We start from the raw sequence: 126,968 nt of genomic DNA, 5'->3' as shown, positions 1-126,968 counted from the left end.
ACCCAGGTAAGTGTGGACAGGATTGTACCCACACACAGGCATACCCCACGCGCGGCTCCTGCCTTCCCCTCCAGCTCTCCCGCGCACCAACACGCTCTCTCCACGTGGAAGGGGAAAACAGCAGACCAAAGCAGAGGGAGCAGCCCCTGCCCCGTTCGGGAGGCAAAACTCCCGCATTCCTCGCCATTCCTTTCCAGCAGTTGCGATCCAGGAGCTCGCTCGCTCGCTCTCTCACACGCACAGACATTCACTCACACACACACACACTCACAGAGACCCTCAAACTCTCGCCTATCACCCCTCGCCAGCGCCCAGCTACGCAGTCTCCATCCCGCGTTGCGCCTCTCACGCTCACGTTGGGGTTCGAGGAGGAAGAGCGCACGCAGCCACGTTTCTCCGAGTCACCTACACGCCAGGCTGCCTCTTCACACGCGCACAAACGCCGACAGTCGCCTCTGCTACCCGTTCCTTCTCCTCCTCCTCCACCACCTCTCTCTCTCTCTCTCTCTCTCTCTGTCGCTCCAGTCTGTCGAGCAAGAAGGGCGCGCTGTCCCGAGGCCTCCCCCTTCCCCGTCCCCGGGCCATTTGGCCCTGTATCCGTCACTGGCCAAGCCCTCCCGGCCTGCGAGGGGCCCGGCTTCCTCTCCAGCTCTCGTCTCAGGTCCACTTTCTCCAGAGGGAGACCTGCTCTTTTGCTCTCCTGCAGCCAAGTGGCCACACAGGGTTCCTCACCAAAGCTCCCTCCCCTGCCACTCTCTCTCTCTCTCTCTCTCTCTCTTACACACACAAAACCTCTTCTCTCACTCACTCACACAAACACACACACCTGCTCTCACTCACACACACAAAACCTATTCTCTCTCTCATTCACACACACACACACACAACAAAACCTGCTCGCTCTCTCTCCCACAGAGACACACACACACACCCCAGCTTCCTCGTGCCCGCTGTTCCTCAGCCCGCCGGCCTCGCACGCCCAGAGGCAGCCCTTGCTCTTCTGCGCCCTCACGCTCTTCGCACCCAGCGAAGCACAGCCTGGCCGGCCCCCCTGGCGCCGCCCACGCCTGGCCTCTCCACGACTCCGCGGGAAACTCCTCGCGTTCGCCCGCCCACGCTGCCCGGCCGGCCGGCCGGCTGGCTGCTGCCGTCATTCCCGCCCTCCCGCCTGCACACGCGCAGACCCGGGAGAGGGCAGGAGCGCGTGGAAGCCACCCCGGCCGCCGCCCCAGCGCACGGCAGCTCCGCCCAGGCGGCCACCGCGGGCCGCGCTCCAGCCCACAGGCATGACGTTTCTCTCGCCGACGAAGCGTGGGACGAGCCGGGGACTCTCCGACCGGCTGCCTCGCCCTGCGCGCTCCCCCAGACGACAACAGCTCCCGGCACCTGCCCACGCGCGAGCTGGAGACGCCGAGGCGCTTCTGCTCGGCCAGAGACACAAACATGGTCGCGGTGCCTCCTCTGGAAACCGAAACGGGGCTGGCTCCCGAGCAGGCAGGGCCTCCCCACCGGAGTCCGCCGACGGGCGCTGCTGCCAGTGTGAGGCGCCCCAGCACCCACGACCCACATGCTGCCTGCCTGCCTGCCCCACGCGTGGCTTGTGCGTGATGGGGCGCCTCACACTGGAAGCAGTGCTCGTCGAAGGACTCGGTGGGGAGGCTCTGCCTCACCTGCCTCCTTCCCACCGCACGTCCCTGCTCCCAAGTCGGTGTGCCTGGGCTGGGAGCCCTGATTTCCACCCGTGGCTCTGGAAGTGGCGGACTCCAAACGAGGCCACCATCACTGATGGGGAGAAGCAGAACCCAGGCTGCAGGTTCGCTGGACACCTCGTGGCACTGGGTGTGGGCGTTGTTTCTGAGCAAACGCGCCCTGGGTCTGGCGGAGGCAGGGAAATCCGAAGCGTGTTTACTCAGAAGTAAGCCCCATCAAAGCCAACGGGACCTCCCTGATCAGCATGCATGGGACTGCAGTGCGCCAGGCCTTACACAGGGAGAGACACCTTATTGAAACTGGTGGGACTCACTGCCACTGGAAAAGCTACTGAGGTAATGCAGGAGATGAACTTAGGTGGGAATGGAGGCAGAACTAATTCGCCACAGCAGGTGAGCAGAGGGAGATTTTTCTCCCACACACACCCTCGTAAGTGGGCATGAAGGATCTTATTGCAGAAGCAAGCCAAGCATCTTCAGTGGGTGCATCTGTGCTTTGAACACCACCCTCAAGCACACATCTATGGTTAAGGACCAGTGGCAGGTCTGAAGGCATAGGCACCCCAACACCAAGGGGGCATATTATCCATCTGTGGAACCACAAAGCTAAATGCTATAAATACAACAGCACTATGCTTGAGGAAAACTCCTAGAGTGCCTAGTATCCAACAGAGAAGAGGGACTAGAGAGAGGGCTTTGGGGCACCTTAACCTGGGAAGAAAGGAGACGGTTTTCCTATAGGCCTGCAGTCAAATAAATGTATCAGGCATCGATTACAAGTGTGCTGTGGTTGAAGCTTAAAAGTGAATACAGTATGTACGATATTAAACTATAGGTTAAGGAAAGTCATTCACTGCCCTGGAAGAAATAGGTGATAGTAATAGACACACATCCATTATTAAAGGAGACAGACAGGATTGTAACTGCACTGGAGTCTATTCACCCCTGTTGGTCTTCTCCTTTCCTTCCTCTCTTATTCCCCCAACCTGAAGATTGTAAGCACTTGGGGGGCAGACATCTCCCTTTTGCTTATCTTACAGAAATCTGGGTAGATCTTCCTTTCCACATGTGTCCTAGTTCAGGTTATTCTCCAGCATCTTTCTCCACATTTTATTTTCCTAGAGAACTGGGGGTGGTGTTGCTGTGTTGAGTTCCCTTGATCAATTTAACAAGATGCTGGAGAGGACCTAAATCTGCATTTCCTTTCTTCCACTTGTCTCACAGAAGAGATCCCATTTCTGCCTGACAAAAACTTTTGGTAGTCAGCAGCAGGGTCCACTGGAAAGGAAAATCTCCCTTCAACTTGATCCTGACAGCCCAACTGACTCAAGAGTCTCTAATCTAAATGGATCTGGTCCCACTTGAATGCCAGGGCTGCCACTTCGCTGGAGCTGCAGATTTGTCCACCACCCAGGGTGCTTCTTTGGAGCAGACTTGGCCATGTACACAGCCCTGCACATTGATGAGCCTTCTCACTGGCACATTGCCTACCTATGGCATTTACCCTGCAGGTTTAAGAAGATCAAAAGAGCCCTGCTGGATCAGGAGAATGGCCACTCTCTCTTGTACAGCATCCTGGATGTGAAGGCCTCTCCCTGGTCTCCAGCACTGGTAGCCTGTGTGGACCTAGAGTGAAAGTTTACAGCTTCTGAAGGGAGAGGCTCTGCTATCACAGCTATCAACTGGGACTTTGTGTAATCCGCCTTTCAAGCCATCCATTTTGTGATGATGGCCACTGGTTTAGATTCATGTGAAGGTGGTTTCTGGACATCTCCAAGGGATGAAAAGTGATCAGGCTGGACCCAAGCACTGCATGGCCAACTTCAACAGGAAACTTAGATACAAAGTCCTCAAACTCCTTCCTTTTAGAGTGGATCCCATTTAAGACCATGAGAGGACTCCAGAAATAAGTAAGGAGTTGGGGTCCAGTTCTATCCACCTTTCCAGCTCCATTGTGGCCACAATGCAACCCCATGGTAAGGGAACACATGTTCCCATATCTTAAGAAAGCCCCAGTGACTGCCCCCCCCCACAGGATACAATGCACACACCACTGGCACAACTGCACCAGTACTGGAAAATTGGATAGGATTGGGCCCTTAGACGATTCCTACCTACCTTCACTGCTGTTAGGATTGGCCTTGTGGGTTGCAAGCTCCCAGCTTTCCCCTGGTGGGTTAGTAGAGGTCCAAGTGGAGGGCTATTCTAATCACCTGAAGAGATCAAGAGAAATAAAGTTATTAAAAATACTGCAGTTAATGCTTCTGCTAATCTCCAGAAGAACACCAGGGCTGAAGAACACCTTCCATTCTCATGGCCCTCAAATGCCAATGACATTCTGGAGGCATCTCATCAGCCTCCCATGCTTGTGATGGGGGGGGGGGGCGTCACTCCACAGAGGTGACATCTGTTGCCGGCAGCAGAAGCCAGGAAGGGTCTTCTTGCCCCTCAAAGACTCACTGCTTCATGGCCAGAGCACCTGACCACACAGGCTCTATGGCAGGATCATCTGTGAGTCTTGAAAGGCACTCCTTGTCGGATTTGCAGGTCGACAGTGGCTGTCCAGGAAGACTGAGCAGCCTCATCAAAGCAAGTGACTTTGAAGACTCAAATTCAAACGCAGTTATTTACCCCAGTCTGAGCACTGTCTGGTCCAATGTGGGCAGCGATCCAATGCACACTTATTTGGTCCCATGAAACTCAGTGGGATTTACTTCCAAGTAAACATGCATGATAAGAGGGGCTGTTCTCTTGGTCCCAGGGACAGGCTCTATGGAGCTACAGAGTCATGACATTGACTCCACTGCTCGGCCATAGGGTGGGGAATGGGGTGCAAATTTCCAACTGCGCAGAACTTTTCAGGAAGGAAATAGTTCTGAGCCATCTGAAAACTTGTGCCTTTGCCAACTCAGGGCCCAATCCTATCCAATTTTTCAATGCCAGTGTAGCTGTGCCAAAGGGGCATGCACTGCATCCTGTGGTAGGGAAGCAGTCACAGAGGCCTCCTTAAGGTATGGAAGCACTTGTTCCTTTACCTTGGGGCTGGAAAATTGGATAGGACTGGGCCCTCACTTGTCTCCCTGAAAAGTGACCTTCGAATGGTGCATTTCTAAGCATGGTTGTTGCACGAAGTGACTTCTACTGCTTCCATGAGGCTTAAAGTTGCCGCTTGATCTTATGCGCTCCTGGAAATAAACTGCTCTGTTACGTTTGCTAGCAATGCGCAGGATCGCAGCCTTAAGAATCAGTGGCATACCTGGAGGGCAAGGGGGACAAATGCCCCTGGCGCCACTGATAAGAATGGATCTGGCTTGGGTGGGTGAGGCTTGTAGGGGTTTAGGGAGGGAGGGAAGACGTAGATCTTGGCAGAACGGGCCTCTCACAGTGCAGCACTTCAACGCAGGAAGCCCAAGACTGAGCTAAAGCTTATGGGATCGCGCAGGGGGTGACCAGCAAAGAACGAGGCTCGCGGTCTGCCCCCCAAACTAAGCAGCAAACTTCCCCTGCTGAGATGCCGAGGCGAGTGCTCCCCTTGCAGGCTTCGACGTTGCAGGAACCAGGGCAGACCTTTCATCCCACGAGCTGCGCCCATCAGTCCAGCTCGCAGCAGAAACCAAAAAGAGGAAAAGGGTACCGAGAGTGGCCTTTCTAGACATCCTTCCTCTTCTTTCCCCCCCCCCGCCCCGCCCCGCAAGGCCAGCCAGGATCGGCCGGGTTCCCCAGATCACTCAGCCACATGACTCTGGGCTGCTGCCCCAGCCCAGCCCTCCTCTCTCCGCGCAACGCGATCTCGCTGAAGCATGAACGAAGAACTCCATTCATAAAAGGAGCCCTTACTCCTTCCTTACTACGAGCAGAGGAAGGTGGAAGCTCAGCACGCTCCTCTGGGGGGGGGGGGGCACTCAGGCTGCAATCCTACGCACACTTTCCTGGGAGCAAGCCCTGCTGAACTCAGTGGGACTTACTTCTGAGTAGACATGCCTACGATGGAGCTGGCACGCAACCTGTTGGTAGCAGCTCTTTCCGCAGGAGGATTCAGCAGCCCGTTAAGCCGAGCTGCTGCTGAACCCCACTGGTTTACACCAAGTTGAAATCAACGGAACACATTCCTTGGTCAAGCGTGTCCAGCACTATGGCTTGCTTGTCTCCACCATACAGCGCCTGGCACGCTGTGGCGGAAAACACTAGCCATGGCATCATGGGATCGGATCCTGCTCTTTCTCCCTCACCTAGATGCTCATCCCATTTGATGAGGCCCCGAGAGTGACTTGCCCAGGGGAGGCTAGTTCGCTCTAACCATTGCACCCGACTGCCTCTCCTGCGCTGCAATCGCGGGGGCCCCGTTAGCGCCCTCCAAGACGCTCCAACAGTGGCAAATCCACAGGGTCTTCCCTGGCTCTCTGACGCGCAGCTCAGATCCAGAGCACGAAAGGCTGCGTTACTTTGCGCCACGTGGTCTAGAGAGCCTGACTCTTCCCCCAGCTCTGGAGTGGATCTCCTACGCAAAATCCCAGACTGATCCCAGCCCAAGGCTGCAATTCTAGCCACACTTCCCCGGGAGTAAGACCTATAGAGCACCAAGGGACTTACTTCCGAGTAGACATACCCAGGACTGCAGCCCAAGCTCCCCAGCCTTAGCCATCCTATCCCCTCCCCTGCAGAAGCTCGCTTGGGAAAGGAGATGCCCCCTTGGCTCCCCAGCGACCTGGCACGAGAACGAGAAACGTTTGCCTGCATCCCCTCCCCGCCCGAGTCCTCCTCCCCAAAGGGCGAGCTGCTGTGCCCGCCACCCTCTCCCTCCCGCCTGATGCTGGGGCAGGCGGAGGGAGGGCCAAGCAGCCACTCACCTTCCTCTCTCGCTGCTCCAGGGAGGAGGAATACGAGCCCCGCGCCGTTTTCTCCAGAGGAGCGTGGAGAGAAAACAATTCGGATTGGCAACGGCAATAATCACCAAGCGAGAAAGGGGAACTTTCTTTTATGACCCAAGCCGAGAGCCTCCGAGGGGGTGGGGCGCGGGGCGGAGCTTCATCCTCTGGGTTTGGGTGGCCCGGGACAGCGGGCGAGCAATGAGGGTTGGCTGCTGGCTTAAGAGCCCAAGCCAATGCCTGTCTACTCAGAAGTAAGTCCCATTATAGCCAATGGGGCTTACTCCCAGGAAAGTGTGGATAGGATTGCAGCCTAAGAGCACAATCCTATGCCTGTCTACTCAGAAGTAAATCCCATTAGAGTCAATGGGGCTTACTCCCAGGAAGTGTGGGTAGGATTGCAGCCTCAGTGGCCTGGAGAAGACTTGCCCTGAACTTGCCCTAACCAGAGAGACCCCATTCACAAAAGAAAATCCCTGGTCCAGCCGGAATCCCATACGCGGCTCATGTCACCATGCACCGGAGCGCGGATCTCTTGGGTGGGTCTACGAAGCTTCTTCCCCAAGGAGATCATCTCACACACACACACCCCTGCACAAAACGCGCGGTCCAAACGATCAGGTTGTTGGGGGGTGGAGGTTGGGGTGGGGTTCGCAATTTAGGGAGGGTCACAGCATCCGAGGACCCCGGGGGCCAAGCGAAGTCACTTCTCTCACCCACCTCAGGAACGAGAGGTGCCGGGAATGTTCAGTGTGTCTACCCTGGAAGCCCGATCCTCTGCAACCCAGGTGGCTGGTACACACGTGTTTGTTCAACACTCAGTGACAGCGCAATCCCTTATTACCATAAGTGACCGAAACTTCGATTTCCCAAGGATGGGTTCAAACAGAATGACACTCGTCAGTGGAATCCATTCACACGTTCAGCGTCCACCCATCGAAGCTTGCAGTCATCATGCCGTGTAAAGAAATCGTACGATATACACGCACGTGTGAGCCAGCCAGCCCCACTTCGTGTTCACTCAGCAGCAGTGAAAGAAAAGACACGCTATGGCTCTCTGTTCCTGGCTATGACTTTCTATCTTCCAGGACTGAACCCTGACGCTGAGACGACTCTAGGGAAGCCCTATCTTCTTGCCTCCTTGTAAGACTCGTAGTAGGACCGTCTGTGGGCTACTAGTTCCACGTTTCCGGATGAGTTTAGCAGGAAGAAGCCTTTTAGCTCAGGCTGCATCATAATTTTTTCTCTCCTGGTTCGGAATCCCGATTCTTAGTTCCCAGAAATGTACACGATTGAAAGAGCGATGACCTTTCGTGCTTAGGCGCTGCCCGATCACCAACAACGGTTAAAACGGTGCTAGGAAGTTTCGCAGCGGTGTTCAGCGGAGTCTGCAGCGCAGGGTGGGGAGAGAGCCCAGGATTACCCACCCTCCTTCCCCAAGACACGATCCTTCACGTCTGACAAACGGATGAACGTAATCCCACAAGTGTGTCTCGGAAGCGGGAGCAAATCTTCCCAAAAATCAGGCAGCTCCAGAAAGACCGCTCAAGCAAGTTAGCCAAGCTGGAAAAGGCAGCCTTTCCCTTCCACCAGAGGTCACTGCCCCGTTTCACCCGAGCACCTTCTTTTCTAGCCCTGGTGATCAAGCCACAGTCAAACACTCCATCGTTCCCATTGATTCCAGCTCTTCATTCTCGCACTCAAATCTAGCCCGATCCTGTCCAGACCCCCGGCCCGAGCGTCGTGGTCCAAATCCTGATCGGGGCCCCTGGCGGTGCTATTTACGTTTAAAAAGAAAGGGGGACATTAAAAAAATAAAATAAAAGACGGTGGGTGAAACTACTTTTAACGTTACGTGTGCTTTGTCCCAAATTATGGAATGCCCAACTCAACCTAGGAGTGGGCTGTTAGAATAGTTAAACACGGTCCTGTCCAGAGAGGTTAGTTAGAGCACAAGCCTAGGCTGGTCTACTCAGAAGTGGGTTCCGCTGTCTTCAGTGGGGCTTACTCTGAGGAAAAGGTGCATTCGATTGCAGCCTGAGAGTCCAAGTCTATGCCTGTCTACTCAGAAGTAAGTCCCATTATAGTCAGTGGGGCTTACTTCCAGGAAAGTGTGGATAGGGTAGTAGCCTTAAATCCACTCCAGTTTGTCCATGAGATTTGATCTTCAAGGGAGAAGCGCGTTATAGGTCTGGTTTTCATTAAGGGGCAAAAGTATTCTCCAATAACTTGAAATCCTTGGCGCCGCCATAGGTTCTCACCTAGTAGGGGAAGTAGGGGAAGGTGAAGACAAAAATTTTCCCCCTCCCCCCATACTGTCCTCCTCTGCTAACTCGGTGCTTTTTCACAAAGTGCCTTTTTTAACCCATTCAGAGCCCAATCCTATGCCTGTCTACCCGGAAGTAAGTCCCATTATAGTCCATGGAGCTTACTCCCAGGAAAGTGTGGCTAGCTAGGAGGACTGCACTTTGTAACCCCACATTTTTCTCCTGCACTGCCTGGCATCGGTGGCCAAACGCTCCTCTTTCATTTCAACAGAGGGCTTGGGAATACCCCTCGAGCCCACCAAGTCCTTAAAAAGCTGATCAACTGGATTAAGAACAGCTCTTCCCCCCCCCCTCCCTTGCTTGGGTTCCACTTTCTGCTTGCTCCACCTTCGACCAGACTGGACTTCGCGATACCTATCAATGGGGGGGGGGGCTTCCCCCCTCCTTTTAATGATCTCTGCTTCTTATACCCCCAGGGCTTTCTGGGGAGGAACGAGTCAGTCCGTCGCCTGGTCATCTGCATGTATGCAAAATCAGACCCCGCGGTTGACTAGGATTCTTTTTAAGCCAGCCAAACCAACTTTCCCAAAGAGGTCCCAGACATCTGAACTGGCTCTGCAAAAAAGGAGGAGGGAGACACAGGGCAGCGATGCTGACCCATGGCAAGGTCAAGCAACGTGTGTACACACACCCGGGTCTGGGGTCTTGTTTCCAGGACTCCTTAGCTCCACAATTTGTTTTCTAGCACCAAGGTCCACTCCTGGGAGGCCCACAGTGTTAAACTGAGTTTTCTAGAATATGTACAGGGCTAAAAACCTGAGCATAAGCATGTTTACTCATTATAATCAATGGGGCTTACTTCCAAGTAAGTGGGCATTGGATTGTAACCTAATTCCCTTGTCCTTGAGTGGCCACAAGCAGAAACATAGGACCCTGCTTTATGAATCAAGCCATTGGTCCATGCAGCTCAGTGCTCTCTGTCCTGGTTGGTTCTCTTCTAGAGAGATCTCTCCCATCCTTTTAGCTGGAGACACTGGTGGTTGAACCTGGGGCTTTTCATATGCAAAACATGTGCCCTATGCACCCCCCCCCCCACAGTGTCACCTCTGAGAGATGGTTCACTAGTTGCACAAAGCTCACATCCAATGCTTTCTAGGGGAGTCAGTCACAGAAAACACAGATGATATTTTAGCGTTTTAATCTTGGATAAAATTAATGTTTTAATGCAGGGGTGCCCAAACCCCAGCCCTGGGGCCACTTGTGGCCCTCGAGGCCTCTCAATGCAGTCCTCAGTGAGCCCCCAGTCTCCAATGAGCCTCTGGTCATTTGTTGGAGACCACACTGGCCCAACACAACTGCTCTCAGTGTGAGGGCAACTGTTTGACCTTTCATGTGAGCTGTGGGATGAGGGCTCCCTCCACTTTTTGCTGTTTCACATCTGTGATGCAGTAGCAGCAGCAAAGGAAAGGCCAGCCTTGCTTTGTGCAAGGCCTTTTATAGGCCTTGAGCTATTGCAAGACCTTCATTCATTCATTCATTCATTCATTCATATAAGTTCATCTTTAATATATTCATTTATGTAAACTTATGTAAATTAATTCAAATTTTAAATGTAAATTAATTATTTTTCCCCCTGGCCCCCTACACAGTGTCAGAGAGAGGATGTGGCCCTCCTGCCAAAAACTTTGCACACTCCTGTTTTAATGCCTTGTTCTGATCCCCCCCCCCCCTTAATTGTTGGGTTGCATTGTACATTTACTATGGAGCTTTGTAAGCCACCTTGGGCATTTGCTTCAGCATGGGAAAGGGGGGATATAAATTTTTCAAACAATAAATAAACAACAGCTGAATCCTATCCACACATTCCTGGGAGTAAGCCCCATTGACTCGAATGGAACTTACTTCTGAGTAGTTACTTACTTCTGAGTAGTAAGTAGAACTTACTTCTTTTGGGCTGTAAATCTCCAGTCCATCAATTTTATAACTGGATATTTTATTTTCATCCTACCTTTCTTTGCAAATCTCACAGTGGTGCATGTAGGAATTCCCACAGAGTCCTGGTATTGACCCCTGTGAATAGATCCCGATCGGCTTCAACATAACTGATGTCTTGTACCTTTGGTTCAGACCCGGCTACTGGAAAAACCAAAGCATTATTGAATATAATGGGACTTACTTCAGAGTAGACATGCAGAGGATTGGGCTTTGAGTCATGCCATCTGACAGCAGCTACTGCAGCCTGATGCTATCAGCCAGTGCCTGGGAAAATAAGCATTTACTATGATGCCTGCAGTAACAGCTGTGCTAATATGTAGAATCACAACTTGTCCTGTGGCACAGACTTCACAATCTAATCCAGGATTTTGAGCTGGTGCAATTAGTATGAGACAGGGTAGGAATGCTGCTCAAATACTACAAAAGCTACATTCCTATCCACACTTTGCTGGAAATCAGTCCCATGTGACTTACTTCTGAGTTGACAAGCATAGGATTGGGCTCAAAGACTACTTTGGCCTAGCACTGTGCTGTAAGAAACACAAATTCTCTAGGCCAGTTCACTCACCTATACTTATTTATTAGAGGTTGTAGCATCCAGGAAAGACTTGCATCTGGAGATGAATAATCACAGATCAATCCCCACAGACAGAGCCTCCATATCACCTAACATTAATTCAAATGTTGTACTTGCCAGCTTGCCAACAGAAGGGACCTTGTCATAGTATTTGCCCCTAGAAAGGAACAGGTCACACATTCAGGAGAAAGTCATCAGGTGCTGAGAAATCAAATGTTGGGAGATCTAGTGATGTACATGCATGTGCAAATCACCCCTGCACTGTAACTGATTTCAGGGTTTGCACTGGGCAGGTATAACAAACATGCTTGGAATGTTCCGTTATCCCCATTTGAACCCTTTGCAATCTGTTCTCCATCAATTATGTTCTTCCACCTGAACCTACATGAGTTCTAAGATCCTTAGGAAGCTGTTTTTCTTTGAGGTTCCCTGCATTCTCAGGTGAGGTGACCTTGGAAAGGGCCTTCTCTGTTGTGCTGCCCTTAGATGTTCAGCCTTCGATTTATTTCTATGTTAGGGTTTTCATTTGTTTCTATTGAGATCCTACTGGTGGTTTTGCTTTTAGAATTCTTAATAGGGGTGCATAGTACATTCATTTTCAGAATGAATGAAACTTGAACAAATTGAGACCCAATTGGTTTGGGTTCCATTCATCCTGAAATGAACCCTTATTGCAGATGAATAGGTATGAATGGGTATGAACTGGGTTTCCCCCTGCCCAGAAGCCCTTTCATGATCCATTTCCAGCTTTTTGGGTAAAAGCAAAGGTCTATCTTGAACTTGCTTTTCACTCAATGGAGATCCACTATACAGCTGCCACCTGGGGCAGTTATGGGTATTGTATTCAGTTGGTGCCCACACGGAGGCAGCTGTGAATTGCAGCTTCTGGCCTCATTTGTCCTTGTGGTGGCAAAGGAAGAAATACTTTTCTTTTTCCTTTTACTTGGGAAAAAAATTCCTGTGTTCCTTTGCATGGGGATACAAAAGGAATTGTGACCCTCCTAATGGGTCAGAATGCTAATGGTGAAGGGCCCAAATGGGACTAAAACAAATGGCATTGGAACCCATGTTCCCCAAGAACATGCACACACCCCTAATTACGAGCACTGTTATATATGCCTTTAATGAAGTGATTCCCAAACTTTGGGACAGCACTGGGAGCCACTTTTTAAAATTACACCCTATCAGGACCCACCTAGGTATTTCAGACTTTAAAAAAGAAAGAACTAGAAATATGTATTTGTTTGGTTATTTGTAAGTAATAATAACCAGAAAAAAACACCCTCAAACTTTATCTCTCTATAGTTACACAAACTTGCAAGGAGCTGACCTCCTATAGTTTGCTGGACAGTCAGCAGCTAAGCTCTTTGCAGGGTAATTCACAGCTGCAGTATCTGATTTTTCAATAGCCTCAGGGCTTGAGGCAATTAGTTATCTGATCTTTCCATCACCCTTTGGCGACCCACCCAAAATCAGGTTGGGACCCACCAGTGGGTCCCAACCCACAGTTTGGGAACCACTGCTTTAAAGGGTACACTGCTCTGAAAGTATTTGGGCTGCAGAGCATATTATAAATATTCATAACAAATAAAGAAATAAATTTCTATTAGAAATATTTTACTATTCACTTAGACCAGAGGTGGGCAAACATTTTGGCAGGAAGCCCACATCATCTCTCTGATACTGTGTTGGGGGCAGGGAAAGAAAGAATTAATTTACATTTCAAATTTACATGAATGAATATATTAGAGATGGAACTGATATGAATGAATGAATTTTACTGAGCTTATTTATAATACACAGGAGAACTGTAATACAGGCATCTAGAACCACATGAGAGCAATGAACTGTTTGCCACATGCCTCTTGCACAGTGAAAACATACAGACCAAGCCAGAAACACATGGAGACATAAGTTGTTCAGAGGCAATGGGGAGGGGGGGTTAAAATAATGCCCAGGGCAAAGCAGAAAATACATGGAGAGGCCTTGCTCTAAGTCAGCCCACAGCTCACTTCTGGTGGTCCTGATCAGCAGTTGCAGGCCAGTGCGGGCTCCAATAGTCTTTGATGGGCCAGAGGCTCATTGGAGACTGGGGGCTCCCTTGGGCCGGATGGGGGGTCCCCAAGGGCTGCAAATGGCCCCATGGGCCAGGGTTTGCCCACTCCTGACTTAGACAGTGGTGCACGTTGATACTGCCCCATATGAAAGGTAATTGTTCTAAGCAGCTGTCTTAATTGCCATTTATGGGAAATGACAAGCGTTTGCTATCTGGTGCAGACAAACTATCCTGTGTAAGCTCAGCAGTAAAAGTGATGTGCACTAAATAACTAAAGAGCCTACAACTTCTGGACTTTCTGAAAAAAAAAATGTCAAAAACCTCATTGGCTTTAGTAGGAGTGCAGGAAAGCACTTACTACTGCCTTGTAACCACTGTTAACCACTAGCTGTTTATGAGTTGAAGGTCACTCTGAGAGCTTGCCAGGAAAAGTGTTGTTTCTTTTAAACCCAAGTTCTCACGCACGGGGAACTGCTCGTGGAGTTGTGTGTGTAAGACTTCCCCCAGACCTTTTTTCTTAACAAGACTTTTAACCACTGTGCCACAGACCAGAATTCAACAGGTAGAGCTTTTCCTAGTACTACATGTGGAAACCACCCCCATTGAATTGCCAACTGTCAAGGGCATAGCAGTCCTAACAGGAACAGTTTTATCTAAATAAGATTTCTATCCCAGTTTTCTCCCAAGAAGTCCAAGGTGGCCTGTCTGATTCTTCCTCTACTCTCATTGTGATTACCTCACATCAGTGGCATTGCTAGGGAGGTGTGGGCCGCACCAGGTGACGTGCCGGGGGGTGACGCGCCCTGGGGGAGTAATGTGCTAAAATCATGGCTTTAGGAGCTATCCATCATGCCATAAACCGTTGGATGCGGAATTCCCAGCAGAGTGCAATGCAAAAAACAGAATTGAAATAACTCCTTTCCTTCAAAAGTTATGGCCAAAAAACCGGAAAGAAAAAATGCATGGAGCCCTATGGAAAGTGAAAGTGAGCCGTATCGCGCGTTTACTCGTGAGTAGGCATACTTGCCATAGTCCGTGGGAAAGGGCAGGCTGAGAAGAATCCAACGACACCAGAATGGTCCTGATCCAATGAATGCAGCCCTCCAAAAACACCCGAGAAGGTCTCTCCCTCCCAGTTGCGAGTCTATTGAGACAGAAACGGAGCCACGTGGCGGGGTTTACTCGTGAGCAGGCAAACTTGCCTTAGTCCATCTGAAAGGCCAGGCTGACATGACTCCAAGGACACCAGAATGGTCCTGATCCACTGAATGCAGTCTCCAAAAACACAAAAGGGAGGAGGTCCCTCCCTCCCTCTCAGTTGCAGTCTACTGAGCCCTATGGAAAGCGAAGCAGTCTCCCGGTTGCATTTACTCATGAGTAGGCAGATGTGCCTTGGTTGGTGGTCAGGCCAGGCAAAGGGGAATGTGAGGACACCAGAATGGCCCCGATCCATGGAGCTGGAGTGCAACAAATGCTCCAGAAGGCAACCTTCCTCCCCACTAAAAAGGACAAAAAAGAGTCTTGAACTGATAAGGAGAATGTTTTCTATTTTGCACTAGTAAAGCCAGGTGTGTCTTTATCTTGATATGCCTGAAATAGAAGAACTTTAAACTGGGCAATGGGAAGAGCTGGAAATCTCACTGATTCTTTTTGGGGGGTTGTTATTGCAGGCAGACTACAGAGTAAGCTCCGTTGACCACTATGGGACTTACTTCTGAGTAGACATGCATAGGATTGGGCTCACAGGCTGCAATTCCACCCACACTTTCCTGAGAGTAAGCACCATTGACCACAATAGAACTTACTTCAGAGTAGATTCACTTGGTGCAACAGGACTGGCTCCCCCTTATTTAATTATTTCTTCTATTTTAATTTAATTGTTTATAATTATTTATTTTAATGTGCTTGATGATGTCACTTCTGGCCATGACATCACTTCCAATGGTTCCTGGACAGATTGTCATTCTAAAAAGTGTGTCCCGCTGCTAAAAGTTTGAGAACTGCTGCAGTAAGGTGTTAGTAAGTTGACATAGGTGTGTGTGTGTGTGTGTGTGTGTGTGTGTGTGTGTGTGTGAGAGAGAGAGATTCTACAAGTTTTCAAAATCACTTCAATCAGAATTTGGAGGAATAAGACCATCATGTTATATATCAATCAATGCGTAATTTCATGCAGAATGCAATGAAACAAACCACACTGAAATATCTGTATTCTAACAAAAGGTACAGCCAAAGAACCAGTGGGGGCGGGGCGATGGTGCATCACCACACCCACCACCTGGGCGTCGCCCTGCCCACTGCATGGGGTGACGCGCAGGCCTCCCACACCGGGTGACGCAAATCCTAGTGATGCCATTGCCTCACATGACCCAGTATGGCTTTGAAACTCGTTTTTCCAGGCCTAGTTTAACATTCTAATCCAAACACTGAGCTGGCTCAACTTAGAAGTCTTTTGATGATGATTTAATCTTGATTGGATCAGGACATAATGACTGTACAGTTTCATTTTTTCATTGTCTCAAGTGGGGGTTCCAGAGGCAATTTGAAAACCTTATTTTTTATTTTTGCTTCTCCAAGGCCCTTTTCCTAAGAAAGCAGATGCATGTCTTCTCATGCATTTCCCATTTAGTTCAATGGAGCCTACTCCCAGCTAAGTGCCTATAGGGTTGCAGTCTTATGGCATGCAAGACTTCTGGGCCACAGGAGAAGCTGTGCCAGAAGTGGGACACTGCAGAGCACAGGCAAAGGTTCCACACCCTTGCAGGCAGAAGCGTAATTAACAGCCCTTGACCCCCGGGACATTGTGACATCACTTCTGGGTTTGCCCAGAGAAGGAAGCAGTGCTGGCTACAGATGGCTGAAGCCCCTGTTCATTCTCCTATGGGCCCCCCTTGACCCCACTGCCAGAGCCTCCTCCTTCTCCAGAGAACTCAGAAGCCATGGAGGAGATGACGCTGGTGGAGAAAAATAATTGCACCCTCTTTGGCATAGCGCCTGGGGCAGATGCTCCCCTAGTTACGCCTCTGCTTGCAGAGGTATACACAACCCACCCCACAGATCAGCCCTGTGTCATGGCAGTCATAGAAAATTTAGTCTTGAGTGAATCTAGATTTGTTTCACTCAATGTGCACTGGCACATCTAGCTTTTTAGTTGTTCACAGAGAGTTCCTATGGGATTTTAGGCCACATTCAACAGACTTAGAGCCCAATCCCCTGGAGACTACCTAGAGACCCCTAGAGCCAATTCCCCTGGGGACTGGGGATAAGAATAGGCCCTCAGTTTGGCTGTACTTGTAAGAGGTGACTAAACAGCCACCGGGTAGATGGGACTCCTTAGCCTGGGAAGGCAGCTCATCTGAGAGAAGGAAAACTCTGGTCCCAAACCTCCACTGCCTTGTGGCTACATCCAGTTATGGAAAAGGCTTCAGGAGCCAACCTTGAGGCAAAATCCGGAGCCGGAGTCCCTGAGGCAGTTCATGGCTGAACACAGACACGTTCTGGCAACTCCTGCGATGCGCTGGAACCAACCGTACTGGCTTCTGCCTTTCCATTGGACCATTTCAGCGACGTGGAGAGGGGGGATTTGCTGCATGGGTAACAGTCTATCCTCCATATCTACCTTACCCAGGCTTCGCGCACTGGAGAGGACACTGTTCCGGAACCTCTATTTAGAGCGCGATACCATAGTCTTCCGAGACTGAAGGATGCCAACTAGAGCCCAATCCTATCCACACTTTCCTGGGAGTAAGCCCCATTGACACTAATGGGACTTACTTCTGAGTAGACAAGCATAAGATTGGGCTGTTAGCTCTTCCTGACATTTAGCCCTCGAATATTAGTTTTTCTTATTAAGACTATCAGACACACAAGAACACCACCACAGCCACTGTGTCATGCATTTCAAATAGGAAATACTGCATTTCAGTATTTCATCACTGAATTGGATTAGTTGATCATTAAAAAGACATTATATTATATTGCCTTTTCTTATTCATATAGGAAGATGATCTAAGATCTTATATCTAACATAAGATCTGACATTATGTCTGCTAATACATGCATGTATTATATAAAAATAAAGGAAGTATACATCTTGCTTCAGGCTATTGTTTTTTCCCCCCACATGCAAATTTAATCAATCAAGCACTCAACTAAAACTCATATAATTAAGCAGTTAAATTTTTAACCAAAAGGCCAGCTTTCACTTAAAATCTTGACATGCATTTCTCAGTCATCCTTGCAACAGGTTTGTGAAATAGGCCAGCGTCATTACCCTCGTACTGCAGTTGGAGAGGGCAAGGATGCAAGGTGTTAGCTTGCCTAGAGCCACCCACTGAATTGTGGTCAAGGTGCTGTTTGAACAGAGGACTTCCCAGCTCACATTCTTAGCTTGCTGTAGTGGTTCTCCTCCATTAGATATGTTGTTTCTTGACTATTGCACCTCATTCAGGGGTTCCCCGTCTAATTTCTCCCACCTACAAAATCCCCCAGGGGGCTAATGGCAGAGTTCGTCAGTTGCAGAATAGGAACTAACATACATTTCTTTGTAGAAGGTACTGATATGGGGTTGGTGTGTGCACTTATTTACTCACTGTTTTTCAGGTGGTTTTAATGGATAGATGACCACAGGAAGGGTGGATTCCCCATTACACTTTAATCAACCTTCTTCTGTTTATGGTGTCAGTTATGATCAGATTCACTTTATCCAAAGTACATATTTGATCTTCCACCCATGAATTTTAAAAATTGGGTTGTACAAATTTAGGATGCAAATGGCTCCTCCCCCCACATTTTAAATTCCCCTACCCCCCGCCACACATTTTAACTAAAGAGAAGTGTCTCTTTAGTGAATATAAAAGAAACAGTGCAGATTCCTTGCCCATTTCCTCCTCCTTCGACATGACTGCGGACATTCAGAACAGGGTCACCATTCCTGCCCTGTTCTCAGTTATGGTGTTGTTTTTTTTCCTTGTTTTCATCAAAAGGGCAACATGTACACCAGGATTGGTACAGATATCAAGACTCTAATTACTAAAGTACACTCCCTGCAAGGGAGTAGCTGCAGGGACCAGCACATCCATTAAGCAGTTGGTTCAGGTAGCAGATTGGTGGGCAGCACCCATCTCTATTCTCTTTCCACTGCTTCTCCTCCTCCTTCCTCTCTCTCTGGAAAATGATGAGAGGAACAGAGAGGTAGAAGAAACATGGAAGTGAAGATTGCTGAGCATGGGGGAGTGGGAGGAATAGAGGCTGGCACATCAGTGTGTAAGGAGCATGCATGTGGCATGCTACCTCTGGCATCAGGAGGTCTTGGTCCTGAGAGGCTGGCGATAAGTGCCACCTGCCTAATTGGTCAAAGCTTCTCAGGTAACGGTGACATTGATATGCATTTTCCCAGTGTTATCAGTTTCACCAAAGGGAAATGATAAAGGAAATGGCAATGGAACTAGTAGGCAGGTGTTGTAGAAAACACACAGTCAGGTCTTCACCAGCCCCAACATAATGGAACTGCACCTGTGTCCAAATAGCACTTTCGGTAGGTAAGCAGAAGTATCTTTTTCCACACTACTGAAGGGACAGTTGTGACATTTAAAGCACAAAAAGAGTAACCTGTGAACAGTGGTAACATACATTAACTGAAGCAGGGGAAGACCCTCTATTTTTATCTCACCTTTCTCCCCAAAGGGACCCAAAGCGACCCAAATCATTAAAATGAAATACATATGTGATTTCAAACTAGTGGCTCTTGCTAGAATCCAGTTTGTAATATAATTGTAAAACCTACCTTAGCTACTATCATCATTCACATTAGAAATGCCCTCCTCTGCTTTTTTTTTTTTTACTATGAGCACTGAATCGACTTCCAACAAGTAGTACAAGAAAAACTCAAAAGGCAAATTTTAACCTCATAAAAGGAAATGAAACTTCTTGTCTTGTTGTCTCTCGTTGTCCCTTCTATGCCCAGGTAGAAGGTAGATCTTTGTCCACTGGTGGTGCTTGGGCCAATTTCTGGTAGACCACCTAATCCTGCTGGTTGCTGGGATTCCTGCAAAGAATCCTGGATTATTAGGCAGACTTTGATTTGATCCTGCAGTACAGTATACCAGGACAGGTACAGATATCAAGACTTTAAGCAAGAGTGCATATTCATGATTTCTTCCTTAGGAGGTGTCCTGTCAGTATGCATTATTGCTCAGTAAATTTGAAAGACCTTGGTGGAATCTAGTTTTTTAAAAGCAAGCAATGCAAGACTGGTTGGCAACCTTTAGTCTCAAAAGACTATGGTATACGCCTACAGCACCCGGTATTCCCAAGTGGCCTCCCATCCAAGTACTAACCAGGCCTGACCCTGCTTAGCTTCCAAGATCAGACAAGATCAGGGATGTGCAGGGTAACAGTTGCTGCAATGCAATGCAAGACTGTTGTCAGCCGAACCCTGCTGTACTAGTGGCTAGGGAAAACAATGATAGAGTGGGCATAACATAAAACTAGTGGAATGTGGAGAACCCATGATATAGAACAATCTTAGGGTACAAACTCTATAGAAGGGATAGGGAGGGGCACGTTGAAGGTGGGATGGCCCTCTATGTCAAAGAAGGAGAAGAATCTCGCAGAGAAGAAATGGAAAGGGGCCCAACTCTGCCATAGATTTGCTGTGGGTTAAACTATCAGGCCCAAGGAACGACTGAGAACAAAACAGCCAGTGTTATTATGCCATTGTACAACTGGTAAGACCACATCTGGAGTAGTGTGTCCAGTTCCGGTTGCAACATTGCAAAAAAGGATGCAGTGTTGCTGCAGTGGTGCAAAAGAGAGTGACCAAAATAATTAGTGACTGGGCATTAAGAAAAGGAAGGCTACAGTGCTTGGGACTCTTCAGTCTAGAAAGAAGGCACTTGGAGGAGTGATTGAGACATATAAAATAGTGTGCATGGAATGGATAGAATGAATAGAGGGGTGTTCTTTTTCCTGTCATACAACCACCAGAACTAGGGAACATCCACTAAGTGGATGGAAGTGGCTGGTGGAAGTGTCCGAACAGTCAAAAGGAAATATTTCTTTACCAAGTGTGTAATTACTCTGCAAAACCCCTTGCCACAAGATATGATGGCACCTGGCCTTGATACAGAATTAGACAAATTTATGGAGGAAACGTCCAACACAGTTTACAAATTATGATGATTGTATGCAACATCTGTGAATGCCAGATACAAGGGAGAAGTAACATGATACAGGTATCTTGTTGTCTTGTGTGCTATCAGAGGCATCTGGTCGACACGGCAAGTCTTAGGCCATTGTGGGTAGTGTCTTCACATTGGGTCCTGCACTTTGTGGGGTCCCACTTCAGGGTGGAGAGCAGATCAGCCGCTGCCACAGACAGGATCACCGCGTCCTGGAGGGCTAGCTGAGGGTGAGCGGAGCATTCCTGCATTGTTTGGCCGCCTGCCTTTCTTTCAAAAGGCCCAAAATGGGCCTCCTGGAAGCAGTAAGAAGCAGATGTCATCGCCAACTATTTCTGGATGCCATGTGAATGCCCTTTATTGGGCCCTGCCACTTTGGGGGCAGGCCCTGCTGGTGAGCTACTGTGAAATACAAAAAGCTGGGCAGAAAGGCCTGCCTTGGCCTGATCCAGCAAGGTTCGTCTTAGCTTCTTATTGTATCCTGACAGTCAGAGCTATGGAATGTAACACCACCGACACCATCACCACTACCATGAAAGAAGCAGCAAGAGGCATGAGATAACTAGCAATGCAGAATGTATAGTCTTGAAGAGTGTCCTTGCCATCCTTCACAGTTAAAATGATGCACTTTATTAACTATTTCAACAGCAGTTCCATTTTACTGCACAGCACCTGCACAGTCTCTTTCAAGCATCCTAAAGTAAACAGCGGTCAATTAACCATCACATTACCATTCATCCAGTATGAACAACAGAAAAGCCAAGTCCACTCACTCTATACTAGAGCAGCTGTGAATTACCAGTATGAAGGCAGCTCAGATTGGACCGCCTTGCTCCAGAATCTGAACTTTTGTAACATTTCCAATTTTAGTGAAAGGAGAAGTGCCAGGAGGAAGTATGGGCATCAGGGATCAGCACGGTTAGGCACTAAAAAGGGCTCATGGCCACCAGGGGACCCACCTGAATGGGCTAATCCCTGAATCTTCAGTATTGGCAGCAGTGGTGACACTCAATACACCATTATGTGACAGGTGGGGGCACCGAGGGGGCTCCAGGTCTCTAGTCTTTGCCCTAAGCATGGGCATTGATTAAAATATATGTATGGCATGTATCCATGATTAAAAGAGTATTGCCATGAGACACTTCATGAAGAGATTAACAATACTTCATGAAGAGATTAACAATACTTCCATTATGTAGGATTATTTGCTTAGTGGCTTTATTCCCTTGTTTGAATTTAGTTCTGATCTAGGGTATACTCTCCTGTATTAGTGAGAAAAATGTCTCATGTAGTTGAAAAACAGAAATCAAGCTAGAGTTAATGGCAGTGGGTGGTGCTATATTCAGAAAGAATAACTGCAGAGCATTATTATTTCTGTGAATAAGGAAAGCCGAGTCCACAAGGGACCATGCCCGGGTTCAATATTTTACAGAAAATGGTGAGTCACGTTTCTCAACAGCTATTTGGGAAACTGCACATTCATGCACAAGCTGTGAGCAAAAAGTAGCCATAGTTGTACACGTCTTGTATCATAATGAATGTCAGAAGGTTTTCCCCCTTCTTTTCAATACTTAACATAAGTATGGTTGGTGACAAAAACTGAAATCTATCTTTTTGAAAGACAAAATTGCAACCTTTAATAGGCTTCATGTTGCCTAAATATTTTCATCACCCTCATAGAATGTTGATATTTTAACAAAATGAATTATACTTTAATCTCAAGTGTATCCTTTATCAGGAGGATCAAGCTGTTCAATGGGGTTATGTCATTTTATTCCTCAGCAACCATATAAAGGAGATTCAGTACAGAGATAGTAATTTATCCAAAGACATTCAGTGAGTTTCATGGCTCAGCATGGATTTGAACCTAGGTTTTACCACTCATGCCCAATACACTATCCTCTACTACCATAATTAGAGGTGTTTGTTTCCAGTGAGTGAGAAAGATAGGCTTACATCTCACTGAACACAATGGGCTTACTTCTGAGTAAGGTAAATACTATAAACTATTTTCAAACACCTCTAACCATAACAATAACCACTATTCTTCTCGCATCAGCCATGCTCATGTTGATAGAAATGAGAGAAAGCCTCTAGAGAACCTTTACAATCTAGGGATTGTTTGCCATTGCCAGAAAAGGAGCCTTCATGGCTTCAGTATGGTGACATCACAGTGTGATGTAAAGCAGTGTAACACAGTGGTTATAGTGTTGGATAGGACCAGAGAGAAGAAGCGCAGGATATAAACATGAGTTAATCCTCAGTTGTTCTGTTCTACGATGACAGCAACTGTTACCCTGCACATGCCCAATCTCGTCTGATCTTGGAAGCTAAGCAGGGTCAGGCCTGGTTAGTACTTGGATGGGAGACTGCTTGGGAATACCGGGTGCTGTAGGCTTATACCATAGTCTTTCAAGACTGAAGGTTGCCAACCAACCTGTTCTATGATACCATAGCATGCTTGAACAAAACCACCATGAACATGTGCTACCCATCTTCTTTGAAAATTAGCATGCATATGATGGGGTTGCAGCTTTTATAGAGGAACACAGAAAGTTTTTTACACACACACCAGCAAATCTGGCACCCACATCCCCTTTGTGAGTCCTTTTGAAGTTTAAAAACAGTTGAAAGATTAGCAACCTGTCATGATTTCAGCATTTCTGAAATGGAAAAGTTGGTCCGAACATTTTGTTAATTTTGTCTGACAGTTAAGTTTGACCCACAATTTTTTTTATTTTGACAAGCAGCTGCAACAACTGTTGACAGCTGACAAAATCATGTAACTGCAGCTCATTCACTCCAGCAGTGAATCACCTTTATCTTTTCATGAAGAAAAACACTGCTGAATGCCTGGTTGCTCACCATGAACAGGAAGGATACTCAGAAGGCTAAGCTCTGAGCATGGCTGAGCACCTCTCTGGCTTAAAAAAAAAGAATGTTTATTGCAATTTTTTTATGAAGGGGGCAAGAAAATGAAGCACATGTACAACCAACACATAGTTAAGAAGGGATAGAGAAAAGGTGTACTGAGTCAGACTCACAAACAGCAAAAACACAAAAAATATGAAGCCATCATGAAGCAACACATGCAAAATTGAAATAAAAAAAGGGACATCCAATTTAGGGTACTCATGCTGAAATTTTAAGAATGCTATTTTAAGAGTGTAAACCACCCTCTGTATTTATCAGGTGGTTTAGAAACAAAGTCCGCTTCTTTGGCATAAGTGAAGAAGGGTGCAATGCTGCAAAAATATTTTGACTGATAGCCGGGCTATCAGCCTGTCCATGAGTAATCTGTCCCAAATTGTTTTGTGACAATTCATTATGGAGGAGGGTAGATCATCCTTCCATTTTTTTTGCCATTTCTCCCATAGCAAGGAAAACTACAGGCCAGAACAGAGTGGGGGCCAGTTGGCATGGGCCTATAATTTTGAGGGGGCCTACTCCAAGAGAGTTAAGGGGCATCCTTTAGCTCTAAATATTAAAATTTGAAAGAAGACTAATACAGATAAAATAAATGCAGATAACAGAAACCAACTCTGTGCTAAATTTCAGTGACAGTGCATGGAAAACAAGGGAGTAGAGAGGAATTTTGATGAGATGTTTGGTGTTGAATGTTCGGCGGTTTCTGTCTTTGATTATGTTTATGAACTGCAATGTTGGATGATCAGAAAGTCCTTAGTGTGTGGAGATCCCCACAGTATTAAGATGAGTTTAACTGAGATGAGTTTAATACTGGTTAATCGCTTGTTGAAATATTTAGTAGATAACCTAGTTTCCCATCTGGCCCAGGCCTATACCCAGCTCTACATGGCCATGATAAACTATAGGATCTTTGTGGAACACACCACATGGGTAAATTCTGATAACATTTGACAAAGGAATCTTAGAGGGCCGGGTTTGTATCAAACACCACTAGTATTTCATTTTTGAAGGACTTTCAGCCCAAATCCTTGAACAGATGAGCAAGATCACCACACATGTAATGTAGCTTACCTTTGACAGCCCCTCCAAAAACTGTTTGTGGCCATTATGTAAATAAGCTGCACCATATAGGGATTGTGTCCTATCAGTAACTTTATAAGCCAGTCCTCCTGTGTATGAACCAATAGATTTCACACTAGTAGGCAAGATTCTCTGTCCTAGGCCATTGACACAGGTTTCCCCAGACATATGATACTGAGTAGCAATTTTAAAAACATTTAGGTAGCATCACCTTAAACTTCATGCGGTTGTTCGGGACAAGGTGTCAAGCCTTGTGGGGTTAATGGTAATAAAATGCTGTACCTGTTAAGAGCTGGCACCATTCATCTCTGTTATTTGGCAATGTATTCTGTAACTATTCTAACGAGATACACCTGCCTTCAGGCAACACATCACTTCAACCTGGTGACACTTTAAAAAATCCAGTAATTAAAGTTAGACATGTTTTCATCTCTCATAAAAGGAGGGTGCCAAGCACTTCTCTTTTAAAGGGGAAGTAAACTTTGCACATCACTAATGATGCAAACATACTTTAATGTATTTTTCAGTAAAATGTAATAGAAATATCACAAAATAAGACCTTTGCGCTCTTGAACGTCATAATTGGCTTTATTACATTTCTAGTAGACTAAATAGCGGTGTCCAATCAAATAAACTCTGCCTTCCAATTATTTATGACCTAGACAATGACCTAGAGTAGGGGTGCCAACTGATCAGAAGAATATTGGCCAGGCCTGTGCTTGTGCCCTTAATAGCAATTTGATTTACAGAAGCCAGCAGGTAAAAGGCTTTTTACATCATGGAGATAAATATTAATGACTGCATATGAAACTGCTCTTAGGCACATCTACAGGGCTTGGATGAAAAGTTTGCAGCTCTAATGACCAGGTGCAAAGAAATAAAGTTCCCGTATCTTTGGGAGCTGTGAAAAGAAGGGAGTTTCCTTAGGTACTGCTTTTCTCACCTCTGCATGAGAAGCTGCATATGCCAAAATTCCCATTGTTGCTATTATCATTTCTATTTATTAATTTCTATTCTGCTTTTCTACCAGAAATTAATTTTTTTCCTACCATTTATGGTAGCTTACAATGAAGAGAGAACATACAAAACACAACATGAACACTACATAACAAAGCAGACTAAAACAGAAGATTATAAAACAGCAGCAAGGTTCTCATTAAGATAGCAGTTTTGGGGAAACCCACCTAAATAAAATGATCTGCTAGATTAGAGTCACTATAAAGAACAGAATTAAGATGTTCCTTTAAGAATCGCAAACGTATTTTGGGAAGTTTTATGGCCCAGTTCTAACGGATCCCCTGCTTGCATAACTAATGTTGCACCAGCAGACGCTGCTTTACAGTTGCCACAAAGCAGCCTCCACCAATGCACATTGCTGGCCTACTGGTCAGAGTGGCCTCCTGTGTGCTGGCAGACATATGGAGACCTGCCAGAGTAGATAAACCTGTGCAGGGGGCTAGATGGAGGCAGGGAGGAGGGCTGAACAGGGTAGGGGAGGATGGAATAGGGAGGAGGTGGATGGAGCAGGGTGGTAATGGAGTGAAGGCAGATTTCGCTTGGGAGGAAGGTGGGTTCGGTGGCAGTGAATGGAAGGATAACCTAGGGCAGGGGTGTCAAAGGGCCACATCAAATATCTTTTTTGTCAAAGGGCCACATCAAATATCTTGAACAGTGTGAAGGGCCAGAAAAAAAATTAATAAAATTTAAATACATTAGAGATGGAACTTAGATGAATGAATAAATGAATGGGCTCAATACCCAGAATTTCTCCAAGCACCAACACAGCCCAAGAAATAAAGCACACACTCCCCCATTCCCCCACTTAACAAGCACAACCCTGGTTGCATTTGGTCAACTGGGCCAGAGGCTCTCAGGGGATCAGAGGCTGGCTGTGGGCCGGCCACGGGCCGCATCTGGCCCCCGGGACGGGGATTGGAGACCCTTGACCTAGAGACCCCAAATACTAGACCTAAGTTTTCTATTGGAAGACTTGTTTGGTGAATGCTGTTCTTTACCAAGATCTGATTTTGGTTTTTAATACTGGGAGAAACTTTTGCCCCATGAATAGTCACCTGCAGTCAATGATGTAGTGAGAGACAACAATGATGTAGTGAGATGCCTTCCTCCTTCCTTCTGTGGCATATGGCTCAGTTTGCAGGCATGAAATGGCACTCTGAGCATCTTTCTGCCCTCTGCCTGTGGTGCACTGTGATGGAAACTGGGCTGTAAGCTGCTCTTTCAAGGGTGGATGATCCTGCCTTTGAAGAGGAGGTTGGATAGCAGGTAGATGATGCTAGCATTCTATAATGGACTCCCAGGTCACAGCAACACAATGCATTCAGATTCCCTTTTGAGATACATGAAGGAAGCTGCTCCACTTCAGGATGGCTACATCATTGGTTGTAGGTGGCTATTTCTAATGGGTCTTGCACTTAGCCATATCTCATCAACTGAGCTCTGCTGACCAAGGAGTAAGAGCTATCACTAGAGTAACCAGATGCAAAAGAAGTCAAGGTGCTTGTCTTACTAGTTGCACAGAAGACAGAATTTCAACAAGTACAGCTGTGCTTAACCCTCACAAAGGAATGCATTGAAAGGGTTCTACAGAATTTCAACAAGTACAGCTGTGCTTAACCCTCACAAAGGAATGCATTGAAAGGGTTCTACTGGTGGATTTCCAAGTCACCTGAAGCCATTTGACTCCCAACTATTTAACAACCACAACAACAATTCTGTAGTCCTGCAGACACTTACTTGCCTGATCCATAGGCAAGTATTGTAGCTCAGAGATCCTCAGAGTTCTGCTGCTGAGAAACAGAACATTATGCTTAAGAGTGCTAATGCAGGCTGAAGCTCTCTAAAAGGCAAATAAATAAAAACAAAAACCTGCCATGGTTGGCCTTGTGCTACTCCTTTATCAGACTTACAGTCCAATCCTATGCATATCTACTCAGGAGTAAGTCCTATTAGAGTCAATAGGGCTTGCTCCCAGGAAAGAGTGAATACGATTGGGCTGCCAGTAACCTTTACCTGTAAAATATTGATTGATTAATTGATTGGCTTTGACCAGGCCTTTATGCAGCTTTCTGCAGGCCAGTGTTAGAGTTTTGTATTAGAATCTCTGATGCATAGTAACTCATAGCTAAATTTGTACTTGTATATTGCTTATTTCCATTTGTACCCCGCTTTCTATCAGAACAACCCCAGGTAGCTAACAATCATATGTAAAAAAAATGAAACACAATTTACAATAAAAATGACAAATGCCATCCCAACAACATACAGAAACCAATGAGACAACATACCGTAGCAGTGTCCAATAAATTACAGAGCTTCAGACGAAATAAGTAAGCTTTGAGTGCTCCTTAAAGGGGGAGGCCCTTCCAAAGGCAGGGGGAACTTCCAAATTCAGGGGACATCCACAGAGAAAGCTCTGCCCCCTACTCTTATATGCCTGTCATTCCAGCATATGACTTAAGTGGTGCTGTAAGTACTATAATTGGATTTATTTGGCATGGTTTTGAGATCCTTTTGCATCTGCCTCTGCTCCCCATCACCATTTACCTCCCTTACTGCTTCTTTCCACCCAGCTTCTGTTGTTGGGATTATCATAAAATACAAAGGAGATCTTGCAAGGCTGACCAATGCTGTTATATACAAGTTTATAAAAAAAACAACACACACACACACACACACACACACACACACACACACACACACACACACAAGCCGAACTGCCTTTTCCATCTGGTCACCCAATCTTTCCCACAGTGCAATTTCTCCATGCATTAGGTCTAAGGTTGCAAACTTTTTTACTGATGTCTGCTCCGATACATTTGACAGCAATTTGATCTACAGATATTAGCAGGTGATAATAATATGACATTCTCCCCATGTTGTGCAATTCTTTACTCACTGAGTTCTGCAGGTTACTGTTAAGTCACAAGAACAGGCCAGACTTTTTTTTTCTGGTCAATGGCAACCCTAGTTAGTCAATTTGAACATAATGCAGTCCTGACACACACCAACCCTAAACATATATTTGAAAGCCAATCGTACTGATGACATGAATTGATGCCAAATTAAAGTACATTGAGAAAACTACCTTAATTCTCCAATTGCATAGGATGAATAGTTTTTAAAAAGCCATAAAGAGAATTTTAAAAAATCACCTCTCCCAATGGCCTTGAACTCCATTCTGGAAATTTATATAATCTATGTATTCCTTTTTCATATACAAAAAACTTAAAACATTTATTCTAAATGAAGATCAGCCTGCATATGTAGTGAAATCTTTAAGTTTTATCTTATATATCCCACTCTCAAAGCTGAATGAATTTTTAGTCCAATGCACATTTGCTTGAGTTGCACCAGGGATATCAAACTTCCCATTGCCCTGCCCTTCATACACTGAAACACATTTACACACAGATCTTATTGTTCTCCTGTTGAACCGAGAAAACTCTTGCAAGAAAAAGCTAAAGAGCCACTGGGGGGCCTTCATAAGCTTTCTCTGAAAAGCAGAACTCCTGCGCAATGTTACTTTTGCCGCTTCTGACAGCTTTATTGCAGTAGCATCCTCTGCTCATTCTGCAGTGTTTTTCATTTAATAGCAATTGCAATATCAAAAAGAGACTATTAGCTAGATACATTTTGCTGCATACAGGGCATACCCCCTGACATCCAAAGACCCAAGTGGAGGGAGAATCATATGATGTATAGGCATTTCTAAAAGCAAAGCCATCAAGGGGCAATGGTACTGTATAGGGAATGCACGTAGGCACATAATGCATTCTCATTAGCACAACCTGATCAGATTTGTGTCAATATTCTCTCATAAGCTGGGACAAAAAGGTGTAATGTTTCAAGCCACTCAGACCCATATATTTACTTGTCCTGTTCCACTCTTCCATCTCAGGAATCTTTCTCAAAGCCCTAGCTTCATAACAGTAAAATGCAAAAGACAACTGAAACCATTGATAACCAATAAAACCATAACCGGTACAAATTTATGATTTAATACGACTACTAGTACAACTACAATTCTGCAACTAATAGAATTCCAAGCCTCTGTGCTAAGTATCCCTCCTGACCCTCCAGCACAAAAGCATAGTGGAATCAAATTTTTGCTTTTTACCCACTTTGGGAATGCTGCTAAAGGACTGGTCTTCCAGGGGGATGATGCCACAACTGGAAAAGAACCATATCCCAAAGAAATATCGGTCTCTAACCAGTGAGAGCAGCACAGAGAGCAAGAGTTCTGAAGAGCACTCTGAAAAATAATTAGAAGCAGTAGATTCCAGTCAAAGTTTTTCCATCTTAATAAAATGGAAATTTCTGTCCTGGGGCAAAAGCAGCTATGGGAGCTCTGATTCAGACTGGGATATCAGTAGGGGCAGAGGGCTGAATCACCCATCCCTCACAGTTCCTACTGGGGAACCTCATGCAAACTGCAGGTTGACATACCTAGTTTGGCTTAATAAATAATTATTAAGTACAACTTAATAATTATTACAACTGGAAGAAAAAAAAATTGACATTTTTTTACCTTGTGCTTTCAGTTAACTTAGGCCGGCATGATCCTTATTCATCTTATGGTGTTCAGATATCCCATAGCCTAATCTAAGCCTAAACAACAGAAGCCATTCAACTCACTTTGAACCAACAGCATGAAACCAGACAGAAGTCAAGAGCTATCTTCTTGCTGAGAACTTGCGGGGAAGGTAGTGTGGAATTTTTGAGTGTAGGCTTTCAAGGGGCCAATGACTATGATCTTTCTTTTTCCATCATGTTCTTCAACCTTACCTCCAAACAAGACAACCATGGCCATCTACATATCTTGAATGACTTCTTGTCCCGACTCCTGTCTGAATCATTACGGGTTTTTGTACTTTATCATACAGAAAAATCTTGAAGGGTAGGCGGCCAGGCCTTCTTGTCTGAAGGGAAATGTGGGCTTAGGAGTTCTTCCCGCTCACCGTTAGTTATATACACACAGAGAAGGAGATTCCATACGAGAGCCTACATTTTTACACACACACAGAGTTGCTGCTGCTGTGACCATACATGTTCCATTTCAGAACAGGTGGTCATACAACAGAGATATCATTTGACCAAGAGAGGCAAAAGAACCAAAATGAATTTCCAGACTTCCAGTTTCATATTGAAAGAAGGAGACATCTTTCAAGAAAGTAGCACAACTGCAGACTGAACTAGACCTGTTCTTTGTACTCCTGGCCTCAGCTGCCATCTGCCTGTGCTCTCCTTTCCTTCTCCCTTCATACTTGATCTTCTCCTATCAATCTGGCTTCATATTCTTAGCAACCAGGGAGCAGTGCTTGTAAAGATGGTAGGCCAGAAAACAGTGAAAACAGGAGCACCATGCCCAGTTCAAATGTAGAAGTGCAGAGTTAGCAAGCCTCAAAAACTAAATAGGGAGCTGGCACAATCTTCATGGACAAAGTAATAGTCTGATCACTTTAAAAGATGCCTAAATTTCAGGAATAAAATGACCACCTACTTATTTAAGGCTCATTTAAAAAGAAAACGGTAACCAGAAGTAGACAGAACATAACACAAGAAGCTGCCATGCTGGGTCAGATCCATTGTCCATGTAACTTAGCAATCTGCATTCTCACAGCTTCCAACCAGCTAGCCACTCAGCTGAAAGTTTATGAACATGCTATAGGTACCTATTCCCTTTTGTTATACCCCAGGATTTAGGGATTATCCACTGTAGAGATAGCAAGCTATTTGTAGTTAGGTGTCCAAGTGTATTTTCACACATGAAGCTTATGTTAAAAAAAGAAAAAGAGGATACATATTTGCTATGTGAATGAACATTTCAGTCAACAAAGGTTTTATATTCACATTTTAAATCCAACTAAAGCAAAAGTTAAGGCTTGTGTATGAAACACCCTGAGCAGTGGAATTCCAGTTCAAACCTTGACTCTGCCATGAATTCACTAGCTGACTTTTAGTAAGCTGCTACTTTCAGGCTCAGGGCTCCTTCTCTGTCTGCAGTCTCGACTCACGGGGTAGTTATAAGAAATACTAAGATAACATATGAAAAGTACTTTGATCACATTGTAACATTAGCAGCAACTGACATTCCAAGTATAGGATCTGCAATGTTCTTCAGAAATTTTTGGCCTATTGCTCGGCAAAAGGGGTTTCCCCCACCTCCAGGACTTTATGGAGAACTTTTTGACTGCCATGATGATTCAGAATAATTGATGACACACAGGTCACACACCAGATTGTCTGCTGTGGACTATTTGGTACATCATTATCCAGACTCCATGGTGGACTAAGAAGAAGATTGTATCTGAGCTGATCATGCTATAGGTATAGGGTCACAGAGAATTACAGCTGGTGTCACAACTATTTTTATAAAGAAGAGACAACACAATAACTTTTTAATTTACAAAATATCTGCAGCTTTTATTCAATATATCGCATTAGGAAAGGCAACCAAACATGAAACTTCACCAGGATGCAAACACGGGGAGGCCTCTATCCGCAGATCCCATACCTCCGGATTCACTCATCCATGGATGGAGTCTGCAGGGCCCCTTGAGCATGCTCCCTCCGGAGGTGAGCTCTACTCCCTTTGCCTCCAGAGGGTCCTCTTACCCCAGCAGAGGCTGCTATCAACAGCCTCTGCTGGGTTCAGAATGAGCTTGACAGTAAAAAAAAAAAAAAAAAATACTACTTCCAGTCTCTCTGTGAAACCAGAAGTGACTTTTTAATGCCTTATGAGGCAGTGCTTCCCAAATTCCTGTAAGGGAGTTGACAGCACTGTAAGTTGTTGTGAGGGAGGGAGGGAGGGAGGGAGGAAGGCAGCAACATGAACTTCAGGATTGCCCCACTGTCAGGGATGGAAGAAGGTTGTTGAACTCACCTGCAATCAGTGCTGCAGTCCTGGGGGGGTCTGGAGGATGCAGGAAGCCCTCTGCAGGGCTCCCCATGCCTGCAAAAGTATTTAAAAGAAGAAAAATCCTGGCACTTCCTCTTTTGTTGCAAAAACTGCCGGTTTTTCTCTTCAGAGTATTGCAGGCGTGGGGAGCCCTGTAGAGGGCTCCCCAAACACCCAGACGCTCCAGGACTGCAGCACTGCCTCCAGGTAAGTACAACAACTGCCTTCCCATCCCCAACAGCAGTGCGATCCTGGGGATCGTGTTACTGCTTTGCCCCCCTCCCCACTCCTTAAAGGGGCAGGGACAAGTGCTTTCCTGGCTGGTGGGTTGCAACCCACCAGTTTGGGAACCACTGTTATAAGGCATTAAAAAGTCATTTCTGGTTTGGTGGAGAAACCAAAATAGTTTTTTGTTTTTTTTAATTTTTACTTCTGGGCTCAGAATTTGCCAGTTTCTGTGGTTTCAGTTAACTGCGGGGGGGGGGGGTTCCAGAACAGAACCCCCACAGATATCAGGGAATACCTGTATACAAGAAAGCCTTTTCAGTAGTACAAGGGTAACTTTTAAAACTTTTATAACACAGTAGCCACTGTATGTCTTTAAATATATACATGTGCAATACACTTTCAGATCTTTCTACTCCTCACCTATAAAAATAATTTATGGGAACAACTTCTAAGGCAAAAGTCAGTATAATCAATACTGATGAAATTACCTGAAACACTTTGGTTTCATTCTGGAATATAATTAAAATATACAACTGTGTTAGCATATATTTAAAAGATAGTTGCCCAATAAGTCATTTAAAGAAGGGATACATATGCAGGGGACACCCAGTCACATGACCAGAGATTTGCTTCCTAATTTAGTGGCATTTTTCACTGCTGAAGTGATAAGCTGCTTTTTATACTGCACAACAGTCGTGTCACTGGGGGGGGGGGTGCAAACTGTGCCGGGTGACACATGTGGGGGGTGGTGGTGGTGGTGGTGGTGGTGACACTACTACTAGCCAAAATTGTGAAATCTTGGTATTTTTGAATAATACCATCAGGTTATATTTCATTTGATGTGTGATTTCATGCAGAATGCAATGAAACATATTCTGTTGAAATAATTCTATTCTATCAAAGGTTATAGCCAAGAAACTGACAGATTTGGGGCAATGGTGCATCACCACCGTCTGAGGCGTTGCCCTGCCACTGCATTTAATGTAAAATTTGTTTAATTTAATGCAGAATGTAATGAAACAAACCACACTGAAATATCTGTATTCTATCAAAAGTTATGACCAAATAACCAGAAAAGGAAAACACAACTTTGGTATGTAACAAGAAGTGAATTTTCTCAACTTAAAACTGACCAATGAGACGAATAGTTCTGACAGCCAGTGAAATGTTATTATGACACAGCAGGGAACCAATAAGGTGTTAGTTTGAATCAGCTCTCATTTCCATGTATCAGAGCTAACACTAGAACTCTTACTCTGTTGTGTGAATGCCATCAAGTTAGCCACTGGTTTTTAGTTGTTTACTGATTTGTTGAGTGTTATACATTAAAATAAAAAAAATGAATAAAGTGAATGGGAATTACACCAACCCTAGTGAGGCCACTACATTTAAGTTGTGCATATGATACTGTAATTTATTCTGTATGGTCTGGTACAGGAGGAGATTCATCATGGGGATGATGCAATAAGCTCTTCCATGTGGTGACGCAGACCCTAGTAACACCTCTGCTGCACAACAGCTTGTCGCTTCAGTAGCAGAAATAACCGCAGTGAAAAGAGCAACAGAGCTCCATCAAAGCACAAAGTTACCCTGGCATATAGGTTTTCCTCCTTCGGAGAGATGAAGGCCAAAATTAGATTCAGAAACTTTGCAAAGTGCAGCTGTGCCAAACTTTAGATATATGAACAACCTGAAGACAGAGATAGGTAGAAAACAATTTGGTATCTCTACAATTAGGAAGTGGCATGCTCACTACATATCCATTGGAAAGCTGAGAAAGGAGAATCTGATAAAGAAGAGAAAGTGGATAGTATAACCAATGGCAGTTGTGAGGATGGTATATTTCTGTTGTGCAACCAGACAAAACATTCTGGAGCCCTTGTCTTCCTGCACCAAGAAAACTAAGACCTGGTCTACACAAGCAGAGGCATGAGATAGGAGAACACACCTTATTACTTCAGACTGCAAGTGGAGAGTATCATTTTCAAATGCTCCCCTACATAACAAGCACTTGCATTTTAAAAAGCACATAAAAGGAAAACGTTTCTAATTCAGTGTACTCCCTGTGTGCTAGTTTTCTACTTACAGGAAACTGAGTTCTCTAATATAGTGAGGAACTCAAAAATCTATCACTGCAGTCTGAAGTGGAACCTTCCACTGCACTACCTTATGACTTTACCAATACTTTTTGCTGCTTGTGCAGATCAGGCCTTAAGACCTGATCGTTCAGCTATTACATACAAACATATCTGCATTGTACATGTGCAGAAAGACCTAGAGAGCTAGCTTGCCAAGTGACTGCAAATCAATATTTTTTTTTATTATTTTTCACGGATTGAGCAGTGCATTTGTTTGCTGTTACTGAGGAGCTGTCATTGACAAGGAAGACACTGATGAATAGTTATCACTCCATTGCCTTGGGCCACTGCTTGGCTGGGTCGCTATGTGGGCTTTGTACTTCTGCAGAAGATCCTTGGCTTCTTGTTGGTCTTGCAAAGTGTTTTCACCATACTTTGCCCTGAGCCACTCTCTGAGCTGGAAGGATGAAAAAACAGATACTATGAAAATGGTTTAAGTATAACTGACGCACATATAATTTACATAATGTAAATTGAAACAGCAACCAGAAATTGCTATAATGCATCTGTACACTGATTAAATACATTCTGATGAACTGAAAACAGTGCCCTGAATTAATGAGGTAGCAGATAAAAAACGAACATTAACACATGCAAGATTTGTAATATAAATTTTATCAATTATACTATATTACAGGATCTGGACAGAGCTGTTCAGTCATTTGTTCATATAAATATGCCTCTACAGAATCTGCTTAATCCCCAAATCAGAACTTCTCCAACATAAAACACACATTTTTTATACAAGTGTGCCCCCATATCCACAGGAATTCCATTACATGAAACAATGGATACAGATAAATGCCTTCCCTCACCCTCTGGATGCTAGGAGAGTGTCACTCCCCTCACCTCTGGAGGGTTCTCTGAGCCTAGAAGAGGTTGTGGAAAGACATCCACTGCCTCTGCCAGGCTCTGACTGTTTCACAAAAGAAAAAAAGGCAACCTCCTGTTTCTCTGCGAAACCAGAAGCTATGTTTTTAATGATAAGGCATTAAAAACGTCACTTCCAGTTTCACAGAGAAACTGGGAAGTTGTGTTTTTCCCCCCCACTGAAACGCTCATTCAGAACCTGGTAGAAGCTGTGGATGTCCATCCACAGCCTCTGCTGGGCTCAGAGCTCCCCTCACCTCCAGAAGAGGTGTGGGGGGGGGACGTGAACCAGATCTGCAGATAAGTGAATCCGTGGATACAGGATGCACAGATATGGGGTCCCCCTGTATAAATAAAAGCACTTACATATCCTTGGAAGTCAAATCTGTTCCAAAATTGAATATAGATGCAACAAGAGTGTCCCATATTAGTAAAAAAGGATCAGTTTTCCATGGATACTGATAGGCAAACAAAGATATGGCTCATATTGGGAAAAGTATAGTAATTAGAAATACACTTATTGGTGCTTGACCTTTGATAACACATTATTGGATAAACCGAGCCCTCTGACAATTGAACACTGGAGGAAGGTAGGTATGGCATAGAGCATTAATGCTATGAGGTCACATGATGTTACTTCCAGGTTTTACTGGAAGAGGCGGTGGTGGCGGTTTCACAATTTGCTGCTGTCCCCTTCCTCTTCCTTTGCAGGCTCAACAAGAGCCAACTAGGAAGCCACCAAAACACTAAGAAGCAGTGGCCGCCAACTTGGCTCGGCCTCTCATGGCACCTCCACAAGTGATACTCCAGTATGGTACCTCAAATGTACTGCCCCCTGCCTGCTATGGCACAGATTCCTGCACTTCTTTTCATGAATTAATATTCAACCATATGGTCATAGCCAGTGGTCAATTCCACCATAAATGAAAAGGATTCCTGTTTCTTTTTTACATTTCCAGCAAAGAGGATGATAGTTGCCTGTAATTCCTGTGGGCAGGAGGTCTGGTCTAGAGGGTAGAGCCTCCGTCTGCCTGAAGATAACATCCACAAGGTCGCCAGTTTGAGGCCACCGGCACCGTGCGACCTTGGAGCAGTTGACAAGCTGAAGCCAAGCAATTCCATCTGCTCTGAGCATGGGAGGATGGAGGCCAGAATGTGAAGCCAGATCGGAATGAAACACCTTGAATGTAGTCGTTCTTGAAAGAAAGAACCTTCTTTGAAATTGTAAAAATTCCTATTTAATAGGGATTTATTAAGCCTGCCTATGTAAACCGCCTTGAATAAAGTCTTGAATAAAGACCAAGAAAGGCGGTATATAAATACCTGTTGTTATTATTATTATTATTCTCTGTAGTATTTGAGGATTTACAGTCCATTCTCATTATCAGCTAAGTTAGGTTCCTGAAAAACCTAGTGGATACCAAATTAGTGTATACTGAATCATTGAGCCTATGGGAAAAATGGGAATAGATTCCAAGAAACCTTCTTCACCATACGCTCTAGACCTTTTTGAACCTTGAAGTCTATAGGGGTGGATGATAGCAAGGGCTCATCAGATGTGGGAGATTTTGATATCTCCTCCTCTGTGTTGGCTGTCCCTCAACTTGTTGAAGACTGCAGGCCCAACAGTGAACCTCAGAGTTCAACAGGGGGATGGGGTTGCTTCACCCTTCCTCCTCCTCCTCCTCCTCCACTTGGCCTTTTCTGGACTTGCCCCAGCCCCACAGCAGCCCTCAGGAAGACTTCCAGAGGCCTATCACCACCAGGGTTGTGAAAGTTCAGTTGGAATCCCTGAAATGGTGCCCAAGAAGGTGGGACAAGACTAGAAGTGGACACAAACGTGTCTGATGATTCTTCACAGGTCAATACCAATGCACATTTGATGTGGAAAATAGACTCAACCCATACAACTTTTTTTAAAAACGAGGAGTACAATTGGATGGGCGTGATTACCACAACCCCCTCCTCAGCAGCCATATACTGTGTAGGTCTCTCTTCCTCTGCCCTGCACAGCACTGGGGCTGCCTTCTGTTTGCAAGGAACCCACTGTGTCTTCTCCTCTTCCTCCAGCAACCTCTCTTGCCCCTGCCCATCTGCCTGCTCATAGCTCCACCAAGCCCCTTACCATTCAAAATGCATCCACACAGTATTTGTGGATAACAAGAACAGAGTCACAGATAATGAGAGGTAGGTGGTAATTCTGCCCCTCACAGACTTTTTGTTTACAAAATATCTGCAGCATTTATTCAATATATAGCATTAGGAAAGGCACTAGAGGCTTTGACTTTGCTTCAGTCAAGAAGCAACCTTCAGTGGGCACTTTGCTTCCACCTGATCTGCCTTGCTTTGCTTCTTCTTTCTTTCCCAACACCTATCAAAACCATGGGCATGCTGTTGCCAAGGCACTCTTCTGCTCTTTCTCCCCTTCCAACTGGCCTGGGAGGAAAGAGGCAACAGAATGACTCAGTACCAATGCACACTGATTGGCTGGTACCAGGCAGAAAAATAATAGTCACCGCTCACTCACCCACCCCTCCTGTCTGCTGAGCACTTAAAGATGAGTTCCATGTTGGACACTGGCATTTGAGGTCAAGTTGGACCTAGACCTTGTTGACTAAATTGAAAAGCTTTACACATTCCAAGGGCTGTCCCCTTACTCATAGCCCAGTTATTACTTTACAAAAGTAATTTGGACTACACCCCATTAGGGAATGGGGAAGACACACTGGTAGTGGGACATGCACAATTCCATTCCTAATTGTGCAAACCTAAGAGGAAATTATAGAAAGGAACAATGAATGTGTGTTTCAGCAAAGTAAGTAGAGGCAACACTTAATTCATAGTCTAAGATTTCCATACTAAACCGATTTACTAGGTAGGAAGCTCCCTTTGAACAGTGAGACTGACTCCCATGTAAACACAAATCAGATTAAACTGTACATATATATTACTCACAATTAGACTATAAATTCATAACATTTTAAAGATTATACGGCACTATAAGATGCGAGTAGTGTGATAAAAATTGCCAACTGTTACAGTAGATTAGTGCTGCCGATTCCCTCCTAGAACTAAAAATGCAGGCTGCTGATTCCCTCCTAGAATTACCCTCACATTAGAATATGCAAATCTGCAGCCCAAGAGTTCTTTTGTTGTGAGAAGCAACCATAAGCTTGCTGTAAACCAAACAAACAGGAAATAGTTCCCCCTTGGGAGTTGGGGGAGGAATAGCACACATTCTTTGAAGGCAGGAAAATCCTAGGAAAAAAGTAAATAGTTCTGATATGGTTGAACAGGAAGGAGAATAGCCTTACTCAGAGTATGTACTTTTTTGCTTCTTCAGGGTTCCCTGAGAACCTGTGCAACACAGAAGAGCAGTGCTTACACCAATAAAGTAAGACCACAACAATGTATGAAATGTCAAAAGTTGCAAAAGGGGAAGGTGTAGGAGAGAGAAATAGTGGCGCCAGTAACGTACCATGCAGTTTGCGCTGGGTTCAACCCCTCACAAGGTAGATGCCATGTGAGCTGATGTGTGAGCTGATAGGATGGGGTGGGTTGCTGGCCAGCAGAATGAAAGCTCTGAAGCCAGATTCAACCCTGCCCACCTGTCACCCTTATCAGTGCTTGATTAGCTGTTTGCTCATGGGGGGGGGGGCTGAGTAGGAATTTTCTGCTGGTTTTGGGAGCAAATTGGCAGGTTCTTAGCAGCAAAAATTGGCAGGTTTTTTTCACCTACTCCAGACTGTTACGGCAATGGGTGGTTGTTGTGCAAGGTTTTCTTTTTTAATTGGTCACTTGCAGACTTAGTGCAGGCCAGGCAGGTAAGGAGTAGGGTTACATCATGGGTTACAAGCCATGATGAATATGTGCAACCTCCTGATTTTAGAAATGGGCTTATGTCAGAATGCCAGTTGCAAGGAAGGGCACCAGGATGCAGGTCTCTTGTTGTCTTGTGTGCTCCCTGGGGCATTTGGTGGACCACTGTGAGATACAGGAAGCTGAAATAGATGGGTCTGTGGACTGATCCAGTGGGGCTGCTCTTATGTTCTTAGGTTTTGGTGTCCATTACAAAGCAGAAAAGTCTAGAGGTGAGCCAGTACCAATCACTTGAGGCTGGCCTGGATCAATGAGGCAGGCTGGCAAACCCCTCAGCTGGAAATGGTTGCGACTTGCAGGTTTAACCTGTTGAAGGCTTCATCATCCCACTGCCTCCCTTAAAGTGCGACTTTTAAGGGACACCCTTGGTTTAGATCAAGGGTGGCCTGGAATCTAGTAGTTTTATGCCCAGTTTAAGAATGGGGAATGCCAACAGCAGTTTCAACCATCTCCCCACGTTAGGACTCCTACTGCTGGGGGGTTTCTAAGTTTTCCTACTGCACACTGTAAAAGTTAAACAAAGTGGCCCACTCTTCCCAACACAGTTGTATTGTGTTATTGGACCAGTCCATGGGCAAAATCTGTGCATCATCATCAGTGATTAAATGACTGAGACAGTCGTAACAAGTTTCTCAGCACTCTAATGACCAACAGCAAAAGCTTTTTGTGGACTACTGTCCACTTCATGAGGTGCACGAAGTTATTGTCACTGGGCAAGTTATATACCAACAGGTTAGATTCCAGAAAGAGAGAAAAAAGTGGTAAAGGGCAAGGCCAAAGAGCTATGGGTAGAGGTGTTCCTTTAAACATTTTTATTTTTTCACAGATTTCATTCTCTCCCCCCCCCCCCCCCGGAGGAAAAGTACAGAAAGTGGTGTTATGCATTTTTATTCCAAGGGCACATTTTTATAAATTATAATTATAATTACTTTAAATGTGTACTCTGTAGGTGATAATAGTGTCAGCAGATGCAGCCATAGTCATTACCCATGAACATCACCACCCCATTATTTTTTGCAGATTGGGGGGAGAGGCGGTTTACAAAAATGAGAAGTGCACAAAGCAGTGCTATATGTTTTTATTTTGTTATCACTGAAAAAAATCACACCTCTAGCTATGGGATGTTAGGGTTGAACAAGTACTTAGAGCGATAGCAACATCTGAGACAGTTTCCCTGGTTACAAAACAACCATGTTACATGGAGATGGTATGCAGAGAGCAGTGGGGACCAGGGCAGGGGAATCACTTAACTAGTAACACCAAATAGTTATTAGTGCACTGTTTCAATGCAACAGAAGCATGCCCAGGAGGAAAAAAAAAGACATTTCCTCCATAGACAAAAAGTTAGAGGAGACAACACTTCTTGGAATACATTCCTGCAACCTAGCATGCTCTTCTTTCTTTTTTAAAACAAAAGCTGCAGACATTCACCTACTACATGGAATTTTTTAAGATAACGAAAACATTACACTTATGCTACGATCTTCCTAAAGCTATTTGCATAAAGCACGGACAATTCGTTTTTTCAGCTCAGACCTATCAGATCTGAAATGACTGTAAGGGTTCAAATACGGAGGGAGGAGACCAGGCTGGAAAGTCCCTCTGCTTTTTATTACGTAAAGTCATTTGTATTCCCATTTACCCTAGTTTTCAATGAACCAGGACATGCTGAGCTTTTTGTGAATTTAGTATAGCTGAATCATACGTTGCTTGCAATGCCACAGTGACTTCATAACCATCAAAGCACAGCCAACAAAATCCATATTTATTTGGAAAAAAGTGAAGTCTATAAGAAGGCAGACATCACTTAAAAATGCTAAATCAGCCAAAGAGGACAGATTAATAGACCATTGCACATATGGCTTGAAGAACAGTTTTGAACACCAGAAATTTGTAGAAATGGTGATTTTCAGCAGACTCAGACTGACACAGGGCTACTCTGGGATGTTTGAATTCTGATAATCAGAGGAGGGTTTAAAAACAGCACCATAGCCATGCTTACTGGCTTTTACTATGAGCCAGTGTGCAGCTCCCTGGCCCTACAGAGATTCCTATCTATATTACTCTTGTCTCTGCTGTTGGAATAAACAGCAAAGCAAGATGAGAAGCAGAAAAGTCAAAACCAAGGCTGGATGTTGTATAGTTAAAAATATCAAAGCATCCTGGTTACAAAACAAGACCAGCTTAAAATCCAGCAGGACACATTCAGACTACAGTGGACCTGCTGTATCTGCAGCTTCAGGAGCCATGGATTTCACCATCTGTGGGATTGGCCCCACATGCACCTTCCAGAGGCAACCAGAGCTGCGCTCTAATCACTTCTGAAGGGTGTTAAGAGGCCTTCGAAGGTCACTTTTAGTTTATCATAAAAACTGGAAGTAGCGTTCAAAGGTCTTAGAAAGCCTTCAGAGGGCCAGGGAGGGCTTCCCCAGACTTCCAAAGGCCTTTTAAGGTCTTCCAGTTTTTATGATAAACTGGAACTGACCTTCTATAGCCTCCAGAAGACCTCAGAACAACCTGCGGAGGCAACTAGAGCATAGCTCTGGTCATCTCTGGAGGATTAGAGGGCCTAAGATCAGCAGATCATCCATGGGTTTTGGTATCCATGGGGAGGTCCTGGAACTAATATGCATTTTTTCTGGTTTAAACAGGGTTACGGGTATCCATAGGAGGGCAAGGCAATGGGGAGGCTTTAACCCTTTCCCTCTGCTAATCCTTTTCAGTACATACGAAAAGTTGTTCCTGGATCTGGCCAAAAGTCCATCTATTTCAGTAATTCAATTCCCATAGTGGCCTACCAGCTGCCTCTGGGAAGCCTACAAGCAGAGAGGAAGATATACTCTCCCATCAATTTACATTTCATTTTCATACACCTTTTGGTTTTCCATTTACCCAGTTTGGAGAGACCCTTTAGAAACACTTCACAATCTTCTTTTATTTTTACCACCTTGTGTAGCTTGGTGACTTTGGCAAGCTTGACAACCTCTCTGTTTACCCCAGCCCCAATTCAATTATGAACAAGTTAAAAGCATTGGTCCCAATACGGATTCTTGAAGGAGATCCGAGGAGCCCCATAGGGATGGCTAAGGCATTAATCACAGTAAGGGGAAGTTGTCTTCCTCTTCCCAATGAGTCTTCCAGCCGGCTCCCACATAGTACTGGATACAGTGCAGGCCAGGTGGCCTGGCTGCGCCACTGGTAGTTAGGACTAGGCTACCATTTTTCAGACCCCCTCCCTAAGAAGGTCAGTTCAGGCATGTGTATCTGTCTTACATCTTCTGTAGTGAAGACAAATGCAAAGAATTCATTCAGCTTTTCTGCAATCTCCATCCACTTCCCCTTTAAGCTTTCATTTTATTCCCTCATTATGGTGGTGGTCTAACCACCATCATGGCAAGTTTCCCATTTTTTATGTATTTGAAATTTTTATTGTTTGCCTTGATGTTTTTAAGCATTAGCTCATTTTTCCCCCATCTCTTTTTGTCAGCTTACATTGCTTTTGCCCAAGTTTGTGTTCCTTTTTGTTCTCTTCATTTGGGCAAGGAAGCTTCTCCTGAGGGAAGCTTCCGTGAGCCATGCAGGCATCTTCTTGGACCTGGTGTGGTCTTTCCTACTTAGAGGTATACACTCTAGTTGAACTTCTCATATTGCAGATGTAAATCACCTTCAAGCACTCCGGAGAGATCTGACCCTACTGAACTGTCTTTCAACTGGACCCTTTATTTTTGAGAAGTTTCTTTTTTATAGTCAAATGTGTTGGCAAGGGACTTCCTTGGAAATTTTCAAATTACATGGCTGTCAGACTGGATCTCAGTATAGTTTCTATTCCCAATCTGTTCAACAGTACTTATATCTTGCACTAGGCACTTATACCTTGGGCACCACATAGGATCATGTCTAGGGTCACCTCCTCTCTGGTGGATTCCAGAACCAAATGCTCTACAGCATAAATCATTTAGCACAGTGATGTACCTGAGGGTGTGCCCCCAGTTGGCAGAGTGGCAAGGAATGCCACTGATTTAGCATGCCTAGAAATGTTCTCTTTTTTCATGGCCTGAACATGATTTTACTCAGACTGTGTGTGAATAACTGAAGCCACCCAGTATTATAAACGGTGTCTCCATAAGATGCTTCACTTATTTCTTTGTCCAAGTCATGATCATTTTGTCATTTGGCATTTTGTCAAAAGAGTAAGGGCAAGACTCCTGAACTACATTATTTTGAGGACCTGGTATTCCTACCTGCAATGATTCTGTGAAGGAGTCTGGTCTATCCAAATTTTTTAGTCTATTGGAGTCTCTTTGAAATGGTAGCCTGCAGTTTCCCCAGAGAAGGGAAGCTCCTTTTGAAAGTTTACCTGACACGTCAAATAGCAGCAGGCAATGGGGAAAATCTAGATCAGGATCATGGCAGGAAGTGTTTAAAGGTCCCAGTTCAGTTGCTCTCTTCCCTTTATGGCTCTGTTTAAGCAAGAGCAATGTCAGGGCCAAATAATCCAACATGCATCTTGGCCTTTGCTTTACCTCTATTATGACAAACACAATTATAACAATCAGGCTTTTCTAATCTCACAAGAATATCTCAGCATAGCACGTACAATCACTTGCTCTTAGTGCTATACAGAGTAACAGTCCAGTGTAGCCTACTTATATTTATCACATCTCTACATCAATATCCTAACAGTTTTAGTTAGAGCAACAGAAGCCACAGCATACTACTGCAGTCTGCAAGGGTGGAACTGTTAAGAACATCACTAGCTGCTCTTCCTGCAACCGGGACATTTCCCAGAAAGAACCCAGCTGGGCTAGAGATGTTTGAACCACCCACTTTTCTGAGTTATCTTGGGAACTAGGTAATACAGGCCTGCAAAACTGAGGGTCAGAAAATTTTTTCAAAATTTATGGTGGTGTTATATGAATTTGAGTTGCTGATTCCAGCATCAGTTTTCCACTATCATTTCTAGTTTAAGAGTTACAGCAGTGCCTCAGTTAATGGTTCAAGCAGCTTCCTCATGAGGAAGCCATGGCGTAGGCTTCCTCATGACGAAGCTACATGAACCATTCACTAACAAGGCTATGCCATATCTCCTAAACTCAACGTTTAAGGGCAAAAAACGATGCCATTTTTTGAATCAGTACCCCAAATATACCCAGGAATAGGTCTAATTTTAAAGACAGCAAAACGTGTATCGGTCTTTGTAGTGAGCCGATGGCAGTGGAGCAGAATCGGTCACTTCTATGGTGATCTCTGAAGCTTTGAGGATATAGGGAAACACTGCACCAGGAATGAACAGTCACATTTGCCTTGTCCAAGTATTACTGCTGCATCGAGTTTAGTACTGCTTATGCTGGTTCACAGCAGCACTTCAGAGTTTCAGAAATGGGATCTTTTCCATCCCTACCTGGAGATGCCATTGATTGAACTAGGACCGTCTGCATGCAAAGCATGTGCTCTTCTACTGAGCAACAACAAACCCTCCACCAAGAATTAAGGACATTCCCACAGTGCTCCAAGATAAAGTGGGCAAAACTTTAAAAAAAAAAGTAGGCAATGAAAGTTCATTGCTTGCCACATCAACCTCATTTGCGATGGGACTATGGAAGAGTTGTTTGCCCCCTCCCTGCCCCTATAACAGAGGAGAACTCTTCTGGACAGTTCTAATCAGTTCCACCGAGACGCACTCATTCAATGGGCCTTCTCACTTCTTTTCCAAGCAGCAGCCAGCTGTACTTACCTGAGCAACATAATTTTTCTCAAACTCTTCTAGCTGCTGCTGGAAGCCTGTGTTGGGATTGGCACACGATCTTGATGCTCGTACAACAGACAGTGCGTCCTCCCAGCCAAAGTCGGTGATCGTCATGATGTAGGCCACGACCAAGGTTGCACTCCTGGAAACTCCAGCAAGGCTATATCACCGTCCAAGCACAGACAAACACATTAATTTGGGTCTTGAATGACCTGCCTGGTGCAAAGGCAGCACATAAGTATTTTAAATAAAATAGCAATTAAATAAGTAGGTTCCTGAACATAATGCATGGATTAGTAAATTTCAAATTAAGACATGTTCCCCCAGATGCTCAGAATTAGATAAGCTGTTGCTTTAAAAGCAGGCCAGGGATGCAAAACATTTGTTGAAAATGCCTACTGTTACACAACAGAAAATGCTAAAGGCCAACACTACAAATGTTTGTCAGTTTTATACCAATTTAATTGCCATGGCTTCCATCAAAGAATCTTGGGAACAGTAGCTTAATTAGAAGTCCCCTCCCCTTTCAGAACTACAATTTCCAGGGAAGAAGGAATGACTGTTAAACTTTTAAGTGTATTATTTAGATAAATCCCAAGTCAATCAAGATGGAGAATTACACTAGTTTTCTATAACATAAGTTATAGAACAGTCAGTAACTGTGGCATAGTTAAGGGATCTAGCACCTGAGGTTACAAAAAAAATTTAATACAAAAAGAGACCAGATGCCAAGAAAACCAACCCCCCCCCCCCCGGTCATTCTGGAGGCAGTCTGAGGCACACGGAGGCCACGCACGGCCTCCCTGTTCCTCAGAAGGCCTCCTAGAGGCCCTAGAAAGGCACTTCAAGTTTTTCTTCAGGGGGCTTTCTGAGGCCTTGGGATCTGCCAAATGGGGTGCAGATTGGCATCCCCTCAAGGAATGATACCAGGACAATGTACCCCCTGCTCCCCCTTAGCTTTGCCACTGGTCAGTAATGTCATGAACAAAAGTGCAACATTTCAAAACTGGTCAAGTGACTTCAGAGGCCTTCATTTAAGAAAACTGAATGACTTAAGACTCAAAACACTAAGAGTAGAGAATTCACCATTTACAGATTTGTCCAATTATGAAAATCTGGCAAAATCATACTCTTAAAATTCCCATTACCTTCTTCTAACTTTATAAAATGAACACACTGCTATTCAATCTATTCATTCAAGCTATTCTTTCCTTCTGTAGTTGTCTAATATCAGTAGTTCAATCCAATCATGTTGAACTACTACTCCCAACGCCCCCCCCCCCCCCACACACACACAGGTTTTCAAAATTTCTGACTTTCATGATTTGCGAAAAAGGCTGGTTTGTCGGTTCATAGCACTCAAAGCTACAATAAGAAAAAAATGTATGCAAAAGTTCAAGTGCATTTCTAGACTTGGTGCACCTGTTCCTGGGGCCTCCAGGGTTAGACATAGCCTGCTATATATTTAGTCATTCCTGGAATAAGCTACCTTAACTTATATCCATCCAAACCCAGTTATGGTTTTAACGTTGTTAATCTGTAATGTTCATAGAAGGCAATTGTGAAGTGGGTGGCCACAAAGACACTCCTTAACAAGGCAGAGAAACACAGACTTATCACTCGTATCTGCCAGTACAAAAATAGGGAGAAAAAGTTGCCAACAATTTTTTACACAAGGAGCTGATGGAAAAAGACATTGCCACTCTCCACTCCAGGAACAGCCTGAAGGAGAAAAGAGGCAATCCCTAGGAGAGCAGAGGTGGCCATACTTAAGAGACACATGTTGCCTCCTTTCTAATCAGAAATAGGCTTTGGGAAATGGAGGCAATTCCACGGGTGAGACAGGAAAGGTGAGGGAAGAGGAGTCCTGCCAGATTGTGCAGGAACCTACTGGCCTACAATGTTGTTTTCTCCTTGTGCTTGCTTCAGACCAATGCTTCACATCGAACAGAGCCTGATATGGATGGATGTTTCCCAACAGATTAAGCAGCATCCTTCTGGATCTCACCCCTCCTCCCTTTGTTGCGAGACTCTTGCTGGCCCAGGTCTGTTCCTCCTTGCCCAGCAGTTGTGGGACTTCTACAGCCAGCAGGAAAGTCTGCCAACTGCCTTTGCTAATCTGGGGGAACAGCCAGCCAGCTGAAAATGTCTTGGTCCACTCAAAACACTCCTTTATCCCCTCCCCCATAAATCTCACCAAAGTTACAATTGCCATAAACAAAACTATCAGTCAATGTACAACTGATCCTATGCATCCCTACTCAGAAGTAAGTCCCATTATGTTCAGTGGGGCTTACTCTCAGGAAAGTGTGCAGCCTTAGAATGGTATGAAATTCAATACCTACCAGTGAACAAGACAGCTCTCCCTTTTAAGCCGGCACTCATGGATGAACTCAATACTTTCTTTGAAGTGTCTGCTTCTATCAATCAGAGGGAGAAAGAATTTAGTAACTTTCAGGACTAAGGGACAGAGATTGAGAAGTCACTTACTGCAATTATAATTTTAATTGTAAAAACTCCAAATGGGATTTGGTGACAGTCTGCCTATGTAAACCATCTTGGGTCTATAAGACTCCCACTCATTGTGAGAGTTGGTGAGAAAGATGGTATAGAAATACTGTATAACAATCACCACCACCACCACCATAATAACCATTAGTAAGTACTGCATGGTTGCTATAGCAACTATATTTAGTTGCTATAAGTATATTTAGTAGCAACTAAATATAGTTGAAGGAGAGCCAAGATACCTGGAAACCCTACATCTAGGCTGCACAACATGCAAAGCTTTAGTGAGCTCTTTAATACTTTGGTGTGCTCATTACAATCTCATGAATTCCAGTTTTCACTGTTATCAGAATTAAGTCCCAACTAAAAAAATCCCTCTAAAAAATACAGGATTAGACAGAATGCACCAGTAAAATCACCAGGTAATGAGGAGCCCTGGCTTCTGACTAGCCCCCACCCAGTTGCCTATGTCAAGTAAGATTTGGTTTTAACTAGGTAGAGAAGCATCATACAAGCAGGGCCTCTGGGAGGAATTTTATCAGCGGGTACAAAGTTTTTTGGGGGGGCCCCTTTGCAAAGTGGGGAGGGGTGAAACAGAGCGGGGGAGGGTGGTGACGGGGGAGCAGAATGGAAGTAGGGAGGGGCAAAACAAGGTTGGGGAACACTCCTTCATGGCAAGCAGATCCATAAGCCAAAGAGCTACTGTAGCATGCCAGTTTCCTCCGAGATTTGGCACTGTGTTATGGAGTGTCATGTATGGTCCAACATATATGGCTTGCGAGTATCTGCAGCCCCACACTCGTAGTAGTGTCCCCAGCATCCCATGCAGGCAACAAGTCTGAATACAAAGGAAAATGTAAGATTGCAGGCAATTTCTGGGGCCCCTCCTTTGGCTCCTGGGCCCCCTTTCTGACTCTGGGCCAGGGTACAAATTACCCCCTTTACCCCCTCTCCTAGGCCCTGCATACAAGATTTACCACTAGCCCAGTGACTGGTCCTTTCAAGTTTGGCCAGGTAGGTGGGCCAGTAGTTTCTGTGGACTCCTTTGCAAAGTTGGGCAACAGTAGACCAACTGGCCATTAATTCACCGATGCAGCTAGATGAGAAGTTCAGGCATTTGCAAATTTGTCAAATGAATAAAAATAAGGACCAGTGGACTGGCACTTTACTGTCTTCACATAGAAACTGTTTTAATTAGCTCCATGTGATACAGAGTTAAAGAAGACACAGTTAGGGCAAGGTACCATGCAAACATTTTCTCTACGTTCATATTGATGTTCAAAATAAAGTTTTGTATCAACATAGAGCAGACTCTCATAGCCACTCAGAGCAGTAAACTTGTTAGTCATGCTGGATTCCTCTTTTGGCTCCAGTTGGTGAGACAATTGGTGGGAGAGAAAAGAGATCGGTTTTCTTGCCTTTGCACTCAAGCTAAGAAAGTCATTCGCAGTTGAGGTACAGGAACACAACACAATGCTGCATCTTTTTTTGGGGGGGGGGGGAAGAGCTGCAAGGTCACTCTTCTCCCTCTTGCTAAATGGTAGAGCCACTGATTGGAAGGCAAAAGCTGAGTCACTAGGAAAACAGAGTACCAAGAGAAACCCAGAGCACTAGGCAATTAGGGTTCAGATCAGTTTAGAAGGGGACCATTAATAAGCAGAACGTATGTGAAGACATCTGTTAAGGCTGTCACACTAACTGCACTGCAAGGCATATTGTTGAAAGAGAACTCAGTGAACTGGAGAGTACAAGAAGCAGCATCATGACATTTTGCCTAGCTGCAGAGGAACCGTATGCCTGGTTTCTGAGAACATTTGCTTTCTGGTAACTCATTCAGCAACCAATTTTGTAGATCATAAGCGAGTCTCATCAGGAAATGGTGATCACCCCATAATTTAATCAAAATCCTTCTGCATTCCTCCTAGAGGATTCATCCCAGAGGAAGGGGAAGCACCACACAGTGACTTCATTTTTAAGTACGTTTTCAAATGCATCTAGGGTCTTACAATAATACTTATGTGGCTCTCCAAGTTGTGGAGACTCTTCTAGTAGTGGAGTAGTGCATTCCAAGATTGATCAAGTGGCACAAATGGATTGCAGCCCATTTATTGCTTCAAGTTATTAAACTATAATATTTGAACAGTTAATGATTTATAGTGCAGCAAGACCACCGACATGGACAAATATCCTTCCAGGAAACCTACTGGTCACCAACTTCCCTTTTTCAGGGATCACTCTTCTCTCAACCCAGTGGTCTGGGTACCAAAGTACAACAAAACCAACACCCTCAGGTTTGGTCAGGATTCAAAATCAAGTGATGGCCACTTAGCATTTGAGGCTTCAGGTTGAAAAGTACAGATGTTCCGAATCAGCATGAGACAAATATGCCAATAATTACCTGCTGCACACAAAATCCAACAGGTAGGACTACTATTAAATAGTGGCATTTCTCCATCTACTGCAGTTGTAAAACATTTTTTTAATAAAGCAATGGGCAAAACAGATATGGAGATTTAGCAGCATCAATGACAGCCAGACGAAATTGATTCAGGGGCAAGAGGCAGCCCTTGAGCCATCCCTGCATTAGGCAATACCAAATTCCCTTTGGAAAGAGAGACAACTTCATCTCTCATATGCCAGCCGTATACTAATGCAGCTGTAACATGAAATTTCATCTTCCAGCACAACTCCTTATCATATGAAACTTCCTTACAGTGGGTCAACCCATTGGTCTGTCCAGCCCAACACAGTTTACTCCTGTGGGCAGTAGTTCTTCAGAGTCCCAGGTAGAGGGTGGCCCTTCAACCAGCCACCTGGTCCCTCTAACTGTCACTGCCAGGAATTGAGATCCTGGGACATTCCTCACACAGAGCATGTGCTCTTCTATTGAGTTATGGGCCCCTTCCACAGGTGTCCAATGATCACTGATTTCTGGCTATTGTGGCTCTGTTGCTCCTCTTTGAAGCCCAATAAGATAGGGCAATGTTAATATTCATAAGATGTTTGGAACAAGGACATAAGACAACTGCAGATTAATATTCCCAGTTAACTGAAATCAACCACTGAGGCATGCTCAAGATACCACCCTGGGATCTCTCTGCTCTGTAAGAAACAAATGCTCTAAAAATATCTCGAGAGCATCAGACCCTACAGACAGCCCTCTGTGCTGAGAGAAAAGGCAGTGCTACATTTCCTTCCGCACCAGGCAGGCCCTTTGAAACTACTTTTGTTTCTGTATAAAACAAATTATCAGGAAGTGGCTGAACCCCCCCCCTTTTCCTCCCCCCCCCCACTTCACATAAGTATAAACAGTGAACACTAGAAGAAAAACTTGGTTCCTGTCGAAGTCTTCTCAAGAAGTTTATACGATTACCCTTTAGTTGCAGGAGAACCTCAATAGCCTTAAACTGAAAGGTTTAGCCCAAAAGGTTTTGAAAACTGGCTTAGCACAACTTGTGAACCAGCAGGCCAAACAGTGTACAGCCTCTGGCCAGGTGTGCTACCACCCCTCCCTCTCTGGTTTCTGCAGTTCTGTGCAGGCAGTAAAAACAAAAACAGGAGGTTGGCTTGGTGAATCACAAGTTGTGTAGTTTGCTTTTAGGACAACTAGAGCCACGCACAGAGTGTACACCATTGTACACTATTTATTCCCATGTTTATCCCATTTGATCTGTTTATCAAACCTTGTGCACAAGGCAGTGTAAATGTAATGATTTCATTTTATCCCCACAACTACTCATGAGATAGCGACTTGCCCAGGGCTAGCCAGTGAGCTTCATGGCAGAGAAGGAATTTGCACTCAGGCCTCCATAAGTTCTATCCACAGAAACGCCTAGGCAGCAACATCGCTCTTCTTTGACATAAATTTTGTAAAAAGCAAACCAAAGTAGCAAAGCAGTTTAGATTAGCATATCCAAAAAGGAGGGGGGGGGGGAATCTGCTACCATTAACACTACTGAGATATTCAGTTAGTTGTGAAGCATTACCTTTATCATTAAACAAAAAAATACTTACAAATTCTGAGAGGGGGAATCTGCAGCAGGGATGCACAGATATTTCACTCCCTGTGTTGGAAAACAATTAACAGTTAAAATTAAATATAATAAATTCACAAACTTGAATGCAGTTTTCTGCCCTCATTAAGGAAGTTCCATGAGGTAAAATGATACATCTTTTAAAGACTGTATTCAGCCCGTCACATTTCAGAACTGAGTTCTCCCTCGTGAGCAGTCAGGCAGGTATAAGTGAATTTTTGCAGTAGTAACATCATATTTAGCTTTTTTTTTCCACTACATTTAGCAGTCCTTGTTCATTTTAATACTATAAATAGATACTTCATCAGTTCATATACATGTCTTTTTTAAAATGAATGTTGAAAATCAAATATGTACATTTAGGCGGGGAGAGAAGCTCTAGGACTTTCAGTGCTATATCTAATTGGTTGCCATCACTTAAAACAGTAACATGCACTTAACAAAACAGTAACATACAGCATGGGATTCTTAACAGACTTTTTCATTCTGAAGAGTATTACTGTACAAGCTGATGTCTAACCACCTTCCAATAAAATGTATTCACTTTCTTAGTTAGCTCTAAGCAAAGGTAATTTTAGTGTATACAGTTAGAACTAGAGAAACACACACCCACCAGCCTGCCTTTCTGGATCACATTAACATCTATTTAGAACAGCAATCTGCCAGCCAAAGACCTCTGAAAACTAAAGACAAGGCAGAAAAGCAGTGCCTGGCCTCTCTTTTTTTGTCTCAAACATCTGAGATTCAAGGGTGTACCACCTTCAACAATGTAGGTTTGCAGAAGCCCCAAATTCAATTCCTGGCATCCCCAAGTGGGACAGGGAAGGATCCCCTGCCAGGGAGCTACTGCCAGTCTGGACAAGTAACAGATAGTCCAAAGCCTGACTCAGCCCAAGCCAGCTTCCTACTTTACAAGCCCCAAAAATAGACAGACTATACCCTTCTGCATATACAGAAAGCCCTGCTATGTTAATCTAGTAGCCCTAGCTACTAGATGCTGTTTCCTTTAATACTAACCTCTCCTTACTGGGTTGGTTTTTGTCTTGTTGCTGCTGCTTAAAAGCAAAACAAGATTGAACACAAGTGACAATAGGAGTAAATCAACTGCTGAACTCAGGAACACACAGTGCATTTATGGCTCAGTACAGTCATGTTCCTTCAGCAGTCAAACCCAAGCAAGAACAGCATCCTTCCTGTGTATACCCGCATACAGACATCTAAGAATTGTCCCAAAGCAACCTCTAACCAAAGTGAAAGGGTGCTCATCAACAAGCCACTACTGCAGATTGTTTTAAAAAATGTGTACATATGCACAGAATAAAAGAACTAAGCTGCTGCTTATATGATACCAGGTAAAACTCAGCAGGAGTCCCCACCCCAGCCAGACACTCCAAATAAAATAAAATGAAATCATGAAAGCCAAGGAAACAAAAGGGAAACAAAACCATCACTATCTACTAATATAACCTCTACTAGGCACACAGACAGTATAAAAGGCCAGGCCTGAATATATGGCAGTGGGGTGCAACTTGGGACATTCCAGCTGGCTCCTGAATCAATTGCAAGTAACTTACAGTCCAATACTATGCAGGAGTACCTCGACATCGAATTTTGGTCACTGGAGCAGACTCCTAGGCAAGCGCGCAAAGGATTGCATTAATGTATTCAGAACTCTGTAAAAATTTTGATGAAATTAGCAGTATGATTTGAGAGGGGCAGCACAGGTGGAATCCAAGGTATGCTTTGGGAGAGCACCTTTTCTGCATGCCAAAATTTTCAGGCATTTCAGATAGCCAGGCTGGAAATGACCTCTCACAAAACAATCGTATGCAGCTCGACTCAGAAGTTATGTCCCAATGCGTTCAATGGGATTTACTCCCAGGTAACTGTGTATAGGACTGTGGTCTCAGTGAAACTGTAGAAGACCCACAGAGGGAAGTTTTAGATGAATGACATAAAGAAGAACAAATTACTGGGTGGCTTTTGCACCTAGCCCTTTAGCCATTGTTCTGCCTTTGAGAAAAACCTAGCCTGCTCGCAAAAACGGTATTTTTAGGAGAATACAGCCAAATGTACATTTTATTGCTAAAGAATGAGAGACAAGTATGGTATATAAATAAAGGCAGTTCTTTTAGGAGGGGTAGCCAGAAAGAACATTAGGATGCTGTTTTTAGCAAATACATAACCTTCCGATCCATTACAAAGGTGTCTCCGTGTAACCAAAGAGCAGAGCTTCTCAACATTCAATTATTTTTAATACCAGGACCTACAAAACCCCCAGACGTCAAGCAGCTTGTTAAAAAGAGTCATTCTCCTTTCAGCCAAAGAAGTACAAAGACATCTACAAGGTAACATTAATGAACAAGCATATACATGCATCTAAAAACCAATCAGGCTTCTATCTGATGAAGCATTGTTGTGTTTATATGCAAATATATGCATAATCAAATTTGTGTTGATTAATTGTATGAAGTTTAGCAGAGTGTCAACTCTAATTATTTAACAACATCAGATCAAGAGATTAATGCTTTCCAATTAGTTCATCCTATTTTATCATCTTCACCCCCAATTTTGTGCTTACAAGCAGTTCACAGGTGCCATTCTTGTGTGTGTTTTGGGGGGGGGCAGAGCCTCCTATCTCCAACACACCCCATGCTCAGAAGCATGTTTTTTTTGTAATGGAATAGTAAAATTCATTTGCTCTGTGAACCACTCTGATACATTTTTTTGCTTAAGTTCAGTATACAATTACAAAACAAACAAATGTCAGGAATCAGGTATTTAGTTGAAATGTGTCATAACTGTCATCAACTAGCCAAATAACTTAATTGGAGAGATATGATGGAAGAGGGAAATGTGTATTTATTTTTTCATGTATATCATCTCTTTTCTCCTTAAAAGCATAACCTTTCAGAGCATTAGGCAAACAAGATCTTTAATTAAACTGAGACAGAGTATTTCTCATCCCAGCTCTGCAAATCCCATTTGTCCATGAAGTAAAATGAGTTCTGTTATCTGTGGGGGTGGGGGTGGGAGGGGAGGAAGAGGAAGCATCAGGCATTGCACAACTCAAGTCAAAACTCACCAATCAGTACAGTTATTTCACCTGGAGACCCTACACTGCCTCCTACATCGATTCAATACATTTAATGCTTTCTACCTCCCCATTGGTCATTTGTTTGGTACATCTGTTATTGTTCCTTGACTCCCTCCTCTTTGCACCTTCATATCGTCTACCATGATGCCCCGTGCACGTGTCTGACACCACTTACTCCCTTTCCTATTGTGGACCCCCTCCTCCTCTAAATTTCTTTCCGAAGTCCATATTTATCAAAGCCTTAGTTTCCTGAACTTCCCACATCAGCACATTTTCCATTAATCCTACTGCATCTTAGATTCCTCTGTCATATCCTAGATTCCGTCTTCTCTGTGTACTCCCAATTGCATCTAGGAAAGCATCACAATGCCTCCGTGGCAAAGGGCATCTTTTGCAGATGTCACTTGTGTGCTCCTAAAGGCAACTGGTGGGTTGAATTAGATGGCCCTTTGGCCTGATTCAGAGGGGCTCTTCTTATATTAGATACACCTTCCTTGGTTTACTGTTTTCTCCTCCTGCTTCTTCAAAATCCCTCCAAAATATTTTGCTTGACACTATTCATCTATAATTCTTCCCCTTCCCTTTACAACGCAACTTATGACTTGGTTGTAACCTTCAAGCTAGAATATCCACAGAGCTCCCATTTAAACAAATATAGAACTATTTTTTAAAAAGCAGTTTGATCATTGCAACCTCGTTGTTCAATTCAAAGGAAAGTTTCACACTTGACAATATTGTTCTGGATACTAATGAATGTGAAAAGTCACATGTAGATCCCAAGTCTGGTGTTCTTAAGAAAAAAACTATATGAATGCAGGATTAAAGGAGCATCAATGGCTAGCTTTCTTTGTGTCATGTCTAACAATACCCATGTACCATATAAGTAAATGGTCTGTAGCATGTAAATGATTCTGTAGCACTGTTGAACCAAAGTGGGAATGGAGTTACTCTCTGCCAGATAGGAGGCCAGAAGAGCAGGTTATAAGTGCAATATGCAGCATGGTTTACACATGCTGAGAAGCTGCAGAAAAAAACACCACACAACTTTGCTTGCAAAGTCCTCAGCCTTTATCAGTTCAAATCAAAGCAGACACTTTGGTGAAGGAATATTGAAACCTGCAAAACAGCACAGGAGCAAATAAATCTTATGGTAGGTCATGCTAGCCACTGTGGAAGGGCCATGCCTCCAACCCATGGCACCCGGGTGACTGGTATAATACCTTTAGTGGCAATAAAGTGTACAATTAATGGAAACAATATTAAGATGTAGTCAAATTAAGGTTCTTGGTCCATTCCTCCAGATTCCAGAGTATCTGAAATGGCCCGCAAGAATGGGAAGCCAATACCAAATAGGTTCATTTTCTTCTCAGTTTTCTATTTCAGCAGACAAGAGTAACCACAAAGAAAAGCCTTTTATTTCTCTTAGGCCCTGAAAGTCAAGAAAACAGTTAAACCGATACAAAGGGAGAGTTAACAAAACTAGCGCAAGTATTCTGATTTCAAGTTTGTCAAAGCTGAAAGAAGCAAGAGTTCAGCACAACTTCCAACATTCGCTCTTACTACTGAAACAGCCTTTGCGCTGGAACCAGGTCAATATGCGAAGTAGCACTTATCTGGGAACACTGCAAAGTTGGGTGCCCAAATGAGGACCCCTTCCAATTTACCTATTTAAGAAATGCCATTGTTGCTACATACATTTCAGATTTGGGGAAGTTTTCCACTCGTTTGCCGTTGTATAGCAAGTTGCTACAGAATATACTTTAATGTATTGCTCACAGGATTATAAAGAGTATGGGCTAATCTGGAAAACGTAACATAAGATGTACAAGATTCAAATTTCATAGTAAATGAAGTTAAACAATTAAACATATTTTAAAGGTATGTTATTAGCTTTATAACACAAGCTATAAAAATAGATTTTCATAATTTACATTGACCATGCTGTTTCCTGACTTGATTCCTGAAGAATCTCTCCTCTACTGTATTTTGTTTATCTGAAGATAATTTTTTTCTTTTAATGAAAAAAGCAAATGGCATAGGGAAATCCAAAATGTCAACGATGATACATTTAGAATACATAGAAATAATAATTGCTATGGGGAACCTAAATATTACACAAATGCTTATGAAGCCAAATCAAGAACACCTATTCATTTCTTCACTTCCACAGAAAGAACGAATGTCACATTGAAAATATTCAGTACATCGTTTCATTCTTCAATACATTCTCAATTCAGAAGATACTACTCAGTTTCATGAAGTTAGTGATCTAAGTGTGCTAAGTCTGTACTAGAAGATAAACTAACCACCTGCTTTTAAGTAAATTCTAGCAGGATTTACTTCCCTATACATCTGTTTAAGATCAGGACATTAACCTTTCTGAACACAAGTGGCAACAACTGATCTGTCAAGGTCTCTGCCATTTCTCTTGCATATCATCACAGCTTTAAAGCTACCCCTACCCATCTTTCACAGACTCATGAATCATCCTCTTTTAAAAAAAAATGGGGGCCAAAAGAGCAGAGGACTGTTGAGCTGTCCAAACTTCACCAGAGATTTCTAGACCGAAATCAAGCAGTTTGAAAAAAAAGAGGCAATAAGCATTATTTTTGGCATTAAAACTTCTCAGTATTTAAATTTATGTAAATCTTTCAACGAAGACTTCCAAGAAACACTTTTTTAAGAGCCAAAAACAAAACCTCAGTGTACATCATTCTGAAGTCAGATGCAAATAGCAGACCTCGAACACCTGGCAAGTTCTTTCAGGTTAGCAAAAAAAACCCCTCATCTGTTATTTTGGCTTGCCACATCGACAGATGAGGATCGAATACTTCTTTCGGATCAGGGACATTTCATCAAAACGGCTTAAGTAGGAAACAGTTGGTATACAAGATTTCTCAAGCCTTAACACAACAAGAGGTTACCCAAAGTTCTGACCGGTACAACTACAAAACCAAACTGAAAAAAGAAGCCAGTAATTGTTTTTGTCCTTTCAGTTGGTTTAAGAAGCAATCACCCAGGACATTTCAAATGTTCATGACTCATTTTATTAATGAAAACATTGAAATGTTTCGGCAATAAATAAAGTCATTGCACCATTATTTCATCTCTTAAAACGTATCTAAACAGATTCTGCAAAATTTCAAAAACCATCAAAGGTCAGAGGATAGGGCAATATTTCAGAATAAAGACTGGACAGAAAGAGAATGCACAAGTTTCATCCCAATACTCATGAGGTTGTATTAAATGGTTCTGGATTAATCTTCTTTAAATTGTGGTTAGTGTTGTTTCTGAAATAAATGAAATTTTAGGATAGTCTATACCAAAATCAAAAATATGTGTCTACATTGTTTTAAATATTATCTATAAATAATCACCAACTTTAATCGTTAAACTCTCCAAGTAAGCTTCTTCAAAGACATCTCAAAATGTACATTTCAAGGGAGCCAGGATTCTCCCCAGATTGCAACATATAGCTTTCATTTGAATTGTATTTGGTGCTGTGATGTGCTCAATATGCAGAAGTCAGAAACTGTAAAAAAAACCCGCAGTCAACTTAGAGACTAGAATTAAAATTAATTGATCCTGGTAATAGAAAACTAATACTGATAAAGTGCAATCCCATAAAGTATCAGTTTCAAATACAAAATAAAGACACATCTATTTAGATTTATAGCCTGTACTATTCTACCTCTGATTCTCAAGCACATAAATTTGACAGTTAATTGATCAGCATGACCAACTTAGGATGAATTTAGAGCACTGTTCACTGTAGTGATTGGCAGCTGTGAAGATACAAAACTGCATTTGGCAACCATAAAAATAAACTGTTTTCTCAGGTTCCATCTTAAGAGATAGGAAATGTTAAAGGTGAAAATTCTATTATACCCTGGCTGCACCCCCAAATTAGTATACGAAGTCCAGGCCAATGTCTTGTGAGATTTTCTGAAAGTATACATTTATGTGGGACTATCCTAACAGCTGCGCATGCAGAATATTTTTAAATGGAATGGAAACTTTTTCTTCTTCGCACAGAATTTCCCTCAAGAACTTTGTAAAACATAATTTAAACCCTAAGAAAAAAATGTAGCCAGATGTAGCCATCTTCACATACAAGCACAAGACTGCACCTGAGCCAAATAGCTTTTCTGAAATTTCTGGATGCAAAAAACTTAAACACCTGGGGGTGCAAACTACATCTAAACTGAAGAAGTGTTCACACACCCATTGATTTTACCTCACTATCTTTCAGATTCAGTTTTACTGCTGATAGCTGGAGAAAATTCAGTGTAATCTAGAAAGTCATTCCCCACAAATGTGATGCTCACGAGATCTGCGAAGTAGCAACATCATTTTCAGCTTGCCTTGACTACAAACTTGCCCTTTAGCTAGGGCTAAATACCAAGAAAGAACACAATTCAAGTATTTTTTTAGTTCATTGTGCCATAAAAATATATTTGATACAGTACTGCCCAGAGACCAAAAAGAATGCAGCCATAAACTATGCAAAAGGCATACATCATAATAAATTTAAATTGAAAAAATTAATTTTACGTAAAAGATTTATATACTGCTTTTCTAATACTCAATTTTTTCATTAAATTATTAATTTAGCTAGTGTTTTCCAAGACTCAGAACTAAGTACAGTCAAAAGAATTTAACAACCCACAATTAAACAATAATTTGGTCTATGGTCTAGATCCCGTCACCCCATCATACATAGGTTGGTATTTTGAAAAAACACAGAGTTTTTTATATAACAGACATACAGCATTACATATTCTGGGAGCACCCTGAGGCTGCTTCTACGTCCTGTCAGGCCCGTGAGCTCTGCAGGCCCCAGAATGCCTTGTGGAAGCAACTGGAAATGACTGGAAGCGACTTCCAGTTTACTTCCGCAACTTTCAGTCCCTTCTGCAAGGCATTCTGGAGCCCACAGACACCAATGAAGTGGGTTGCGGGTCTGGTGCAACCCAAAAATGGCCTCCTAGTGTTCCCAGAAATGTTTTTCAGTGCAGCAGTGGGTCACGACCCAGCATGAAGTCAAAAGTCTGGGACCCACTGTGCTAACGATTTAAGTATGAAAGCTAAAAAAAAGGAAGCATTTTAAACTCTTACTGGGAGAAGGTACTAAATTTAAGGCAATTCCTGACAAACCTGAGCCCCTAACCACCACTGACTGCATCTAGCATGCTGATGGTATAGTCAGCTGTCTAGACTTGAACTGGCAAATGGATTCATATCGGGAGGGACAGTGCCAAGATACCAGCAGCCCAAGCTATACAAGCCTTCAAAGGTTAGTCAGTACCTTGAACTAGGTCTGGAAGCATGCATGCACTAGTTACACTGACTGTCTAACAGAATAAATATATGACTACTTTCTTACACCAGTTAAGAGCCAGATAGCTGCATTTGCACTAGTTGATGTTTCTGAGTAGTCTTCAAGGGGAGCCCCAAAGACAGAGCATTGAAATAATCAAGTCAGGGAAGCCTCAATCAACGTGGCAAGCTCTGACCTGCCTAGCAGAGGAGAAAGCCTCTATCAACCACAGATGGAAAGACACTCCTGGTAACAACTCTGGCTTGCTTCTTTAAGAGCACAGCTGAATCCAGAAGCACTTGCTCGCTCTTGGCACAAGGCTGAGCCAAGTTTCTGCCTTACCTCAAGCATGGGCCTGGCACTGTCATGGATTGAAAGAATGTGTGTGATATTATTCCTTTTAAGTTGTTCTGTGTCACGAGCATCTGTAGCAAAAAGGATTGCAGAGAGAAAACACATTAGTCATTGGTATCAAACATGATAGCACACAATGAAAATGCGACTTAGAGGCATGTTCCTCCCCTAACAGAACTGTACCATTAGGCTATGTGTAAGTGTGTGCCACTTAAAGACAGGGATACATTTTCCAATTCCCATCATTATGCGAGTAGGTCATTATGCGAACATTCAGCCCCATCTAGTGCCTTTGTTGTGTAAAGAGACACTCCCTGACAGACTCTCACTGCCAAGGCTACTGGAGACAGATTGCTTCATTAAAAGCTTCTTTTTAAGAGCCTCTTTTTTGTTGTGTAAACAGACACTCTGCAACAGGCTATGGGAGACCAGATTGCCTCATTAAGAACCTCTTAATGAGGATCTATGCTTTGATCACCATCATATATGTGGTCATTAGGTGGGTCCTTAAGCAGCACATGCTTGTAATTATGGATGTCCTATCCCTGGCGGTTCTGCCAGGTGCAGTGGTGCCAAATGGCTACTGCTGCATCCAGCGGTACTGCCGAGCCCAGCAGAGGTCTCCTCAGGGGAAGGGGACCTTCCCCATGTAAGGGTGCAGGTCCTGCAATGAGGTCTACATTTCTCAAGCCTACATCGGCTATTTTGCCAGCACAGATTTGAGAGCCTCCATGTCGGGCTCTGCACCTGACACAGAGGATGGGATACAGCGCAACAGGGTTCTGCCGGTCCTACATGCCTCCCAGGCTGGTCCCTCCCCCTGCCCTGCCTTCCCACCCCCCATTCAGCCCACTCCCCATCTTCCCCCACCCCAAAATCACTCACTACCAGCCGGTGCTGCAGAAATGCCGGTTGGCCCTCTATTTGGTGCTGAGGCTCTGCACTGCACTGGAGCTGGACCAGTGCCAGTGGCCCCTCCTCTCTGGGTGCTGCAGACATGCCTTATGGCATGTTTGTGACACCCAACACTGAAGCTCAGAGCCAGCACTGAGGTTACATAGGATTCGTCTCCAAACAGAAATGCATGTATAGCACACTGACCGAAGTCATTAGCAATAATGGCCATAAGCAATTATTTCATGATAAGCAATAATAATTACTTCTTATAAAATAATTGCTATGATTTAAAACAAGACCAATAACTGTTCAAGTACATATTACTGTTCTAGTATAAACCAGACATAACTGAATGCTGTTTACCACCATAATGTGGCAGGTCTCAGTGCCTTTACAAGATGCATACTCAGAAATTCAACAGGTGACGTTTTTGCCAATCACTATTTCTCCATGATAGGGAAATCTAATCAGTTCAAAAGTTCAAAACAAAATATGGTATTCCAGTGGAACAAGGTAGAATTGAGAGAGGAAAAAAATGATTTTCAATTTCTGAGAGGACTAAATTCAAGGAGTAGATGAAATCACAGGATTCCTCAGCTATCAACAAGCTCTCCTTTAATTCCTTGGTGAAATATATGACGATGAGTAAGTGAATCTGGATATCAATCACAGTTTTGAAATAAAATAAGATATGCTCTCTTCTGCCGTTTCATTTCTATTGACTATTACTTTCACTCCAAAATGTATTGCTAAAAGGAACCAAAACTGAACTTTTTCAATGATTCAGAAAAGCACAATATAGTCTCAGTTGTGACTCTCCAGAAAAGAAAGATAGCTCAATGAAAAATGTCAGCTTGGGGTCAAATCAGACATAACACCTTTCTCATCTGTCTGTTTTTTCTGTTTTAACAGCAGTCACAGGGAGCCCAATCCATATTGCGACTAGGGTACACATGGAAAGTTGTTTTTTTTAGTTTAAACTCTTTCTTTGTTCAGTCCTGACAAAAATTCTTCTATCAAAGTTACAAACCTGTTTGAGTTTAGGGTAACTCAAGTTTCACGCTTTATGTTGGGGAGGGACAAGAAATATGATTAAGGGCGCAATCCTAACCCCTTATGTCAGTGCTTTCCAGCACTGACATAAGGGCAATGCAGCTCTGAGGAACAAACATTCCCTTACTTTGAGGAGGCCTCCGTGAGTGACACCCAACTGCAGGATGCAGCACATGTCCTATTGGCACCACTATGCCAGTTCTGGAAAGCACTGACATAAGGGGTTAGCATTGCACCATAAGGTTCATAAAATTATGAGTAAGATGGAGAAAGAAAAGAAAGAAAAGATGTTCACCTTCTTTCGTAACTCAGGGTCACTCAAGGAAACTGATTCATGTCAGACAAAAAGAATACAATAAACCATGCACATAAGAACATAAGAACATAAGAACAGCCCCACTGGATCAGGCCATAGGCCCATCTAGTCCAGCTTCCTGTATCTCACAGCGGCCCACCAAATGCCCCAGGGAGCACACCAGATAACAAGAGACCTCATCCTGGTGCTCTCCCCTACATCTGGCATTCTGACTTAACCCATTCCTAAAATCAGGAGGTTGCGCATACACATCATGGCTTGTACCCCATAATGGATTTTTCCTCCAGAAACTCGTCCAATCCCCTTTTAAAGGCATCTAGGCTAGACGCCAGCACCACATCCTGTGGCAAGGAGTTCCACAGACCGACCACGCGCTGAGTAAAGAAATATTTTCTTTTGTCGGTCCTAACCCGCCCAACACTCAATTTTAGTGGATGTCCCCTGGTTCTGGTATTATGTGAGAGTGTAAAGAGCATCTCCCTATCCACTCTGTCCATCCCCTGCATAATTTTGTATGTCTCAATCATGTCCCCCCTCAGGCGTCTCTTTTCTAGGCTGAAGAGGCCCAAACGCCATAGCCTTTCCTCATAAGGAAGGTGCCCCAGCCCCGTAATCATCTTAGTTGCCCTCTTTTGTACCTTTTCCATTTCCACTATGTCTTTTTTGAGATGCGGCGACCAGAACTGGACACAATACTCCAGGTGTGGCCTTACCATCGATTTGTACAACGGCATTATAATACTAGCCGTTTTGTTCTCAATACCCTTCCTAATGATCCCAAGCATAGAATTGGCCTTCTTCACTGCCACCGCACATTGGGTCGACACTTTCATCGACCTGTCCACCACCACCCCAAGATCTCTCTCCTGATCTGTCACAGACAGCTCAGAACCCATCAGCCTATATCGAAAGTTTTGATTTTTTGCCCCAATGTGCATGACTTTACACTTACTGACATTGAAGCGCATCTGCCATTTTGCTGCCCATTCTGCCAGTCTGGAGAGATCCTTCTGGAGCTCCTCACAATCACTTCTGGTCTTTACCACTCGGAAAAGTTTGGTGTCGTCTGCAAACTTAGCCACTTCACTGCTCAACCCTGTCTCCAGGTCATTTATGAAGAGGTTGAAAAGCACTGGTCCCAGGACAGATCCTTGGGGCACACCGCTTTTCACCTCTCTCCATTGTGAAAATTGCCCATTGACACCCACTCTCTGCTTCCTGGCCTCCAACCAGTTCTCAATCCACGAGAGGACCTGTTCTCTAATTCCCTGACTGTGGAGTTTTTTCAGTAGCCTTTGGTGAAGGACCGTGTCAAACGCCTTCTGAAAGTCCAGATATATAATGTCCATGGGTTCTCCTGCATCCACATGCCTGTTGACCTTTTCAAAGAATTCTATAAGGTTCGTGAGGCAAGACTTACCCTTACAGAAGCCATGCTGACTCTCCCTCAGCAAGGCCTGTTCGTCTATGTGTTTTGAGATCCTATCTTTGATGAGGCATTCCACCATCTTACCCGGTATGGATGTTAGGCTGACCGGCCTATAGTTTCCCGGGTCCCCCCTCTTTCCCTTTTTAAAAATAGGCGTGACATTTGCTATCCTCCAATCTTCTGGCACCGTGGCTGTTTTGAGGGACAAGTTGCATACCTTAGTCAAGAGATCTGCAACTTCATTCTTCAATTCCTTAATAACCCTTGGGTGTATGCCATCAGGGCCCGGTGACTTATTGATCTTTAATTTATCAATGAGGTCTGAAACATCTTCTCTTTTAACCTCTATCTGACTTAACTCCTCGGTTAGGAGGGGCCGTTCGGGTAGCGGTATCTGCCCGAGGTCTTCTGCCGTGAAGACAGATGCAAAGAACTCATTTAATTTCTCTGCCATCTCTAAGTCTCCTTTTATCTCCCCTTTCCCTCCCTCACCATCCAGAGGGCCAACTGCTTCTCTGGCGGGTTTCCTGCTTCTAACATATTTGAAGAAGCTTTTATTATTCCCCTTAATGTTGCTGGCCATGCGTTCCTCATAGTCTCGCTTGGCCTCCCCTATCACCTTCTTACATTTCTTTTGCCACAGTTTATGTTCCTTTTTATTCTCTTCATTAGGGCAAGACTTCCATTTACGGAAGGAAGCTTCCTTGCCCTTCACAGCCTCTCTAACTTGGCTGGTTAGCCATGCAGGCACCCTCCTGGATTTAGTGGAACCCTTCTTTCTTTGCGGTAAACACCTCTGCTGGGCCTCTATTACTGTTGTTTTAAGCAGCCTCCATGCATTCTGGAGAGACTGGACTCTTTTTACCCTCCCTTTCAACCTCCTTCTAACCAGCCTCCTCATTTGAGGGAAGTCCGCCCGTCGGAAGTCAAGGGTTTTTGTTAGAGATTTGCCTGGTATTCTTCCCCCAACGTGCACGTCAAAACGGATCGCAGCATGATCACTGTTCCCCAATGGCTCAGTAACGTTTACATCTCTAACCAGGTCCTGCGTACCGCACAAAATTAAATCCAGAGTCACCTGTCCTCTGGTGGGCTCCGTGACTAGCTGATCTAAGCCACAGTCATTCAGCACGTCAAGAAATCCGGTTTCCTTATCGTGACCAGAACACAAATTGACCCAGTCAATATGAGGATAATTGAAGTCCCCCATGATTACAACCCTGTCCTTCCTTGTCACCTCCCTGATCTGTTTCCTCATTTCAAGGTCCCCATCAGATTTCTGGTCTGGAGGACGATAGCACGCCCCCAGTATTACATCGCTGCACAAGCCTGGTAATTTAACCCACAGAGATTCTACGGTGGAGTCGGACCCACCTTCAATCTCTACTTTGCTGGATTCTATCCCTTCCTTAACATAAAGGGCCACCCCACCTCCAACACGCCCCTGCCTGTCCCTCCTGTAGAGTTTATAGCCCGGGATTGCGGTATCCCACTGATTCTCCGCATTCCACCAGGTTTCCGTTATGCCCACTATGTCAATATTTTCCCTTGTCACCAGACATTCCAGTTCTCCCACCTTTGCTCGTAGACTTCGGGCATTCGCATAAAAGCATTTATACACGGAATGCCCCAGGATGGGCTGCTTATTCACTCCTTTGTCCCCGCATCCTCTCATTGTGCCAAACCGTCTATCACATCCCATCTCCCTACCTTTCCCAATTTCTTCTTCTACCCTGCCTTTGTCTTGTTGTTCTCTAACCTCCCCATCCTCATCCCATAGGGATGAGGAGTCCCGAACCGGATGCCCCTCGGCTCCTGTCGGCCTTCCCCCAGGGATCAGTTTAAAAGCTGCTCTGCCACCTTTTTAATGTTATGCGCCAGCAGTCTGGTTCCATTCTGGTTCAAATGGAGCCCGTCCCTCTTGTACATTCACAACTAACGTTTAGAATTTTAGTGCCACAGATTATGGGCGATAGCTTTTAAAGGGGATTAGACAAATTCATGGAGGAAGTCCATGGCTGTCATGGCAACTTAAAGAACCTTCCAGATTCAGAGACAGTGTACCTTTGACTACCAATCTCTGGGGTCAAACAACATTTGACGCTTTGTGAACTTTTAGTTGAAAAGCGGTATATAAATACTGTTAATAATAATAATAATAATAACATGAGAAGGCTCTTGCATTCATGTCCTGGATAGGAGTTTTGTAGAGGAGAATGAATGGCCATTGCTGGGAGCAGTATATTGAGCTAAGAGCCCAATCCTATTCTTTCCTCCCCCTGCCAACACAGCAGCGCCAAAATGGCTACTGCTGCATCCTGTAGGGGGGGTGCAATTGCGGAGGTCTCCTCTGGATAAGGGAACCCAGAGTCTAAGCCTCTGCCGGGGGGGGGGTCTACTTGCTAGCTGAATAGTTGGTGCAGATCCACACGGACCCATGCCACAGGATCAGGTCTGGAAAGGGGATTAGGATTTGGAGCCAACCACTGCCAAACTGCCCCCCTTCCTGGACCTGAAGTACCCATCCCCAACCCCTATTGCCACCACCCCCTCGATCCACCATCCTGACAAAAATTATACAGACCCAGTTGGGAAACAATCATTGGTGTTAACAGCACCTACATTGAGAAGTCAACTTGGGCCCTGCTCTGACGCTTACCTTCAATAGAGTTCTGGTGGATGGCTAATAGGGACTTGATCTTTCCTGTAGTGGCACCCCAGTTATGAAACAATGCACCCCCCCCCCCATGCACATTTGTCTGGTGCTTATATTATAATCTTTTCAGCACCAAGTGAAAGCAGTTTTATTCGCCCAAGTTTTTAACAGACTATAAACAGGGACTGCTGGGTTTTTCATCACTACATGTTGCTCTGTTTTAACATATTTTATTTTTGTACTTCATTTTTTTTATGTAAGTTATCTTGAGGCCAGCAAGTGGAAAGGTAGAACTCAAACACTTTTAAACACATATCTTCTAAAGCACTCAGATAATCTGAAGGCTGCAGGCAGTCTTCCTAATCCTCTTGTGAAGTCAGGCTCAATATGCATTAAAACAGTCACTACTTCTGTACAGTTAGGGCTCCATACTGGGCTGAACCAGCAACCACATGTTTTGGGGAGATCTGAAAAAGTCCCATGTCAATGTTGCTTCCCCTAGGGGTCAGCAGCACTGCTATGGAAACTTACCATGAGAACCACACAGCACAGATGGTTGATGTTCCCAGATGTTACTGCTGTGGTAATAGAGCTCTGACCACAGAAGCAACAAGCATTCTGCAACATTTTTGCAACAGGCTTCAGTTCGCTTCGTGGCTGCTGTGACTAGCAATGCTTTATTGAACCCTTCTTCAGGGCTTGTGTAGAAATCACAGCAGATTGCCCTACCCAATAAACAATGTAAGACTGTTTCTGCAGGAAAGCCAAGTCTAACCATGATCTCACATACATCACTATATAGCAACATTGTATTGACAGCAAACTTGTGGGGAAGCCAATAGCCAGGGAAAGCTAGTTTCAAGATTGTAGAACAGAACTCCACAATGAGAACTGGAGAAGTTATGGAATTTAAATATAGGTCTTTGAAATGTACAGATTTTTCATTTCACCCATTAAGGGCGCAATCCGAACCCCTTATGTCAGTGCTTTCCAGCACTGACATAAGGGCAATGCAGCTCTGAGGTAAGGGAACAAACATTCCCTTACTTTGAGGAGGCCTCCATGAGTGACACCCAACTGCAGGATGCAGTACATGTCCCATTGGCAACGCTATGCCAGTGCTGGAAAGCACTGACATACAGGGTTAGGATTGCACCCTTAGTTATTTATAGAATTTATACCACACTTTTCTGTTTCACTAAGGACACTCAAGGCAGCTAATCCCATAAGGATTAGTCATATTGTTTACTTTTCACATTTTTACACCATCTTTCCTCCAAGAGGATCAGGATGGCACACACAGTCACTCCCCCCATTTGTCCTCACAACAATCCTGTTAGGTAGGTGAGACTGAGAGATGGTGACTGGCCCAAGTTTCATGGCTCAGCAGGTATATGAACCTGGATCTTCCAGGTCTTAGTTCAGTTCCCAAACCATCCTGGCATGTGAACTTCTTTTTTGTTAAGAGGGAAGAAAGTCCTTCCTTATGTCCATCTGCTGTGGGATATGCAGTTCGTTAGGATGAGGGCCTTCTCTACAATCGAGCCCAGATTTTGGAACTCCCTCCCAAAAGAGTGACATCTGGACCCATCACTGTTCACCTCCAGCCAGGTACCTAAGACCTTTAAGAATAATATAGAGCTAGAAAAGTTGCAACCAAAATGTTCACAAGGCTTGAACACTCTCCTTGCAATGAAAAGCTACAGCATTTGAGGCTTTTTAGCTTGGGGGGAAAACGGCAATTAAGGAGGGACATGACTGAGACATAAAATTATACAGTGGGGAGAAAGACATTTTCCACCTTCTCTCACAATACTAAACAAGGGGTCATCCAATGACATTGCTTAGTGGGAGATTAAAAACAAAAGGAGGCATGTCTTTACATAGCACATAGTCAGCCTGTGAAAACTGATGTGGCAAACAGAGGCGTACCTGGAGGGGGGCAAGCAGGGCAAATGCCCCAGAGGCCGACCATCCAGGGACGCCTTCTCAACCTCACCCCCCCTGCCACCCATTTGCCTTTTTCTTTAAAGAGAGAGAAGCCAGCAGCTCTGGCAGCTTCTGTCCCTTTAAGAAAAAAGTCCCAGTGGAGGAGGGGCACCCAGGAGCGCTCCTGGAAGGGCTGGAAAATGGAATGTGGGGGGCAAAAATAGGGCATGGGGTGGAAAACGGGGGTTGCCCCTGGCACCAGGACCTCCAGGTATGCCACTGGTGGCAAGATGTGGTGTTGGCCACTAACTTGGGTGGCTTTAACCCATTTCTGCCCAGCCCACAGCTGTATACATCTGATCCCTGTTGTGTATATGCAGCATTGGGCAGAAATGACTTAAAAGAGGATTAGACAACATTACTTTTGAGTACACATGGATAGGATTGTTTGTCCCACTGTGTTTCAATTACTCTCAGATAAGTGCATATAGGATTGCAGACAAGCAGCCCAATCCTATCCCTGGTGGTGCTCTGGGCTCCAGTAGCGCCAAAATGCATACAGCTGGATCTTATGGGCGCTGGGCTAGAACCAGGAGACTTCTCAGGGTAAGAGAGCATTTGCAAAGTGTTTTGCTGTGGTGCCAGTGGGTCTCCTTGGATCTGTGCCCACTTTTGAGTGGGTGCAGAGCCAAGGAGGCCCATGTCAGGCGGTCCAGGCCAGGAGGGAGCATAGGATACAGCAGCAGAGTGCCATCTCTGTCTCCCTCCCAAGCCAGATCCTCCCTCTCCGGAGCCAGTTCCGCTCTCCTCCCCACCTTCCCCCCCCCACCCTCACCAGCTGCACCTCCACCCAGCAGTTTAACTTATCCCCAGCAGCAGCACATCATCCTCTTCCTGGTACTGGGTCCAGCACTGACTGGCTTGACGCCTGTGCTCAGAGGGTGCCGTAAATGGGTGTATGACACCCAGTGCCACGGCTGGAGCTCAGCGCTAACACTAGGGCTCCATGAGCCCTAAGTCATGGAAAACAGCTCTTTCAATCATTACACATGACGATAGCTATGAGCTTTCTCCAGCGTTCGCAGCAATATGCCTCTGACTACTTGTTGCAGGGAAGCAATGGTAACAGAAAAGTATATTTCTCCGTGCTGCATGAGGACTTCCCAGGAGTAGCTGGTGGGAAACAGACTGCCATTGATGGGACTTTGGTCTGATCCAGCAGCAGACTGGTCTTAAGTTCTTTTTATTCCAGCAAGCTTTTAATCTGTGGTGGCTGTTTTTATACTACCCTTTTTAATGTTTCCTGTTAAGTTTGTATGCTGCTAATGCCACTTTGCCTTTCTTGTGTTTTTACTGTTGTAGTTTTACTGAGTGCTTTTATTATTTGCTTCTTCTATTTTTTTGCAGAGTCCTAGTTGGCCTATTTTGTTCCTAGCTACCTAGGGCACTATTTTGAAATGGAAGAAAGGTGGGAGATACAAATATATATATAAAAGAGTAACCAAATAAAGTTCCCATTCAGAAAAACAAAGAATAGAAACATGATTGCAACAAGCCAATATGCAACATTCCAATTAGGACATGGAAACACAATCAAATGTAGGCAATCACTTAAATGCTTTATATTTCGACAACAGCTTTCCTGTCATGCTAATCCGGCAGCCCTTTGAAGGATTAACATACTGAAGCTCGACTATCACCACATTTATGTATCACCTCCACAGTAACAGCTGACAGCACTTCATGGACTAACATATGCAGAAGCCAAGCTCTTACAGCAGAGGTTAAAAAGCAGGAAGGCTACCGGCTTAATATGAGCTGAAGCGTTGACTCACTTCTATAACTTCAGCCAACTTCTTTTTTGTCTTGGCTCAATAACAGAGGGAGAAATTTAAAAGAACCAAATCAAGAAACAGATACCAGACCTCAGTTTCATAATAATGGGTGCATTATCAGACTTCTGCCATCAAGTGTGAGCATAATGAGGAAGAGGCACATTCCATAAGCTTCAGAGCAGGTTGCATGTACCTTTTCATGTTGTACTTCACCACATTCATGTTTGCACCTCTGGTCAATCCAGAAGAGATTCCATCCCCAGTTCCATGTTCAATATTTACATGTTCATATTACATTACATGTTCATTTGTTTGCCAATGAACAACCCAAGGTAGCGTAGAAAGACAGACACAGAATTTTTAATCCAAACCAATAGAGACACAATGAAGTGTGGATTATAATACTAAACTACTGCACTGCCAGAGGTGTCCCTGTCAACCTAGAGCTTCTTCTGCTGGTTTTAGGTGATTTTTGGAGTTTCAGTTGCAATAAGAGAAATCCTGTCAAGCATGAAGTAGTGTTGTGTTATCTGGTTTGAGACGTGTCTTGTGCTGCACTTGGCAATGGCCTGCAACCCTGTTGCTCTTCATGTACTTATTTATTAGCCATTTGACCTGCCTTCCCTAACCTCGAAGGATGGTGTAAGGCAGTTTACAATGCAACAAATCAGTACTAAAATCAAAAATTAAAGAGTAAAGCCATCAACTTCATCCCTCCATAACTGCCTGTTCTCAAATGCCATGCTTCTGCTATGGAGTTCCTGGGGTTGAAACTGGCAAGGCAAATTCCAAGGCAAAAATGGAGTCATCAATGTTTATCTAATTTTTATCTGGAAACTGCAGAGGTAGATATGGAAAACTTATCAAATACACTTTTAAAAATTAAAAAATGCACTGCGAGGGGTGCACACACTTATTTTTGACAGGGTTCCCTTCTCCTCTGTGACTCCTAAAGGCAAAAAGTCACTGAAAGTCAAACTACTTGTCAGTTTTACCTCAGGTTTGCCTTCTTTCTCCTCTGAGGAGAAAGGATGGTAAGAAGCATTTCCCAATGCAAGGTGAGCAGGGAAAGTTCTCTTAAGAGCAGTGTCCGGTGGCTTTGCTCCTCATTGATGCAGCAACAGTGGTTGCATTAATCACTGTTTAAAGGGAACCAAGACACAGGCAGCCCAATTCTATGCTTCCCGGCCCCTGCTGGAGCAATAGCACCAAAGCAACTACTGCTGTATCCAGCAAGCACCAGAAAGCCACCAGGAGTCTCCTTGGGGGAAGGGGACTATCGTCCCCTTCCCCCCCCCCGAGGAAAACCCCAGCCCTAGCAATGGGTCTTCTCATGTCTGCACCAGCTATTTTGTCAGCGCAGATGCAAGAGCCTCCCTGTTGGGCCTTTTGGACAACATGGAGTTCAGGATCCGGCGGAGCAGGATCTAGCCCACCAGCAAAGTTCCCTCTCATCCAGGTCACCATGGTGCTCTCTCACTCCCCACTTCTCAAAGCACTCAGCTGCATGTGTGTTGCTGTCAGTAGCCATATGCAGTGGCGTAGCTAAGAGGGGGCAGGGAGAGTACCTTGCCTCACGTACCGTGCCTTCAGGTGATGCCTTATAGGTCTCTGGTGAAAACCTGAAGTGCTCTTCAGTGACATCCAAGACACCCCCAGAGGCCTTCTGAGGCTTGGGAAGGTTGCACATAGCTTCCTTGGACCTTAGAAGGCCTCTTGGAGGCCTTCAAAAGGCACTTCCAGTTTTTGGTGAAACAGGTGGGGGGGAGCTTTTGGTGTCCTGCCCACTCATTGTTCTTTTGTGCTGCTTTTAACATGGTTCCCTGCCTTCTGAAGACCAGTTTTTGTATGGGGGGGGGTGCTATGGGCATATGAAGCATGAAGGGGTGTTTGTGCCCCCAGGGGCCAGATGCCTTAGCTATGCACTGGCCATAATGCATGTTTCTGAGGTCAGCAGTAACAGGGAAAAACAAGTGAATATTTGTTGCTACCTATTGTCACCTCTCTCTTCCCCCACCCCAAACATGGGCAGAAGGGTGCTTTGGCTCCAATCTCTCACATGGGCCGGATGGGATGCTGCTTCTGCTTGGCTACCCTCACCACCTCAGTTCTCACCCCCTGTTAGCCCCTCTGCAATGTAGAGTGCCATGTCAACTTGGTTCTTGCCTCTCTTGCTGCCTACCACTGGCACTCACTTAAATCTCTTCTAAGAATGCCAACACTGACGAGTAAGAAGGGGGTGTGCTTTAAAAACTTGAGTTACATTTACTGGGTTCTGTGCGGGTGTGGGAACTGCTTAAGGGAAGAGAACCTGGAGGTTCCAGGAATGATTAAATTTATCAAATTAAACAGAAATGTAAAAACTACATCTTATGATTGCTAAGACAAATTTACTGTAGCACAAGCATTTGTGGATTACGGTCCACTTTATCGGATCCATGAAGTAGTACCTTTGTGTGCGTGTGTGTGTGTGTGTGTGTGTGTGTGCGCACATACAAAAAGGAGAAAAATTAGAACATCCTATTTTTGTCCCAAGAATTCCTCCAATTGTTTTTGTGTGGACTGTTAGCTGCCTTGAGCACTTCAGTTTCAGGAGTGAAACAAGTAGGATACAAGTCTTAGATATGCATTATGGCCCTCAGTATGATTGCCAGACTTCAGTGCTACTCTCAAGCCAAAAGGTTTGCCCACTCTTAACCTATTCTATAGCTGCTAGTAGTGAGACTAATCTTACCTTTAAAATTTCCCAGGAACAAGCCAGGAAGGATCTGCAAGAAAGAAAACAACAATATCAAATGTAGATCTCTTGTGGTAGCACAATGTGACGCAGTTTAATTTGCATACAGGATGGAACATAATTCTGCTCTAGATCTCCTGGGTCTACAAGGAAAAACTTGCTGAGCTCTCACAGTGCTTCTCACCTGATAATACTTATAAAGACTTCACTGCGAAACATTTTCTTTTTAGTTCCAGTGACCCACAGCCAAACAATAGTGAAAACTTCTACTCTGAGAAGCTGACAGACTCTTACCAGAGATCACAGTATTAGCTAGGTTAGAAGCAGTGATGGTTCCATTTGAAGCAAAACTCTGAAAAACTAAGTTGAGGGAAATGATTTTTGAACATGAGCTGTCACCTGGGCAATTTCTGTGTTATTTTTAGCATTCAAGATCTAACATTGTTACAGGTAATCATATGTTCAGTCCTGGAATATGTGTCATTGACTATATGACAGCTATTTTTCCATCATAACCAGTCTATCCTCTCTACAGCTAGATATAGGGCTAGGATCAGCAACTGGGGCCCAGGGCCAAATCAGGACCCTGAAAAATGCCGGTTGACTCTCCATTTTCAACGCTAGAGGCAAGAAAGGTGTTTTTCAACGCTAGGTGGCCAAATGTGACTTGTTGGCAGTCCATTTGGGGGAAACAAGGAGTTATGCCTGGTCCACCACCCTACATCCCTTTCTCAAAGGAGCCTTTCTGTAAGACTGATAGGTGATTAGGCAAGGGGGTATGACATTCAGATGGGCATCATGCCTAACTAGCACTGATCAGTTGGCTGAGTACATAGAAAAAGGTTGAGTGAGAATTTAGAGAACTTTGGGCACTCATGCAACTTTGTAAGGTATATATCCATGAACAGCACATGCTTGTATGTAGGGGCCCTGGGGAACTTCTCACTGCCACTATGGTGAGGAATGGGGGTGAGAGGTGGTGAGCCATTACCAGTATCTCCCTGTGTGAAATAATAGCCCATTTAATAATAGCTGTTCATTTTAAAGTGCCCCCTGCATGACTGCCTAGTCACCGAAACCAACTCAACCCATGGGGCTGATCAGAACTTGGCAGTAATGAAACTGCCAAGTTGAACAATGCAAAAGAGGTGTTGAACAATGCAAAGGAGTTAAGACTACGCACCGTGAATCTAGCCCAACAGACCATACAAAATCTCGCCCACTTGAACAGGACAAGATTTATCCTGTCTTCCATGTTCTTTACCAGATCAGTTTTCTTGACAATCAGGCAGAAGGGGAATAGGAAATGTTTCAGGAATGTACATATGCCGATATCGGAGCTATGACATTTGCAAAGAATATGTGCCTTGATTTTTATTTTTAATAGGCCAAGAGGCAAACATCTTTATAGCTAGAGGTGTTCGTTTCTGGTGAGTAAGAAAGAATTACAGCTTCTTACCCAACCCAATGGGTTTACTTCTGAGTAAAACACCATTTTCAAACACCTCTATTTATAGATGAGGCTTTCTCATGTCATATTTCACCATATGATCCTGACAGCCACTTCAGTCAAAGTGTGATATCGTACACAGTTTTGTTGCCATTTTTGGCTCTCTGAGGAGATATTCAAAGGACACGCTTATCCATAAATACGCACACCGGCTACTATACACCCCTTGTTACCACTTAACCACTATAAATAGTCTTAATAATAAACCACCCTTACAATAACCCTCTAAGTCAATGTTTCTCATCATTTGTCCTCCACTGTACCACTTCACCATGGTCCACCTATTGGAAGTAACACCAGAAGTAACTGGCAATGACATCATTGCCAGTTACTTCTGGGTTGGAAGGTCAGATGTGATAGGACAAATACCAATAAGAGGCTCAGGGTGGAATAAGAGGACTTTTGAGTGCAGAAAAACAGGCTTCGGAGTCTCCAACCCTGTTTGTTGTGCTGCATTCCTGATCTCACTGCTGGGTGGCAGGTGTCCAGGGGTTCCATGAGTACCACCAAACACCACCTCAAGTATCACTGGCGGTACCCATACCATTGGTTGAGTATTATATTGTAGACGGGGAGCCATGGCTTAGAGAGCGTTCACGACAGAGATGACTTTCTAGCTTATAGCTTGGGCTCCTAGCTATTACATTTCTTCCCTAATTATATCATGCCCTCAGAGAACATGATACATTTCAACATTACATGGACAACACAAATGTGTCCCTGCTCCCATGGAGCCTACAATTTAAAATACAAAATGATGAGACAACAGAAGGGGGGGAGATTAAGGGAGAGAGATGAATGTGGGTAAATGCTATTAATTCCACTTAATGAGGGTTCCAACAATGGGTTGTGCTACTGTGTGCAGCACTACTCACTGGTCAGACTAAGGGCAAGCGTTAACAGCCACCAGATGAACCAAGAACCAATTGTGGCAACAGCAGCTGCTAACAGTCTCTGGGGGTTGGCCTTCCCAGAAACATTAAGGGAAGCAAGTAAGCCTCTCTGGCTTAAGAACAAAGGGAAGGCTTTTAATTGAAGTAGCCCATCACCAGCCAATTCTTCTTTCTTATACCATACATGGCTATAGCCAAACGGTTCACTCAGTTTACCAACCAAGGTCACATACTGACAGGCCAGATCATCTCCAGGGGAACATACTTTGCAGTTAGCCTCCAATTTTCTTATGACATTAGATCCTCATTACAGCACTAAGCATAATATAACTACTGATGAAAACGTGGCCAAAAATGTGAGCTACAAGCCCACTCACTCAGATGCTACTTCCTCTACTAATCACACACTTATGACCCTGCCCAGGATTTAATGTGCCAAGATTTAGCCATGCAAAAACAGAGGGAGGTATCAAAGCACAAGGTGGGTGGAGCCCAAGATAACCACACCCACCTTCCTACTAAACCATGCAGTTTTGCAGTGAGGTCATTACCCCAACCAGGGACACAGCTTATCCAGGGCAGGCATTTAAGGTGGGTCTTCTGGGGAGCTCTTTGAAAAGGAAGGAGAGGGTGGGAAATAAGAGAAAGTGTGGAGGAGAAGCGAGTGGTGGGCTGAGGAGCCTACAAATGCTGGTGGGTCCAATTCTAAAAAGGTGGGCCACTGGTTAGAAGTGACAGAGGACCTGCAAGTTGCACAAAGAGTTGGTCCCATGCAGAACAAACTTGTGCACCCCACCCATCCTCCCTCTCTTTCTCCACAATTTCAGGGGAGTCACAATCCTAAATATGCTCACATAGGAACTCCAATGCAATGAATGAGGCTTGCACTTCCATGACGTGCCAAGAATATTTAACTTGTGCATAGCTTTTTACATGTATTATTTTGATGCTGTCCTTATGACAACCTTGTAAGGTAAGTTACCATGCAATCCTATGCATGTCAACTCAGAAATTAGTTCCACTAAGTTCAACTGAACATACTTCCAGGAAAGTGTGTATACAACTGCTGCCTAAATCTTATTATCCCCAGATGCTACCCTGGGTCTGCCACTGCTGCCCTTGCACAAAAACAAAAAGTCCATTACTTTGAAGGTGAAATTTCTTCAAACACAGAAGTGCAGGACTTCCATTTGATTTAAAGGAGCTCCTTCATTTTTCCCTGAAAAATGGCAGAAGTCATATCTGAACTAGGAAAGTCCTGATTTACTGCTCAGTCACTAAGCGACACTAGCTAGGGATCAGAGTTCTAAGCAGCTCTGAAGGAGATGGTCAGTAGCTTGCAACAACAGCATTGCAGTAGGAAAACTTTTGTGAGGTAGACTGTTCTAAATTTTTCAAAAATTAAACGGGTGTTTAATTAAATTAAACTCAATGATTTCACTAACCAAAGCTCAGGAAGATCACAACAAATAAAGTCATTAGACATTAAGACATTAAGGCACTATTTACACATGTACAGTTATCACTTGGTGATAGCAACATCAAGTTCACATGCTCTACTGCAAATTATCAGTTGATGTATATGTGTGTGGACCAGCCTATGGGGAAGATATAAGTAGTAAAGAAACTATGTAAAATAAGCCTTGAATAGAAGGATGCCTGAAGAGAACTGGTGTAATGTGGTGGCTGAAAATCAGAACTTCCCCACTTTGAATCTCATCTCTGCCCTGATCAGAAGGACAAGGGCTGGGCCCATGAGAAGGGGGTGCAGGGGGATTACATTGTACCTAGACCTGGGGTCAAAATGGGGGCCTGAGAGCCACAGGAGGGAAGTTGGAAATTTCCTGGGATCTTAGAAAATGTTTGCATATATTGTGCAAAGACTAGCATTCATGTTTTGGGTAGTTTTATATAGCCTAATTCAGTGGTTCTCAGACTTTTAGCACCAGGACCCACTTTTGAGAATGAGAATCTGTCAGGACCCACCAGAAGTGATGTCGTGACCAGAAGTGACATCATCAAGCAGGAAAATTAACAATCCTACATTGCAATCCTAGCCAATCTTAAATTGCAATCCTAGCCACATTTACCCAGGAGTAAGCTCCATTTACTATCATTGTAAAAAGCATTTATATAATAGCATGTTCAAAGAACAGATCTGAAAGATTTCCCCAAATGCAGTCACATACCATGATAGCATGAAGTCTAATATATTAAAAAATAAAATATTGAAATGAATGGGGACCCACCTAAAATTGGCTCATGACCCACGTAGTGGGTCCCAATTCACAGTTTGAGAAACACTGACCTAATTTGTAGAAATTATAATCCAATTGAGAATGGAAGGGGACCAAAAGAAACTTTGTATCCCCAAAAGAAACTCTGAAACCCTGACAAAGTTTTTCTCAGAGGCCATGGACAAGGGGGATTTAAGAGCTCTGATTTGAGGAAAGAGAAGGTGAGATAGGTGACCTTAGGCAAGCCACTGCTTCTCAGCCTCAGGCTACAATACACTTTCCTGGGAGTAAGCCTCATTGAACTCAATAAGACTTACTTCTGAGTAGACATGAATAGGCTTGTGCTGTGTCACTCAAATGCAATACAGGGCTAATACCTTACAGAGATAAGGTATTATCTTGTTGTTAAGGGTTATCTCAAAGTAATACATGTAATGACTTTTGCACACTCAGGAGAAACTATAAGAAATGACATTTCTATTATTGACATTATAAGAAATGGAACCTGGTGCCTCATCTTCTTGCAGAAAACCGCACCGGAAATACATCCCATAGGACAGTGGTTCCCAAACTTTTCAGCATGGGGCCCACCTTAACCCATTTCTGCCCAGCCCACAGGTGTATACATTTGATCCCTGTTGTGTATATATGCAAAGTTGAGCAGAAATTGCTTTTTAAAAAAGCTTTACCAACCAACTCAAGCCTCAGTAGCTCTAAAGGTTATTAGGCCATAATGCTTTCCCCCCTTCCCCCAGCAGATTGTTTAACCTCGATGCACATAGTCTCATCTAATTGCCTTGTCTAATCTAATTGTCAGTTTCGTGACCCACCAAAAATTGGGTCGGGACCCACAGTTTGGGAACCACAGCCCTAGGAGAAGGAATAGCAAAGGCTGACTATTTATTCGGAGCGATTTAAAGGGCACACACCCCTGCACGCCCACTTGCTGAATTACCAGCTGCAAGTTCGAGGACGAGCCCAAGCGTTTCCCTCTGCGTATGCAAATGACCAAGAGGCGTCTACTCCACCGAACGAAAACAGTACATACCGATTCGCTGTCAATTCTCTACTGCGTGACCAACGCAGATCTATAGACGAACCGGAGCAGTCTCTTCCACCCGATCTTTTGCACTAAGCGAGGATTTCTTGCGAGCCAAAGCATCACAAGTCTAACTGCTGCGGCTGCAACCCTGTGCACGCTGCCTAGGAAGTAATAGCCCAGTCCTACGCGTGACTATTCAGAAGTAAGTCCCATTGAGTTCCATGGGGCTGACTTCCAGGAAAGCATGTATAGAATTGCAAATCCAAGCACTTATCTGGGATTGATTACAGTGGAACTTACTACTGAGTAGACACGCCTAGGCTTGGGCACTGACTCTCCCCCCAACACACAAACCCACACAACTCAATGCGACTTACTTCCACGTCAACACACGCAGCAGGGCTGAGCTTCACGTGCGTGTGGTAGTCAGGTGACTGGCGTGTACACACACACACAGCTTCCAGCTGTGTGGATCGTCCCCCCTCCCCATTCTCTGATCAAAGTCAGCCCTTCCCCATTAAGCCCCCAGAAAGTCCTTGCAATGCAAAGCACGCGATCCTTGGCATGCTCTTTCCGACAAAGCTCCAAACAAGACAGAAACGTGTCTTTAAACAGCTTGCACGCGAACACACATACACAGAAAGAACAGAAGCAGCAGCAGCGTTTACCTTGTTCATCCCATTCCCCATGGCGCTACTAAGCGGGCTGCAACTTTTGCACCAGAAACTACAAGCAGCCTATGGGTGAGAGGCTGCAAAGGGGGGGAGGAAGAGGGGGAAAAGTATTTACTCTATATGGAGGAGCACTTTATATGCGTTGTTCTATTAGTAAATAACATCCTATGCAAGGATCTATCAGCATCCCCCCTCCTAGTTGGCTGGGACTTTCCTCCTAGGTGTCTTATGATCAGAGGCTTTTCCGCTTGGCCGCCCCTGGACTCCACTGGACCAGAGCCCAGATGAACTTGCTCTCAGCTCGCGCTGCCAGGAACTGCGTCCCTCTCATTCCCACCCTTCGCTCTCCATCACTCCCACGTGTCCTTACAATCCAGGCACTGCGAAAAGCCTTGCCCCAATGGAGCCACGGAACACTTCTGGGACTCGTAGTTCTCCCCTCCCTCCATCCCTATGCTAGAGTGCCGTTCTAAAACTACCACTCCCGGCGGGCTCTGCGCGTTGTTGTGCCCCACCCCGTTTTGAGAGCACCCAGTGCTTGTAAGTCCCGCCCACTTTCATTCCTGGAAGGATGAGTAAGCGAGGTATGCTTGCTCATGGGTGTGGAGGCGCTTGTTTGGTTCTGAGCAATTGCAACCCCATTGCAAGACAGATTTTTTTTTTTTGGCAGATAAATATTTCTATTTTTTGCCATTTATGCAAAACAGGGTTTGTAAAAAAAATAGTTTAAGCCTTCACTGCTGGGCCTTTTCCAGTAAATTGCTACTTAGAGTGTTTAGATGTCCCAGCTGCAGCAAAGTTTTAGATACTCCGAACTGGTGGACTCAGAGGGCGTAGGCAGACCATTTTCGGAGGGTTTTTTCATTAGAATGTTGAACATGGTATTTTTGGTGGTGGTGTGTACTATACACCCAGTACTATCTCTGATAAACCCATTTTTGAAGGGTTTTTTTTGGGTTGCCATTTCAAAAACCTGTTTGACCTAAAGATAAACTACAATAGGGCACGCTACAGGTCACAATTTCTCTGTCATACAACACTCAATGTTCTTTAAATACATATATATGATTTGCTTGGTTTCAGTACACCAAAAGTTAGACAGCCTTGATTGCAGAGCCAAGTTTGAAAAGTGTCACTGTATCATGCTTGAAAGGTAAAATTCAAGCATAATAACCGCCATGCTGTTGGTGGGCAGGGCTCACAACCCCCAATGGCCCTACTAATAAATGACCCCCCAAAACTTCCGCAGCACACCTGCAGACCATTTGTGGCACACCAGTGTACCACAGCACAGTGGCTGAAAATGGCTGATAAGAGTCACATCATTTTAAAACCAGGCATATAATGTATAGACCTACCTTTTTTGTTTTGAATCAATTGCAGTTGTAAGTAACATAAGGCAAGTTCAGTTTTATTTCCATATCAGTCATGAACCATAACAGAAATTAAAGATACGGTACAAAATAGTAATAATAGAAACCATGTGTTTAAAAATCATTTCAACAGGCAAGAAGGAAATCCAATCAAATGGTTTTTGTTATAGTAATCATAAAGATAAACAGACATCTCCTCTTAACAATCCTTTTTTTTTAAACTACTGACAGATTTCTGCCCTATTTTTAATAAACTGATGGAACATGTATACAGCACAAAGAAAACACATGGTGAAGTTTATGCAGACCTTGCTTTCTACCTCCACCCCACATCTCCCTGCTGAGAAGTGATATTAAATTATGCCTATCTTTGCATTCAGGTAGGTCTTCAACTGCCCTTGTTTGTAATTTACTGTCAGAGGAAGATGTGTATATTACATACAGAGCCGCTCTTTTTGCAATAGCAAGGGGGATAAAGTTGGCTAAAGGGTTTGACTATGGAACATCAACTATTTAGGTGACTCAGGCTGCAATCCTAACCACACTTTCCTGAGAGTAAGCCCCATTGAACAAAATGGAACTTACTTCTGAGTAGACCTGGTTAGGCTTGTGCCCTCAATGTTTTAACTGTGCGTTGAAGTAAAACTTAAAGCATTTTTTCCTCTCTTTCCTTTCCTTTCCTTTCACTTATGAACTAACCACACTTCCTTATGTCCAGGCTTGAGGAACCATGGATTGTTCAAATTATGATTAATTGAAACAAGCCAACTGGTTTGATGTCCTGGTTTGTTAGCTTGAACAAAAGGACAGTCCCCCAGATTCACAATTGGCAAACTGTGGTTAGTTCCAAAGTGAAAGCAGAAACTTTGAGTCCCACCTCTTTCATGTGAAAGAGGAGGTCAAGGAGAGGGGAACAGACAAACTAAAGGCTTGTGCAGGGTCATTCTGATCTTGTCAAACTGCATATAGCTATATACTACATATAGCACGTGTAGTCTGTGTTGTATGCTCTCACTAAGCCAGGTGTCACTGTTCTACTGCTTTCCTCCTTCTTACACCTCTTTGATTATGACTTCCATTGATATTTACAAGCCATTCACTATTCTTTAATTCCAACATCACAATTGAAATGGTTGGTCTATGGATCAGGCTGATATGTCACTGAGCTTTTCTTCTGGGCCTTGCTGCATCAGCAGTTTACTGAATGCACCTTAAGAATGGTTCAGATCCCAACAGGACTCTAAATGAACCAGCACAAGTGTTACATATCTCCATCCTGAGGAATGAGGCAGCAAGGAAGAGGGACACTAAGTTCAGAACCTCATGAAGGAGGAGCTCTGCCTCATTGTCACTGTGTAGACTACATCACCTACAAAGATCCCAACCTTGCTTTAGATTGGTCAGGTTTATTAGTCATGTCATGATGGATGGGCAGGGGCTCCAGCCTGGGAACTGCCAGCCTTCATCTCCCCAAATGTAGAAACCAAAAAAAGTTTCATTTCCTTCCTCTCCACCTCAGCACTGTCACCATGTGGCAGTGACCATACTACAGGTGGAGAGGAAGGACATATCCAAGTCGTTGTTCTCCATTCTTGATTTTCATATTGGGAAAGCATCCCAAATTCATCTTCATCCTAAATGCCAAACAAACTCAGATTCGGGGGGGGGGGGAATCAATGTTGCTTGGTAGGTACAAAGGACAGGGTTTTTGGGGGGGTGGCATTATGACTCTAAAACTCTTTTCCCAGGGAGGTTTCTCAAGTGTCCCCAGTCTGTTTCTAGGCTTTTACTGAGTCTGACTATGGATCAATCTAGCTTGATCTGTCTACACCAGGAGTGTCCAAAGTTTTTGGCAGGAGGGCCACATCGTCTCTCTGACACTGTGTCGGGGGCCAGGAGAAAAAAAAGAATTAATTTACATTTAAAATTTGAATTAATTTACATAAGTTTACATAAATGACTATATTAAAGATGAACTTATATGAATGAATGAAGGTCTTGCAATAGCTCAAGGCCTATAAAAGGCCTTGCACAAAGCAAGGCTGGCCTTTCCTTTGCTGCCGCTACTGCATCACAGATGTGAAACAACAAGCAGTGGAGGGAGCCCTCATCCCACAGCTCACACAAAATGTCAAACAGTCACCCTCACGCTGACAGCAGTTGCGTTGGGCCAGTGTGGGCTCCAACAAATATCCAGAGGGCCAGAGGCTCACTGGAGACTGGGGGCTCCCTGAGGGCCGCATTGAGAGGCCTCGAAGGCCACAAGTAGCCCCAGGGCCAGGGTTTGGGCACCCCTGGTCTACACTGACTGACAGTGGCTCTCCAGGGTTTTAGGCATCTGGGGATGTTAGGGAGTGAATCTCAGACCTTCTTTGCATGCCTAGATCAACACATTCTACTCTCAGGCTCCACCCAGAGGTTTTTTCCGACCCTCCTTCTCAAGATCATTTGAAGAGAAAGTACTAGGATTGAATCTATTATCTTGGAAAGGTGCCATTAAGCTAAGCCACCCCAGGTGTCTATGGCTGTCTGGACTAAGGCAGGTTCCTGCATTTGCTGCTGCTTGGATTGTGAATGCAGGACAAAAGGCAGTGCAGAAGCATGGTTTGGTAGCGCCAGCACACATGGACAGCAAGGGGTGGATGTGCACTGAATGTGTGTCTTCAAAACTAGATGCTCGCAACGGTATTCCTTCAGAATGTCAGTGGACTTTTGCAGCAGACTTTCACAACAAAAAAGTTGCCCTCAGTCATTTCACTAGCAGACAGATCACTTGTCTGAATATTTCTGTAAATAAAGAAAGCAGACACTTCAGGAAATTTCACAATATCCTTTTTATACTGTTACTGCAATTATTGCTGTTGTTGTTATTATTTCACCTGATGCAATGGTTCCTTTATTTGTCACTGTCAAGCAGAAAATGAAACTTAATCTTAATCTCATTGAATATCTGAACAGAACTGAAATGGAGAGAGACAATTTCATATTCTGGAATGTTTCCAGTGCTGAGTAATTTTACTGTTTAATATAAGCCGATAATATCTGACCAAATATTGGGGGGTAAATGACTATAGAAATGAAGGTAGGTTTCCTGTGTAGCTTGGAGAGTTATGCTCATATATGAAAAGAAGCCTGTCACACTTTGAGAGATGAAACCATATTGAACCATTTTCAGAGTTTCACTGTTTCTACTGTATTATGAAACAGGTGTGTTTCACCAGCTTATTCAGCTGTGTGTTTCAACATGATTTTCAGGCCAGAGTTGTCTTAAGCAATTCATATTGTATATAGATCTGCCCACATATACCCCCTTGTATTACAGTAAGTACTCAGAATCTCATGAATGCTGACATACAAAGCAAATGTTTACAGTAGCATACTATCAGTGTCACAGTTCGCTGGTGTATCTCTGAGTGTGCGCATTTACAAAACGTGCCTGGGACAATCATAATATTTCAGATGTTTGGTGTGACGGGTCTGTAGGTGTAGATACTTACAAAATATGTTGTGTTCCAGGGCATGATCTAAGACACATGAGTAAGCCACTTTGCTGAGGCTAAACAGGTCTAGGTCTGATCAGTGCCTGTTAAGCAACTGCCTAGACCCCATAGACAGTGCCTTGATTTCTCTGATGGAAGAAAATGTAATAAATAAGAAATACTGCTGTGAACATTCCCAGATTTAGGGGAAGCTCACATAATATTTCATTCATGAACTATCACTGTACTAATTGCATAGGTTTGATCTTGTTGCAGTGATTAATTGTATGCTGTTCCCTTTGGATCAAGGCAATAATTAACAAGGCTGCTCGTCACTTGACTTTTTAATTAATTTTTTTAATTGGCCCACAGCAACTCACTCACACCTATCTTCAGAATGTTCTTGGTCCATTTTCTTTTCTTTTTCTTGGACCACTGGTAGAACATTTTTTCTCTGTACCCACTCCTAGAAGACCACCTCATACATCAACCGTGGGCTTTAGCCCCTATGTCAGTCACCATAGTACTGTTTATGGCCAAGCAGTATTCCTTTTGGTTTGATCTACAAGAGAGTAAGGTCCGAATCCTTTCCAATTTTCCAGTGCCAGTGCAGCTGTGCCAATGGGGCATGCATTGCATCTTGTGGTGGGGCAGCGGTCACAGAGGCCTCCTTAAGGTATGGGAACATTTGTTCCCTTACCTTGGGGCTGCACCGGTGCTGGAATATTGGATAGGATTGGGCGCTAACACAGCTGTCCCTCTGAAACTCATATTTTAAAATATAGGCTGAAAAGGCTGTTTTGTAATGTGTATATACAAAACATTACAAAACAGCCTTTTCAGCCCAGATTTTCAGCTCATGATTCATTTAGGATAGGGCTGTCTCCTAGATGGGATTTAGAAACAAGGGCACATCTAACAGGTTCTTCTCTTTTCTCCCTACAAACAGTCTGCAAGGCTAATTGAGGATGGATTACCTCAGTATCCAGGTTTATTTTGCAAATCTAAGATGTCTTATCCCCTACTATTTTCTGCCATGCAGCAATGCTGATGGAGCACGTACTGTGTGCAATAGTTGGGGGGGGGGCGACGACACTTGGCCTGGGAGAGATAATTAAACATTTTTTTAACTTACCTCCCAGTAGGCTTCCTGGTCACAAATCACAGATATTTAGTTATGTAAGTCCAAGGAGAGGCAGGGGGCATGTCAGGCTGTAAAAATGGAGATAGCATCTCAGCACATGCTGCTGCCAGAATCCAACCCCTTCAGCCCCCACACCAACCCCTGCGCTGCCCTGCTCCCCACCTCAAACCTCCCCAAACCTTCCATGATTTGCTCCCATTGATACCTTATCTGCTGCAAACCAGGCTGAGACTGTATGTGGCAGGCACGCAAAGTCGCCAGCCACTCCCACCAGCAATTTTGACAGGCATGACAGCACCATGAGAGATGCACTGCTGCTTAGAGGATTTATGGCAGCCAATTGGGAGATAGGATTGGGCCATTCGCTATGTTACTGACTTGTGTGATATAACACAATCAACCAAGCAGAAGTTTTGCATGTGCAGTGGGGCTCAGGAGCAGTATAGGAACATATATAGAGGCACAGATGTGAATATGATGTCACATATGATAATGGTGATGTATCCCTACACACTAACAGCCAATTCTTCTGATCCTGGTACCTCAGGAAAGGATGGAAAGATAGCTGGAGCTGAATGTATCGTACATTAAGTTGCACATGCCCAATGTTTATGTTACATTGCGTAGAGGAAGTGTACATATAATCACATCCAACCATGCATATAAGATTTCTGCTTGGCTGGCCATGTGAGCCAGCCTTTAAAAACTATAAAAGATACTCAGGGTGCATTCCAATGACATGTAAGCATTGTGACTGTGCAGGGTTATACACATTTACGTGGCAGTAAGTGCCTCTGAACACTGTGGAGTTTTCTTCTGAGTGGGCACGCGTGGTATTGCATTGTCAACTGATTTCATTATGGAAGTAACAGCCCATTCGTAGTCTTTTCCCCACCGTAGCATGCAGCAGCTCCAAAATAGGCTGTGCAGCATGCTATGATCCTGGGAGTGGAGTGGGGCAATCAGGAGGCTTAGAAGAGGTAAGGGGAAGTACTTTTCCTTACCATCCATAAGCCCCTCAATCGCCAATAGGTCTCCTTGGACCTGCACCAGCTCTTTAGCTGGTGCAAGTCCAAGGAGACCGAGTGGGTGTGCTGGGAGGTTCTGGAGGGAATAGAATCCAGCCTAAGTCGCTCACACCAAGATACATGCCCTCCCGCCTCTAACATGTCTCCTCCCCTCTTCTGCTCACCCTGCTGACTTACCAACATCAACAGGGCCTCACCTGGTCGTAACCTCGTGCGGGGTCCTGCTCGCAATCTGTGGCAGTGGCCCAGAAGTACACAGATATGCATGCTTCTGCCGGAATGCCATGATCTGGTGGTGGAGCTGCTTGATAAGATTGGGTGATAAGGCATGTGCTTAAGGCTGCAATCCTATATGCACTTCCCTGGGAGTAAGCACCACTAAATACAACAGGACTTGTTTCTGAGTAAAAAAGCATAGAATTGTGCTGTAATCGTCTCCCATTGAAATATATGGAACTTTAAGGTGCTTTATTCTGACTGGGTTGAGCCTTGATGATGATGATGATTTTATTTTGTGTATGGTTATTTGTGTTTGTGTGTAGAGCTGTAAACACACAATTTCTGTGTAACAAATGCCTCTGGATCTCAGTACTGTGGCACTGCCATTATTTTGATTGGTTTGTACTTACTGCACAATATATTTATTCATTTAAGAACTTTTCAGTAGTTTCTGTAAAGTCCTTTCTAGACTGCAAACAATTTGTTTAGTATTGATTTCCCAGAAATGGTAGTACTTCTAGAGAATGCATTGGTAATAAAATTTTTGTTTACATATATGGAAAATGAGGTGCTACTCACAAGCAATTATATCTAAAAGGAAAGCTTATCTTCACTTAGGCAGAAACGCATCAGCCAACTTTATAGGAGAAACTTAACACAGCTGTTGCAGTGTGTAAGCCCTTGAGTGCTCTGCAGAGAGTGATGCAAGATTGCAATTACACTTAGGGCGCAATCCTAACTGCACCCAGGGCCGGCACATGTCCCTTGGCCAGCCTGGGAAGGTCACAAATGTGCTGTAAAGCATGTTTGCGCCTCCTGGGGTGTCAGCTGGGCTGGTGCAGGGATGACAGATGACGGTGCATGGTAAGTCAACCAGCCGACCTCGGCTGGCGCGGGGGTCTGAGAGAGTGTGGGGAGGAGGCATTTCAGGGTGGGGGGAGGGCAGGCAGCAGTTGGGCCTGTGGGCAGGTGGTGGAAGAGCAGGGGATGGGACCAGGATCCAGCACTTGTACCAGATCTTGACCCCTTTCTCAGGCAGCATGGAGCAGCTCCAGGCTGCTCAGTTCTGCTCGGATCTGCGCCACCTCTTAAGGTGGCACAGATCCAAACAGATCCATTGAGGCTGCAGCGGCACTCCCCAGGGTAAGGGGAAGCATTCCCCTTGCCCTGGGCTGCTGGATATGGAGCAGTTAGGATTGCGCTGCCTAGGATTTCTCAAACAGTTCTGAAAATAATGTAAGACTTTCTCCTCTTAAAATGAGTTACTACATGTTACTACATGGTAGAAAGCATATAATAAAGCATAGGCTGACTTAACTCTTCCAGTAATGCACAAACACTTCCTGTTCATTCTCAGATGCAACTTTAATATCCATCCACTGTATCTGATTAATCAGTTTCAGCTTTCCCCATGAACACACTGCATCACAAATTTGCATTCATTCACACACAATTGGCATTTTGAGAAAATCTGAGGCATCACTCCCTAGGAAAGTTTACTTTGCTCCTTCCTTATTGTCTTTTAGATGCTAGGTCAAGGTGGCCCTGTCCTTGGGGACTTCTGAATGCCCTTATATCCACTTTTTCTATTTTCTGTTGCACTAATCTAGTGGTCTCCAAAATACAGCCTGCAGGCACATCTAACCCCACCAACACATTTTAACTGGTGCCCTGACACTATAAGTGCATGCAGGCCCCTCTATTCCATGTGCTGGTCATGCGATTCCTCAGAGCAGGATAGGCCGCCAAAAAGTGCTGTGTTTTTTCTTAAACAATCTTCTAAATGTAATAAAGTGTCTATTGATAGATGTCATTGAATCTATGTGACAGCCATCATGTAAGTCGGATTTTCTGTTACTATGCAACCATCAGAATTTCTAATGCAATATAATGATTAAGAGCACAATATATGAGCCAGGAAGGTCTTGATGCAAAACTCTGATATGCCATAAATTCAAGGTGAGGGAGTTCCTTTGGCAAGCATTATGGCTCACAGCCCAATCCCGAGCTGCCTGGCTTGCAGGGCTGCAGCGGTGCCGAAAATGGCTGCCACCTCATCCAGCATGCTCCAGGCAGCCGCCAGTGGGAAAAGGGGACTTTTGTCTCTTTCCCCCGGATAAAGTGAGTAGCCCCACAATAGGGCTACTTGATTCTATGGTGACCCAAAGGTCGCCATAGAATCAAAAGCCACCGTGTCGGGCAGCAAGTCCGACACAGAGGCTCTGGATCTGGTGGAACAAAGCTCTACTGGTTCTGTCTCCCTCCCAGTCCACTCCCTCTCCTGGCACACCTCTTCCCTGCTCTCTCCCTGCTCTCCCTCCACCTCCACCCTCCATGGAACACTTCCCCCCTGCTTCCCCCCATGCATCCACCTACCTCTCTGCTGCTCAGCGGTCTGCATGACCACTGATCAGCGGAGCTCTGGCACTAGCCCAGCACCAGCCAGCACTGGCGGAGCATCGGCGATAGGGCTCACAAATTTGCCTTATGGCACGTTTGCCACAGCGTGCGCCAGCAGTAAGCCAGTGTGCCAAGCTCAAGATTGGGTTCTCAGTTCCTTGCTTACAATAAAGAGTTAATAATACATGTCTGCCACCACCATCCCCAGACTAAGATCTGTTGAGAAAACATACATGAAAAGTACTGTGTGGTTAGTATCATTATCTTGGAAGGGAACTACAGGGTCATTGAGTCCAATCCCCTGCCAATTCAGGCTGTCATCAGCTACAGCATCCCTGATATGTGGCTATGCAGCCTCTGCTTATCAACCTCCATTTATGCAGCATGGAGATGCTCCATAAATGCTCCATAAATGCTGCCACTTTCCAAGGCAGACTGTTCTACTTCTGATTAGTTCTTACTATCAGGAAGTTCTTCCTAACATTTAGCCTAAATCTTCCTTGTACTTTATTCTGGTCCTAACCTCCAGAGCAACTGAGAAAAAACCTGCTGCATATGGGTCTGAGCATCTCAGATATTTACAGTTAGTTATCATGTCACCTCTTAACTGTGGCTGGGGAAAGCATCACATTAGCATTTATCTATGTATTTTATGAGATATAGACTGCAGTCCAAAGTATACTGGGCCCGGTAAGTTTGCACCGGTCTTTCCAGGCCAGCACAGGGGTCCGGGGGTGGGTGGGAGGTAGGCATTTCAGGGCGGGGGGGAAGGAGGGTAGCAGGTGGGCCTGTGGGTGGGTGACAGAAGAGTGGGGCACTTATGCTGGATCCTGTCCACGTTCCCAGGCAGCCCGCAGCTACTCTGGGCTGCTTGGATCTGCACCACCTTTTTATGTGGTGCAGATTGTAGTAGCCCCATTGGGGTAGCAGCAACTTTTCCCAGAATAAGGGGAAATGATTCCCCTTGCTCCAGCCTGAGCTGCAGGCAGCTCCAAACTTGTGCTGGATATGGTGCAGGCCTGCCGGCTTCCCCATTCCAGCACATTAGAATTGCGCTGATAATCTCCCTTATCCATTAAGTTTCAGTGCAGAAAACAAACTTAAAAAGACAATTATAAAAAGGTTTCAAGTTGATCAATTTAAGCCATTTCTACCCAATGTTGAAAATATGCAACAGGGATCATATGTGAATGCCTATGGACTGGGCAGAAATGGGTTAAAAATATATATGATATTCACTAATGGACAAGCAGTTGCATATAAGGCCAAACAGATGAGCATCACTTTGACAGTTGGGGAAAGATGGGTTTTGGAATCAGCCTACTTACTTTTCCTCCCTTCCCTTACAACAGGGGACTGCTGGTGTCAGAAGTGGCAACACATTACTTAGCAACACACATCCAGCATGAATCACCATGCCGGCCACTTTGGGTGATGGTTGCAAGCTCCCTTCCCCTTGTGGGATCAGGACAACTGTTAAAGTACCCCTATTTATCCTCAGTTACTAACCAGCTTACTTACCAGCTAACCAGTTACTTACTCAGCTTGCCCAAGTGATAAGGTCCTAAACACCTGGAGCATATCTCAGAATGAAGGGATCTAGAGCTAGGAGACACTGCTGGAAACACGTACTCTAAGGCAATCAAATAATCTCATGCTTTCAAAGTCCCCCTCTGCCCTATCAACTTTTGGATCTTGGTTTTTGTGTTACAATGCCTAAGAAGACAACATGCATCTCAGACCATCTGATGCCTCAGGTGGCGTAGGCCAAGATTCCGAGCTTCAGGAGAGTGGGCGAGTGAGCAACTGCAGCATACTTGACGCTTTCTGTTCTGACAAAAGTCTATCACCTTCTCAGAAGCTTCTTGCTTCTCAGAAGCTTCTTGCTGTTGTCTTAAGCGGGTGACCACAAGGAATAGCAGAATAGAGATTAGAAAGCCCCTGGTTCTAGCCTCAGCTATTTCTAACATATTACTTAAATTTCAGACATTGATTGTATAAGATTACGGTCATGCGTTTCCTGGTTTGGTGCATTGATGAGGAGGTGGGAGATCATTCTAGTACTCATGGAATCCATTAAAATATGACAGATGTCAATGGCAAAACACCTGTGGATTTGAATTACTGGGCTGCTGCACCCACCATGCACAGATACTTTTTTGTGTTAAAAGTGACAGTTTCTTTTCCACATTTCATCACTAAAAATGAGAGACGCGGAGAAAACAAGCCAAGCTTAAGAATGTGCATGTATCTGGTTGTATAAGATCACAGTCCTGTGTTTCCTATGTATGTACGAGAATAACGAGAGTTGGAGAGAGAAACAAACTGAGCTTGAGAAACCATTCAATTTTACAATGCAATCTGTATTGTGTCTACTCAGAATTAAATCCCAGTGAGCTCATCAGGACTTACACCATCCTAACTGTGCTTAGCTGTTCAGCTGCAATTACTCAAATGTGGAAACTGTGACTATAATTAGCTTCTGGACCCAATTCAAGGTGCTGGTTTTAACTTTTAAGTTAACATCAGAGAGGGGGTAGGCCTACAAATCTTTATGCCCCCTCATCAGTGAAAATCATCACTGATATTTATGAGAAATGCATCAAATACAAGTATTATTAGCATTAATTAGATGACATTAAAAATGATCTTCCCAGCATCTTATAATATTACAAATATTGCAATATTACAGCAATTGACTTTTTTTTTTAATAAGCCAATCATATTTGGGATGGAGGCTTCCATAAAACTGACTGTGTAGCCACTGTTGCAGGAAGACTTACTGCTAGAACCAAATCTGCAGACTATAGAGGTCTGGAGATTATGCTCTGTCCACTGCTACCTTTTGAGGAGTGCATGTACATCAGCATGTGTGTATTCCAGCCTCTGGAGACTGATCCAGAAGAGATGGAGACAGCAGCAGCTAAAGATCAGGCTTTTTGGCTGGTAGGAACATCAGTTGTAGCCATCAGTTCCCCTTTTCAGTTGTTCTGCAGAGCCTGGCTTTTAACTGGCAGGAACATTAGCTGCTGCCATCTCACCTTCCCAATCTGGAAAGCAATCCAGGAGGGTATTTAATGCAGTTTGAGGGCAGTGGAGGGGCACCTCCCACAAGTATCCCCCAAGCTGCGAGTTGAAGGAGCTGGTTCACCCTGGCAAAAGAGGCTGTGGGTTTAACCAATGTTCAAATTGCAAAGAGGTCACAAGGGGCCTGTTGCCCTTACTTTTTGAAATGCCCCCCAGATCCTGTTTTTAGATGGGGACATGATTTGATTCAAATAGAGATGGAATTTGTAGATTTAATTAAGGGTCCCCTACTTTTCCCGTATAATTCAGGCACTTGGTTCTAACCTACATCCCCAAAAGTGTTCATATTGACATGAATATTTTTGCCAGGAAGAGAATCTTTTCACCATGGTCTCCTCCTTTTAATTGAATTACTGTCCAATCCTACCTAAATCCCCATATGGCAGGGCTTCTCAAACTAGGGCACTGCGACACCCCAGCCTGAGGGCCCTGGCCTCTGCCCCCTTAAGGGGTGGGGGCAGGGGGAGACAGCGATGCAATCATGTTCCACTTCCGGTTTTGTGGAGGCGGAGCGCAATCGCTCCGCTTTCACTTTCTAAGCTTCAGGGAGCCCTGCAAACGGTCGCACAGGGCTCCCTGCACCCCCTTAGCCCCCACAAGGACTTACTGGCGCTGACTACACTGCTTCCTGTGGGGGATTTTTGGCTCCCGGAGGGTCTTCTTGGGGTATTTGTCCTCTTGCCCCTGGATAAGCCCCAGCAGCCACAACAGGTCAACTCAGACCTGCGCCAGCAAGATCACTGGCGCAAGTCCACATTGATCCAAGGAGGATCAGACCCAGGAAGGGGGCTTGGATATGGAGAGCATTAACACTGAGCACTGACACTGCCAATCCTGCCCCCTTTCCGGGCTTGATTTGCTCCCCCTTGCCCCTGTTGCAGCCATGTTCTGTCCTCCCCTCACCCTGTTCAACCCCCTCCCTACCCTCCATACACCTGCTCTGGACTTACCTGCTCTGGCACACCTGGGCCTTGTGCTGTTGCAAAACGTTTTACGGTGCTTTTACGACCCGCGTGCAACAGCGGAACACGTGTTCCACTGGCACAGGCCCTTGTTAGGATTGGGTCATTTATTTTTTGAGACTTCAGATGAACAGGGACTCCCCCATTTGTGGCCACACCTGAATTTCCCAGTGAAAGGGGAGTTCCCCCATACCACAAGGGACTCACAGAGAAATGAATGGAGACCAAACGTCTTCAGATTTCCCAAGAGGTTGAAGAGACCAGTGAAAAGAAAACTGTTTCAAACCATCCTTTTACTACAGGTTGTTGTTATGTCACTTTTTAAAGAAGAATCACTTGAAGAGTTCAATGCAATAAAAGGCTTTTGGCACACTGGTACTGGAGTGTCTCTTCCCTCCCTCCACTTGCCATTGCAGTGAGAGAGGTTTTCATTCAAGCCAAGCTGTCTTTATAGAAATTTTATGGAAATAAGCACATATGTAAACCATCACACTATTGTTCCAGAACAGTTCATCCTAAACTGCAAACTCAGACTCTAGGTTTGAGTCACAGCAGGTGTATATGGATCAGATAAGCAACAGCTGCCTTATTCTCTGAGTTGATGTGGGGCATGTAAACTTATAGGAAGAATCTCCAGGCTGCAACTGGGCAAGCCAAATCTCTACTCAGAAATTAATTCCACCGCAGTCCATAAGGTTTACTTCCAGTTATACATGCAAAGGAATGGAAGTGTAAGGCTATTTTGGGAAGTCACATTTATCTCATGGGAAAGCAGTGTTAATGCAGCATATGCATTCCAGGTATACAATCCATCTATCAGCAGTAGTTGCCAAGGCATCCTTTCAATCTGGTAGTATAATCACACGGCTTTTTAATTTCACTTACAGGACATGGCTAGAAACGAGAAAGTTGATTTAAGGGGGTGAGGAACTGTCCACAATCAATAGTTATGCTATTAAAAGTGAGAAAACCTTCCTGAATGCATTCCAGTATCTTACTGGAATGGCAGAGATGTGCACCTACTCCCAGAGGCCACCTGGGCTAAAACCTGCCATATACTGTATTTGGTTCATATATTGAAATGGGTATTCTGAAAAGCAGTCACTGTTTCACTTCTACCTAGCATAATTCCAAGAAAAGGGAGGAATAGAAATGGAACAGTTGGGAGCAGTATGTGTGTGTGTGTGTGAGAGAGAGAGAGAGAGAGAGAGAGAGAGAGAGAGAGAGAGCTCTCAATGGCTCAAAATGAAAAGAAAAGCCTGAAGGGAATCACCAAATAGGGGAAAACCCTTAAAGCAACAGTCGGGGAGAAAACCACTCTTCTGCGCTGCCTGTTACCAGGCACTGAGCCCTGCAAATTATGTGACTTGAGCAGAAAAGGGGATTCAGGCAGTTATTTATGTAGATAGCGCTGCCCATGTGTGCAGCACTTTACACAGATGACAGAAACGGTCCCTGTCCCAGAGGTTCACAATCAGTTGGTCCAATGAGGCACACAGAAAGAATGGGGAGTACCAAAACTAAAGAAAAGGGGCACTCCAGGCCACAGCAGCGCGTTAAATAGAGTGTCACATAAAGTTAGTAATAGTACACTTTCTTATGCTGCCTGTGTTAAAAATAATCCTCTGTTAAGTGTGGGGCTGTACTGCCCAGAGTGCCTTCATTACTGTGTGGCCAGGAGGCGTGCAGCTGGCCAGGCAGGTTGGGCAATTATCATGAAGGTTGCCCATTTCTTGGCAGTGCAGTATCCTCTACCTCCAACTCACCTCCCTCCCCTCCCCCTAAAATTCCACTCTCAGCAATTTCTGGCAAAGATTTTAATTTGTTATCAAGAAGTTATATCTTTAAGTAGTATGTAAAATACTTCAGAATGTGTGTCCCATCCATTCTTACTAAAGCTTCTAGGAGTACGATTCCCATATACCTCTATGCTCTAATGGGGAGATTATTTGCCAGTATGTGACTTGTAAATTGTCACTTGTAATTTCTGCCACCAGTGTCTACCATGTAGAAATCCCCCCTCCCCTGTTCTCTCTCTCTCTCTCTCTTTCTGTCCTAGCACTTTCTATTCTCTTCTTTCAGACATGTGCAGTGATTCATCCCTTTTCCTTTCAATAGACCCCATCGCTTCATCTTGTGCCTATCATGTGAACTGGCATTCACCCCCAACCATGGTTCAGCATGACAGGCTGAATGACCATGCGAAGTATTTACAAGAATTTGGAAACAATACTAAAGCACTTCTTCAAAATCCTTCAAAAGGATTTTCAGGGGCCACCATCAGTGGGGATTCCCCTTCCCATCCATATTGAGGCTTTACTGAATTTTTCCAGCAATTGTGTGAAAAACATAACATGAAATAGCTGCTGCTTGATATGATGACATATCACACATTTCAGTGTAATATCAACGATCACATCTTCTGTTGATACTGAATGAGGCCTTTTTACAGCAGTGGGGCAAAACAGGTAGACGAAAGAACAATATTACACCTATAGTGTGAAACTGCAAAACAACACTAAGTTCTCTTGCCATTATTCCCCTGCTCTCCGCCCCCCCTTTTAAATGTTGATTCAAACCACAATCTTAAATGTTGGCTTTATTTGGAGTTGAATTAGGAGATACCAGAGACCCAGATTCAAATCAATGCTTGCCATTCACTATCTCTCAACCTACCCTACATAAGAATGTTGTGAGGACTGCAAAGAGAAAAGGCTAAAACAGAGATGCCATTGCATAAACTGGAGGCATATGCTACAGCCACTTTGCTGAAGCCAAGCAAGCCTGGGTCTGCTCAGTGCCTGGATAGGAGATGATCTTGCCTAGAAATCCCCTTGTATGCCTCTTGGAATTCCACAATGGGAAAAAAGCCAAATATAAAAGTCTATAAAGCACATTTTTCCTCCTAATTTTTTGGTCCTCTAACATACATTAGCTATGCAATAGCCAGACTAGAGAGCAAAGGCAGCCTGCAGCACAGATGGTACTTTCATTATCCACAGTTTGGTTTCATGTGGCTTAGGCCCCCTTCCTTTCTTCTTGAAGAGGTTTCCCTGCTGAATACTGGTACAATATGACTGACGTCAACAGTATTCTGCTTCTAAGAGGGCTGTTTTTCCCCCAAACTTCTGATACCTGAGCGCACAATCCTATGCTTGTCTACTCAGAAGTAAGTCTCATTGTCTTCAGTGGGGCTTACTCTCAGGAAAGCATGCACAGGATTGCAACCTGAGGCACCCATATTCTAATTTTTGAAAATAAATAAAAATTGAGGCATACTTCACAGCCTTACTTCTCTGAATAATTTACTTCTCTGAGTAATTTTTAGGGTAAAAATTATCTGCCATAATTGTTATTCTGTGTCTCTGCATGAATAACTGAGCTGGACGTGCCATTTGAGAAGAATGAAGGAAGCCCAAAGCAGCAATTGGCAGAGATGCAACAAACAGATTCTGTTGAAGACAGAATAGGTTTCTTACATCAGGAGTGACTGAAATATCTTCTTGTTTCAGAGAGACAGCATGCAGCAACACCTACACTGGATGGAAATTGATTGGAAGTGGCAAGACGAGATCATGGAATTTTTGATAGAAGCAGTGGGATCACCGTCATCTGTGGGTGAGAACTTGGGTCACACAGAAACTCTTAGAGCACAATTCACTGCGCCAGCAGAGGGTGTCGTGAACATACCATAAAGCATGTTCACGGCGCCCAGAGAGCAAGCAGCGCTGGCAGGGAGGCCTGCACTGCCCGGCCAACGATGTATTCAGAAGAACGGCCACCAGCAGAGATAAGAAATGTGACAGATGGGTCAGGATGATGGAATGAAGGCTGGGAGGGGAGTTTCAGGGGAGGGGGAAATATGGGCAGATCAGGCCCAGGATGGGGCAGGATTGGCAAAGCAGGCCTCTGTCATTCCCTAACTCACTGTTTCTCAAACTGTGAGTCAGGATCCACTAGGTGATCTGTGAGCCAATTTCAGGAGGGTTCATTTCACATTCATTTCAATGTGTATTTTATTTTTAATGTCTTAGACTTGATGCTACCATGGTATGTGACTGTATTTGGGAAAATGGGACAGATCAGTACTTTTAACAGGCTACTCTGTATATGCTTTTAACAATGATAGTCAACGGGGCTTACACCTGGGTAAGTGTGGATAGGATTGCAGCCTTTGGGATATTTGGAGAATTTTTTTTAAACAGATCAGCAATTGCTTGGGATGGTTAGGTGGGTTCTTCTCTATTTAAAATTTTTTTTTAAACATATACTTATTGTCACGACATAACCAAGCCAACGCAGGTGTCTCTGTTTCAGCAGTGTATACATGCTAGGGATTCCAGCTCGTTCCAGGACTGTGTTGTTTGGAACTTTGTCCTGTCAGGTGATAAAATAGGAAGGAGTTGCACCTCACCCCCTCACAGCTGCGGGCTGGTCCGGTCATGTCATGAGAATGGACGATGGCCGGATCCCATCTGTGGAAAACTCGTGCAGGGAAAGCGCCCTACAGGTAGACCACAGCTGTGATACAAGGATATCTGCAAGAGGGATCTGAAGGCCTTAGGAGTGGACCTCAGCAGATGGGAAACCTTGGCCTCTGAGCGTCCCGCTTGGAGGCACGTTGTGCAGCATGGCCTCTCCCAGTTTGAAGAGACACTTGGCCAACAGACTGAGGCAAAGAGGCAAAGAAGGAAGGCCCATAGCCAGGGAGACAGACCAGGGACAGACTGCACTTGCTCCCGGTGTGGAAGGGATTGTCACTCCCGAATTGGCCTTTTCAGCCACACTAGACGCTGTTCCAGAACCACCATTCAGAGTGCAATACCATAGTCTTCTGAGATTGAAGGTTGCCAACACACACTTATTGTCAACTTTTAATATACTTACTTAATTTGATTTGATTCTGTCATTTGGGAGGGTGTTAAAAAAATTTTTCTGTTTGATGGCATCACTTACAACTATGATATCACTTCGTGGTTAAATGCATCACTTCTGGTTGGACCCGACAGATTGTTATTCTACAAAGTGGATCCTGGTGCTAAAAATTTTGATAACCATTAAGTTCCATCCCAGGCCTGATGGCTTTATACAGGGCTGCTTGGACTTGCACCTGCTATTTAGCAGGCACAGATCCAAGTAGCCCCATAGGGAAGGCTGGGGGCATTACTCAGCATAAGGGGAAAAATATCCCCTTAGCCTGAGGTGACCTCCAGTCTGTTCTAAAGCTGTGCTGGATTCAGTGGAGGAAGCTTATAATTGGGCTGTTAATTATTTAATTTATTTCTCACTGCACAAAGTTTGGGAATTACTGGTCCATAGCCACAAAAGCTATCCTCCTTTTCAGTCTTTCCTATATAAATGGTACCTCAACATCTCATTTTATCCAAATGTTTTGTATGTCACCCAGGATTTTAATTGAGAAGTTTACATATAGCAAAGCAAATCTAAGCCCCACAATGAATGTTTCCAAATAATGGATGAATAACTATCTGACACAGGGAAAAGGACAAGGTAGAAAAGAATGTTAAGGAACAGTCCAGAACATTCCATGCCTGTTGCCATTGATCAATCACAGAAGACAGGCAGAATACTACCTTGAGGCATTAGAAGTTTGGCTGACTTCCAGACTGGGCTGGCCAGGTGGAAAAACAGAATGCTTCTGAACATAAGAGAAGCCCTACTGGAGCAGGCCATCTAGTCCAGCAACCTGTTTCCCACAGGGGTTAACTGTCTTTTGGAAGCCACAAGCAAGAGATGAAAGCATCTCTCTCTCTCACCATTGCTCCCCTGCAACTGGTTTTCAGAAGCATAATGCCACTGAACCTGGAACATGACTATCACGATTAGTAGCACATTAGCACATAACCATCATGATTAGTAGGCACTGACATATTTCCATGGATTTGTCCAATTCCCCTTTGAAGACATTCAAACTAGTGGCCATCTTGTAGCCATGAATTTCACAGTCTACATTGTATGTGAAGACGTACTTCCTTTTGTTTGTTCTAAATCTCATGCCAGTCAGTTTCACTGAATGGCGCCTGGATCTAGTGTTGTGAGGAAGAAAAAGTCTCTCTATGCACTCTGTCCACACCATGCATAATTTTACATGTCTCAATCGTGTGTTGTGTCCCCCAATCATTTTTCCAAGCTAAAAAATCCCAAACACTGTAACCGTATCTCATCAGAAAGGTGCTCTAGCCCTCTGATCATTTTGGTTGCCTGCTTTTTCACCTTTGGCAGCTCTACAATATCAGCATCTCTCCATGGTTCATTATCTCTCCATGGTGGCCATACTGGATACTTGATGGCCATACTGGATGGTGGCCAGCCTGTGGATACTTATACTGAATCAGACCCATGGTCCAACTGGCTCAATATCACAGCCTCTTCCTAAATTACCAGATCTGATGTAAGGACACCAAAGAGCTCTCCTGCTGCCATACCCTTGCTCATGGTGTGCTGCTTCTAATGGTGTGGACAAAGTTGGGGTCAAAGTAGGGCCAGTCCAACCTAAAAAGGTGAAGAGGTAGTGGCTGTATAGCAGAATTTCAAAGGCTCCAAGTTAATTGGGAAAATGCTGTAGGGAGAACACATACATATGTCACTAGACCCTTAGGACAACATGGAAACCAGCTCTGCAACTGCAAAAAAAAGAAAAAAAAAACACCCCAGAAGAAGAGATACAATTCCCCCTGCCTCACAGCAACAAATAACAAAACAGAAGGGTACAGCAAACTGAGTTTTGCCTAGTGCAGAAAAATAGATTGAGGCTGCAATTCTATGCACACTTGCCTGGGAGTAAATTCCATTCATCTCAATGGGCCTTCCTTTTGAGTAAACATGCACAGGATTGCACTGTGAGTCAGTCTTGGACCAGGAATCAACCCCCATACTTTGAGGGGACTCTGAACACAAATTAGTATACTGGGTCCAGAAGCTTGTTCCAGCAAACCTGATTCTCTTTCTCCGGAGGAGCCATGACCATTTGATCAGTTTGTATTTGTAGTGTGATTGTAAAGGTAAGAAAATTGCTGTAACTGGAAATTAGCTGAATTGACAAAAGAATTCTTTCTTTTATCTTTCTCTCTCCCCCCCCCCCCAAAGAGATGTTAAAAGACACAGAGTCCCTATCTACAAAGAGGCAGCCATCTGATCCAGATACAAGGAGTTAGGATTTTAAAAAAAAAAACACCACCAAAAAACAGCCTGCAGTCTGTAAAAAGTACAGTTAAGTTCAGTTAAGAGAGAGAAAAGTGAGGACTATCCAATTCACCTGATGCAAGAATGCTGACTTGCTTGGTTTATAGCTCCCTCTGGTGGCTTTCATGAAAGGGGAGGAAAGCTCTGTAATGCTAGATTCGTTTTTTAATCTCATGCCCAAGCCACACGTTACATGACACAACGGACTTTCATACCCAGAAACAACTGGTTGAAGAAAAAAAAGACAGAATAACGTATAGAAAGATACCATTACTTTTTGCTAAAGCACCTCCCTTGCTTGAGAAAGCTCCCAGATTCGAGCTCTACTATCTCCAGGAAGGTCAGGGAAAGACTCCTGTCTGAAACCTTGGAGCAGTGATTTTCAACCTCTTTCTTCTCATGGCACACTGACAAGGCAGTAAAATTGTCAAGGCACACCATCAGTTTTTGGACAATTGACAAGGCACACCTTGCTATTGGTGGAAGGCTCATATCCCCAGTGGTCCTATTAATAAATGACCCTCCACCAAACTCCCATGGCACACCTGGGGACCATTTGCGGCACACCAGTGTGCCACGGCACAGTGGTTGAAAATGGCTGCCTTGGAGTGTCACACCTAGCCAACATAGCAGTCCTCAGCTAGCTGGACTGAAGGTTGGACTCAGGTGAAGATATGCTTTATTTGGTCATGTGGCAGCTGTATATCTCAAGTGCTGTAGTAGCCCAAGAGCTGCCCTTAAAGACAGCTTGAAAACTACTATTCGTTCAAAATGCAGAAGTTATCGTACCCTACCCACTCTACCCTGAGGATAGTTCCTCAGTTATTGCACCAATTTTCTGCCAGCTACATCCAGTATTTCCAGGTTCACTTTACAGTGCTTGTTTTACTCTAACTTTCTAACTGGCCTAGGACCAGACTATTTCAAGGACCAGCTTTCCCCATATAAGTCCGCATGCCTTAGAGTACTTCACAAGCTGTGAGGTTTGGCCAACCATTAACTCAGATTAGACAGGATTAATGATATCAGAGCTGTTGTATTCTTTTCCTGGAGAAAGTCATTAAGCCCTCTCTCTGTTTTTAAATGAACTGATTGTCTTTCCTCCTAACAGAGGCTTTTACACCTTTAAAATCTGCCCCCCCAACACACACACACACACACCCCATAGAAGTTTTTTATTATTATTATTATTATTATTATTATTATTATTATTATTATTGCTGCTGCTGCTGCTGCATTGGTCTGACTTTTCTCTAGGGTTCCTCCAGTGAAATTAAATTGGAACATGGCCTAAGCCAGTGTGTGAAATGTCAGCATGCTAGAAAGCCATAAAGCAAAGGGTGCACCGGGGGTATTTCCCCATTCTTAACCAAATATTTAAATTGTCACAGGTGTGACAGGGTGCTATCCCAGCAACAACTGTATGTAGTACAAATGCATTCTATAGAAACTACTTGCTGGACCCAGATGGCTTTTAATATATTGTACTACAATGTAGATTCAGAGGGCTTCTGGTTTTTCCACCGTTTCTGTGACTTCTGTACTGAAAAAGGTCCATGGGAAAAGGACAAACAGTTCTTCTTTATCTGTTCCTCTTCCTTTTCTACCCAGCTGCACACTGTTGTAAGGGGTGGCTTGAGGAGCCAACGCTTAAAGACCTCAGTTCTTGGGTTCAAAGTAGACAATGCTTGTTGCACAATTGCAGCCTGCATGTTTGTTTCTTTAGTGTAAATAGCAGCCACATAGGTCCTGATACAGATTGGAACTGAAGCCAGGTGGGGAGATAAAATCCTTAGCCTGCACCATGGGCCTGATCCTTTTGCCCCTCCAAACACTGTTTGCCTTGGAAGGAAAGTTACCTTGCTACCAATGGGAGTTTTCTTCCTAGGCAAATAGAACTGTAATAAATATGCGTAGGATCAGGTTGCAAATTTAATAAATTTCCAGGATTCTCATGTCCCCTTATTATACCTTCAATTTAAGATGTAACTGGTTGGTCTCAATACCTTGGTGGTGTCTGAAAGTTATTTTTTCCTGCTTACAATAGCTTGGGGGGTTGCATTTAGGATGGAAACTGCTGTAGGGCAAAGTCCTAAAGGCAAGGCTCATGAGAAGGGGATAAAGGGGGTAATTTGTACACGGGCCCAGGGTCAAAAAGGGGGCCCAGGAGCCAAAGGAGGGGGCTCAGAAATTTTCTGGGATCTTACATTTTCTTATCTCATCCAGACTCACTGCCCATGGGGGATGCTATACTGCAGGCACACAGCAGTGGCTACTGCTGTAAGCCATACACACTGGACCCAGGAATGTATACATGACACTCCTTAATACAGTGTCATCAGTTCTGCTCTGTTTCACACACACCCAACCCACCATTAAAAAAATAACTTACCCATCAAGCCACCTTCTGAGCGAGAGGCATGTGTGACTAGACCAGCAATTTTCAACCAGTGTGCCATGGCACATTAGTGAGCTGCAAATGATCCATAGGTGTGCCATGGGAGTTTGGGGGAGGGTCATTTATGTATAGGGCCATTGGGGAATTTGAGCCCCCTACCAACAGCGCAGTGTGGCTTGCCAATTGTTAAAAAAAAGATGGTGTGCCTTGGCAATTTTAGCACCTTACCAGTTGAAAATTGCTGGGCTAGACCCTAAGATAGCAAGCTTTCAAACCAGCTTCTGTTTCAGTGACTTAGGGCCCAATCCTATCCAATTTTCCAGCTGTGCCAATGGGGCGTGCACTGCATCCTGTGGTGGGGAGACAGTTATAGAAGCCTCCTCAAGGTATGGGAACATTTGTTCCCATACCTTGAGGCTGCGCCGGTCTGGAAAGTTGGATAGGGATTGGGCCTTTAGTAGATTGTTACTCCGTACTGTGAAAAGCTTCACTACCTAATGACTGGAGATTGAAGGTCCCAAATTAGTATTACTGGATGAACTAACATTTTACACCACAATTTTATTTTCAAGCTCTGAAAGATGAGTAAAAAAACATGGTGTCTGAATCTTTTAGAAGAGAAACCTCTCCCCACATCACATCAAAAGAAAAGGACAAATCAGTGCTGCATGCTGGAAACTGCAGCAGTTGATTTATTTCATCCTTGACACCTATATAAGACAATACACACATTAAAATTCATATCTTTTCAGCAGCATGAACTGCATATTTATAAGTGTTGGCATTGCTGTAGCACTGAAAACAAATGGGAAATGATTGCCTTAAAGTCATATCTAGCCATTAATTAACCTAGTTTCTACTAAGCCACTAGTGTTTAAAGTTGCCTGATGACCAGAAAGAGGCCCAGAGTGCACTTGAGTCTTTAACAGCAACTTGATCTGCAGCAATTAGCAGGTGATAAGTTTATCACTGTGTTATGACAATGATAGAAGAGACCAGACTCAAGCAATTGGAATATAAAGGGATACAACTTTATTAAGGCTCTATAGCTAGTTAACCATATTCAAATCTTAAACAACCAACCAAGCCCCAAAGGTGTGTATCTAACGGTTATATGATGAGAAGTGGCAATGCAACCGCCACCCTCCTCTTCCGTCCGACAACCCCACCATGACTCAGAGCCGTAGAACAGGTGGTGGTTGCACCCCTGGCTTCTCACAAGATACAATGCACTGAGGAAAGCCTGTCAGAGTCACCACCCGCCAAGTGGATTAAGCCTGAGTGGACAAGGCAGGCAGGCCACAAGGGGTTCCCATCCCAGATCTTCCTAAGCTCAAGAGCCATGAGTCTCTCTAGAAATACCCTCTCACCCAGGCAGTGATGCTTCAATGGTCCTAATCTAACCTGCACTGACCTTACCAGGTGTGATCTAGTCAAGGGTTGTGAAAACCATAAACAGCCCAAATTATCACCCTTAAAACTCCTGTTTCCACGCTGCATGCAAAATGTGTATGTTTAAAAAAAAAAAAAATCCCTGTTGCCAACTTGAGTCACAGGTGGCAGAAATCCTCCTAAGTCACATTAATGACTGGCCAGCCCCCACACTGCAGTACAAAGGAAGGGTAGGTGGGAGTCGTGTTCACCTGCAAAGAGCTGAAGATGAAGGTGTGGAGGCTGAAAAATAAACCTTGCTCTAGCCTTCCCCCCCTATTGGTCAAATGAAAGAATGCAGCCAGCATGAGAATGCTGTTGCCAACTCCCTTCCTTCCTCCTTTTGTATGCAATTATGCCCCCCCCTTTACCTGGTTCACAGGGGTGAAGAAAGGAGCAGCAGTCCTGCTGGTTACAGATGACCATATGCATGGATATTTAGAACTTTCCAAATAGAACTTGACCATCAACTGCAAACAACCATATTGACACCAGTTATGTGTCTTCCTCTTTGCTCAAACTCTGCTTTTACCTAGTCTAATGATTGCTCAACCCTAATTTTTGCCACCAAGTTCCTGTTACAATTGGCCTCAGAATCAGAGACAAAAAGCCACACACACCCATCTTCTTGCTTCCTTTTCCTCTGTTACTCAACCCTGTTGCTACCTCTGCTACTTTATGGCCTCATGTCTTTTTGACATTCAGAGGGCACCGGCCTATTATTTAGAAAGGAAAGCTCTGGGAATAATAGTAAAAATAGCTGCACAATTAGCTCCACACACACACAAACCTGTTGGCATTTAAAAGAAAATCCAGATTTTTTTTTGAAACAGCAAATGGTTGGCAGCAAATGTTGTTCCATTAAGACAGTCAACTTATTTTTGTCTCTAATTTACAGCCTGGTCCTTCGCTGAATGTTTGGCTTTTATTAAAGGCGTAATAAAGGAAGTCTCCAGCTCTCTTACTTGGGGAGATAAAAAGAAAATAATTCAGGTTGTGTTCTACCCAATTGTTCTCTAATTAATATATTGAAGTAACTTTAAACATATGAGGGCACAATCCAAACCAACTTTCCGTCACTGGCATAGCTGTGTCAGTGGGGCATGTGCTGCATCCTGCAGTTGGGGGACAGTCATGGAGGCCTCCACAAGGTAGAGCAATGTTTGTTCCCTTACCCTGGAGTTGCATTGCCCTTATGTCAGTGTTGGAAAATTGGTTAGGATTTTGACTAGAAACTACTTGTATTATCAGTTCTGGCTGTTTTGCAAGGAATCCCTGCCCATTTAGGCCCCAAAATTTCTTAGCACAAAATTTCTGGCTATGAGCCTATTCCTTTAAAAGAAGCAAAGAAGAATAGTAGAACAGAGAATAGTACAGATATAGAATAGAACAAATATACAGTAATTGTTTATATTTCTGTCTGGATTATGGCAGGTGCCTTTTCAACTACTGGTACTTGCTGCAATAGAGGCCAATTGCCCCTTGCCAGATAGGTCCTGAAGACATAGCGAGAGCTGGTCCACACATAACTACTGCCTTATGATGAACTGCATGTGTGAATGAACCATCACAAATCAAATGCCACATACAGAACATTCAGACCACGTCACATCACCTCCAAATTCAACTGAGTAATTTCACACAGGCTACTGTGCGTGTGTGCTGGATTGAGTGCTGAATGGGCAAGTGATTAGAAATTAAGAACTGTACATGTACAGTGCGTCTACTTTTCTATAGATGCTCAAAAGACATAGTCCTATTGACTGATCTAGCTAAGTTGTGCAATGGGCAGCCCATGAAAGCTTAACTGAAGGAATCAGGCTTCAGACTTACCCAGTAAATCACATTTTTTATCTAAAGTGTGTCGGTTTCCAAGTGCCCTTTATGTTAGATAGCCTAAGACAGTGGTTCTCAAACATTTAGCACCAGGACCCACTTTTTATAATGAAAATCTGTCAGGACCCACCAGAAGTGATGTCATGACCAGAAGTGATGTTATCAAGCAGGAAAATTTTTAACTATTCTAGGCTGCAATCCTACCCTCACTTACCCAGGAGTAAGTCCCATTTACTATCATTGTTAAAAGCATATATATAGTAGCCTGTTAAAAGTACAGATCTGTAACATTTCTCCAGTGCAGTCACATGCCATGGTAGCATCAAGTCTAATATATTTTTAAAAAAATATTGAAATGAATGGGTATGCATCTGAAATTGGCTTGCAACCCACCTAGTGGGTCCCAACCCACAGTTCGTGAAACACTGGCCTAAGACCATCTGCTCTAATGGATATGCAAAAGTAACTATGTAATGGTTACAAAGTACCGTGATTCAAACTTTCTGAGATTGTATAGATTTTTGCATATCAAAAATATATAACAGCATACTGAGAAGGTAGCAGCATAGGGGTGGAGGTCATGTAGTTCAGCCTCCTGGATGCAAAGCAACCATCTATATATGCAAAAGTCCTGCACAGATCGACCCTCAAAATCCAAACTGCTATCAGGCAGCATGGGCATAACAACATTAGCAGAGCAAAAGGTTTTCTGACTGACAGCAAACTAAGCAACATGTAAGTGTAACAGAAAAAGCATGCTTTTTATAAGCTACTCACTGGGTCATCTGGCCTGGAGAAAAAAATGCTTCCTCAGACTTGAGTATCATTTAAGAACAATCAACTGAGTGTCTAAGACAAATACTTTTTGAAATATTAATCATCAAATAACCAAAATCCTAACTGCTAGTGGTCCCAGATACCTATTTACTAGAAGACTGATTTTTCTGTGGGTTATCAGTGTCGGAATGTGCTAACAGAGGAAGCTACAGCTTCCCAGAGTGACTGTAGAGTCTTCTGTGGTCTTCAGCCTTTTCTGGAACTAAAGATTATATGTCCCTCTAGTATTGTAGAGGGACTATTGTACTATTGTAGCTTTGGTTTGATTTGCTCCTTTCCTAAAGGGATCAACTGTAGTGTTAACGACGACTGTTTTCACTAGCGATGGCAATCATTAATTCACCATAGTTGATCCAACTGCCTGCATATGATCCAACACTCACTACTGATCAGAAATAGTGCCTGTTTTCTGATTCCTGACTCATGGGAATAAGATATACTTTTGAGAATCATCAATGATAACTCTCCATTAGGCTATATAAAAACCTAAAAATTGTGTGGTGTTTCAAATTATCCACTGCTGAGAAACAGAAATGCACTGTTAATGTAACATGAGCTACATCAGTCTCTCAAGTAGCCCTTGGGAAAGACAGTGACATTAACAGATGTCCCTAAGTAAATCTCAGTTGCCACCTGTTGAACTGGATGTTTCTCAGCTAAAGTCCTTTTGAAAAGGTTCCAGAGGAGGCACCTGTGCATTCCTGTTGCCAATGTTACTGCTTCTGTTGTAGGAGAACTTCAGGAACTCTACACTTCCCTTGACTACATGCCTACCAGGGCCGGCTTTAGGCAATTGGGGATTTTAGGCCATTTTGCCCAATTGGGCCCCACAGACAGTGGGGGCCCCATGCTGCCCTTCCACCCACTGCTGCTTCCAGTTGGTCCAAAATTGGTGCCATGCAGGCAGTAGCATATGTGCCTTGCTCTTTCTCCGCCCTAACAGCTCCCAGTGCCATTCTCTCCCCTGTCTCACTCCGGAGCGGACTGCTGTGGATGGGGCGGTAATGGGTGTGAATCGGGGAGTGCTGTGGGCTGGGCACACACTATACCACTAAAGTTACAGAAGTCCTATCCACCTGCACAGTAATAACAGATTTTTTTTCTCTTGGTCTAGGTCAATTCGAGAGCTAAAAAAATGAGTAGGTGGGCCCCGCAAAATTAGAGGGAGCCCTGCGAAAGTGTTTCCAATTGGGCCCCGCAGTTCCTAAGGCCGACCTTGTGCCTAGCAGTCTGTGTACATGCTCAAACTAAAGACAGCAACATTGGCAATGCACAGAATTGAAAATCATTTTCAGAAGCATTTCTCTCTTGTAGCCACCTGGTGGCACTGGGTAAATATTTGTTACTATTAAAAGCTTTTATTTTTTTACCCCCCTTTCTGATTTTGCTGTGAAAGCCTGTCAAGGCCTATGCACATGCCTTCTTATGACATCCTGTAGTGTAGGGTAGCACTGAGAAAGATAACATTCACCCCTGTGAATTGCTGCTTCTCCCCATCCTCTGATCATCACATCAAACCACATATACAATATGCCACTACCGTTCATCTAAGTTAGGTTAAAGCTGCCAGCAGCAATGTGGGATCTGGATCACATTACCACCCCTTCTTTCAGCTGAGGATGTCAACTGAGAGCCCTCATGCTGAACTACAGGAGGAAGGAGTGGGGAGTGTCCTGGCCAGTGGCTTAGCTAATGCACCTGTACCCAAAGTCAATGATGATTTTGTAGCTCCTCTCCATTGCTAGAGCCTTGAAACATGACTTCTGGTTTTCACAAAAGAGGAACTTCTGGAGCACTAACCAGCAGCATGGGGCCTGGGGCAATTGCCTCCCTCAACCACCTTAAGAATGCCACCAGCCCTGGCCAGCATTCCTGCAGAATCTCTCTTCTTTTTTACATGCATCCCCTTCTTCACACACAAACACACTCAAGCCTTCTTGGGAGGACTGATGGCCCAAACCTATCCAATTTTCCAGTGCTGATGCAGCTGTGCCAATGGGGCATGAGCCACATCCTGCATTTGGGGGGGGGGGCAATCACAGAGGCTTCTCAAGGTATGAAACCATTTGATCGTTTATTATGCTGTATTGTGTTTTGTTTATAGGGCTGTACTGTGGCTGCACTGGTGGTAGAAAGTTGGATACGATTGGGCCCTAGGTCAGGCTATGGAAATGGGAGGCTGATCACTCTTCAGGTTAAAGGAGCTGTTGTTGTTGGCATCCTTCAGTCTCGAAGACTATGGTATCGCGCTCTGAATGGTAGTTCTGGAACAGAGTGTCCTCTCCAGAGCGCGAAGCCTGGGTAAAGTAGATATGGAGAATAGACTGTTACCCATGCAGCAAATCCCCCATCTCCGCATCGCTGAAATGGTCCAATGGAAAGGCAGAAGCCAATACGGTTGGTTCCAGCGGCGTTGCAGGAGTTGCCAGAACGTGACTGTGTTCAGCCATGAACTGCCTCAGGGACTCCGGCTCCGGATTTTGCCTTGAGGTTGACTCCTGAAGCCTTTTCCATAACTGGATGTAGCCACAAGGCAGTGGAGGTTTGGGATCAGAGTTTTCCTTCTCTCAGATGAGCTGCCTTCCCAGGCTATCGAGTCCCATCTACCCGGTGGCTGTTTAGTTGCCTCTTACAAGTACAGCCAAACTGAGGGCCTATTCTTATCCCCAACCCCCAGAGGAATTAAAGGAACTAGTTAAAGGAACTAGTTAGATTGATTAAATCCAAAACAAAGAGGTTTATTGAGAGTAAAAATAGGATAGACAGATTTTCAAATTTTATACTAGAAGTCAAGAGGCAATGTTCAAAAGGAATCTGAATTAAGGCTTCCCTGAATTAAATATTCCACTTTCAGTTCCACATCCACCTGGTACTGGAGAGAAAGACCTTCTTTGGAATTTACCCTATCTTAATTGGACAGAGTCATAGCTTTCACCTTGGCTGGCATCTTACAACTTAATGTAGCTGATCAGCTCTATTTTATACAATTTGGAGGGAACCAACCCTTCAGCCCCTGTAGGCTGCTTTGAAAATAGGGCTTTCAAATTTCCTGTTTCTGAGTCAGGTGAATGAACTAGACCAATGACAAGGTGTAAGCTAAACCTAGTGGGGATCCAGGAAGTTTTCAGTCAAGCCTACTGTTTCTCTGGTGATACCAGATGCTCATAGGACTTCAGAAATACACAGGAGGGGCAAGTACTATGTATGATATGTGACAGAATGGACAGAATGGGGTATATAACTGACCTAGGTCAGCTTCAGTCTACAGAGTGCTGTCATTCAGGACAAGGGATCCTTAGGAGAGGGGTATTTATCCGTGACACAGCCACTGTGACAAATAGTGTGATGTTCTGCCTGTCTGGATCCAACCACTGTCTGGATTGTTAATCCAACCCAGGGATGGAATGCAGAAGGCTTGAGAATGGCCAATGAGAGAGGTGCATTCTAGGCTCTAGGTGGGAGGGGGAAAGCTGGGGGGAGAATGGTGGTTAAACTGACCCAGAGAGTTGGGGTTGAGCAGGAGTGGTAGAGTTTTAGCTCTGTTGGAGCTGTGTGAAGCTGGAGTGAGTAACATTCACACTTGTCAGGTTGGTCTGTCACTGCATGTAAGTGCAGGCAAGGGTGGGGGTGACTTTGGTAAAGAAAATATCCTGTTATAGTCTATTAAGGTGATGGTACTGAGAGGTAAACTGAAGTCATGCCAGATCCACACTGCCGGGGTTGTTATAACAACACATAACAAATACTGATAATCTCAGCCTAATAGAAGGGTCTCTGTAACAAGTGAAAGTAAACACTCAGAAAAACAAACTGAACTGTTCACTTTCTCTGACTCACTCTAGCAGCCATGTTTCTCAGGTTCATACTGGGCACAAATCACTTTGGCTTAAGAGGTTATCTTAAGCCAAAGTGATTTGTGCCCAACATGAACCTGAGAAACTGTAACACTGTACACAGTCTAAAGAAATTGGAACCAAATAAGCCATCCTCTGCCTTTTTAGGAGGATAAAAAAAAACTTAGGGTTCAGGGTTCAATCCTATCCAACTTTCCAATGCAGATGCAGACGTGTCCATGGGGTGCGTGCTTCATCCTGTGGTGGGATGTCGGTCACCCCTCAAGGTAAGGGAATGTTTGTTGCCTTATCTCAGGGCTGCATTGGCACTGAAAAGATAGGATCGGGCCCTGAATGTATTTTTTCTTTCAAAAGCTGGCCTCCTGCATACTCATGAAGAAAGATTCATAACACAATATCTAGCCCTGGTTCTTTCTTCACTTTGAATGAGTCACAGAATAGAACCATAAAAAGTATTCTACATAAAAAGTATTATACTACCGCAACACCCAGTTTTTGTGTACACACATGTATTTTGCCCTCATTTGAAGGTAACCTGTCATAACCACATTTTCCCCCCTTTCAGGCACATGCAACTCCTGGCCTGAATCATTTATTGCAAGCATCTGTGTACAATCTTATCTAGTCAATCAATGTGACTGGTTTAGACATGCAGATAGAACGTCAGATAACAGCTGGCTGCTCTGTGGTATTATGTACATATCTAGTATATCTTTAGCACTGTCAAGAAATAGCAGCTCATTCCAGAAGCTTCTGATGCAGGAGCTGGTAAACAGTGGTAACCTTTGAGGCACCTTACTGCAAAATTACTGTGCAGGTTGTTGTACTTAAAAGAACCTTACAGGAGAAAGATAAGGGGTTGCAAAGACTATTTCCAGCAGGAACAAACCACATGTAGGTTGTTTGCAAGAAACCATGATTACTGGGAAGAGAAATTAATCAGCTTCTTCTTTGAAATTCACAATTGAACAACTTTTGCTTGGGTGAAGGGAAGTGAAGATGTAAAAGCCTTTTCTCCAACTCTGGGGTCATCTTTGCTCAGAAAACAGGCCCCATTATCTACTGCTACACATTGCTGCGGCCTAATTCAAGTTTCCCATGATTATCAGAAAGAACTGACTTCCTCAAACCCTTGCAATTAATCAAAAATGTTCTTACGATGAATTATTCCAACACCATATTTCTATGCCAGTGGTTCTCAAACTGGTGGGTCGCAACCCACCAGTTAGTGTAAAGGTTCCCCTGTCCTTTTAAGGGGCGGGGGAAGGGGAGAGGTAGGGAAGCTATCCCCAGGATCGCATCCATTTGGGGGGGCAAAGGGGATGCTTGTCACTTACTTTTAGAAGGCAGGGCTGCAGCAGGTGTGGCGAGCCCTGCGCAGAGTTCCCCAAAGCTTGGAACTTCCCCTGAAAGCGGGTGCAAAGCGCCTCCTGCGAAAAGGAAGTGCTTTGCACCCGCTTTCAGGGAAAGCTCCGAGCCTTGGGGAGCACTGCGCAGGGCTCCCCCCACCTCCTGCAGCCCTGCCTTATAAAAGTAAGTGACAAGCGCCCCCCCTTAGCAGCTCGATCCTGGGGATCGCATTGCTGCCTAGCCCCTCCCCCATAAAGACTTACTGAGGGAGTGAAGCTCCCTCAAAGTTTGAGTACCACTGTTCTATGCAACCAATTTAGGATCAGCCCTGATGGGACAAACATTTCCAATAGACTTTTTATTTACAGAGCATAAAGAACCCAATTTGAGTAACTTAAAGTTCATGAATGCTCATGAGATGTTCACAGGAAGAGCATTGGCCATGTTAACTCAGTTAAGAACAAGGGATGATTATGACAAAAACATTATACACTATTTGAGGAATAATCAGCACGCACTGTGGGGGGGAAGGTCATCCCATTTGGGAAGTCTCCCAGTGGCTTGTAGTAAATCAAACAATAATTATTACCTATATTAAAAACAAGTGAGAGTGAAGAAATAATCAGGGGTGAACTTGAGATAACAATCCAGGGCAGTTTTTGTATATCCTTAAAAAGCCTAGGTTTGCTGATGTCATAGGTTCATCCAATCAATTTTCAAGTGGGGGTCATCTGGGCATTCCAACACACCCTTTTACCCTTCCAGGTGGGTTTGGCTTCCCAATTGGTAGGCACATACCAATTTAAGCGTGGGAGGGGGTGTTAGCCAGCATACTTTGTCTGTGAGTAATTCCTGACATGAAAGCAGTGAATCCACATAGTACTTGTGTGGGATGTCATGTGACCTTTCTACAATGGTGCTGGGTTTAAAAAAAGACAGGACACTGCAGGACACAATTGCCTCAGCTGTTTTTAGGATGCTGGGACATCAAAGAAGCCTTGAGATTTGTTTTTTTTTAATGCAAAAATAGAAGGAAATAGACACTAATGAATTGTGCCACATTAGTTCCGTTTCCTCTATGGAATTGCTTCCAAAAATACACCCACTATGAATTTTCATTAAGCAGCTAATATTATATTCTGGGTTGAAAACAATCAAAAGAGTTTTCATCCCCTTTGTCATTACACAGTTATGCAGTTCATTCGTTTCAGCCATGTATCCACATCCATCAAATGGACAATGGTATTTTGCATCAACTACGAGATTAGTGGTTCTCAAACTTTTTGGGACTGGGTCCCACTTTTTAGAATGACAATCTGTTGGGACCCACCAGAAGTGATGTCATCAAGCTGGAAGTGATGTCATGGCCAGAAGTGACATCATCAAGCAGGAAAATTTTTAATACCCCCCATACAACAAAATCAAATTAAGTAAATTAAAAGTTTATAATACAGATAAGTTTTTTTAAAAATTATTTAAAATAAAGAACCCTCTTAACTCTCCCAAGCAGTTTCTGATCTTTTAAAAAAAAATTCCCCAAACATTCCAAAGGCTGCAATAATATCCACATTTACCTGGGATTAAGCCCAATTGGCTATCATTGTTAAAAGCGTATACATAGTAGCTTGTTAAAAGTAGAGGTCTGAAACATTTCTCCGAATGCAGTTACATACCACGGTAGCATCAAGCCTAATATAATAAAAACAAAATTAATGAAATTAATGGGGACCCACCTAAAATTGGAGAACTCATGCAGGGAAAGCACCCTACAGGTAGACCACAGCTGCAATACATCTGCAAGAGGGATCTGAAGGCCTTAGGAGTGGACCTCAACAAGTGGGAAACCCTGGCCTCTGAGTGGCCCGCTTGGAGGCAGGCTGTGCAGAATGGCCTTTCCCAGTTTGAAGAGACACTTGGCCAACAGACTGAGGCAAAGAGGCAAAGAAGGAAGGCCCATAGCCAGGGAGACAGACCAGGGACAGACTGCACTTGCTCCCAGTGTGGAAGGGATTGTCACTCCCGAATTGGCCTTTTCAGCCACACTAGACGCTGTTCCAGAACCACCATTCAGAGTGCAATACCATAGTCTTTCGAGACTGAAGGTTGCCTACTACCTAAAATTGGCTCGTGGCCCACCTAGTGGGTCCCAACCCACACTTTGAGAAACACTGTACTAGATTTATTTGCTCTCTCAAATAAATAATCCTAGCATTTTCCTTATATCACACACTTTAAAAGTACACAATGTCCCTCCTTGTGAAACATTTGTCAGTGCATTCAACTCAGATACTCGGTTTCTGTTGTATTGAGAAATTAAGTGATAGACACACATGGGTCAATTAGACTACACACCTTCCCTTCCAGGCTCAGTTCTACTGGGAAGGATGATCATCCTGTATAGGACTATTTGCAATATAAGTACTGCATTCTGCCCAGAGATTTGGACTACTACTACAACTCTCTGGGAGTATGTTCTTGGCAGAAGGATTCTAGATCCTCAAGCCCAATGGAGCTATGTTAATCAGCACAGAAAAATATGTTAGAAATGGTTATAAGTCAGATGCTGCTCATGGGACCAAATGAAACAATTCTGGGAGGAGGTGGTAATTAAGAAACAAGTAGGCAGGTCAAAGAGTTCTTAAGCACTCCATACTTCCCCAAGTAGTGAGGAAGTACCCTCTTAGCTAAAGAACACAACTGGAGATCACAATTTGGCTCAAACTGGGTGTGATGGAAGCACAGCAACAGACACATCGCATCAGGGTAAACAAAAAAAAAATTGGTGGTGGGTAGCGCACTTGCCTCAAAGTACTCTGAACTGCTACTGCCACAAAATGGTCAGATCATGTACTTCGCCACAAGATGTCGCCCTTACGCTTTACACTGCCAAGTTAGTGGGGAGTGGGTGGGAGAATAAGAGCTGAAAACCCAACCTTGTCACCTTCCAGGGCCTGAATGGTGCTTGTGCATGTACCAGAAAAAATGGGGGAGGGGGGCACAGAAGGGGCAAAGTGGGTGGAGTGTGAGCTCTTTCCCATAGATTTGATTTCTGCCAATAAAATCTATGGCTGCAGTCCTAACCACACTTTCCTGAGAGTAAGCCCCATTGAACAAAGTAGGACTTACTTCTGAGTAGACCTGGTTAGGATTGTGTCCTATCATTTGTCTTTCACTTTCCTTAACACTCCCATCCTAAACATAATTTCTCTTAAGGAAGCCGGGCACTTAGACTTTGATGATGGAGTTAAAAGTTCTCTCCCGCCCGCCCATATCAGTGATAAGACACGTCTGAAAACACACGTGTCATCATCACCACCCCCCAACTTTTCTGTAAAGGGTCGCTGCGCGCTTTGGTACCGTGGCGGGTTGTTCCCCCGGGAGGCGAGCAAGGACTCCGGGGTCCACCGCGGGGGGGGGGGATGTTTGCTGGTGGGTCACGATCCGATTTTTGGTGGGTCATGAAGGGCCGGAGAGAGCCTCCAGTGTAAACACAGGTGATGGCGGGATCAGATAACTAATTGCCTCAAGCCCTGAGAGGACATTCAAAACAATCAGCTAGCTCAGCCGTTTTCATCCACTGTGCCATGGCCGCAAATGGTGTGCCGCAAATGGTCTGCAGGTGTGCCATGGCAGTTTGGGGGAGGGTCATTTATTAGTGGAGCCACTGGGGGATGTGAGCCCCTCACCAACGGTATGGTGTGCCTTGTCAATTGTCAAAAAACTGAAGGTGTGCCTTGTCAATTTTAGTGCTTTGCCAGTGTGCCCTGAGATTAAAAAGATTGAAAATCACTGAGCTAGCTGCTAATTGCCCTGCAAAGAGCTCAGCTCCTGCAGTTTGCAAGGCACTCGGCTCCTGCAGTTTGCAAACACGTGTAAATACAGAGAGAGAAATGTGTCTTAGTTGGTGCTCCCCGCATCCCCACGGGGGGGGGGGATAAGGATGCTAGTCCTCTTCACCCTGTCTCCTGGACCTGCCTGAAGATGCCCCCTTTCCGCTTGCTGTTGCTCCCCCCCCCCCCATCCCTGGAGAGGCTGGAGGAAGCTCTGTCCAGGGTTGGTTTGCTGGGCTGGGAGCACACAGAAGGCAGTCAGGGAGACGTCTGGAAACCCTTATGCATGACGGTAGATGCCTCCTGTACATTCCTTCCCCTCGTCACAACCACGCCTTCCTTGCAAGTGGGGGGAGTTCTTCTTGACCCTTCTATTGCGAGCAGCAGGGGAAACCCAGGCGGTGACCAGCCTGCAAAGGGGGGAGGAGGGAGACGATCAGTAGTGCACCCTTATTGGTTCAATGTGGTCGAGTTGACAAGCGTGGAGGCGGAGTTCCCATAGCCTGGCTTTCCCTAGCAAGGCAACATTAGTTGCACTGGTTGCCATCGTCATCTTCTTGCTGTGTAGAGCCCAGGAGAGCCAGATCTTATCACATGTATCTCCAAGGTAAGTGACTCCTGACTTGCACAAACAGTGACCTGGTGTGCTCTTTTCCCAGGACATGTGCTCTTGTCTAGCCTCATGTCCTGGAAAAGATCTAAAATGTCCTCCTTTTCCCTGTGATCAGGTCCCTGCAGGCAGCACACAGCCTTCTTGTTATTAGATGTAATATAGATTTTCATTTAATAGGTAATATAGTGTTTAAATTGACCAGTCATGTAATCAATACATGACTGTTCTTAGCTTTTATTTTGTCATGTCCCATATTTTTCTTGGATATCCTCAGTGGCGTAGCTATTGATCAGGTAGCCTGGTGCCGAGCTCAGAATGATGCCCTGGAAGTGACGTCATGCCTGGGCTTTTAAAAAAGTGAAAATGGGAGAAAATCCTCCTCCTCCCCCACGCAGCTCACTGCCCACTTGTTCTGCCACCTCCCCCCATCATGTCCTACATTTTGGGGTGCCTTGTCTTCTTTTGTGGTTATGACAGCTGGTCACCCTCTGCAAAAAACAAGTGGTGTATCATTCAATCTAGTGAAAGGGGGAAGGGATGCTGGGGAGGGATTGCAAATTGCGCCTTATTTTTTAAAGAGCCTTATTCCAACTCGTTAAGCACTGTAGAATAAATGATGCAGGACCCAATCCTATCCAATTTTCCAGTACTGCTGCAGCTGTGCCAGTGGGGCATACACTGCATCTTGTGGTGGGGCAGCAGTCACAGAGGCCTCCTTAAGGTATGGGAACATTTGTCCCCTTACCATGGGACTGCATTGTGGCTGCACCGAGGCTGGAATGGTTGGCAACCTTCAGTCTCGAAAGACTATGGTATAAGCCTACAGCACCCAGAATTCCCAGGGGGTAACTCATCCAAGTACTAACCAGGCCTGACCCTGCTTAGCTTCCGAGATCAGGCATGTGCAGGATAAATTAGATAGGATTGGGCCCGCAGTCTCTTTTGGAGGAATCTGAGCAGGGCTCTGTGATGGCTTTGATGCCCCTGAAATAAATGGCAAGGAGGTTGTGGGAATAAAAACAGAAAAATATTTCAGTTTTTTCAGCTGCTCTGTTCCTTTGCAAATGTAGCAAGTGCTGCAGAACAATTGTTTTTATTCCCCCCTCCCTTTCTTGTGTTACAGTAGTAGGTTGGAAGAGGAAAGAACTGAGGGCCCAATCCTATCGAATTTTCCAGTGCCAGTGCAGGTGTGGCAATGGGGCATGCACTGCTTCCTGTGGTGGGGAGGCAGTCACAGAGGCCTCCTCAAGATGAGGGAACATTTGTTCCCTGACCTCAGGGCTGCACTGTTGCTGACTGGCACTGGAAAGCTGGATAAGATTGGGCCCTGAATCTCACTCCTTATTGGAGTTCTCCTTTAAGTCCATAACAGTGGTAAACTATCTTGGGGTTTGCTGTCACCCCTGGGTTAGTTTTGCCTTCCTGGTGAGGGATAAGGAAAACTTTTCCCATACATCACCTTCAGAAATATGATCACATATATGGTAGAATGTGTTGCAAAATGGTTGTCTGTATGCTATCTCTCTTACTTAAGGGATATGACTTTGCTATGGCACCAATACTGTAATATTTTATTTTGTAATCCCTCTTGAATCTGCTGGTTTAGACTAGTCACTAGTGTAAAGTGCATCACAAATGCAAATAGCTACAAAAAACCAAATTCTGGGTAGATCAACTGCATAGTGAGAAAAAAATGTGGCAGATAGCCTGTGTCAAACCAGGCTCTGTTTTCCAGTTGGACAAGGAATATGTTCGCTGCATATGTCCTTTCACCATGTATTTTTTTTCTTTTTTGTGATACACCTAGCAAGAGCTTTTCAAAAAGGAGGTACTTTAACTCTCTTTGGTTTCTTATAGGTAAAGACGTCCAGTAGCTTTTCAGAAAATGGCAGGTACGTTTCACTTTTCTTTCTCAATCATCAAAATTATTGAGGTAGACAGGAAAGTTTAACATAAGTTGAGACTTGGTTCCCAAAGCTAAGAAGAGTTAGATCTAAAACAAGGTAAGAGGGTCTCTGAGAATGTTCAGAATCCCCTTGATTTGAATCATCACAACCAGGATTCACACATGCAAAGGATAAATATTTTCAGACTGGAGACTATCAACTCAATCCTACCTCCCCATGCGATGTTGCAGTGGTACCAGCCTGCCACCCACTGTATCCTGTGGGGGAATTTCAGCCTTTGAAAGCCTCCTCGGGGTAAGGGAACACTTATTCCCTTGCTGCTGGGTAAACCCATGCTGGGCCACGGAGTCTACTAGGATCTGCACCAACTCTGTAGCTGGCATATGTCCACATGTACTCAGGTCAGGGGATCAAGGCCAGGAATGGGATTAGGATTCAGTGGATGCCACTGCTGCTGAACCCACCCCCTTCCTGCCCACTCCCAACCTGTTCTGCCCACCTCTGCTTCCCTCCCATCCCCTGGCACACAATTACTGTACCAGCAGGCAGGTGTCGTCCACTGGTATGTGGAGTTGTTTGCAGCAGCAGCTCTGCTGTGTCGCCTTTTGCAACAGCCAGAAAGAGTCTTGCACTATCAGTGTGCTTGTTCCAGTGGCATATGCCAACTATAGGATTAGGCTGTGTGACTTGTAGTTGGACTTAAAGTTCTGCACTTGCACTGTGTTTGGTGGAGCTTACACCTAAGTAAGCAGGCAGAGGATTGCAATTTTAGCTGTATTTATTTGGTCAAGTAGCATGAGCCCTGGCTTCTTCCAGTCAATGGGAAATGGTTTTTTTTTTTTTCATTTTCATACAAGAGCTTAGTTATGCCTCACCTGTGCTTCAGATCTGTCAATTATCAAGGTGTTCAATGATTTTGTTTCCTCTTTTCATAACTTCAGGAAAGAAGGTCTTGATTGTCTATGCACACCAGGAGCCCAAGTCCATGAATGGGTCCTTAAAAACCATTGCAGTGGAAGAATTGAGTAAACAAGGCTGCAGCGTCACTGTTTCTGATCTTTATGAGATGCAATTTGAGCCAAGGGCAACAAGAAAGGACATCATTGGTACGGAGTGGATTGCAAAATTGAATCTCTCTTTGATCATGTAGCAAAAAAAGAAGAAAGTCCAGTGGCATTTTAAATGCTAACATGCAGTAAGGAGTGGATGGGGAGTCCTGGACTACCTTTGGCGTCACCCAGAGGGAAGGGGTTCAGATTCTTTCCCTGACCATAGAGCCACATCTTCCCCTTGACCACCTCCCCCCCCATCCCTTATATGCCGGTTTCCAGCCACACCTATTGTTTGCCTCCCTTGCCTTGAGTAGATAATTCCAAACAGGTTATTGCTTAGAAATCTTCCTTCTGACTCAAGGGAAGGAACTAGCTCAGCCCCTCCTTCTTCCCTTCCCCAGTGCTGCTCTAATCTGTCATCCCTGTTGTAAGTCTTGATCCCCTATTTGGGACAGCGTCTCATGGGGTTGCCTCAGGAACCCCTTCACATACTTTGTGTCAGGAATCATGCTCAGTGGACTAGTTAACAGCAGCATCTGCTGAAGTAAGTGGCTTCTAGCCTGTGCCACAATGAACTTCTTTATGCCATCCTTTGCTACAAGCAACTATGTAGTGCAGGAGTTCTTAAACTGGGGTTCATTGACCCTTAGAAAGTCCACAGATGTGCTTCATGAACCATCTTGGTTCATGGTTCATCCAGGAACCAGATGCAAAAAAAAAAAAAAATTATCTATATATGTGTTTTTGCACTTTTCTGGGGAGTCCATATGTTTCATCAAATTCTCAAAATAATCCGTGACCCAAAAAAGGCTAAGAACCACTGATCTAGAATGACAATTTCCAAAAAGACAGGGATCTTGTGGATCTTACCTTGTGTAAACCTTGTGGGTTAAGTCAGAATGCCAGATGTAGGGGAGAGCACCAGGACGAGGTCTCTTGTTATCTGGTGTGCTCCCTGGGGCATTTGGTGGGCCGCTGTGAGATACAGGAAGCTGGACTAGATGGGCCTATGGCCTGATCCAGTGGGGCTGTTCTTATGTTCTTATGTTCTTAAATGTGAAGATGTTGGGAGGTCCAGTTTCTCACCTTTCTAACATGATTGGATAGGAGCTGCAGCACCTGCTTTGCATGCAGAAGGTTCCAGATTCAATCACAGCTCTCCAGGTAGGCTTGGGAAGACTCTTCTCTGAAATCCTGGACAATCAATGCAGATGATATCTCTATGGCCCAGAGGTCTGGCAACTTCATATGTTCATAGGTGAAGCCTTTCAAAATTCCCTCTTCCACTATGGTTATAGTGGAAGAATAGTCTTAACCTAGACTAATTTTAATTCACCTCTTCCCAGGGAATTCTGAGATGAAATGACTCACAGTGCAATCCTATGCTTGTCTACTCAGAAGTAGGTCCCGTTGTGTTCAATGCCCCATTTCCATTATTCCCAGGAAAGTGGTAAAGGATTGCAGCCTGAGTTAGCAAATCCTAGATGATCTCTTATATTTGGCTACAATACAGATGGGGAGATTATTTTTCTATTTCTCCCACAGGTGATCTGCAGAACCCAGGACAGTTTAATTATGGAACCGAGTTATCAAAAGCTTGGGAAATGGGGTGCCTATCTGAAGATGTGATTGTGGAGCAGAAAAAAGTTAAAGAAGCTGACTTAGTGATTTTCCAGGTCAATATTTTAAACTTTAGTTATCATCTTCTACTTCCAGTGTAGAGTATTTCTGCTAGGACTGATGTCTGATGGCTTAGTGGTGACTCCCTACAGCATGCTTATGTAGCCCTTCGAGCTGTGGATTGCTGGGGGATCTTGAATCTGTGAAACCACTTGATTAGGAAGCATCTTCTGAATAACATGCACATGGAGAGAAGTGATGTAACCTCTCTGTTACCTGTGTTTATGTTCCATGGGGATGTGGATACAAACTGATCTGTTGGGGTACGGTCAATTTTCAGTTGCTTTGACATAAAGGAAAAATTTGAATAGGAGCAAAGTCAAGGACAAGTATTGCTTGCCTCCAATGTGAGCTGGCACATTTTTCCATGGTGTTGTGCTGAAATTGATACACCAGATATAAAAGTAGGAAGAGCAAGATGTAGTAAAATTACTCTGGTTGAAAAATCAAACCAATGGAAGGGAAAATTGCAGGGGGCCAAAAACCAAGGCACTAATCAACTAGAAAAGGGGGAGTGAGACAATGTGCTGTAAAGATTGACAAGGATGTTAAAAAGCAAGTGGAAAATAAAAACAGACCCCACTACAACTTCTCTGGCTAATTTATCTGTCCTACATCTGTTGGTCTGGTAACCATACTTGTAGCAAGGTGAGCAGGCAAGCCCTTAGAAAGCAAGCAGGATCTCACTTTTTATAACCTGAGAGGGTTAAGCAGGTTTCATCTGTGGGATTGGGTACTGGCAAATCACCTGGATTCCTGAATAGCCCTATCTTGGAAATCAGATGGGCTTCATGGTCTAACTTAAAGCCACATTCTTTGTTTGCCAGTCAATTGGAGAAGAAGATGATGCTCAAACAAAGGATAATGGTCATCTGGGTGACTCAGCAGCCTTTTTAGGATGCTCAGGCATCACAGAAGTCTCTGGGGTGCTGGAAAAGTTCTAGGCAAAGAAAAATAGGGAAACTGAGACTGCACTAGGCATCTGCAGTCCACACAGGGACTGTGCAATGTGCTGCTAGTTAAAGTAGATTAGGAAGACCAACAGCGCAGGAGGCACAGGAGTTTGGGGGCAAGACCAGACCCACCCCCCAAATAATGGATGCCTCTGTTTGGAGAAGCTTCTTGTTGTGGATGGTATCATTGCTGGGGATGCCTAGAAGCATATTTCAAATTCATAGATTCTTTGGTTTTATCCAGTTTCCCCTATATTGGTTCAGCATGCCAGCAATCATGAAGGGCTGGCTGGACAGAGTCTTCGTCCAAGGATTTGCTCATGATTTCCCGCAGTGTTTTGATTCTGGTTTACTCAAGGTATGTTGTCTATAAAATCTCGAAGTACATTTGTTAATGTTTGTATTGTTCTTTAATGAATATTCAGGCTGCATTCTTATGCCCATTTACCTGTAAGTAAGTTCCAATGCACACAGTGTGACTTATATCCAAGTCAACATGAATAGGATCAGGCTGCATGACTTATAATGATGTTTAGGCTACAGTATCCCTAACATTCAGGAAGGATAAACCACATTAGTTTTTTTTGCACCACAGTCCTGAAAATTAAGCCATGATCGTGTCCCCATGTAGATGAGAAATTCAGGCTAGGGAAATCCAATAATAAGCACACTTATATAGCACTTTCTGAGTGTGCAAAGTGCTTTACAAGTATTATTCCAATCTTTATAACAAGCCTGCACAGTAAGAAAGTATTATTATCTCCATATTGCTAAAGGGGGCTAAAGTTGAGAGGGAGTGGCTTACAGTTCAGTCTCTTATGTGAAGTTTTCAACTTGTCCAAAGAAGCCAGTGAGTCTATTCTTCTTCCTGCTGACCATGTCGGCCATCTTACACAAAAAGAGTTTGTTTGTTGTGTTTTAATGTCATTACAGTCTCTCCCACAAGTGGATTGCTGCCTCTTTCAGTGTTGGATCCACCTGCACAAGACACACACATGTGCGAGAACAACCAGAATTTCACATGTGCAATCTCTGCAAAAATTAACTCAAACCACATCCAATTTAATTGTGTGACTTGGCCCAAAGTGCCTTCTGAATTCTAAATGCAAGGATGAGGTGGATTGTCTTCACATTTTCTAATGCTTCATAAGGAGCCTAAACATTTCTAGTTTCATTTCAGAATAAACTAGCCTTACTTTCATTTACCACTGGAGGAGACAAAGGAATGTATTCAAAAGAAGGAGACAGTGGCGATATCCGATATCTTCTGTGGCCCATGCAAGTATGTGTATATGAATACACTTTCTCGATTCATGGCAAGTCCTCTTATTTGATTGAAGTATTTTATAATGTGGAGTTACATTGTTTTGAGAGGACTTTTTGTCTAGAAAAGCAAGATATAGGCAAATTTATAAATATAAATTATTTTATGTTAATAAATGGCTATAAATGAAATGTGATCGGGGCACAACTCCATGCCACTAAAGCATTCAGGGCCCAATCCTGTCCAACTTTCCAGCACGGATGTAGTCACAACATAAGGTAAAGGAACCTTATATTGAGGAGGCCTCTGTGATTGCCATCCCACAGCAGGATGCAGTGCAATCCCCAATGGCATACCTGTATCAGCACTGGAAAGTTGGATAGGATTGGGCCCTCCGTCTCTAACTATAGATGTCCCTGAAAAAGTGCGTTGGAGCAAGTTATATCAGAGGAGAGGGATATAACATTTCCTTGTCCCAGTGTTCTAAAACTGAGACCATGATTGATTGACCCTAACCACACAGGCAAGAAGGGCCCAATCCTATCCAATTTCCCAGAACTGGTGCAGTCGCAATACAGCCCTAAGATAAAGGAACAAATGTTCTCATATCTTAAGGAGGCCTCTGTGACTGCTGCCCCACCACAAGATGCAGCGCATGCCCCATTGGCACAGCTGCATCAGCACTGGAAAATTGGATAGGATTGGTCCCTCAGTCAGTGGAAACTGCTGTTTTGGAAAATGTATGAATGTGGAGAATTCAGAGAACCTATCTTGTATGCGGAAACCCTGGCTGAGGAGCATCAGTTACACAGCTATTTTAGACTTAGGTAAACCTTGTTTGATGGTCTTGGTGGCCCCAGCTGGTTGGCAACCTTCAGTCTCGAAAGAGTATGGTATAAGCCTACAGCACCCAGTATTCCCAGGGGGTATCCCATCCAAGTACTAACCAGGCCTGACCCTGCTTAGCTTCCAAGATCAGACAAGATCGGGCATGTGCAGGGTAACACCATTATGCATTTTGGGTAGGGAGAGGTGGGTTTAACTGCTCATTATTTTTAGCAAAGTAAGTTAGTATTAAAACAACTTGCTATCTTTTCACAGTTTCCATTGTACTTTCCACATGAAGTAAATCACTGTGGTCTTTCTATCTCTGTCTTTTCTTGGAGTCTAGCATGGAATAATGCATTTCTGTGGCTTCAGTGTCCTTACCCCTCAGATCTGCTTTGCACCGGAATCTGTAACAGAGGAGGACAGGGTGCAAATGCTGACTTCTTGGGCAAAACGGCTTAAGACAATTTGGGAGGAGAAACCTATCAATTGCACTCCGGAGTGGTACTTTAAATAACAGCTGGGTAAAAATGTCACAAATAAATATTTTCTGGTTTTTTGTTTCTGTAAGATTCTTTATTCTTTTCCTTCTCTATTTTTGGTGCATGCTGAGGATAAGTAAACCTGGGATAGAATCAGGTCTGGTCTTATGCCATGGTTTTCACACAAACCATCTACAAAGCTCATCTCCTTTTTCCTATTTCTATGTCTCGCCAATGGTTTAATGAAGGAAAGTTTGGCTCATTGACTTAGGAGGAAAGTAGCACAGATTTGGTTCTGTAGTTTGCACCAGCAGGGGCTTCTACACTGTCCATCCCTACAAGATGCTCTGCACTGATCTGCTGCTTAGTTCCTTGACCACCTGCTGTTAGTCAGTAACAACCAAATTGGGGCCTCATGCATATTGGGATTGTAATGTGGGTGATAGGGGGTGTTAAGCTTACCCTGCTCCATGGTCCGGCTCTGCAGGGGGCCTGATCTGGCTGATACTAACTCTGAAAAAGACTCCTGTTGGCACCAATAGGCCAAAACATGAAGTTGCTTGCTAGGAACTTCATGTAGCGACGTCAGCCTTAAGTATGTGTCATGAATAAGCCCCTGCAAGGCCTAAGTTGGCATTAGAAGCCTGAACCAAACTAAGAAAGTGTAACTGAGCAAGTTGCTAGCAGTTCACAGCTGCAGGAATGTGGGTAATAACACTAGAGAAAAGGAATGTGTTGTCTCTCCTTTGATGGCCAGAAAGGACAGATAACAGAATTACGACCAATTAGAGTGCTTGGCACCCAAGTGGACAAGGAGCCTCCTTATCAGGGTAATTGAGTGCAGCTGTGAATCTCCAGTTGGGAGGGGGAAGAATTATGAGGGGTTAGCAACAAGGCCAGCTTCAAGAAGATTCTGCTCATTAAGGATTCTGTTTGGACAGTCTAATAATTATGAAGTCACCTTAGTAATATTGGCCTAAAGGTATAATAGTGACCAGGAGGTGTGGTTGTTCCCTCTTGGACAGAGAGTCTTGGGTGCGGCACTACGAGTGTAAGCTCCATTGTCCAGCATGGGCACCTGGCCCCATAGGTAGCCGTGGAGCTAAGTAATCTGCAAAGGCTGACTGACCCAGGTGAGAGAGAGGTATTAATAGAGATAGCCAGCTAGCTTTATTATTTTATTGCTGATATATTTCCTAGATGTTTATGCCTCTAGCATTTGCTGCCTTATTGTAGAGTGTGCAACCTTATATACTTAATAAACTAAAATATCTTTTACTACATTGTTTCATTGTCTATTGGGAACAAAGGTTCAGAATCCTGCCTAACCATTCAGCAAGTTACTAAGTACTCGTTGAGGTCTAGCACCTTGAGGACTAAGGCTTTAATTAGGAAAGAGGTTCAGTGACTGCAAGGGCTGGCAATCAGCCTAGAGGGTCTCAGTGTCCCTGGACTGAGGCAATGGCACAACAAGGGTGGTGGCAGTACTACTGGGCAAGGAGCCTTGAGGTTTTTAAGGTTAAAAGAACCAAGTGCCCTAAATCTCCTAACCCCCTTTGATTTTGACAGTATGATATTGCAAGACTGCAAGGTGAAAGAGTCAGCTATTCCAGTAATTCTTTTTTTCCAGTTTAGTGCTTGAAATATTTGGCACTCAAAAGCATTTTTTTTCCTTTGGGAATGAAATTGAACATAGTGTTCTCAAAGAAAGCTTGATACCTTCTTGCTGTATAGCAAGTCAGTGTGACTTATGAGCAATTTCTTTGCCTTTGAGTATTCTTTATACAGCTCTACATTTCATCA

General features: G+C 44.3%; 2 protein-coding genes, 1 long non-coding RNA gene and 1 pseudogene across 3 annotated transcripts; 3 read left to right on the top strand and 1 right to left on the bottom strand.

Moving 5' to 3' along the window:
• The first annotated feature begins 22,925 nt into the window (after positions 1–22,925).
• Positions 22,926–23,045, top strand: LOC136650513 (5S ribosomal RNA; annotated as a pseudogene).
• A 9,974-nt stretch (positions 23,046–33,019) lies between these two features.
• DUSP22 (dual specificity phosphatase 22) lies at positions 33,020–80,294 on the bottom strand. The gene is made up of 7 exons (XM_066625380.1): positions 79,950–80,294; positions 73,597–73,630; positions 60,736–60,818; positions 51,957–52,006; positions 47,780–47,854; positions 45,423–45,594; positions 33,020–35,336 (listed from the first exon to the last, which is right to left on the bottom strand). The coding sequence occupies exons 1-7, from the start codon at positions 79,968–79,970 to the stop codon at positions 35,160–35,162; spliced, it is 612 nt and encodes a 203-aa protein (XP_066481477.1). The 5' UTR covers positions 79,971–80,294; the 3' UTR covers positions 33,020–35,159.
• On the top strand, positions 76,560–97,259 carry LOC136649007 (uncharacterized). Its single transcript, XR_010794360.1, has 3 exons — positions 76,560–76,593; positions 81,560–81,708; positions 97,160–97,259. It is a non-coding gene; the product is annotated as an uncharacterized lncRNA (long non-coding RNA).
• Positions 97,260–116,889: 19,630 nt separating this feature from the next.
• NQO2 (N-ribosyldihydronicotinamide:quinone dehydrogenase 2) lies at positions 116,890–126,443 on the top strand. Its single transcript, XM_066626366.1, has 7 exons — positions 116,890–116,993; positions 118,857–118,891; positions 119,848–120,012; positions 121,504–121,634; positions 122,836–122,949; positions 123,772–123,873; positions 125,027–126,443. Exons 2-7 carry the CDS (start codon positions 118,885–118,887, stop codon positions 125,198–125,200), a joined length of 693 nt encoding a protein of 230 aa, XP_066482463.1. The 5' UTR covers positions 116,890–116,993; positions 118,857–118,884; the 3' UTR covers positions 125,201–126,443.
• Positions 126,444–126,968: the final 525 nt, after the last annotated feature.

The sequence above is a fragment of the Tiliqua scincoides genome, chromosome 4, assembly GCF_035046505.1.
Source record: "Tiliqua scincoides isolate rTilSci1 chromosome 4, rTilSci1.hap2, whole genome shotgun sequence".
NCBI lineage: Eukaryota > Metazoa > Chordata > Lepidosauria > Squamata > Scincidae > Tiliqua > Tiliqua scincoides.
This window is presented reverse-complemented; position numbering and strand designations above follow the sequence as displayed.

What these genes read in the sequence shown, in the direction of transcription:
- DUSP22 (XM_066625380.1), bottom strand. Translation starts at nt 79,970, where the DNA reads ATGGGGAATGGGATGAACAAG. An exon ending in GATTCCCCCTCTCAGAATTT is followed by an intron (nt 47,855 to 51,956) that starts GTAAGTATTTTT and finishes TCTGATTGATAG; the next exon opens with AAGCAGACACTTCAAAGAAA. An exon ending in AGAAAAATTATGTTGCTCAG is followed by an intron (nt 35,337 to 45,422) that starts GTAAGTACAGCT and finishes TCATCCTTCCAG; the next exon opens with CTCAGAGAGTGGCTCAGGGC.
- NQO2 (XM_066626366.1), top strand. An exon ending in AACAAGAAAGGACATCATTG is followed by an intron (nt 120,013 to 121,503) that starts GTACGGAGTGGA and finishes TTTCTCCCACAG; the next exon opens with GTGATCTGCAGAACCCAGGA. An exon ending in TTGATTCTGGTTTACTCAAG is followed by an intron (nt 122,950 to 123,771) that starts GTATGTTGTCTA and finishes GTTTCATTTCAG; the next exon opens with AATAAACTAGCCTTACTTTC.